At 52.0% G+C, this 142,793-nt stretch overlaps 1 protein-coding gene and 1 non-coding gene across 2 annotated transcripts; both read right to left on the bottom strand.

The window, feature by feature from the left end:
• Positions 1-64,625: 64,625 nt before the first annotated feature.
• On the bottom strand, positions 64,626-127,894 carry WNT7A (Wnt family member 7A). Its single transcript, XM_043588234.1, has 4 exons — positions 127,571-127,894; positions 122,276-122,502; positions 103,450-103,721; positions 64,626-67,066 (listed from the first exon to the last, which is right to left on the bottom strand). Exons 1-4 carry the CDS (start codon positions 127,639-127,641, stop codon positions 66,587-66,589), a joined length of 1,050 nt encoding a protein of 349 aa, XP_043444169.1. The 5' UTR covers positions 127,642-127,894; the 3' UTR covers positions 64,626-66,586.
• Positions 127,895-139,548: 11,654 nt separating this feature from the next.
• On the bottom strand, positions 139,549-139,652 carry LOC122488812. The gene has a single exon (XR_006298735.1). It is a non-coding gene; the product is annotated as a U6 spliceosomal RNA (small nuclear RNA).
• Between the last annotated feature and the right edge of the window lie 3,141 nt (positions 139,653-142,793).

The following is a 142,793-nucleotide window of genomic DNA, read 5'->3' as shown; positions in this document are numbered from 1 at the left end:
CTTTTATTAAGTCTCTAATCCCCACCTGCAATTATTTGAATTATTTAAGTATTCGTTTCTGGTTTGTTCCCCCCCCCCTTTATAAAAGGAAGGTCTCCAAGCTTATGGACTTTATGAGTCCCCAGTACTGAGTCTGGTGACCAGACAACAGACGCATCAGTGGTTGTGCAATGGAAGGCTAAAGAGAAGAAGGAGTGAGTGAATGCCTGTGATCCCTGAGGACCTTCACATGAAACTCCTCTGTTTGGGGTCAGGCCCCAGTGGCATGTGGACAAGGGTGCTGAGAACTAGGGAGCTATGAGTGTGTGTGTATAAACACAGGCTTTGTTTCATTATCCAGCGATGTTTCATTGGGGGCCGTCCATGTGCTGAGAGTGAACCTGCCATTCTGGATACATAGGATAATTAACACCATTCAATTATATCAGTTAATATCTGATATGCTAACAGATGTTAGCACTAGAACAGGGAGGGGGAGAAAGTGCTGGGGGGACCAGCTGCAATTTAAAGTAATGTACATACAACGGAATACCATTCAGCTGTGAAAGAAGGAAATCCTGCCATTTGCAACAACATGGATGGACCTCGAGGCTGTGATGCCAAGTGAGATAAATCAGCAGAAAAAGACAAAGACGTCTGATCTCACTTATATGTGGGATCTAAGAAAACCTAAACTTGTAAAAACAGAACAGAATGTTGGTTAGCGGGAGCTGGGAACTGAGGGAATTGGGGAGATGTAGTTCAAGGGTACAAACTTGCAACCAGTAGATAAATAAGTTCTGGAGATTTATGCACAGCACAGTAATTATAGTCAACAATACTGCTTTATAAACTTCAAAGCTGCTAAGAGACTAGATCCTAATTGTTCTCAACACACAAAAAAAACAAATTATAATTATGTGACTTGATGGAGGTGTTAGCTAATGCTACTATTTTAATCATATTGCAATGTGTAAATGTGTCAAATTATCAGATCCACATGCTTTACACCTTGAGCTTGCACACTGTTTATGTCAATTCTATCTCAATTAAAAAAACATAAAACACTGTACATATGTCCCTGAGATTATTACCTACAAATATAAATAATCTACAACACATTGTGCATCCTATTCAATCTAACCTTGTATAAAATATATTATACGTGTTAATGTGTAATATAATATATATTGTATATATAATATATATGATACCATGTACATGCATAATTATACAATAGGATAGGTTGTGATAATGGTGTATATATGGTGATTATATACAACAATATATGGTATTATGGGTTCTATTACATGTATTCACAGCATGTTCTGACCCGCAGGTAGCTTCAGGGCCAAGTTCCACGGGAACTTGGGAGGTGCCTTTGGGGGCTCCTCAAGACCGAGACACTGGCATAGCCCTGGCCCCAGTCCCACTGCTGTCACTTTCACGGTGACTGCATGTCTCTGAGACTCAGCTCCTTTCCTGCACAGAGGAGGTAAAGGTACCTCCCTTGGGGGATCTGGGGGTGATTGCATGAAATGCGATTGAGGGAGTAGGAAGGGCCTACTGTGTGCCATTTAGCTCGCCCAGCCAGCAGGCTGAGGCTCAGATCACAGCCGACACTGTAGGAGCCACCATTCCTTTTAACTTAAACAAATAAATAGTGGACATTAGAAATGTACCTGGAATTTGAGAGCATGGCATAGTCATTACACAGAAGTGCACCCCCTGTGCCTCCCACCCAGAGTCAGACTGTGTTGTTCATGTTTTATCAAAAAGTGTATGTGTGTGTGGAGGGGGAGGGGGAGAAGCTGAGGGGTTGCCTGGAACAATTTCAAGGAAATCCCAGACTTCACAGATACCGCAAAGCCTCCATTGCATCTAAAATAAAAGGACAGTAATTCCTTAATAATTTTCTAACTGGGAATATATTCAGTGGTTCCTGTTCAAGTGTGCTTCCCCCCCCCCCCCCCACAGTGGATTTAATCAAACCGGGATCCCAACAAGAACCACATGGTGCATTTTGTTTCTCAAGCGTCTTAAGTGTCTTTTAATCTATAAACTATCCTCCCTTTTAATTTTCATGCCTTGGATTTCTTGAACAGACCTGGTCATTTGTCCTGTAGACCAGTACATGCTTTGGAATGAATGAATGGATGAATGGATGAATGAACGAGTTGGTGAATGAATGACCGCTCGTGTCCCTCCTCTTGATACTTTTGGAGGAAAAGTGGAAGAGAGTACTGAATCCAACCCCAGGCCTTGTAGAGTGTGCGGTATTTGAATTTACTTATTGACGGTTTTGTTGGAAATCCTTGTTTCCCAAAACTCATCTAGACAACTGACCTCTGGAAGGAAACACGGGAGGGGCAGTGCCTCGTGGGAGCGTCTGCCACGCCCCATCCTGAGCGGGAATGCTCGGAGAGGCTGGGCATTATTTATGGAGATGTCCAGGTGACAGGGGGAACTTCTGGCCAGGAACTGCCTGTGGTGTCACATCCGTAACCTGGCTGACATTGGAACGCCCTGGAGGGAGCATTTCTCCAGGAAAGGATGGTGGGTCAGGAGCCCCCATGGCGTCGTTTCAAAGCAATAATAAAGATATCAGAAGGGCAATCTGTCAGGCACAGACGTTGGTGGTGAGCACTGAGGCCGGGCAGGTGGTGCAGAGGAGAAGGACGGGGCTGAGAACCAGATGTTGCATTTCCTGAAAATAGACATGTCAGGTCTCTGGGGCTGTCAGGTGCCCCCTTATTAGCCCATCAGGCTAAACAGAGCCACTGAGCAGTGACATCTCACTCAGCCATGGCACCTGGCAGAGGACCGCGGTCCAGGCTGGGACCCGGGCCTGGAGTGTGAAGAGGTTTGAAGAAGAATCCCCTTTGGGGAAAACTGAGGCACTGCAAAGGGGGGCAGTGGCTCAGGGGCAGGACTACCCGGGCCAGGTTTCGGCCCACGGGACCACAGAGTGATGGCTCTCTACGTGGGAGGGTTCCAGTGTCCAGCTGCCCAAGGCTCCCCGGAGTGGCTGTCGAGCCTCACGGCGCCTCCCCATTTCTACCATATCACGCAGCACTTGTCTTTGCAATGACCTTTATTTAAGTACGTTTGCCTTTTTTCACTTAAGCAAGCGGAAATTTGACAGACTGTCTTAAAAACTCAAACAAACAAGCCCGGCATCACAAACTCTCCATTAAAGAGATGGTAGAAATCAATTCTGTGACTCCTCCATGGGGGCAGTGAGTGTGAGCAATCAGGTCCATCTCAGGGTGCCCAGCCTGCGGTCTGTTTGCCCGGAACAAAGGTAATGACAGGCAGGCACCCGAGCTGTCCCATGATGCCACCGGGGGAAGAAAAGATCATGGAAACCGGCTCAGCATGCAACACCAACATTACCTAACACTTATGTCCCATCCAATGTCATCTTAGGGATGGGAAACTCTAAGATCAGCCAGGAGACCCAGGCCCACAGAGGAGGAGGGATCCACTCAAGGTCACACAGCAGGATGCTGCTTCTGAAAGCTTCATTTCTGCAAGGGTCACTCCGCGTCCCTGCGACCTGCTTGACTCTAGTGAGCACGTGTACCTGCCAGTGTGTGGCCATGACCCTGGGAGAACAGCTTGACCTCTCTGGGCCTTGGTTTTCTCTTCTTTGCAGTAGGAACAATGCTTCTCCCTTCCCCAGGTTGGTTGTGAGATGTCGGTAAGAGGAGACTATCCTTTCAGTGGATGCTTCCTGAGCATTGTATGTCTGGCACCTAGTAGGTGCTCAACACACAGAATCTCCTTCACTGCTAAAAAGCGATTCTGTGGCATAATAAGCACCAGGTATTAGCACCTACTCCACACCAGCATCTGCCTGGGGGAGTCTACCCACACTTCTCAAGATAGGTATTATATCACCATTTAATGGACGAGGAAACTGAAACTCTGAGACGTGAAGTAATTTCCTAAACGTCGAGAGGTGCTCTGGACAGTGCCTGAGCCGGAGGCTCTGGCCGACGCGAGGCAGTGCTGGGACTTGGACCCGGGAAACTGAGGCTCAGGGAGACAAGACTCGCCTAGGGCCTCGATTCCAACAGCCAAGCTGCCTGCTGGCAATTTCAGATTCAGGTTGTTGAATTTGCAGCCTGGGAGAGAGCAAAGCCTGTCTCCGAGCCTCTTGGGGGAGTAGATGTGTAATTATTTCGGGCAGATTGAATGCTTCTGACAAAAAGAAGGAGGGAGGAGGGAACAATTAGCCCTGCTTTGCAGGCTGCTGGTATTTCTCTTGCAAGGAGCATTGCAGCCCGAGACGCTGTAATTAGGCCTTGGTAATAACAGGCTCGGTATCTCCCGCACCCTGTCAGGGAGAAGAATCCATCTTATCGGTAATTGTAGGGTTGGCGGTTTCTGAATGTCTCTTTCCGCTAGCCCGGGCCCTTCCTGGGGGGGAGCTGGCAGGGCTTTCTGAGTGAACGCTGCCTGGGCTGGGGTGCAGGGCGGGTGGGGGACCAAGTCCGGAGGAGCCTCCCTCAGAGCTGGGGCGGGTGGCCTGAAGCCGCTGCCTGGATCTTGGTCCCGGCCTCCCCATCTGTCTTCCCTGCTCCCCATGCTCCTGCAATCCATTCTCCACAAGCAGTCGGAAGGCGTGCAGGTAAACTGGAAGTCGTACGACATCCCTCCTCTGCTTCACACCCTCCGTGGCTCCCATCTTCCTCAGAGGCAGAGACAAAGGTCTGCAGGCCTGTATCATCAGAGCTGTCCCTTTCTACCTCCTGCCTTCCCCTCACTCACTCTGCTCCAGGCCCACTGGCCTGCTGCCTGAGCACAGGCCTGCACATTCCTGCCTCTGGGCCTTTGCACTTGCTGTTTCCTCCTCCTGGACTGCTTTTCCTTCACACACTCACTCCCTGGCCTTCTTCAGGTCCTTTCTCAGGAACAGCCACTCCAAGGCCTTCAGCACTTCTGATTCTCCTGCTCTGCTTTATTTTTCTTCTTATCTTATTTTTAAAATTTTTAAAAATGTTTATTTATTTTTGAGAGAGAGAGAGAAAGAGACAGAGTGAGTGGGGGAGAGCACAGAGTGAGGGAGACACAGAATCCAAAGCAGGCTCCAGGCTCTGAGCTGTCAGCACAGAGCCCGGTGCAGGGCTCAAACTCATGAGCCGTGAGATCATGACCTGAGCCGAAGTCAGACACTCAACTCATGGAGCCATACAGGCGCCCCATATTTTTCTTCTTACCTTATTGCCTTCTAATTCACCATATATATTACACGTTACTCTCTGTGGTTCCCACAAGGCTGTCAGTTCCGTGAGGCCAGAGAGTTTTTTTTTTCTGGCTGGTTCACTGCTGTACCCTGAATGGCTAAAACAGGGCCTGTCACACAGTAGGTGCTCAATTAATAACACACAGCTGACCTGACTTTAAGCCTGAACATTCTCTGCTTTACATGAAGTTCTGGTCATTACTGAGGCTCTACCCAAAGTCCCTCTCCTCCAGGAAGACTTCCAGGAATCTCCTGGGCCACACCCTCCCATCAAGACCTGTTGAAGACACCTGACCTCCCTCCGCTCAGCCACCACCTGTTCTTCCATCGGTGGCTGTGAACTCCTTCAGGGCTGCGGCCCAAGTATGCTCTGGGTCCCTAGGGACTGGCCATCGCCCTGCATCCTAGCAGGTGCTGAACAGATGTTTCTGAGGAAATGCAGGCAGGAAGGGGGAAAATATCTGGGGAGGTGGGTGAGCAAGGAGAGCAAACAATGTAACAGCCACTATCATGAACAGAGAGCATCCTACTGCCAGGCATTGTGTTGTGCGCCCTGCCTGCACCCATACACCATCTCAAACAACCCTGTGCACAGCTCTTGCTATCACCACGCCCACTTTACCAAAAAGAGAAGTTAAAAAAGAATTGGTTAAAAAATTGAGTATTGGTTAAAAATACTCCTCATTGGAGTAAAAAATTGAGTATAGATCTCCATCTTTGCCATCTATTCATTTGTAAATTATGCACACAGACACACACACACACACACATTTATATACACACACATGCCCCAAAAGAGAAATATTAAACAGATAGATGAACATAGGGGCACCTGGGTGGCTCAGTCAGTTAAATGTCCGACTCTGATTTTGGCTCAGGTCATGGTCTCGAGGTCATGAGATCAAGCCCCGCATGGAGCTCTGTGCTGGGTGTGGAGCCGGCTTGGGATTCTCTCTCTCCCATTCTCTCTGCCCCTCCCCTGCTCGCTTGCTCTCTCAAAATAAACATTAAAGGAAGGCATGGATGAACATAAAGAGATATTTTTATGTATTCTGCCTCTCCACCATGGATCTTACACAATGTCTGGGACTGTACATCCTATTTTGGAACCCAATATACCTTGGGTAGGTGAATCAACGAATGAGAGAATGAGTGAATGCTTGTGAATCATGGCGTTCAAGAACAGAGGCCTCATTTTGGTGGGTTGTTGAGTTGCTTTCTTTGCTTCCTGGCTGTGTGTCCTTGGATGAGTTGCTTAACCTCTCTGAGCCGTCGTTATCTCATCTGTAAAGTGGAGATGGAAATAGTCTCACCTCCATGGGGTTGCGATAAGGAGTCAATGAGATCGTTTATATAAAGTGCTCAGAGCAGGGCTGGTACATTCTTAGCTGTTACTATTGGGAAAATTATTTCTTTTCCTAGAAATAAGGTTGAAAACCTGGCCGGAGTCAAAAAGTCGAAGACTAAGAAGGACTCAAGAAAGAATGCTTGTCACCAGCTCCCTTCTGCTTTGTGTCACCGCTAACTCGAGCTGGGGCTGAAACCCCTCTTTGTAGTCAGCATGGCACAAGAATGGGAGGTGCTTGGGGAGGACGGGGCACCGCCTGTAACTTGTGTGACCAGATGGGGTTCCCTGGCTTACAGTGGGGTAACAGTGTACAGCTGTTGGGATCAGAGACTTGGAGGGCTTAATGGGGGTGAATGTGCTTTGCCAGTCAGAGGAGGGGCTCCGGGCTCCGGGAAGCGGAGCTGTAAACCCCAGCAGCTTTTGGCTAAGGACTCACCTTGTCAGGGTCATAACTCATTCATCTTGTGCCCAGATGGGCAGCCCCAATTCCTGGCTTACAGGGATAATTCCCCCCAACTCATCTGCGGACAGATTGCATCAGAATTCCCGGTCCTCACCCAGCCTGGTCCCATCGGAATCACGGGGGAAGGGACTTAGGACTCTATAACAAATCCCCCCAGGGCTCTACAGCATGGCTGACCTGGAGATGGTTGTATTGCATAATCCACATTGCCCGCTTTATGATCTTTAGGGACTCAGAATCTGTCTCTGGGAGGGGGGTAGAGACCAGTGGGCAGGCGGGGGTTCAAATTTGCTAGCAGCGTGACTTTGGATGATTCACTTCATGGCTGAGCCTCAGTTGTTGCATCCGTAAACGGGGGTAGTAAGTAAGAGCACCTGTTTTCCTTAAAATTGAGGTCTAAAGCCTCTGGTGGAGACCTGGCTGCTAACTGCTCAATAAATAGGAAGCATCAATATTGTAGTAATAATAATAATAATAATGGCAGGTGTCCATTCCTTAACTATTTGGCTGCCTTGTCAGGTGTAGGTATGAAAATAATAATAATAATAATAATAATATCTGTTGTTAGTGGTGATTGTTGTTGTATTACATGCAAAATATTTCTTCCAGGAATTTAAGTTCATTAAAAAAGGAGGGGAGCTCGAATGTCACGGAAGAGAAAACCCTGGTCCACCAGATTAGAGCAAAACAGTGTGCAGGTTTTTGCTAATTATGTTCAAAGGGGCCTCAAAGCAAAATCAAAGCCCTCCTCTGTCTTTGCTGAGCTCTGAACGTGAAGTGTGCTGTGTGTAGGTGCCAAACCCCACTAATCATCCCATCTGTCTTTTCAATAAAAGGTTGACTGTAAAAATCAGAAGCTGAACAAAAGTGTGTTTTATTAAACACACATACATCTTCAATGCAAATACAATTAAAATTTTTCACTTTGGGACACCTGGGTGGCTCAATCTGTTGAGCATCTGACGTCAGCTCAGATCTCATGGTTCATGGGTTCGAGCCCGCGTGGGCTCTGTGCTGACAGCTCGGAGCCTGGAGCCTGCTTCCGATTCTGTGTCTCCCTCTCTCTGTCGGCCCCTTCCCCACTCTCTCTCTCTCTCTCTGTCTCTTTCTGTCTTTCAAAAAGAAATAAACTTAACAAAATTTTTTTTAAATTTTCACATTAAAATGTTTTTAATTACTTTCGTATAGAAGATAGCAATGCTCTATATTTCATGTGCTATTAAAACGAGTTTTAAACCCCTCTAATAAGTGTTGAATGAAACTAAATTTATTGAAGAGGAGCAATGAGTATAAAATCAATACTACCAAATCATTAGTGATGCCTTTTGCATTAACAGCATTTGGAGGGTAGGTGGGGAAAATATCAAACAAGGATGTCGACATTTTAAAATGATATTTTAGGGGCGCCTGGGTGGCGCAGTCGGTTAAGCGTCCGACTTCAGCCAGGTCACGATCTCGCGGTCCGTGAGTTCGAGCCCCGCGTCAGGCTCTGGGCTGATGGCTCGGAGCCTGGAGCCTGTTTCCGATTCTGTGTCTCCCTCTCTCTCTGCCCCTCCCCCGTTCATGCTCTGTCTCTCTCTGTCCCAAGGATAAATAAACGTTGAAAAAAAAAATAAAAATAAAATGATATTTTATCCAGCCTTTGTCTTTTTGCTAAATCTTGTACATATTAGAAGATGTATTTGAGATGGTTGTACAGATACTCAGCTCAAGTCACTGGGAAGCATTTGATATCAGCAAAGTCACTAATGGACACATATAGGAACTCTTAGGTTTTTAGGTTTGTAACTGCCTAGAGTCTCTGAGCTGAAGAGTCTCGCTTTGTAAACCTTTTCTTGGTGTTCATTAGTTATTTTAACTAATTTTTTATTAGGTGGGAGGGCTTTCTGTTATAGGTACCATGATGGGAATTGTCAATAACAAAATAAGAACACATTGAAGAAAAATTGGAACGTACAGCTTAGTATCATAAGAATGCTCGAAACCGACTCGAAGTTGGTTTGAAGTTTCTCCGTGTGACTTTTTAAAAAAATATTTTATGCAAAGCAGTCATTGTATTTGTAATGATCCCGACAGCTCTTTGGAAAATTTTCTTGTGCTTTCAAAGCTAATATGATTGGAGTAAAAATGCAAAAAACACTTAGCTCTTGAAATCTTGCTCTCATTTAGTGTATTTACAAAATCAAACACTCAGTGAAAAGGGCTTTGAAAAACCAGCCTAAGACCAGAGATTATGCTTCCTGTCTTTCCCTGGGGTTCATGGGCAGAATGCAATGATGCAAGAAATTTCTATGACATCATCAGAGCCCATCAAAATTTTGGTAAGGGAACTTGGGATGCGGGAAATACGAATTTAAAAAGTTATTTTTCATGTGTTTCTTAGAATGGCAATGATACTGTTCTCTAGGTATCAACTCATGATTTCACAAAGTCTTGTCTGTCCTTTTAGCCAAATGTCCTATCTTATGGCTGTCAATGTCTATGAATCAGTTTGTCTAAGTCCTTTAAGTCTTCAACATGCTAGAGAAATATACATCCCAACTCTTTGCATCTTAAAGAAATCCAAGTAAGCTACTCTCTTCTAGAATGATCTAGAATGGTCCAGAGGTATTCGAACTCTGGATTAAGTAGAGTGAACTTAACCAGTGCAGTGGTCCTTAAACCTCACCCAGCAAGAGAGTCACATAGTGAGCCCATGACACTTCCTATGCAGGAGGCATGGAGTGGGGCTCAGGAATCTGCCACTGCTCCCAACAATCTCCCCGCACCTCCAGTGCAGGAGGCCCATGGACCACACTTTGAGAAACAGTTAATTGCAGCCCCTGCCTGTTTTCCCTTTAATGCTAGGTGCACCAGTGACAGGATGATTTATTACTTTGTGGGTCACTGGAATGACATGTACATAGACATTTGTGGAATGTCATCAATGGTATGTTCATGGAGGCCCATCATGAAATGAAAATATGCATGCTAGTGTGGTAACACTAGCACCAGATTTTAATGAACCCCTAGGCAACCGTGTCTTTTTTTAAATGTTTTTATTTTGAGGGGCGCCTGGGTGGCTCAGTCGGTTGGGCGGCCGACTTCGGCTCAGGTCATGATCTCGCGGTCCGTGAGTTCGAGCCCCGCGTCGGGCTCTGTGCCGACAGCTCAGAGCCTGGAGCCTGTTTCAGATTCTGTGTCTCCCTCTCTCTCTGACCCTCCCCCGTTCATGCTCTGTCTCTCTCTGTCTCAAAAAGAAATAAAAAAACGTTAAAAAAAAATTTAAATGTTTTTATTTTGAGAGGTGGGGAGCAGAGAGAGAGGGAGACGCAGAATCCAAAGCAGGCTCCAGGCTCCAACCTGTCAGCACAGAGCCTGATGCAGGGCTTGAACCCATGGAGGGTGAGATCATGACCTGAGTTGAAGTCGAATGCTTAACCCACTGAGCCACCCAGGCACCCAAGGCAACCCTGTCTTGATTACTGGAGTTTTATAACACATCCTGGCATCTGATAAAGCAAGCCTTTGACCCTCTTCTTCAGGCATGTCCTGGCTCTTCCCTGAGTTCCATATAAGTCTTTGTGTGTTATTTATGCTGTAAAAAAATTGGTATGTAGTTCGCATTCAATACAATTCATTTTAAAGTATACAATGTAGGGTTTTTCAGTATATTCACAGGGTTCTGCAACTACCACTACTGTCTGCTTCCAGAATGTCATCATCCCCCAAATAAACCCTGTACCTTTTAGCGTCACTTCCCATCGTCCTTTCTGCCTGGCAGCCACTGATCCACTTTTAGTCTCTATGTACACCTATTCTGGAAATTTCATAGAAACGGAGTCATGTGGCCTTTGTGTGTCACTTCTGTGATTTAGCATAATTGTTTCAGGGTTCATCCGTGTTGTAGCGTGCATCAGACCTTCATTCCTTTTCATGGCTGAAGAATGTTCCATTGTATGGGTGGACCACACTTTGTTTATCCACTCATCATATGATGAAAAATTGGGTTGTTTCCACCTTTTGCCTGCTGCCAATAGTACCGTTATGAACACTTATGTACAGGCTTTTTGTGTGAACCTGTGTTTTCAGTTCTCTTGGGTCTATACCTGGGAGTGGAATTGCTGGGTTATGTAACGACTTAATGTTTACTTTTGGGAGGACCCTCTAAACAGTTTACCACAGCAGATGCACCATTTTACACCCCCAGTGGCAATGCTTGAGGTTTTCCACACCCTTGCCTATGCTTCTTGTTGTTTTTGTTATTAAAGCTGTCCCACTGAGTGTGAAGTGAAATCTTACTGTGGTTTTGATTTACTTTACTTTATGACAGGTGACACGGAGCATCTTTTAATGGGCTTATTGACCATGTTAACATCTTCTTTGGAGAAATGTCTATTCGAATCCTTTGCACATTTTTAATTGGGTTGCTTGTCTTTTTATCGTAAGACTTCTTCGTTCTGAACATTAGACCCTTATCAGATATATGATTTGCAAATACTTCATTCCATTCTGCGGGTTGTTTTCACTTTCTTGATGGTATCCTTTGAAGCACAAGCATGTTTATTTTGATGAAATCCAACTTATCTTTTTTTTTTTTCCTTTGGTTGTTTATGCTTTAGGTATCATTAAGAAACCATTGCCTGATACAAAGTCATGAAGATTTACGCCTGTGTTTTCTCTGAAGGGCCTTACTGTTTCAAGTCTCTCACTTAGGTCTTGGATACATTTGGAGTTCATTTTTTGTATGTGGTGTGAGATAGGGGTCTGACTTCATTTCGTTTGCTGTGGTTACCCAGTTGCCTAGTACTGTTTGTTGAAAAGACTATTATTTCTTCCCTGAATTGTCTTGGCACCCTTGTCAAATTCAACTGGTCATAGGTACCTGGGTTTATTTCTGGACTCTCAATTAATCTACATGTCTATCCTTATGTCCGTGTTACACTGTCTTGATTACTGTGGCTTTGTGGTAAGTCTTGAAATAGGGGAATGTGAATCCTCCGACTTTTTTTTTTTTAAAGATTGTTTTGGCTATCCTGGGTCCCTTGCATTTCCATATAGATTTTAGGATCAGCTTATCAATTTCTGTAAAAACAGCATGTGAGGGGCTCCTGGGCGGCTCAGTCAGTTAAGCGTCTGACTTCAGCTCAGATCATGACCTCATGGTTCATGAGCTCAAGCCCCGCATCAGGCTCTCTGCTGTCAGCACAGGCCCACTTTGGATCCTCTGTCCCCCCCTCTCTCCGGCCCTCCGCCACTCACGTGCTCATTCTCTCTCTCTCAAAAATAAATAAACATTTAAAAAAACAGCAGCTGAAGTTTTGATAGGGATTGTACTGAATCTGTAAATCATTTTGGGGAGTATCGTAATCGTACCATTATTAAGTCTTCCCATCTATGAACATTTATTTGGATCTTCTTTCTTTCAATGATATTTTCTAGTTTCCAGTAATAAGCTCGCACTTCTTTAGTTAAATTTATTCCTAAGTATTTTATTCTTTTGATGGATGGTACTATAAATGGAACTGTTTTCTTTATTTCCTCTTTGGATTGCTTATTGCTAGTGTATACAATCTCTTCTATATGTGACAGGAAGTGTCATGGCGCCCATGCAATAGGGGATTCATTTCAGTTAGCCCTCAAGCTAACTCCTCCTCAAAGCTGTTGAAGACACTTGTCTTCAGGTACAGAGATTTCAGGGGCTGTAGACCATAGCCATGGGTGATTCTGAATGAGGAGACATCCTTCTCTACTCCTCAAGCTAAGACCCAGAATGCCTGAAGCAGGAATCAGGGCCTGGACAGAGAAAGTGGGCGTGGCCACTGCCTTGCATAACTCCAGGACATTCTATCCACTTTGCATTCCTGAATTGCCATTTGTTGGACGCTTACTCCTGGCCCAACACTGTTCTTATTCAATCCTCCCCGCAACCCACCAGGTTCTTATTATCCCTGTTTGTATGGTGAAGAAACTGAAGCATGGAGAGATGGGAGAACAGGGTCAAAGTCAACCAGCTGGGAGGTGGCAGAGCAGAGGCAGATCCCAGGATCTCTGCTCTCAACTGCTATGCAGCCGGCAACAGAGAGCATGAAACAGTACGTGCTCCAGAGAAAAGAAAGAGAATCTGCTGATTCCCTCAGAATCTCCAGGTCTTGACCCTTTTTACTTATCAACCTTTCCAATAAATCGCTTTAAAGTATATTACTTATTTACGTATCTATTTATTTATTACGATTTTGCCTGGGCTCTCTCAAAGGGAATTTTATGACCTTGGTCAAGATATTACATATGTAGGGGTACCTGGGTGGCTCAGTCAGTTAAGCATCCAACTCTTGATCTCAGCTCAGGTCTTGAACTCAGGGTCATGTGTTCAAGTCCCATGATGGGTTCCGCATTGGGTTCCACGCTGAGCATGAAGCCTACTTAGAAAAAAAAAAAAGATACTACATATGAAAGCTTAAGGTCAGGGGTGGAAATATCCTTTGGATATTCCTTTGCATATGGTTGAAGCTGAGAGTATTTGTTAGAAAGATGAATAGCCAGTTCTCACAGGGAGTCTACTGAGATAAATCGGCCCACTTTTTTTTTTTTTTGAAAGTTTACTGTGTGTCAGGGATCTCTAGTATTTAAAATGCAATAAGCCATTTAATCCTCATAACAGCCCAGTGATACATGATAGGTACGTTATCATTTACACCATATAGATGAGGAGACTGAGATCCAGACAGGTTGTGTCTGTGCCTGGGGGATCAGCCATAGTAAATGGGGGCTGAGCCAGAATCAAACTTGGGCAGTCAAATCCCAAGCCTGGCCTCTTAACCTCTGCATGTGGGCACATACTATACGGCTCTATGTTGCCTGAACCTTCCTCTTCATCTTCAACAGGGTCAACCAGCCACTGCATGGTTGTGTCCAGTGATGGGGGGCTTATTCCAGTGCCAGCCCTGCCTCTCCCTTCCCACCCTGGTTGTGCCGCTAAACTGTGTGAAGTTCCTTGAGGTAGAACCACTCTGAGTCCTTTCTCTATCCATCCCCCTCCCTGGTGCTGCCTCCTCTGTCTGAAACGTCCGGCCACATTTGTCTGGCTTGAAAGTCCACTTCAAAATCTGGTGTATTCCACTGCATCTAAAACACCACTCTTGTAAAATGCATCTTTATTCTTCCAGCTAAACTTAGAATTCTTTCTTATCACTTGAAAGTTTTATTTTAGTGTCATTGAAAGAAGCTCTTTATTTTTTTTTTAACGTTTACTTACTTTTGAGAGAGAGAGAGAGAGAGACAGAGTGTGAGCAGAGGAGAGGGAGAGAGAGAGGGAGACACAGAATCCAAAGCACGCTCCAGGCTCTGAGCTGTCAGCACAGAGCCCGACACGGGGCTCGAACCCGTGAACCACGACATACTGACCTGAGCTGAAGTCAGACGCTTAACTGACTGAGCCACCCATGTGCCCCGAAAGAAGCTCTTTAGACATAGAATCTATCATTTATTACTCTTGTGCCTAAAAAAACGTCAGAGACTGGGTAAGTTAGTCCTCAAACGTGTTCACATTCAGAGTCGTGCTGTTTTGAGTGATTTCTGACTTGGTCATTGACGTCTATGGTTTTCCACGTAATATTGTCCTCTGTGCCATCAAGACGGTGCGACGTTGCCGCATTTCTGGGAAGGTCACTCCACTGTTATCCCTGAGGCTCTCTTCCAAACCTCTGACACCCATCCTGCAGACTTTGACTCTGGCCTTTTCTTGCCTGGCATGTGATGGTCAACCACCTTGCATGTATCGAGAACAGAAAGAGACAAGCTTCATCTATTTGTGTGGATCTTCTCTTTTTGAGACCCTAGAGCATTCGGCAGTTGCTTTGCAAGAGAAATTGGCTAGTTCTCCTCTGATAAACATTCGCTTTACCAATATCACCTCTATCCTCTGTTTCCTCGGTTCCCAAGTCTTTCTGCACACGCAATAACTTTTCGCTTCGACGGCATCACAGTGTAATTCTTGTTGAAGACATTTTAAGTGGCAATTAAGTGGAGCACATGTGATTCCAACAGCGCACAGACCTCAGCAGAGTGATGCCCGATGAACAGCCGTGGACCAAGCTCACACAGACACAGGCGGTGACAGCCGCACCCCACTGCCACCTGGCGACTAGGATGGTGAGCGGCTGTCCCTTCTCAGGGATGTTAAAATGAGAAAAACAAGTGTGTGAGCTCCCTGAGGGCAGGATGCCTCATTCCTGTGTGGAACCCCAGGGCCTGGCCCAAGGAGATGTTTTTTTGGGTTTTTGTGTGTGTGTGTGTCAACAGATGAATTGAGTAAGGCCCAAGGCAGCTGGGGACCATAACAGTGTAAAAGGATTCAGGAAAACATTAACACGCAGGGGTAAGGACTCACATCACAGAAGGCAGGGGCCAGGTAGTTTGGGGGTAAAGTGCCCACTCTGCCAGAATTAAACCCTGAAAGTATCCTGCCTTCCTGCAACAGGGAACGGTTGGTCGTGGGTGAGAGAACAGCAGAACTGACAGGGTCCTAAGAGATCTTGTTCAACTCCCGATGGCTAATTTATGCAGGAGCCAAGATTCAAACCTGAGGGGGTATAGCCTCAACCATGATGCCGCCCTGCCCACCCTCTCCTGCCAGGATGGATTGCCTTGGGCAGCATGGAGCACGGAACGTGGAAACTGACCCTGCTTCACTCTTGGCAGTGGCAAACATAGGCTATGAGATGACCGGCATTTGGAAGTTTTGTCAAATCCCCTTAGCCCAACCTGAGTGATGAACAGATGGGGAAACGCAGTCTCACGTGTCTCCTTCAGGACTCTCGTCCTTCCTCCTCTGAACACCCCCCCCTCTCTCTCTGCCCCAAGCCACCTGCCACTTTGTTAGTGGTTTGCCTATTCTGTTGCCTTCATGAATCAGTTATCTGTGTCTGGATTTATCTTCCTGACCGCAAAAGAAGCTTAGTAAAGATGCCATCTCCTCCGAGTGGCCACATGATCCAGTGGAGGGAGGGTTGACTTTAAATCGCTTCCATAACTGTGGGATGTTAGGAAAGTTGCCTAAAATATCTTTGCCTCAGTTTCCCCTGTCTGTAAAAGGGAGAAACGGTGCTAGTACCTACCCCCATCTGTGGTCGAAAGGATTAAAGGAGATATGGAATGTGCAACAGGACCCGACGCATGCTAAGTTCTTCTAAATGTCAGGTTCCGTTGTCATCAGCATTATTCGCCTCTAATTAAATGAATTTGGGTCTGTATAGTGGGCAGATGTCTCCATGGCCCCCTGTTGTCCCTCCTCTGGTAAATGCCCACGGTCTTGGTGGGCTGGACCATAGCTCCTGGTCCACTGTGGTCCCCAACCACAGTGATTGGCTCCAGGGCTATCACATGGCTGAGGCCCGGCCAATCCACAATAGGAAGACTCAATTCTAGATCTTTGTGCTCTTTGGCCACCAGGGACTTAAAGCTGGACAGGTGGAGTGCCGAGCCCCTCTGCACCCTTCCCTTTACCCCAACGGGGGAGCCTGCCTGAGAAAAGAGCCAGTGCAGAGGGGGGTAGGTGGACCCCTGGGGGAAGAGAGAAATCAGTGCTGGTGACATAACCTGACCCCTGCATTAAGCTATACCTGAGTAGAACCAAAGCAATTCTACTCTTTGCTTTTTTTGATCAGTGAGAAAAAAAAGAATTCCTTTTATTCCTTAAGCCAGCTTGGATTAGGCGTCTGAAAGGGTCCTAGACGATAGTTATTCCAAGACTGTGTGAGATGGAAGTTAACATATATATACAGTAAAACCTTGGTTTGTGAGCACAATTCTTTCTGGAAACGTGCTTATAATGCAAAGCACCTGTATATCAAGACGAATTTCAAGAACCATCGGCTCAGTTGTGACTGTGTGATGTTTGGCATCACGTACTTGGATCGCCAGACATCCCTCGTTTGTCAAGTTAATATTTATTAGAAGTGTTTGCCCGTCTTGCGGGACACTTGCAGAACAACCCAAGGTTTCTCACAACCCAAGGTTTCGCTGTATTTCTTTTTTTTACGTTTATTTATGTATTTAGCGGGGGAGGCAGAGAGAGAATCCCAAGCAGGCCCCTTGCCGTCAGCACAGAACCCCACATGGGGCTCGAACCCACAAACCGTGAGATTGTGACCTGAGCCGATCAAGAGTCCGCCGTTTAACTGACTGAGTCGCCAGGCGCCCCTACGTATATTTCTAATTGCATTTTTAAAAAGAACTTTGTTCCATGGGGCACCTTGGTGGCTCAGTCAGTTAAGCGTCTGACTTTGGCTCAGGTCATGATCTCATCGTTTGTGACTTCGAGCCCTGCGTCGGGCTCTGTGCTGACAGCTCAGAGCCTGGAGCCTGCTTTGGGTTCTGTGTCTCCCTCTCTCTCTTCCCCTCCCCTGCTTTCTCCCTCTCTCTCTCCCTCTCTCTCTCTCCCTCTCTCTCTCTCCCTCTCTCTCTCTCTCTCAAAAATAAATAAATGTAAAAACAATTTTTTTAATTAAAAAATAAAAAAAAGAACTGTTTTCCACAAATGTAGAAAGACCGTGTAGTCTGTGCTGAAATCATGATCCTTGGCCTTTGACTGGCTCATACGTATAGATGCCCTTCTCTTCACGAGCCTTTTGAAAACCTCTGGGTAACCTGCTTCCCTCCACACCTCCACACATTCTCAGCTGCAGCCAAGCTGCCCAGCATCAGCACTGCCACCCCATGGCTAAGTGTGTCTGAGTCCGTGTTTTCCCCCACCTTTCTACGATATTCCCAGGGGGTTCGTATCACCTCTCCCCTTTTATCTCTTTTTCTTTATAAGCACCTCAGCTCAGTTCAGGCAATTACCTTAGACCTACTCATGTTGTCCTCCATGTCCCATGCCTTCTGGAAATTGTGCCCTCCTAACTCTTGCCCTGTCCCTTCTGTTGCTGTACCTGTTTACTATCTCTCACCCCAAAGAAGCCCTGCTCTCAGCCCTGCAAAGGCTTAAAAATGCTAGTGATGTTGGCACATTTGTGATTTTGAGGGGAGAGCTCACTCTACGTCCTCCAAACCCTACCTCTGCCCCTACCTGTTCCATAGACATTGACGTTCTGAAGACTGGTTAACTGTCGCTGTCTCCCCCCACCTTGCTGACAGAAGGCCTGACCAGAAGGCCTAAAAGTGTTTGTTAAGGGAATATACCCTAAGGGCTTGGCTTGTGGGCGTCCCATCCACAGGCAACGAGACTTCTGGGCTAACACCCCATGGCTTGGAGCTCAGACCCACTGCTTCCTCTTTCAATAAGTGTATTGTGGTGGTTTCTTTCCTTTCCCAAAGTCAAATTCGTACATAATATGGCCTACTTGCAACCCGTGATTTCGATAAATCAGTACAATGTCCTAGTTATAATACTGAAGGGAAATAAAAGGAAATAATTTGTAACAAATAACACATATTTCATTTCATGAATGCTTGGGCTGAAACGATACCAGAAGAGAGGATAAAGTTGTCAGATGATTGCGCCTGTTGATAATGAATGTGTTTAGACCCAAGAGAAATAAGGCACTCTTTAACTGAATAACGTAGTACATCGAAATAGGGATAAAACATGTATTTACCCACGTGCATAGAATGCACCCTGTATACAGCAGCTACAGGTGCAGACTGACGCAGCTGGGGGCTGCAGGTGATGTTAGGAGAGGGTGGACAACTCTTTGCTCTTGGGAGAGTCCTGGGAAAAATAGGAAACACAGCCTTCCCTTGCTTCACACGGTGGTTCCATCCCTGGCAAGTTCACGAGTACGCAGACGCGAAACATAATCAAACCACTTTGTGTTTAAATGCAAAGTAGAGTGAGATTCTAGATTCTGTTAGGACACGGAGGGATGCCGACAGGACTTCCTGGGTGGGACAGTCCTGCACGTGGAGATGTCCAGCTTCCAGGAACCCTGTCTGCTGAATGGGAGCAGCTCCACCCCCAACGACTGGGATGAACATAAACACCCCGTAAAAAAGTCCACATGCCCCTGGGGTGATAAAAATCCCTTTGAGAAACCCTAGTTTAGAAAGGAGTCTGGCAGCTACAGGGACGAGGCTTGGCTCTATAGCCATGGGTAAACTGCTCCTGAGCCTCAGTTTTCTTCTCTATTAAATGGGGGCTTTTTGATGTTAGGCAAGATGGTGCATTGACACATGGCAGGTACTCAGTGGGCAGGAGCTCTCTCCTTCCATCCTCTGTAACCGTCGGTCAGGCCTCAAAGACCCCACCCTTTCTCTCACTCCAGGAGAGAGGCTTCAGATCAGCCTAGCCCTGTGTGCTTCCAGAAGCTTCTGTGGGTTGGCCTTGCATTGCATCTGTGCAACCTTGCCCTTCCAAAGCCTGTGCCATCCAGAAACCTGAAACTCTGTTGGTCTGTAATTCCTTCACTCAAACACTGCTTGAGCACCTGATGTGTGCCCCAAAAGCCCTGTGAGGATATAAAAGGGGTCACAGGCTGGGGCTCAGACCCAAGGCTCAGCACGAGCCTTGTGCTATCTGAAGGCAGCAGGGAGAGCTTCCTGGAGGAGGGGGTACCTGAGAATGGGGAAGGTTTGGACATGGAGCTGTGAGGAGAAGAGCATCCTGGGTAGAAGAAGTGTTGGGGTCAGTGTCTGAGAGGCTGGGATGTGAAAGGTAATCAGAAAACCATTCTGTTACTAGCCTAATACAGGCCCTACTAGCCTGCACCATGTACCAATGTCTCCCTGGCCTCTGGCCTCCAGCTATGCCCCTCTAATCCATCCCTGACCCCTTCTGCCAAGAAGAAATCTTCCCCAAATTTACTTTTAACCTTGTTCAGCTCTGCTTAAACCCTCCATGGCTCTATCTCATGCAAGGCTTTCGGTTCCTTGTGACTTGGACCACTGGTTGTTCTGGCCTCCACCCTAGGACTTCCGGCCCAAACTCTCCTGTCCATCCTTTGTTTTTTATCCAACACATATTTATTGAGCACCTACCATATGCCAGATCCTGCTCTAGAGGCCAGGCAAATTAATAAAACCCCAGCAGAGAAATTCTTGATCTCACAGAACTGACATTTTGGTGGGGAGCTAGACAAGAAAACAGAATACTGTGAGATGACAGTTGCAGTTAAGAACAGATAAGAAAAATGTAGCAGGATCAGGAGACAGTAAAGAAGGAGTTTTCTTAAGTATGTATTTTAAAATTTAAGCCTGGGGGCGCCTGGGTGGCTCAGTCGGTTGAGTGTCTCACTTTGGCTCAGGTCATGATCTCGCAGTTTGTGGATTTGAGCCCCACGTCGGGCTCTGTGCTGACAGCTCGTGGAGCCTGGAGCCTGCTTTGGATTCTGTGTCTCTGCCTCTCTCTGCCCCTCCCCCCCACCTCAAAAATAAACGTTAAAAAATGCTTTAAAAAAAGTTAATCATGGTCAGATACCATTTTGTCCTTCCTGGTGTAAAAACATCTAGCTTTTGATCCTATGACAGTTTTGCGGCTAATTCCAAGGATGAATTTTGATTGGACTTGGCTGATCTTGGCGGTCCCTTTTGGTCCAGGGATGGGCATGTGACTCCATTTTGGCCAATAGTGTTTAAGGGAAAGACTGCCAGGGGCTTCTGGGAATGATTTTCCTCGAAAGGGGCAGGCAGAGAGAAAGCCCTTTCTGCCATATCTCCCCTTAGGTTTTGCTTGAGCCGCCATCATGAGGGGAGGTGATGTTGGTTCCCGTGACATCAATCTTGTGACCACAAGGGGAGATTAGAGTGGCATGCACAGAGTGGCAGAGTGGGAAATTGTGTCCTCAGTGACATCACTGAACCCGTGAACAAGCACAGCATCCTTACCTTAGAACTTCTTGTTCAGGCAACACTAATATTTAAGGTAAAAGTTCCCGGGGTGCCTGGGTGGCTCAGTCGACGAAGCGTCCGACTTTGGCTCAGTTCATGATCTCGAGGTCGAGTTCGAGCCCCGCGTTGGGCTCTCTGCTGTCAATGCGGAGCCTGCTTCAGATCCTCTGTCTCCCTCTCCCTCTGCCCCTCCCCTTCTTGCTCTCTCTCTGTCTCAAAAAGTAAATAAACTTAAAACAAAACTTCCTATTGCTTCCTGTTGGTTGTGTTGCTCATTCTCGGTGTGCCAAGCTATGACGTCCCCCAGGCCTCAAGCAGCTAGAGCAAGCTGAGTGGCTGCAGCTCCCCGGCTTATCGCCTCTGACCTCCAGCAGTGCCTTCTGTTTCCCACAGTAGCTGGCCCATTGCCGTCCTCTCTCTCGATACCATGGAGAGATGGGGTGGAAGTTGACAAGCGCTGCCTGAGGCCCCGAGAGCTGCATGTCTCACTGCTGGCAACTGTACCCATCTTCTGTTCCAGTCATTTGGAACTCTTCACTGTTCCCCAGACTCCCCAGACCCTACCTAGCACCATGCTTTTGCATTTGCTGTTCTCTCTGCTCAAATGCTCATCTCTTTCTGGTAAACTCCTACTCACCCCTCAAAGCCCAGTTAGAGATCAAATGTTGCTTCCTTTATGAAAGTTCTCCAAGCCCCGGTGGCTCCACCACAGTATCTCTTGTGTGTTTCCTTGTGCTCTGCTGCTCGCCCCCAATGGCTGATGGTCTCTCCTGCTAGGGACTGGGCCTTCCACAAGTCCAGGAAATGGGTTTTAATTTAGATGTGTGGTCCCCATTTCTAAAGCAAGGATTTGGAGGGCTCAGACCAGGGGCTAATGATTTTCATTGGTTAGCTAAATGAGTAAGGTGAGTGAGTGAGTGAGTGAGTGAACGAATGAGTGAATTTTCTCGGCTGCCAGGCTGCGGGCAGAGGCCAGACTGGCCTCTCCTCTGGGCAGGACGCAGTGGTTGTTCGGTGTTCGAAGGTGACTCTCCTCGAAGGTAGACCAGGTGGCCCTGCTGCTCACAGGGCAGGTGGAGGCCTGCCTGCTCCTGGCCCTCCTGCTTCCCCTAATCTCTGCTTCTCTTCCTCCATCTTGGGCAGGCAGCCTCCCAGGGGCCAGTCCCGCCCTCTTTCTGCCCCAGGCCTCTGCCAGCTGAGTTATCCTCTCTGCCATCTCCAGGACTCCCGGATCAGCAGCAACCCCCCCCCTTCCTTCAGGTGTGCTTGGGGGCTGGGGTGGTACGCTGGAAAGTGAGACAGGTGACAGTCCTTGCTGCTCTGGGGAAAATTAATTAGCCTGGGTTTGCAAATCACTTTGAAGATTTAAAAAAAGAAAGAGAAAGAAAGACATGCACTAGTCCCTTATCGAGACGATTATTACCTTGAGGCTTACCTCTCCCCTTTGCTAGGGCAGGGTATGGCCCCATTCCACTCCATACCTGTTTTTCTAGAAAATCCAACTTCTGAAACCCAGGAGGTTTGGTGCACGGTGCAAGGAAAGAGCATTTGGGCCCTTTCTAGGCAGGGCCCCCACTGCTGAAAACCAGTTCCCACTTGCTGCTGGGATCTGGGGCCTCCGATGCGGGTTAGGATGCTGAGCCCGGTGACCCCGGGCTGGGACCTAACCTCTCAGAGCCTCCGTGCTTCAGCAAAATGAGGATAGCGATGTTCCCCTCAGGGACCAGCAGACAACAGCTACCCGATAAACAGAGTTCCTGACTGTCTTGGGACACAGCAGACAGAGTCCACACAGCCCCCAGGTAGAGCCTGGGCCTGTTGTCTGGGCTTGGTTTCCCAGGGACCACCCAGCCAGCCTGCCCGCTACGGGGCAGACTCCAGCTCAGAACCGCAGAAACAGCTGACAGCTGCCAGGATGCCGGCTTCCTCCCCACAGTCAGAAAGGCCTCGCGGGGCCATGCCGGGCCAGAGGCGGGCAACGTAGTGGACCCTTGGCGTCACACCCCCAGACCGGAGTCGTCTCCTTGAGATGCCCTAGGATGTCCCCCACCCCCCCGCCCTCTCCTGAAGTGGAAACTGAGGCTCAGAGAGGTCAGTCTCTGGTAAATGGACTCCACACTGGGCTTCCTGGCTCTGCACCCCAGCTGGGCTGGGGGAGGGGGTGGCCGACAGGCAGGCAGGTGAGGTTTGGCAGAGGGAAGGTCTGGGAGCTTTTACGGGGCTTCAAAAGTTTGGCATGGTTCAGCTTGAGGTGGGCGACGCTTCCTTCTTGGGGACCCCTCCCCCTCTCAGGTCCTGGCATACCTGCCAGGCAACAGGTGGGCCTCAGAACCGGCTCATTTATGGCTCCAGGTGAGTGATCGTAGGGCCCCCCACTGAGGAGTTGGGGGAGGGGTCGTCGGGCTCCAGATGAAAGGCCAGAGGTGCCCCCCTCGTCTCTATCCCTCTCCAGCTGGGTCCCCTGTGCCTTGGGAGACGGACTACAAGTGCCCGGGAGGTGCCAGGCCTGCCAAGAGCCCCATAGGGGCCCCTGGAGAGAATGGTGGTTATTGGTGGGCTTGGTCTAGAGCTGGTGCCTCACCTCTGAGCCTTTTTCCTCTTCTATAAAATGGGGATAAGAATGCCCCCCTCAGGGGCGCCTGGGTGGCTCAGTCGGTTGGGCGTCCGGCTTCGGCTCAGGTCGTGATCTCGTAGTTTGTGAGTTCGAGCCCCGCGTTGGGCTCCGTGCTGACAGCTCAGAGCCTGGAGCCTGCTTTGGATTTTGTGTCTCCCCGTCTCTCTGTCCCTCCCCTGCTCATGCTCTGTCTCTCTCTGTCTCTCAATAATAAATAAACGTTAAAATATTAAAAAAAAAAAAAAAAAGAATGCCCCCCCCAACAAGTATGCTGAGGGGAATAAATGAGATAGAGAAGTAGCTGAAGCAGGGGGCTCACAGGTGTTGGTTCACAGCAGCCACGGGGCCACCTCGTGCAAGGCACAGGGGGTCAAGGGAGGCAGCGAGCTCGGGGACGCCATCTCCTGAGGGCGACGGGAGGTGTCTACCTGCTGACAGACTCCTAGCCAGTCTTTGCCCTTGAGGAACTTTGAGAGCAAGCTGGGAGGTTGAAACAGCGATGATGATGATGGGGATGATGATGGGGATGGCAGCAATGACTAGCATCTATTGTGCACTTACTGTCTGCCAGCCCCGGTTCTAAATGCTCTACACATTTTATCTCATCGAATGCCCTCCACCACACCATTCCCGGAGGTTGGTATCTTGTGGCCATTCTCAATTTTGGGAAGAGGAGTGGAAGCACAGAGGGGTCGGGGCATGACTGAGGACACAACGCACAGCCAGGAAGTGGCGACCAATGACCTGAACCCAGGCTGTCGAGCTGTAAAGCCAACGCTTTTGACCATGGAATCGTGCTGACTTTGTGAGAATGCTGAGGATCTTTATACTGTGAAGAAGTCTAGAATCAATGTCAGAAAGGAGAAGGAGAGACGAATCTGGAAGATGCCCCGTTGGTCTTCTGAAGCTACAGCCGTCTTCTGCTCACATACCGTCTGTGGCTCCCCAGTGCCTGCAGGAGTAATGTAGGGCCCTGGGTCCCCTAACCCCTGTGTCCTCCTCACCCTCCACCACCCGCGTCACCTGCTGGCCACTCCTTGGCCAGCTTTATCTTCTTGAACACCTTTCTCCCCCCACCCCCCACCATCCCACTCTCTGCCCTGCCCTTTCTCCCTCTGCTCAAGTCCAGCTCCAGGCCTCCAGCTCCCATGCTGCCCTGGCCCTGGATTGGAGGGAACAATCATCCGTGTCCTGCCCCAGGCTGGAGAGTTCCTGGGCCTGCCAGCCAGACACAGTTGCTCCAGAAAGTTCTAAGAAGTGCTGGGCTATATATAATACCGTGATTGTTGCCACATTTTTGTTTTTTTCTTTTTAACCCCCTGAGTATGTGTTGTAGAAAGTCTGAAGACAGAAAAGCAGGAGGCAAAAATACTGTTAGAATCCTGCACCGTCCCCAAGAGCTGGCCGCTGTTAATGCCTATGGGTCCTGCCAGCAGACTTTTCTCTTCGTGCATTATTGCAAAGCATTTATTTAAACTTCTGCAGGCAAGGGGAAGCGCCCCCTTTTCCTTTCCTAGTTCAGGCTCTGTTCCCCGGGGGGTCAGTAAGTCCCCCTGCATGTAGCCTGGATCCCTCTCACGGGGTTCACCGTAGGTCAAGCCATCCAAAGCGGTGGACCCCTAAGAGGCTGCCATCTTGGGTTGCAGAGGTGGGTGAGAAAAAGGGTCTTCACTGGAATCTGGTCAGAGGGGTCAGAGGTTCTGGGCACCCCATTAAACAAGGACTGGGGGATCGCTAAGTAGCCCTGGCAACCCAGAAGTCCAGCTCCTTGGGGGGCAGGTGCCTCTGTCTGTCTTGTCCCCTCGTGTCTCTCCACGACCCACAGCAGTGCCTGGCCCAGAGCAGACGCTCAAGTTTGTGGAATGAATGTGGGAGAAAGTGCAGGTGGGGGAACTGAGTGAGAAGGCCTTGTGCAGCCTCCAAGGCTTGAACATCAGAGGCTGGGCTGTCCCCAAGGGGTCAGGGGGAGGGAAAAGCCCTGGGGCCAAGATAGGGTGGAAGGCTTCCTGGCAGGGTCAGGAGGCCCCGCCCAGCCACCCGCCCACCACTGGGGGCACAGGAAGTGGAGGCTGCCATGTCAGAACCCTGAGGGCAGCCTTGCTTTAGAGCCATTTATCACCTGTAGCAATTCTAGGAATGTGGAGATAGAGGGGGCCAAAGAGGGAGGTACCTTGGGGGTGGGGGGCCTTCTCCCTGCCTTTCTCCAGGAAGCAGAGAACCCAGACCCTTGGCATCTGGGAAGGCGTGAGTCTCTCCTGAAAACTCACCCTCACAGAGCATTGGATAACGTTGGCTTTTAGGGAGCGCCCAGTGCCTGCCGGGCAGTGTGGTGACCCTCACAGCAGTAGGTGCTGTCCCAAGGTCACCCCACTGGGGACAGACAGAGCCAGGATTCATACCCTTCAGTCTGGGGCTAGAGTTAGCACACTGATGTAGAGTGCTCCTGTCAGCACCCAAGCCAGCCGGGGCTCTGCTGTCTGCCCAGCACCCTGCGTGGCTCCTACCTACTTGGAGGAAAAGCCAAAGTCCTCATGGTGGCCGTAGTGTCAGCTGAGCCAGTGCCTCTCTTGCCTGTCTCCTTCCACCCCCACCTCTGGCTCACTCTGCTCCAGCTGCAGGCTCATGTTCGCCTCAGGGCCTTTGCACTTGCCGTCCCCACAGCCTGGGATACTCTCCCTCTATTTAGAGTCTTGGCTCACTCCCTGGCCTCCAGGTCCCTGCTCAGAAATCACCTCCTCCAAGAAGCCTTTCCTGACCACCCTTGTATGGCCCGTACCCTCTAGACCACTCTGGCTAGTACGGCAGCCACCAGCCACATGTGGCTCCTGGACACTCGACATGTCGCAAATCAAAATTGAGATGTGCTGTGAGTGTTGAATATGCACCAGATGTCCAATAGCTAGTATTTAAAAAAATATAAAATACCTCATTAATAATTTTTTGTATTGATTACATGTTTCCAAGATAAAATACTGGATAGATCGATTGGATCTATTGGATTAGATGAAATATGTTATTTATTGATTTTACCTGTTTCTTTTTACTTTTTTTCAAAGCGATGAGGAGAAAATATAGAATTACGTGGGTGGCCCCTTCACCCCAGTCTCTTTCTTCCCCCACTCACCCCATCTGCCCTGCTGCAGATTCGTTTGTCTCTGTGTGCATCACCTGGGTCTCCCCAGCAGGACAGGCACACCTGGGTCCCACCGGTGTTCCCAGCACACACAGCGGCAGCTGTTGAGTGAGCGAAGTGCCTGCCCTGTGTCCACCATTGCGCTAGGCTTTGTTCCTGAGCGTCTGAACTTGGACTAGGGGTGGGGAATTGGGGGAGGAGTGTTGGGGTCCCCGGTGGTGGGGGGCAGAGCATTACAGAATGAGTGAGGTTTGGATTCGGGTCGAAACACTGCCTCTGACTCACTTTGTCCCTCTATGTTTTACTGCCTGTCCTATAAGGATCTCACTCTCTGCCGAGAGGGTCTGACGGGTTCTTGGAGGTTGTCCTGTGAGCTCCAGCAGGTGGGAGAGGCTGGGGAAGCTGACCCACACCTGAGCTGGACAATGTCATTGAATGAACGCTGCTCTAGAGGGGGACCACCATGTTCACCATGGCCCTAAGGAGGCGGTGAAAACAGAGAAGCCGGGACTGGCTTGGGCAGGAGGTCCCAGTGCCTCCTGGGGAGGAGGCAGGGGCCAGAGGGCCCTGGGGATCACAGGCGGATGTGGCACGGTCTGTGTCCTTGATAGGGATCTCAGAGAATTCCAATGAAGTGAGGCAAAATGGCAGAGCTGGTCAGAGAGGGGCATGGGATTCCAGAGGCCAGGGTGGCCCCTGCCTGGGTTGATGGGGGAAGGATTCCCAGAGGAAGTGCCCTGTTCCCTGGGAGGGGAAGCCTGTGCAAGGGCGCAGAGGGGTGTGGGGCGGGCAGGGAGGTGGTGAAGCTGGGGTGATGAGCCCTTGCTGGTAGTGGGAGCTGGGCCAGGGGACTGGCAGAGCCCGCCGGCCCTGGGGGCTCTGTGGCCAGAGGACCTTGGGCATCCCTGCTGGAAGGATGCTGAGAAGTCTGTAAGCAGCCACCAGTCATGCCCAGTAACCCGGAGGCCGGTCCAGTTCACCTCCCTCACGAGGTCCCCACTCCTTCCAGGCAGCTTGTGGCTGATAAACCGTCTCCTCAGGCAGAGCTGACTTTGCCCCTCCTGTAACCATGCCTCCACCCCAGGTCTGGGCTCCATCCGCAAGGATAGAAATTCTCCTGCTCTGACTGTCCTAGAGTGCCCTGCAGGGTCTGGGGACGGTGACAGGGTCCCGGATGGAGGCGGCTCCTCTCCAGACAGTTCCACCCGAATCCTTTGTGTCTCCTCACAGCCCCATCTCCAGCCTGTCTCTATGCTGGGAGAGGCACGGGGAGGGTGAACCCCTGCCCTGCAGGGCCAGAGGGAGTGTGTATGCCCCTGATTCGTCTGCGACCTTGTGCATGTGACCCCTCTCTCAGCCTCAGTTTCCTCCTCCTCTGGAACCTGAGAATGGGTCACAGAGCTTGCCTCACAGGGTAATGGTGAGGCCTGGCCCCGGTGGTGACTCATGGGGTTCCCCTCTTTCCCGGGGAGCCAGGTTCTGAGGCTGAGCTGCCAGGTGGGTAGACAGGCAGGCAGGCCTGGCCTGTGGCCGGGGGGGTGGTGGTGGTGGGGCGTCAGGGGTGGCTGGCTCTGGAATTATCACACCCCCAACGGGGGTGCAGAGTTGGGGGGGGGGCAGGCAGGGAGGTAAAAGGGGGGCAGCTGAGGAGCTAGGAGTGATTTAACACCTGCACATAATTATCAAATGATCCGCCTTCTGGGAATTATTTTTATCTTAATCTTTTATTTGGTTCCAAATAAAATGAGAGAGGGACCTGCAAAGCCTAGGGAAAGGGCAACAGGGAGCTGCCGGGGTCCCCGGAGGTTACCGCCCCTCAGTGTTGTCCAGTCAGGGCATTTGGCACTGGGGCTTGCCTTGGCCATCGCGAGAGGATGTCCAGTGGCTCTGGGGCCTGCAGCTCACCTGGGGAAGGTGGGAGCCCTGTACTGCTGGGAGAATGTGTGTGTGTGTGTGTGTGTGTGTGTCTATATGTGTGTGTGTCTAAGTGTGTGTGAGAAGGAGAGACACACACAGTGGGGGTGACACAGTATGGGAAGGACTGGGTATGTGATGGAACCTAGGTTGGGGATATATCTGAGCAAGGTATGTGTCTGTGCGTATCTGAGCGTGTGTGCACAGGTGTGCACGTATCTGAGCGTGTGTGCGCAGGTGTGCACGTATCTGAGCGTGTCTCAGAGAAACATAGGGGTGCTGAGGGTCTCTTGGGGTGCTGACAGCAGGATCATGGATGGGACATTCACAATGCAGATTCCTGGGCCCCATCCCTGGCAGACCCCATCCAGAGCCCTGGGGGGACAAAGTTCACGAATCTTCATTTTTGGCAATCCTGATTTTTAACTTCCTAATAGAAGTGACCCAACAACTCATCTGCATCCTAAATTTTGAACCGCCTCATTTTAGCCCTGCAGAATCTTTGGTGGTTTGGGAACTTTACAGCAGTCAGATTCTTTGGGCTGTTTAATATCTTTAGAAGTCTGGAATATTCTGATCTTAGGGGGAAGGGAGAATGTTTAGAATTGTTACAACTTCTAGGTGTTTTCATTGTTAAGGAACCATTCAAAGCCTAGAATGTTCAGATGCCTTAGAGTAGGGCTTTGCACATGTCAAATACTCCTATACCTCTTGAAAACTTTTGCTCTCCCATCAAGCCTATTATATTTTTTTCTTTTGTATTCAGTCAGGTACCATTTCTCTTCTTTTTTTTTCCTTTTAAACTTATTTTGGAATAAGTTTAGACTTATAAAGAGAGTACAAAGATTTCCCGGGTAGCCTTCACCCAGCTTCCCCTGATACTGACCATTTTGAGCCATGAGTGCAATTGTTCAAACCAGGACATGAACACGGATAAAAATGCCACTAACCATTCTGAGGACCTTACGTGAATTTTGCTATTTTCACACCAGTGCCCCTTTTCTGATCCTGAATCCGATCGAGAGTCCCATATGGCCCGTAGGGGTGATGTCTCCTTCATCTCCACCAATCTGGGACAGCTCCAGTCGTCCTGTCTCATTTATGTTTTGTCTTAACGCTTGGACACGATGCTGACCGGTTATTTTGTCAAATGGCCTTCAGTTTGGGATCTGTCTGGTGTTTGCTTTCTCGTGATTAGATGGAGGTTGTGCATTTTGGGCCAGAGGGCCACAGAAGTGCTTCTCAGGGCATCATATCAGGGGATTCCACGGGGTGTCTTCCTACCATCTGCGTCCGCTGTCGTTTGTGTTTTTTTATTTTTTAATGTTTATTTATTCTTAAGAGAGGGAGACACACACAGAGTGTAAGTGGGGGAGGGGCAGAGAGCGAGAGGGAGACACAGAATCCGAAGCAGCTCCAGGCTCCCAGCTGTCAGCCCAGAGCCCGACACGGGGCTTAGAGTCACGAACCGTGAGATCATGACCTGAGCCGAAGTCAGGTGCTCAACCAACTGAGCCACCCAGGTGCCCCCATTTGTGTTTTTATCTAAACTGATCCCTCCCTTTTTAAAGTACTACCTGCTTTTATCCAACCACCAGAAACAATATCCCCCAGTTATGATGGGCTTGATGCTATACGTATTGAAATGGAAAATCACCTAAACTCATCTCAATGGCCTCCAGGGCTTTGTGTACCGCTTTAGATTGTGCAGGATCTTTGAAACTGTGCAACCGATCTTTGATTTGGTTTATTTTATTATTATCATCAAGGGAGTCATCAGAACCATCAGAACTCTTCGCCTGTCAAACCCCTGTCCCTTCGGTGTCCTGCAGAGGGATTTGCCACACTTCACGTGATATATAAACCTCCATATAGGAAAAGCAGAGAAGGGGCCCCTGGGTGGCTCAGTCAATTAAGCGTTTGACTCTTGATTTCGGCTTGGGTCATGATGTCACCATTTGTGAGTTCGAGCCCTTCATCAGGCTCTGCACAGACAGTGTGGCGCCTACTTGAGATTCTCTCTCTCTTTCTCTCTGTCTCTCTGCCCTCCTCTGCTCACACATGCATGCTTGCTCTTTCTCTGTCAAAAATAAATAAGCTAGGGGCGCCTGGGTGGCACAGTCGGTTAAGCGTCCGACTTCAGCCAGGTCACGATCTCGCGGTCCGTGAGTTCGAGCCCCACGTCAGGCTCTGGGCTGATGGCTCAGAGCCTGGAGCCTGTTTCCGATTCTTGTCTCCCTCTCTCTCTGCCCCTCCCCTGTTCATGCTCTGTCTCTCTCTGTCCCAAAAATAAATAAACGTTGAAAAAATAAAATAAAATAAATAAATAAGCTAAAAAAAAAAAAAAAAGGAAAGCAGAGAAGTCTGGGAAGTTATGGAGTCTGGCTCCCAAAAGTACAGCACAAAACGGGAGCCACCATGTCATCTCAGGCCACTGCACCTGCCCCTGCCATGTCCCAGCCACAGCCACTGCGGTCCCCATCCTGTAGGAATACCACTCCCTGGAGACTCTTCACCGCACCAGACGGGGAAGGGATCCCGGGAAACACCGTTCCCAGACTCTGTGGCCTGCCAAGCCCAGCAACGGGCAGCCCAACGCAGCCATGTTATGTCCAGTCGACATTCCACGGACGCAGCTTAACTGTATTAACTTTTGCATGAGATCATGACAACACTGTGTTTCTACCTAACCGGGTGCAACTGCCCTCCGACCCACTGAAGGCACGCTCTGCCTGTCCCCCAGGGAGGACGCAACATCTCTTATGTCGCCTGGTGTCTTCCAGCTGAGCCACATGCCTTTTCCATGTCTGTGACTCGCGTGTGATGTTTGTGATGTTACCACCATCGGTGCACCTTATGGCTTGATGGGGCAGAGGTGGGAGAGGAGGAAGAGAAAAATAATGGGTTAATATATATGAGTATATTCGTATGTAAGCAGAGGAAAATACGCATAAATTCTAGTCTTCATTTCTGCAGTTAGTCACGTGGCAGTAGGTACATTAACAATTCCTTCTTCCCCTCCTGGTCCCATTTCCCCTTGGCCCTCCCCTGAGCTGCCTGGCCTGGTGGCTGCCTTCCCGGGGGGGCTGTGCCATTGGTGGTCCCACCTATACGGGCTGCTGTAGTTTTCTGTTCACCACAGGACACGGTATACCCAGGGGGGTGGCCAGAGAACCCCTGATCTCTAGGGGCCTGCTGTCAACACCCCAGGAAGCCCTCCGAAACCTCTGCTTTAGGGATCCCAAGCTGCCGTCCCACCTGGCCCAAGGGCAGGGACCAGCCCGACCTGGAAGGGGTCGTGCGGGGGGCAGAAGATGGGGCGTTTTCTGGGGAGCGCTGACTGCAGCCCAGCAGACTCCGCCTGTACAAGGTTGGAACCCAGCTGCTCCAGGGGCTTGAGGAGGTGGGCTGGGCCTCATCCTCCCTCTGAACCCTGCCCGTGTGCCACCCAGGAAACTGGGCCGATTCCGGACCTGGAGTGTGTGGGGAGGGCTGCCTGGCGGGGCCCACAGGAGGTGCTGTGTCTTGGGGATGAAGAAGGCATGTGCCGTGGGGTCGGGAAGGAGCCAGGGCGCGAGCACAGGCTGCAGGCAGCACAGGGGCCCGGGCGTGCAGCAACAGGCCGTGGTGGAGACACAAAGCGCCCATTCACTGTCTCCCAGGGCAGTGGCGACTCTCAGGGGAATCCCTCAGCAGCCTGGGGGTTTGGGGAAGCCAGTTCCCGGGAGACAGCTTTGTGCCCATGCAGCATGACATCTCGGGTGGGGTGAGACTCCTCGAACCTCCCCTCCAAGGCTCTCACGCACAGAGCCTGCAGCCTAAGCCCCCTCCCCAAACTAGTGTCAGGCACTGCTCTCAACACTTTGCCTGTATTTAGTCACTGAATCTTCATAAGACCCTATGAGGTGGGAACTATTAGACACGGGGAAACTGAGGCCCAGAGAAGCCAGGATGCAAATCCGTGAAGTCAGGCTCTAAAATCCACAAGTCTGACCAACTTTCTGTGCTGCCTCTGTAAATGTGGATCTCATGGAGAAGTGAACGGTGGACCAATGGCCCAAACTCCAGTCCTGGGCTGGAATTCGCTCCCCCACAGCCCTCGTAGGCTTCCCTCTACTCCAGCTTACATTCCCCGCCACCACTGACACACACACCTTAGGCAGCCCATTCAGTCCCTACGTAGCTCTAACACTGAGGATGTGCTTTCTTGCAGGGAGCTAGAGTCTGACTCCCTGTGACTTCCTGTAAAATTCTGGCTCCTCCCCGGCTGGGGTCTCCAGCCCACATCCTCCTCTTTTCTGAACATACTCTGGATATTCCTGCTTCACCTTCAGGGTAGGACTCATTCCTTCCAGGGAGACTCTGAATAGTGCAGAACAGAATTGAATAATCACCTCCCTTGTGCTGGGTATAGACCTTAGTTGATATGACCTGAGGTAGGCACTTCCTTCTTTACAGGCACTGTCCCACTGATGATTTCAATTAGTTCTCAAGGAGGCCTTAAAATACTTTTCACTTGATATAGTTATGACTTCCAAGTTTGGAGAATTTTATTTTCGCCTCTTTTAAGCCCCATCATGCTCAAGGGCATTAGAAGGGCGTCTCTGGGGGGCCTGACTCTAAGGTCCTCACCATAGCAATAACCAACACCAACACCTGCTTTTCTGACTGGTATCTCATTAACACCCTGCAACCACTACATTGGGGGAAAAATAAGGCTCAGAGACATGGAGGGACTCCCCAAGGTCACATGGTCAGAGAGGGGCAGAGCTAATGGTAAATCTAACTCATGCTTTTTTAAAAAAAAGTTTTAAAATGTTTATCTATTTTTGAGAGAGAGAGAGAGAGAGAGAGAGAGAGAGAGAGAATATGAGCAGGGGAGGGGCAGAGAGAGAGGGAGACAGAGTCCAAAGCAGGCTCCAGGCTCTGAGCTGTCAGCACACAGCCCGATGCGGGGCTCAAACTCACGAACCATGAGATCATGATGTAAGCCTGAGTCAGGCGCTTAACAGACTGAGCCACTTGGGCACCCCTAACTCATGCTTTGTGACTATTTACTATGTGCCAGGCATTGGGCCAGTCTCTTTTAGAGCAGCCCTCTAAGGGAGACGCTGTTTTACCCCCTTTGCACAGGTGAGGAAACCCGGGCAAACAGTTTCTTAGTAAATCTGCATAAGCTGCACAGCCGGTGTGTGGCTAAGCTGGGGTTTAAACCCGAGCAGGCTGTTTGAGTTCATGCTCTTCACCCCAAAACTGCTGTGCCTCCTGAGGCCATAAGGCACAAGTTTTGGCTCCATTAATGGTGCTGGGCCAGGCTGGTCCCCTCTAAGACTTTCTTTTCTCGTTGTGATTTGGGGATAGCAGCATCTTCCCCATGGGGCATGGGACAGCATCCACACAGTGCCGGGGTGACCTCTCAGCACAGAGCTGAGCACTCAGGGAAGGAGAGTTTGCGATGAAAGAAAAGAAAAGAAATGTTTAAAAAGCCTTTCTCGAGTTAGACTGCCTCTCAGGGTCCTTCCGGTTTATCCATAAATTCCTTCGACCAATGCCTTTCCAAATGCCTGCCCAAGTCTCCCAGGGCCTACGAGTCCCTGTGATCTGGAAACTGTGACTTCTCCCACCTCATCCCCTGGACTCAGGCCACACAGTCTGCCTGGCCGCTTCCTGGCCTTACCTGGCACACTTGTGCCCCAGGGTATTTGCACCGGCTGTTCTCTGTCCTGGAAAGCACTTCCCCCGGATGTCCCTTTGGCTCACCGCCTCATTTCCGAAGACTTTCATTTCTCAGGGAGACCTTCTCTGCCTACCATCTCCAAGATTTCAACACCCTCTTCCGGGCAGCGTGTTGCACCTGCCATCCTTAGTTTCCTTATTTCTCTTTAACCTTTATTGTGCTCTGAGACATCACAGATATTACTCATTTTTGTGGTTATTGTTATGTGACTATCGGTTCCACCAGAATGGGGGTTTTTGTCTGATACATTCAGCACCTAGTGAGTGGCCTTGCATGTGGAAGTTTCTCAATAAACGTGCATGGGATGAGGCACGCTATGTGCTTAGACTGGATGTGTGAGAAGCCATCTCTGTCCTCAAAGACCTTGTGGGTGACAGCAGATGCCCACACTGGTGACCCCCGTGTGGGAGGTGGCAGAACCTCTGGTTGAAGCCAGCCCAGGGCCCTGGAAAAGCCAAAGCGGGTCGTGGGCCCTAGGCTGGCAGGAGAAGGGCAGAGGAATTGGGGGAGGGGCGGAACTTAGAAATTTGACATTAATACCTCAGGACCTAATTCGTAAAAACATCTAATTACAGGGTGCCAGTGTTTAATTGTCATTTAGGTAATGACTGCAACAAATTATAGGGTGATCAACTCAAACGTGCTTACAGCTGCTGTAAATGCCATTTAATCTAACATGGAGCTCCCCAGAGTCTCCGGGGCTCAGGCAAAGGCAGGGTGCTGGGGACCTCCTCCATTCGGCTTGACGTGCCACAATGAGGTGAATCGCGTGAAGCTGGGCTACGAACGCCAGCTGGCATGAATCTCTGCCCGCCCTCCTACCCCGCCCAAGAACGGCGGCTTCCTCGTAAGCCCCGGTTTAAACTGCAGCAAAAGGGGAATTTAGGTTATTGACTCGGGAAAGCTTTGGGGGGTGGAAGGGGTCGGTCGGCCTCCTGGTTGACTGGGGGCAGGTGGGGAGCCCAGAGACAGGGCCATGGCCGGTTTGGCTTTCCCTCTACCAGTAGGGTTGGACCGAACTAGAGGTTGGAAACTGGTGCCCCCTGCTATGTTTTGTCTGGGCTGCACAGTGCTCTGAAAGGACGCATCCGAGAGCCTCAGACGGGGCATATACTCTCACATAACCATACTCCCCACCGCTCCCTATCACCTCCCTTGAAGCCCACTTTCTTTCACCTTCCCTTGCACCCTTACCGCCTGGGTGCTGTTGGCACTGAGCTGCCTGCCCCTTCCCAGAAGGGGTGTCCACGGGTGAGAGCAACACAGGCTTTGGAGCCGGACACCCAATGGTTGAAATCTGCCCTCTGTCCCTTGCCAGCTGAGTGGCCTTGGGCAAAGAAAAGGGTCTGAGCCTCTCCGCGTGCCAGAGAGACTATGCACATGTGCAGTATGCCTGGCTTGCAGGGTTGGGTCGACAGATTCTCCAGCTGCAGGGGGCAGCGAAGTGTACCGGTTAAGAGGGTGGGCTTTGGTGCCTACCGCCCAGCTTCCCGGCTCAGGCCCGGTACCTGTGATCTTCCCGAACTTGCATACATTACTTGACCACTTAGAGTTCGTGTTTCTCCATCTGCGAAATGGGGATAATTGTCACGAGTGCCACCTACGTCAGAGAGTTTATGCCACGAGTTCACTGATGTGCTGAGAATAACGCCTGGCACACAGCAGTAGGCACTCACGAAATGTTAGCCACGCGTGCGTGCTGAGGATCTGCGGATAGGGTGGAGGACAATATAGCCCCAGTTCCTGCACACCCCCACACGCGGGGGTACATGCACACACACATGCGTATACATGCACGCACGTGTGTGTGCACGTGTGTGTGCGTGTGCAGGAACTGGGGCTATATTGTCCTCTACTCTGTGCACACACACATGCCCTCCTCTTTCTCCTCTCCGTCTCCCTTGGGAACTCTCCCCTGCTGATCCGTCTGGGGAACTCTTACTCATCCTTCAAAACCCAGCTGGCGATATCTGTTGGGCGCTAGCTGCCCTTGTGGCATCCAGCTTAGGAGGCCCCTGGCTCGTCTCTGTCTCTGAGCGGGGGTGTTTGGGGGTGTTTTGGTGGCTGGCGTCATAACCACACTGGGCACGGCACTCAGAACAGCTTGCCAAGTGTTGGTTGAACTGACCCTGTTGGATCGGCAGGCAAGGAGGACCCTCAGAGAACTTCTATGCCAGGGCGGGTGCCTTTTAAAGAACCTGTTGGAAAAGGAAATACGTGTCATAAGGAAAACTATATACAACAGTAAAAAAAAAAGTACACGGGGCGAAAGTAAACCTTTCCTTCTCAACGTCCTGAATTTTCTCGAGGTAGCCAATGTTAATAGTTTCTTGTGCTGCACTGCAGACTGTTTTCTGCCTCCACACACAGTATATATTTTCTCTCCAAATGGACCCCATGGTCTGCATCTCTTTCTTTCACTTGCCAGTACTTCTTGAACATCCTTCTCTTTCAAATTTCACGGACCTTCCCCATTCATGGTACTGGCACCTGGTGTTCCAAGGTGTGACTGCCTCATGATTTATTTAGCTGGTCCCCATTTAGAGGCACTGGGGCTGTTCCTTTTTGTTTTTGTTTTTAATTTTTTAATGTTTATTTATTATTGAGAGACAGAGAGAGAGAGCACGAGCAGGGGAGAGGCAGAGAGACGGGGCGACACAGAATCCGAAGCAGGCTCCAGGCTCTGAGCCGTCAGCACAGAGCCCGACGCGGGGCTCAAACTCACAAACCGCGAGATCATGACCTGAGCCGAAGTCGGACGCTCAACCGACAGAGCCACCCAGGCGCCCCATCACTGGGGCTGTTTCTAACTTTTCTCCAGCCCACACCAGCTGCACAAGCCTCTTTGTCATATACACCTTGGCATTTGCATTCTGCGAGTGGTGACGCATTCGGGGGTGACGAGTTCTCCGACTAGGCCAGACCCCCACCCCTGGACCTTTCGGTTGCTTTCGGTCCTTTGGCATTTCACTCACCCTTTGGGTGCTGAGTACCCATTCTAGACTGCTTTAGAGATGGCCTTATCCCAGTGACGTCCTGCCACGGTTCAGGAGCTGCAAGGTTTTGATGGGAACCAGCACTGCACATCCCTCTGGCCATTCCCCCACCCCTCATCACCACCAACCAACTGTGGCATTTCTGCTTTGCCCAGTTTTAGGTGGATTTTTTTTATCGTGGATGTGGAGTTTCTCAGCTACAAAACCATGTCCAAAGGCATTTATTTAGTCAGGGACCCCCGTCGCCCTCCATGTTTTAGATCCAAGGAAACTGAGGCCTGGGGAGAGGTGCTTGGTGGGTGTGAGGCCCTGCCTTGGCTGGAGCAGGGAGCAGCCGACACCCGCCTTCCCCAGGGGCCCCCGTCAGGGGCCTTCAGCCCTGTCCCTTGGCCTAATCCCGTTTTCTGCCCAGCTGAACAGTGGACAAGGCTTATTTTCATCCCATTTTAATGCAAAGGAGGCTGCCAGGCCTGGCTTGTTCTGAGTGTGGTGACAGTGGCCGTGAATGGGGACCCCAGTAACGGGGACAAAAATGTGACAGGGCCCTCCATCACGGCATTGTCCGACAATCGGGACATTATGGTTGCTCCTGGAACCCTCTCCGGGAAGGGGCAGGGGCCCCCGCCTAGTATGCTAAGCAGACAGAGGCCAGGCCCGCCTTGGGCCACCCGGCCTTGGCCTGGTCAGTAATTCCATTGTGTCAGGCGCTTGGACCTGAGCAATCGAGAGCATCCCCCAGCTGCCTTCCTCCCTCTACCTCCTGCCACCGAGGCCTGGACATCTGGGATGTGGGTGGAGGGGCTCCTAGACCCCGCCTTGGGGAGGCCGCTGGTCCCGCTGCCCTGCTGAGTGACCCCAGGACAGGCGCTTCCCTCTCTGGGCCTCAGCGGGTAACAATAGCAGCGACAATGACAATAGCCACACAACTGTGGACATTGCTGAGTGTTTTCTGGAAGCACCTGACACGCATTCTCTCCATGAATTCTCACAGTCACCTTGGGGTGGAGATTTTAGCACCCCCGGCGTGCAGTGGAGACACCCCCGGAGAAGGAACCTGGCCTGGAGGGCCGCGGCCTGCTTTGGCGGGTGGCCTTCAAGGCTGTGGAATGCCAGCGTGGCACGGCAGAAATACAGTGCAAGCCGCGTGTGTTACAATCTCAGACTTTCCGGTGGCCACGTTAAAAAATATAAAAAGAGGGGCGCCTGGGTGGCTCTGTCGGTTGGGTGTCCGACATTGGCTCAGGTCATGATCTCACGGTTTGTGAGTTCGAGCCCCGTGTCGGCCTCTGGGCTGACAGCTCTAAGCCTAGAGCCTGCTTCTCATTCTGTGTCTCCCTCTCTTTCTGTCCTTCCCCTGCTCATGCTCTCTCTCTCTCTCTCTGTCAAAAATAAATAAACATTAAACATTTTTTAATTAAAAAATATAAAAAGAAACAAGTGAAATGAATTTTAACAATATAATTTATGTAACTCTACCCAAAGTATTATCATTTCAGCATGTAATCTACATTTAAAATACTATTAAGAAGACATTTTACATTACTTTCCTTCTAAATAAGCCTTTGAAGTCGGGTGAATAGTGGACACTCACAGCACACCTCAGTCCAGACTTGGATTGAGCATTTCAAGTGCTTAGGAGCCACACGTGGCTGGTGGCCGTCGTGCTGGACAGCACAGCTCTAAAGGGGACCAGCCGATGCGCTCATACTCAGCCTGGGCTGCTCACCTGCTCTGAGACCTCAGGCAGAGGAATCTGTTTCCCCCACTGAAGCTCCCATGACAGCCCAGATGATGCAGAGAAACAAAGTGATCCTGGCTCCGGGGCCTTGGATCATTCGGCAACCCTCCCCGAGGGTCTTTCTCCCAGACCCTGGCTGGGGCTGCCCCTCCTCTCAGCCACAGCAGAGCCCACGCAGCTTCTGTACGTCACCTCTCTGGAGTGCTGGGGTGGAGGCTGCGGGGTATGGTAGGTGGGAGGTGAGCTGAGTCAGGGGGGAGTCCTAAGCCTGGTTTCCTTTGCCAAACCTCCACATGCTGAGCCCATTTTGCAGACATGGAGACAAAGGCCCACTTATGCAAAAACCTGGGGAAGCAGTAGCTGAGCTGCATGTTCACCTGCCTCTTGCAGGAGTTTAGCTAGGAGAGTCCTCCCCTCGCCAACTTCTTCAAAGATCTAGGAGACTCCTTCACTGACAGACGAAAATGCCGCTCCCCAGGGTGAAAGCCGTGGACAGGCAGCTGGGAAGAGCCTGTGGTCAGGAACTGGGGCTGCGTGAACTTAGCTCCCGCTGGCCCTGGGTGATGAGCAGCTCGAGGTCAAGTGCTTGTCCTCTCCACTCGGTTTGCACACGGCCAAGTCCAGGGTGTCTCTCTGCCTCAAGGACAAGGAAGGTGGCCATGTGCAAGCTGTTCCAGGTCCGAGGTGGAAGGGCACAGGGAGTGGGCATGGACGCAGCTTCTTTCTCTCTCCCTACACCACTCTACCCAGACCCCATTGATCAGAGGAGGCTCCTATCCTCAGAACCGCAGGCCCACCAGCTCTGCCAACCCCCGGCTCCTTTCCATTTATGACTGGACAACTTCCAGGGCCGGAGTTGGGACAGGCAGTAATGGACCACAGAGTGAGTGATGGAGCCCTGGGAGCAGACTGGGAGGAAATGGGGGCTGGGGTGGCAGAGGACAGGGCCGTCGGGCCTCTGTGCAGCTAAGGGATGGTGTGCTCCTGTCCCCCACTTCCCCCTGGCTCCTCCCCCACTTCCCATCCTCCTCTGAGCCTCCCTCCAGCCCTCCCTAGTTGGCGCGGCAGCTCCATTTTCCAGAATTGGAGACTGAGGCTGGGGGAGGAGAAGGGGTTTGTCCAAAGTGACACAATAAGCGAACTCCAGAGTCCCAGGACCTTCTTCTCCTGGTCCAGAGGTGTGTGGGGCCCCTCCCGGCATCCTGTGCTGTGAGTCCTCCCATCTTTAGGGTCCAGCCTTGAGGCCCCCAAGTCTGCTTTCTCCCTGGCCTTGGGTTGCATCTGCCTGATTTAGGATGCTGGTTATTTCCCACCTTACGTGATATGTGACTTTGGCCAAGTCACTTCTCACTGAATCTCAATTTCCTCATCCATAAAAACGGGGAGGGGGATTTTTGCACCTGCTCACAGAGCAGTTGGAAATAATGTGAGAATAATTGTTAGGGCCTTGGCCCTTCAAGACATGCTTGTCCGAGCCTTGACATTGGGGCCTCCTATATCCTGGAGCCCAGATTCAGACTAGGGGTCCTGATGAGCCCTGGGCTAGCCCAGAGAAGGATGAACCTGTGTCCTCCCCCAACCTCCAGAGCCTCTGGGGCCCAGACCACAGAGTTGCCTCTGACTACAGAATTTTTCTGGGCTCTACTGTGCCTGAAGGGAGGAAAGGCCACTCCAGCCACAGTATGGGGGAGAGGCTCTTGGTGGGGGTACACAATGCTCCAGTGGTCCCAAGAGAGGCCCTGACAGAGAGCGCCAAGTCGGGTCTCCAGGAATTATTTTGTTCCTCTTCATCACCAGGCTGTGAAGGGAGCCTCAGAGGGGAGGGGGGAAACTGATCCCAGGAGGGGCAGAGTGGCCTGCCCGGGGTCACAGGGCGGGTGAGCAGCTCAGGCAGAGTGTGGGCGCATCCCCCCGTCCTGATGCTTCTGGCCTCGCACCTGCCCGCAGCACACAGTGAGGGTGTGGGAACCACACACGCATTCTCAGAGCATTTACTGAGCATTTGCTGTGTACTGAGCACCAGGTTTTGGGGTAGACCCAGCGAAACAGTCTCAGTCCAGAGACACCCAGCCCAGTGGGGACCTCATCGACCAGGTGGAAAAGGCCAGAGGAAAGCTGCATCAGTGATAGAGGAATTGAAAACCATGCAGGGGTAGAAAATCACTGAGCTTGGCAGGGGGCGGGGGGCGGGGGAGGGGCACCCGGAGGGGCTTAAGGAGACCCCTCTGAAGGGAGCCTAGAGCTGACTCAGGACAGCATAGTTGGGAGAAGGGCGTCCCGGGCAGGGAAAGCAGCAAGTGCCACGATCCCAAAGTGGTAAGAAGCTTTTGGGAACCTGTGTGGCTACGGTGCAGGGGTGAGGGGAAGGGCAGGAGCGGCTCTGGAGACTCAGTTGAGGCCAAGGTAAGGAGCCGGACTTCCTTCCCGCTGGGGCGGGGAGCCCTGGGCTGTTCTAGACAAGGTAGCCACATCTCTGATTGGTTGCTGGAAAGAGAAGCCAGGAGACTCTCTAGGAGGCTCTTGCAGCCACCTGGATGAGAGCTGATGGTGACAGGTCCGGGGGGACATTGGATGAGCAGGAGAGCAGTAGATGGACACCATGGCTGTTAAGGAGTGGGAGACGGTAGGCTCAAGGATCAGACATGGGAGGTGGTGAAGATGGAAGACAAGTGAGGAATGATGCTGAAGTTTGTGGTCTGAGCAGGAAGATCCAGGGGGAGAATCAGGAGTTCCACGTTGGGCTCATGGAGTTGACCGTGAGACCTTCAGATGGACAGGACACAGGCAGTGGGATGCCTGATCTCACTAAGGTTGATATTTCATACCAGTGGATGAGGTCACCTGGAGACAGACACAGAGAAGGTAAGGAGGATGGGCCTACGGCCAACTTGAGCTTAGGTCCCATTAAGGAAGGTCTATACCTAGAAAGAAGGAGGTGACATTTGTGCTTTATGCTGTTCAGACTCTTCCTGGATCCTGTGCCTGGGACTGGTTGGGAGGAACCAACCAGGATCAGGAGGAGTCTGTAGACACCATTTGATAAGTGGGGCTGAGGACATTCTGCTCTCCATCTTGAGCCACTGCAGGCTGCCCCAGGCAGGGGGAGGAGGTGGGGCTATGGCTCCAGGGGCCAGAGCCCAGAGAGGCAGGCTCCAGTGTGGCGTGAGGGAGAGTTTCCTCCCAGATGGCCTCCACAGGCATGGGGCAGGCTGGCCAACAAGGAGGGGGTTCTGTGTTCGGGAAGCTATGTGAGTTAGGAATGGACAGCCTCTCATGGAGGGCGATGCAGATGGTCTCTGGTACCGGGTGGGGGCTGGACTCCAGGATCGGCAGGGCCCCTCCTGCTCAGAGACGCGGCTTCCGACGGGGAACAATGTTCCCAGGGAGCAGCAGGAACCGCTGCTGATTACAAATTGCTCTGTGATTTTTCTCCCGTTACCAGGGCGACAGCAGGCTGAGCATCTTAAGCAGCGGCAGGATGCAGCCGGCTCTTTTAAAGCCGTACGTGGGTTCCCTTCAGGGTTCACTTTCTTTCTTCGCTGCCTCATCCTCTGCTTTCCCTTGCCCTCCTGTCTTCTTCACACTGTTCTCTCCCTCCCTCCCTGCCACCCACCCCGTACTTGGCATTAGGGAGCATACCTGTTCCTTATTCACCTTCTCAGTACTGGGCCTCCTCCTTCTAACTCATGGCAAAAGCTTCTTGCCCACAGCGTCTCCGCGCCCTGGTTTCGCCATGTGCAGAACAGGAAGGACACGAGCCTGGATGACCCTACCCATCCCCACATATGCACATATGCACGTATCCAGCTCACCCTTGGATAGACAGTGCTGGTACTGCCTCCGGCAGGAAGTCTCTCGATTTCCCCAGCCTGAAGCGCATTTGCACGCATTCGGCAGCCTGCGCCTTCCAGGGCGGCAGCGGCCGTCAGTGACTACTGAGCCCTTGAAATGTGGCCGGCGCCGTGCAATGAAATATTTGAGATATATTGGCTTAAATAACATTAAAATTAATCACGCCAGCTTATTTTCACTTTTGAGAAAGATTTAAATGACCTCCGTGCCTCGCAGTATATTTCTGTTGGGGACAACGACGTGTAGCAAACATGTGTGAATGCAGAGCAGCACTGACGATCGCAGCCGCTGTGGACGGAGCTCGGTGACTCATTTCATCCCGACAAAACCCCCGTGCTGTTCTGTTAGTATTCCTGTTTGGTGGGGAGAAACAAGAGGCTTGGGGAAGGGAGCCCCTTGTGTGAGGGCACACTGCTGGAGCGGTTGTGGAGACCCCAGGCTCCATCAGAGGCTCTAGAAAATCGAGCCGACGGTCGTGGTGTTTAAGGCAGAGACCAGGAGATGTCACGGCCGGGTGGGGCGGGTGGTTCCGCTTCTCATGGCTGGCATTCAGGTCGATAGCAATGGCCAGGTGCCGTCCAATAGGGTGTCAGGTCGTGGTAAGCCCTGACGGGCTCATCACCAAGCCTTTACCCCCTTCTCGGTGCATCGTCCTGAAACTCCGGCGTCACCGCTTCATCCAGGTGGATCCGACACTCAGGTGCCACGGGCTGCACAGAGGTCACCTGGCCCCACACATGCACAGCCCCGGGGCAGCTTGTACAACTCACTTGGTGAGTGTGTTTGGTCCAAAGTTTCTGCAGCCATAGGACTGTAGAGGAGGGAGGGAGCAGAAGAGACACAGCCCACCCCAGGGTGAGGCTGCCGCCCAGACTCAGTCTAAACGGCTCCCAAGATCTTGTTCTGAAGCACCCTGACTTCCCCAGTAGGCCGGCTCTTCTTCTTACCCTACCCCATACACCCCTTGCCCTTCTCTACTGTGATCGGCACCCGGAGGCTGACCTCTGAGGACCCCCTCATCCAGGCTCTGTTGCCCTTCTGCTTCTCCATCTTTCTCTGTCCAGGGTCACCGTGGCTGCCTTCCTCTGCTGTAGTTGTAGCTCCCGCACAAGGCCCCCTCCCGTGGCTCCAGCCCTTTTCTGGGGACCGCCCCCTGCCCTGGTCCTAAGCCCAGGGTGGTGATGGCACTCCACTGTGCCCAGCCCTGGCTGCTGCTCTGGCCTCCAGGGCCCCCTGAGTTCTGCTCACATCCCTGTAAGTAATGCCTCCATCCGGCGCTCTTCAGGCACCTGCTGAGGGGACATCTGTGTCCTGCCTGCACCTGCACGAATCTACCTGTGGCTCACTCATGGCCGGAGCTCGGCCAGACGCTAACTCTGGCTCCCAGTGATATGTAGCTATGGCAGTCCCTGCTCAGTGTCCCTGGCCCTGCAGCCACCCCCTTATACCCAGTTTGCTCCACTCTCTGCTTCCTCTCATGGTTGGCAGCTCCTGTGGGTCTCGGCCTCCTCGCTGGGTCCTGGCCTTACTCAAGGCCTACAGCTCATTATCGCTCAGTGACAGGGTCCCTGACCCAGCTCAGGGGCTTCTGGAGATAGGGCTCTGTGTCCAGTTCTTTCCCCATCTCCTTTATCCCAGGGCCTGGCACTCAGGAGACCCCAGTGCGTGTTGTTCAATGACTGAGTGAATGAAGTCATACAGAATATCCACAGTCTGGAAACAAAGATGGACACATGTATGTGTTATGTGTGTGTGTGAGACACATATATGTATAGGCACACACACACACACGCATGTATCTAGTGCACATATACATTTTTGCAAGTGCATGCATATGCATGCATATGTGTACATATACACACAAACACACACGTGTGATACATATATGTACAGGCACACATAACCTCACATACATGTACCTAGTGCATGTACACATATATGCATGAGTATATACATGCACAAAACATACACACATATGCACATTCACATGCATACACACACATATACATATGTATGTGTGTGTGTGTGTATATATATATATACACATATATATATAAAATGTTGTCAAGGACATCTTCAATTTGTAAAACGATTTAAAAATGCCATGTAAGTGTCAGACTCCCTGGCAACTCCATGCCCTCCAGATGCCAGCTGGACACCTGGAGGATAGGACACTCACAACAGCCTCCACAGCTTATCTGGTTCACTCTGTCCAGCAGAGCATCTAGCATATGAGGAAACGTTCAGTAAATCGATGGACAAGCGCTTGCTTGGCAGAGGCACGATATCCTTGGGACTCGGTGTCATTTCTGGGGCCGGTGCCAGGCCTGAGTGCTGGGCCTGGTCCCCAGGCAGCGTGGCGAGCTAGTGGACCGTGGGAAGTGTGTGCGTGGGCAGGTGTGTGCACTGTATGGGAGCCCAGGCTCTGGCATTCACCAGCTTTGTGGAGACGCAGGCTGGCTCTTCTGCATAAGCCCCTCCAGACCCATGCTCGGCCCTGCTCTGTGCCCCGTGGGCTGCCTCTGGGGCCGCGTCCGTGGCCTCCCAGCCCGTTGGCTTCACCTGGCCTGATAGGGGGTCAGAGGCTAAGTGGGGTTCCCTGGACTCTCCTTCAGGGTGGCAGGTGGCTGTGGCTGCATCCCCCAATGACTGTGGCTCCTGTGGGTGGCCACTCCTCCAGCCGCAGCTGCCCGCAGCAGGTCCCAGGAGGGGCTGTTCTGTGCCCCAGGCCTCAGGAAGGAGCAGCTCCCCATCCGGCAGCCCCTGTGTGCCTCACTGTCCCTTGCTGGTTTCTGTCACACTGCCCATGCCTCTGTAACCAGCCCCTTCGTTAATTATTTGACTGTGCTCCCTGTTCCCTGCTAGGACCCTGCGTCGTCGTTTTCCAGGCAGGTCACTTCTTAGAGTTGAGTCTTGGCTTCTGTAAAACGGGAGTAGCCAGCATGCAGGGTGGTCGAACAGGTTACGTGAGAGAATCCCTCCAGGCAGCATGGCCAGCTCATTGCTATTGCACAGGAAATGGCTGTTACTTGAGCATGCTATAAGGGCAGGGGAGGGGAGCAAGGTAGAGTAGCACGGATTCTGCAGTCGGGTAGACGGTCTGGGTTCAAATCCCAGCTCTACCACATCACAGCTGTGTGACCTTGTGCAAATTCCTCAGCCTCTCTGTGCCTCCCCTGTAAAACGGGGCAGTAGTTAACCGTAACGTCGATCACATATTAACTCTGAATGCCCCAAACAGCAAGCGCTGTGACTGCCACTACCTAGCAGCCACAGAATCCCCACGTGTGCTGGCTAGAAGTTAAATGTTAGTGGTGGGAGCCCAGCGGGCACCTCTAGCGTTTACACCGGGGTAACTGGCAAACGCTACAGATGGGAGTCTCCTCCGATCCTGGCACGCAGTTCAATTTTGCCACATTCTCCTGGACTTCTTCCATGTTGACAGTTGGACCGATGTGGTCCAGCAGCCCTGGACAGCGTGTTCGCGTCCTCTCCTTACTGAGTGAGCAGTCTCGTATAACGGGGGCTCTGTGGCCCCTTCTTCACACCTGGCGCCCACCCCTGTGGCCTCACGGTCCCCACCCTTTCACTCTGGGTGGATCACTCCATCCTGCCTGCCGTAGGCATGCCGGGGCAGGGGTGTGGGGCGGGGGGAGCCTCCAGCCAGGCCGGCAGCTCCACGGGCCCCTCCCAGGGCCGGCGCGCCCCCCTCACCTGTCCTGGCTGTGTAACTGGAGCCCCAACCAGTGGAGCTGGTCCCGGCGGCCAGATCGCACAGGTATCGGCTGACCGCCTGTGTCCCGTTTTCCTTCACTCGGGGCGCAGGTAACAATGGCCGACAGTCCTCACAGGGGGCCCGGGCCCCCCCAGGGAGAGGCCCCGCTGTGCTATCGGGCCACACGATCTCCCCCCTTAAAAGGCCTGCCCTCCCTGCTGACATATCGCACAAACGGGGCCTTCACTCCCTGCCAGCGACCGTCTGCTGCCCTGGGAGTGTGGGCCGGAACCCGGGCCCCCGTGCCAGCCAGGCCCGCGCGGCTCACCCTCTCCCTCCATGTGAACCTGCCTCTCGATACACCTGACCATTCTTCTCCCCTCAGCCTGAATTACACCCCGTGAAAGCCCTTTGTTCCTCCGCCCTGGTCGAAACTGGGTCTGGCACGGTGAGGGGCTGTCCCGTTTCTGCCAGTGTAGCCATCTGCCCGTGGGCAGCCCCGCAGGCCCCCGACCGGCTCTCGGTGGGACCTCCAGGCTCGGGGAGCAGACTGGGGACGGTGGCCAGGGTGAGGGGGTCCCGCTTTTGCCTTGGGTAGCCCCGATATTGCCTCTTTCCTGCCTCAGAATGCTGGCCTCCTTTGCTCTCGAGGGTTCTCCGCGGGAGCACGCGGAGGCCTGGGCCAGTGGTCTCGTTCGGCCCTGCCTTCCTGGGTGAATCAGGGAAGCCCCGGGCCCTCGCTAAGCCCTCTCTTCCTTACCTGCAGGGTAAGGTCTCATGATGAGACCCACCTCCCTGTGCTGTTGCAAGGACTGTGTGTTCACAGCACGTAGTGGGTCTTTGGAACTGCTGGTGCTGGTGGCAGCTGACCTGTGAGAGCTCAGCAGGGTGGGGGGACGGGGAGAAGGGCCGTGCTCAGCTGCAGCCATCGGGGTGGGACCTTCACGATGGACCCCATGGAGAGGGGTGGGCAGGGTAGGCCGCAGAAGCCCAGTTTCAGGCCAGGCCTTGGGGTTCGTGAGAGAGAATTCAGCCTAAGTGAAGTCGCACTGGCCCGTCTTTGAAGGACTCAGTAGCCACGAGTGGCCACTGCATGCTGGGCCCAACACTCTCTGGGATGGTGCTACTGTAAAGCCTGGTGGGTGACTTCATTCCACGCACGCCTGCTGGGCACCTGCTGGGCACCAGGACCGGCCTGGGCCAGCCATAAACCTGCCGGTCTTGGGAGGCCTCTGGGCTTCCTCGGCTTGCCCTTCCCACACGTGCTCATTGGGTGCGTGCTGCCTGCTGGCGGGAGGGGCACCCAAGCTCTGCCCTGGGCCAGCTCGCAGCAGGCAGCGTGGGGCGAAGGCTTGGGTGCATATCACACCCAAACCCGGGTGTGAAAGGTCCCCTGACAGCTGTGCCAAAGGCCCTGGTGGTGGAGAAGTCCCCCCTGCTAGCGTGAGGGATGCTTCTGTTTCTCCACCTGGCAACGTGCCAGATGGTCTGAGCATGAACTGCCAGGTCTTTAAGTTCTGAGTTAAGCATCCATGACTTCCACTGCTAAGGTTTTGATAAGATGTGCTTTCATACGTCCAGGAATGGGGAGCTCATTACCTCAACTTTAGCAAGACTCAGCCTAACCTCGTTGTGACAGGTGGGATAATGGGCCCCCAGATATGTTCACATCCTAATCCCTGGAACCTGTCAGTATGTTACCTATATGGCAAAAAGGACTTTGAACTTGTGAGTGAATGAGGGATCTGGAGATGGGGAGATTATTCTGGATTATCCAGAAGAACCTAATGTAATCGTAATGGTCTTTCTTATATGAGTGAGGAGGCAGTGGTGGGTGGGTGGGGGGGGGAGGTGTGATAACAGAAGCAGAGATTGGGGTGATGTGGAATGAGGTGCTCCGAAGGCAGAGGGAGGGTCCGTGACCCAAGAAACACAGGTGGCCGTAGACACTGAAAAGTCAAGGAAAGGAATTGACCTCTCAGAGTTTCCAGAAAGAACGAGCCCTTGCCCACACCTCGACGTTAGCCCAGTGAAGCTCCTTTCAGATTTCTGACCTCCAGAACTGTTAGGAGAACGAATCTGTGTTGTGTTAAGCCACCAAGTTTGTGGTGATTTGTTACAGCAGCCACAGGAAACGAATAGACTGGCAGAGTGGTTAACAGCACGAGGTTTGGCGTTGGACTGAAATTGGTTTGAATCCCAGCTACTACCTTTTCTAAATGGTGGTGCCTCAGTTTACCTTAGCTGAAACGTGGGGCTCATAACCACACCCACCCAATAGTGTCACGAAGGGTCATCGTTCAGAAAAGTGCTGTGTGTTGGCATCACGATCATTACCTCGTGAAAGGCAGTATGTGGTTTGCTGAGAGTGTAGTGACCGGGCCCAGACCATCTGGACTGTAGAATGACTCCGTCCTGCCTCAGTTTGTTTATCTGTAAAATTGCAGTAGTAAGGGGGCTGTTCTGAAGATTGGTGCCTGCCTCCTGGGAAGCATGTAATCAACACTAATTATTATTCTTGATTTTATGGTATCCCCAGCCCCACTGCCCCATCCTGGGGACCGCCCTCCAGTCACGGGCCCCCAACAGCCAGGCCCCGGGGGCCAGAGCCGAGGATGTGGTCAGGTAGGCTGCATGGCAGTGCCGTGCCAACGGGACAGGCAGCCTGGGCCTGCGACTGGCCTGGCCAGGCCTGGCTGTCTGTTGGTCCACGTTCTCTGTCCCCCGCGCCCCTCAAGCTGTCCAAACACGGGCCGGGCGCCCGAGGAGGACTCCCAAGGAACAGCCCTGGGAAAGGTTGGCCGTCCGCAGCATGCGGCTGGAGGAAGCGGCCCTTGTTTGCTTTCCTGCAGCTCCAGGAGCTTCCTTCCCTCTGCGTGTTTGCTTTGCTTTCCAGCAGCTGCCTGCTGTGGAGGGCTGGCCGCCCAGTGGACCCAGGTCCTAGAGCCCCGGACACTTCCAGACCCAGAGAAGCAGCTCGGAACAATAGCTCAGTCCCTGGCCTCAGCTCCCAGAATCCTCTCTCGGACTCCCTGCCCTAGAAACTAATTCAAGAGCAACCAAAGCCAGCACATGCTGAGCGCCCAGTGTGTGCCAGGCCCACATGTACCCATGTGTATCAGGTGCTCCTTGAACCCTCCCTGAGGCACCAGGGGCCTGTGCCTTGCTGTCCCCATCTACCGGCTGGGAAACCCAGGCATGGAGCCGGTGGGCAGTGTGCCCAAGTCCTCCACACTCATGAGTTGGATTGGGTCTCCAGGAGCCCCGCTCCAAAGCCACACACCCCGTGCACTCCTGGGAGCTTTATCAAAGAATCAGAAGCTCAGAATCACAAGATGGGAGCATTTTAAAACAGAGTCATAGCATCCAGGAACCGGATGATGGAAATTCTCAACAGTAGTACAGGATCTTTTAAGAAAATCAGAGATCCTTATTCTCAGGCTCATTACATCTCATTGTCAGGAGACCCTAAACGTCTTACGCCCCTCCTCCTGCTCAGTCCCTCCTAGGATGCATTTTCTTGCACCGCCCCCCCCCCCCAGTGTGGGGTTCTCTTGCCCCCCCAGCCCACCCATCCTCCCACCGGCTTCCATCCCCTCCTCTCCCTCCTACTTGCCTGCATCAATTAGCACCCCTGCCTCTGAACATCTGGTGACAAACAGTGGCACTGATTACAAGGGCCTTGCGTTTCTTGTGTGGATTTCACAGGGGCGTCCCCGGGGAGGATGGGGGAGTTGCATCCTCAAGCTGGGTGTCGGTGGGAGGCTGCTCTGGCGACCCCAGCAGGCCCCTAGGAGAGGGAGATTGTGGTCATGAAGGAACCTCATACAATTCTCGGCCAGGAGCAGCCCCAGGACCTTTGTTTGGAAATCACATCTGCTAGTGGGAACGAATCGGGGTTGTCCAGGGCAACCCAGAACTTGATGGAGAAGCCTCCTCTGCAGCACCCCGGTGGGTGGTTGTTTCAAGTCCCTTGAATTCCTCCAGCAAAGGAAAGCTCATTAGCTCACGGGTTTTCCAGGGTTTCTGCAAGGTCATCCTGTGGGATGATCAGCCCTCGTTTTGGGGGAATCCCTTAAAATGTAAAAGCTGCCACTGTTTGACCCAGAATCCCACCTTCTAGGAGACAAGGAGACTTTGAGGCAAGACTCACACCGGTGCCGAAAGATACAAGTTCAAGAATCTTTGTTACCATGTTGTTGATGATGTGGAAAAACCAATGGAATCCATGTCAATGTCCTTCAACAGGGAGTTGAGGAAATAAATTTGGGTGCTTTCATGCCGTTAAAAAAAAGAATAAGGCGGATCTACTCCTGTGGAATGTGAAGGTGGAGAAAATACCTTGAGGAACAGGCATGTTCCACAAGGGGACATATAAGTCCACATTTGTATTCACACAAAGTGTGGCCTGGCTCCCTCTGGGTAGCAGGATTTTGGAACACATTTTCACCTTTTACTATAGACACCTCTATATGTATATATTTAAAAAAAATTTTTTAACGTGTATTCATTTTTGAGAGAGACAGAGCGTGAACAGGGAGGGGCAGAGAGAGAGGGAGACACAGAATCCAAAGCAGGCTCCAGGCTCCGAGCTGTCAGCACAGAGCCTGACGTGGGGCTTGAACTTACAGACCGCGAGATCATGACCTGAGCCGAAGTCGGACGCTTAACGGACTGAGCCACCCAGGCGCCCCTGACACTTCTGTATATTTTTAAACCAGGGAGCGTGCATTACTTTCTGTTATTAAAAGATATAAAGGAAGATGTTCCTTAGCCTGAGGCAGTCTGCCTGGCGAGAGCACCAAGGGGAAGGGCTGGCTCACTGACTCCCATCTATCCGGTCGTTTGCTGCGACTGTGGGCCAGGCACTTGCCTCTAACTACCGACGTGGACACGGCTCCAGTCCTGCTGTCCTACTTGGTAATTACAGCTGGTCTGCTAGTGAAACCTGGGTATCTCGGTGGCTTAATGCCATCAAGGTGACTCCTTTGGTGTCAGCAGTCTGGAGTAGGCCTGTGGCGGGAGGCCGCACAGCAGGAGGCAGTCCCAGGCTCCTGCCACCTTATGGCTCCTTTGTCAAGGAGGCTGTGAGGGGAGAGAGGGTGGCAAAGCCCACCTGCTTCTTTCCCATCAGGGTCTGGGTATGATGCATATCCACTGCTGCTCCCGGATCACTGCGGGAGAAGCGGTCCTACCGAGCCATCTCCTAGAGGGCTGGGCCCCCTGGAAGTGGCTCTGCTCCTGCACAAATGCTCTGGGCCTCCCTGCCTTCACTACCAGCCTCCTTTCTTGTGCAGATGAAGCGCCTTGATGTAGAAGCAGGCAGTGGGGCTCAGAAGAGAAATTAAGTGGGCTCACCTGAATTAGAGCTGAGCTAATGCTTAATCTGCCCCAGGTGGATCTGGGGTTAAAGCTGCCCCAGGGACCGTGTCTGAGTGGTGCTGGGGAAGGCACATGGGGTCCGTTTGGGGGCTCCTGCCAGGGGCTGCTCTGTGCATTCATCAGCTTCCTTGCCTCTCAACACCGCCAAACAAAAACCTTCTGGGCAACTGCCGAGAAGGAACACAAAGCTGGGCTGGGGGTTACGGGGAAACAGGTAACAGGCGCTGGTGTTTTAGGCAGGGCCGTCAGGGGTGGCCTCCGTGAGGAGGTGACTTCTGAACAAGGACCTGACTGTGGGGAAGGAGCCGTGTGGTGTCCCTGAGGTTGGGGATGAACGTGGCTGTCCAGACCCGGCCAGGAAGTCCTGGCCTAAGCTAGTGAGCAAGCAAGGACATCAGGAGACGTAGGTGCAGGCGGGGGCCAGACCGTGTGGACCCTTGGGTTGGCCATGGTGTTTGAATCTTACTCCAGCTGTGCTGGGAAACTAATGGATGAATGCATGGCGTGGGTGAGTAACAGAGGTAAGAATGTGGCACAGAGAGGCCCTGTGCGGGGAGCTGAAGGAGTCCTGGGAGCCCATGGACGTGTGGCCAGTGCAGCCTTCCTAAGGACAAGATGCCTGGGGAGCAGGAGAGGTTGACCGGGTAGCAAGCTTACCAAAGCTTTCCCAGGTACTGGGCCAAAGGTGTAAGCAAGCCATTTACAGAAGAGAAGACAGAAAAGGCCAAGTAGCCCATGAGGAGATGAGCAAACTCATGAGGAGTAAGCAGAGAGGCACAAGGTACCACTTTGCATCCATTAGACTGGCAAGAATTGGAAAGCTGGGGACTGCCAAGTGCTGGAGTGGGTGGGGCACAGAGGACACCCGATGCCCTTCGTGGGAATGGCAAGGGTGGAGCCAGTCAAGGGAGCCACCTCCCAGGGCTCATGCAAAGGAAGTCACATCTATCCTAGCTGGGGCACAGCAATTCTGCTCCTGGATACTTACCCTCGACCTTCTCACACAAGTCCCTTAGGTGACGTTCGTGTGTAAGGATGTGCCCTACAGTGCTGTTCAAGGCAGTGGGCATTGTAGGCACCGGATGCCCACCACTAGAGAGTTGATGGCCATGTCCTGAGCACGATACTATTTTCTGGGCACTATGGGGTGCACTTGACCTCATTATTTGACTGCAGAAAGAGTCCTTATATCCCTGTGTTCTGCTGTGGAGGCTGAGGCTCAGAGTTAGGAGCTGAGGTCTGTGTGACTTTGTGTCCCCCAGAGTCAGCTGTCCTGGGTGGTTTCGCTCAGCTTCCTATTGAAGGGGCAGCTCCTGCACGGAGGGTGGCCACAGGGCTGGGCAGTACCGGGTCTCGTGGGACACAACCTGGCTACTGCAGGAGCCCGGGTAGGAGCCCGGAGCCTTGGCTCTGCTGCTTAGCAGCCCTGTGACTTCAGACAAGTCATCCTCAGGCTTTGCACCTGTGAAATGGACACATTTCATACACTGAGGCATCGGAGGCCTTCGTGAGGTTGCTCCAGTCCAGCTCCGGGCACAATGTTTGCTTCTGTTCTCCCCATTCCCCGGGTGCATAAGGGAAATCTCTCATCACCACGCCCAATGTAAATAAGGAAGGCTTCTCGGAGGGGGTGTATCTGATCATGGAAACTGGCTTTGTGACAGATCCAGGCAAACTGAGCTCTTCTTCCAGCTGTGTGGCCATCGCTTCATGCCTGTCCCTCTTGGGGCCTCCGTCTCCCCCATTGTGAAACTCGCTGGTCCCGGTGAGCAGGCACTCTGACCCAAGCACTGCTACTTGGTCAGGGCCCAGGAGCTCTGGGGGCTCTTTATGAAAGAGCCCAGTGTGGGGAAGAGGGCGGGCCCCCAAGGAGTGTAGATGAATCTACACACCGATATGGGGTCATGGTGAGGGGTTCACAGCAGCCAGAGGCTGTGTGCAGGTGCCTGCTAGCCCCCCAGCCCTTCTCTGACCAGCAGACCCTCTTCCAAGAAACCATCTTAGCAAAGATCCTTGGAGTCCGGCCTCCCCTACCATCAGCCTGGACCCAAACATACCAGAGAGGCCAGGCATGGAGGTACAAACCCTCCTCATGAAGCAAGCTGGCATCGGGATGACAGTGGCTGGTACCTGAAGACTGACAGAGGCAGGAACAAGAACTACCTGAGGCTTCATGTTTTGGCCCCGCCCCCTCTCAGCAACCTGGGCTCACATCTCACCTCTCTGTAACTCCATGAGGACCACAGCAGTGCCTACTCATGGGGTTGTTGTGACCATACAATGGGGCAATCAAGGGGCATTAAGCACGCAACCCTGATAAAGCCACGGTCATTGTTACTCTTCTAAGTCCCACCCCTCCCGGTGCAAAGGGGACTGAGCCCCCAGGGTAGCCCTCGGGCTACAGAATCCCATTTGTCAGGACCCTCAGTCAGGAGAGGCTAAGTTATGCTGCTATAACAAAAGTCCCAAATCCCACTGGCTTAATACAACAAAAGCTTATTTCTCACTCCTGCAAAATGTCCCAAATGGGTCAGCTGTGGCTTTGTTCTGTGGCATAACAGAGTAGCAGCCACCGTGGGGAACACAGCCCATCGCTCTGGCACAGGGGAGAAGGGAGATGAGATGGGAGGCTACTGGCTCTTAAAGCGTCCGCCTGGAAGTGAAACTCATCACTGCCCTTCCATTCGGGCTGGCCGATGCAGGTCACAGGCGGACCCTAAGAGGGCAATGAGCACGACCCTACTATGTGCCCGGAGGATGGAGGGACAGAATCTTTGCAAGCAGTGCCAATGAATAGCATGCCATCCGACCTTTTTTTTTATTATTATTATTACTACGATTTTGGCCGTTATTATTTTAAGTATGGGGCTCAGAGGGAGCAAGGAGTCAGCCCCAGACCACAGAGAGCTGTCATTGGCAGAACAAAAGCCATTCCCTTATTCGACAAGGGTTTACTGAACAGCTACTATGTGCCAGACACTGTCTTCAGCAGTGGGGAAATTATACAAAAAGAGAGTCAAAAAGCTCTGTGTTCGATCTTTTGTTTTATTTTATTTTGCAGGTGGTAGTGGGAACACAGACAAAGAAACAGTCAACATAATAAATAAGTGAATGATAGTGTAAGCAAGAAGGCAGAAAGAAGAGCAAGGGCAGAAAGGTTGGGATCGTGGAAGGAAGAAGGCCCTTTCAGTCTTAAATAGGGTGGTCAGGCCTCGTTGAGAAGGTGTCACATGAACGACTGGAGGGAGATGAAGGGGTGAGCCATGGGGATGTCTGGGAAAGAGCATTCCAGACAGAAGCAGCAGCATGCACAAAGGCCCATTTTGTTACTCAGTCAACAAGCACTTATTTATTAGGGCCTACTCAGGTTAGGCAGGTGCTGAAAACCTTGGCACACGGAGAAGAATGAAATAATCCCTAACTGTGAACTTCAGAATGCGATAGGGAAGAAAGGAAAAGCCTTGTCATTAATGAATTTACCGTTCATCCATCCACCCGTCTACCCACTAAGCATTTATGTAGTGCCCGCGGAGTGCCCTGCCCTCCTGGGGCCTCAGTGCAGGACCAGACGCTGTCTCTGTCTTGAGTTGCGCCCTGTCTGGCGGGGGGAGGCAGGCACAGACAGCTACTCTCCAGTGTGAGAGAGAAAAGCACAGTGGTCACAGGAGCCCAGGGAGGCCCAGAGAGCCGGGAGGCGAGGGCCACAGTCCTGAGGCCTGAGCAGGCAGCAACAGTGGGGGTGATCTTTGGGTAGGGGCCAGACATTGTGAATTTGAGCTTGTCGGGTGCAGATTTTTTTGCATGTTCCTGTGAATCTTCTCAAGGTTTATTCAGAGATGCCCTCACATCCCTTGGAAACGGTGTGCTTCTCATGGGTCTTGCTTTTGTGATCCAGTGGGTGGGTCTGGAGCAGTGCTCAGTCTGGAGCTAACCGTTCTCCAGTACCGAGGCAAGCAAGGCCTTCCAGAATGCTCCACCTGCTGTCCTGAGAATTGTGAGTAGGGGTCTGGTACTATTCCCAGGTACTTTCAGTCTGGTCACCAGGTGACCCTGTCTCTGTCCCTTTCAGGTGGCTCCTCCCCTGGCCTCAAGTACTGGCCTCATGTGCATGCACTGATCGTGTAGTTGGGTCCTGGGGATCCGGGCAACTCTGTCCTCTTGGTCTGGCCTGTGAAGTATGGCTGCCTCAGTCTCCATGGACCCCAGCAGACTCTAGGTGCTGTGGCTCCCTGTCCCCACCCCCCAGCCTGGAAACCCTCAAGGCAGCAAGCTGAGCAACCATAGGGCTTACTTCATTTGTGCCCTGCAATACAGGGACAGTACATTGTCCTCTGTGGCCTGAAACCCAGTGTTTCGAGAACTTTTGTCTGTTTTTGTCGGTTTTAGGCAGGAAGGTAAATTGGTCCCTGTGACTCCATTTTGGCCAGAAGTGGACAACCCCAGTAATTCTATGCCCCCCTTGCCTGAATTAAACCAGGTTCTTCTCTCCTCTCTCTCCTTCCCTTCTTACAGCTCAGGCTGATGTGTGCTCTGGGTCAGACCCTTCACTGTGCCCTGAGGGACGCCACATGGCGGTCAGAGAGGGCCCAGAGCCTGGGGAGGAGAAGGAGGGGTTCGCATTGTAGCTCTGGCCAGCGTGTACTCAGAGGAAACCTGGGAGCCCAGAGGAAGCTCGCTGTGACCTCTTGGGAAGGACTGCCATCCTCCCTGCCTTTCGCAGATGACAAAACTGAGGTCCAGAGAGGTGAAGCCTCTCCTAAGGTCACACAGCACAAGACGTCAGCGCAGGATTTGAACCCAGGCCTGGCAGACCATGATATTCATAGCTAACGTTTGTTCAGTACCTTTTCCACGCTGGGCACCATTCTAAACACTTCCGTGGCTAGGCTGTACAATCCCTGGCACGGCCCCATCAAGCAGGAATGCCTACTTCAGTTTCCAGCAGGGTTTCAGGGTAGTGGGGCTCTGGAATGGGGATTGAATCCCACTTCTAGCTTGTTTTCTTTTTCTTTTTTCTTTTTAAGAGAGAGAGAAAGCACAAGCAGGGGAGGAGCAGAGAGAGAGGGAGAGAGAGAGAGAGAGAGAGAGAGAGAGAGAGAGAGAATCCCAAGCAGGCTCCACGCTGTCAGCGTGGGGTTCCAACTCACAAACCATGAGATCGTGGCCTGAGCTGAAGTTGGACGCTCAACCGACCGGGCCACCTAGGCATCCCCCAGGTCTAGCTTTTAAAGCATGTGTGGGGGCACCTGCATGGTTCAGTCAGTTCAGCATCCAACTTGTGCTCAGGTCATGATCTCACAGTTTGTGAGTTCGAGCCCCGTGTCGGGCTCTGTGCTGACAGCTCAGAGCCTGGAGCCTGCTTCGGATTCTGTGTCTCCCTCCCTCTCTCTCTCTGCCCCTCCCCTGCTCATGCTCTGACTCTCTCAATCTCTCTCTCAAAAATAAATGAACATTAAAAAAAAAACTTTTTTTAATGTTCATTTATTTTTGAGACAGAGAGAGACAGAGCATGAACGGGGGAGGGTCAGAGAGAGGGAGACACAGAATCCGAAACAGGCTCCAGGCTCCGAGCTGTCAGCACAGAGCCCGACACGGGGCTCGAACTCACGGACCGCAAGATCATGACCTGAGCCAACGTCGGACACCCAGCCCACTGAGCCACCCAGGCGCCCCCAAAAAATTTTTTTAAAAAGTGTGTGCGATCTTGGATCCATTGCTTAAACTCTTTGCCTAAGTGTCCTTACCTAAACCAGATGTTATAAGTCAAATTGTGTCCCTCCCCCAAATTCATATGTTGGGGTCCTAATATCCAGTCCCTCAGAACATGACCTTATTTGAACATAGGGTCTTTAAAGAGGTGATCAAGTGGAAATGAGACCATTCAGATGGCCTTAATCCAGTATGACAAGTGTCCTTATAAAAAGAGGACATTTAGACCCAGAGAACATCGAGGCAAGACAATGTGGAGAGGCTCAGGGAGAAGGAGGCCATCTATGAGCCAAGGAGAGAGGCTGGGAACAGACTCTCCCTTATGGCCCTGAGTAGGAACCGACCCAGCACATGCCTTGATTGTGCACTTGAGCCTCCAGGAAGGACTGTCAGGGGACCAGCTTCTGTTGTTTAAGCCCGCCCAGTCTATGGGCCCATGTTCCAGCAGGCCCCGCAAACTCCTGTACGAAAGCTGATAAGAACACCCATCTCCTCCTGTGAGGATTACACGACAGAGTGTGTGCAACATGCTTGGAAAAGGGCCTGGCACACAAATGCTCAGTGATTGATGAGGAAGCTGAGGCCCAGAGAGGTGAAGCGACTTTCCTAGGGTCACACAGCTCACACCTACGCTCCTGATGATTCTGCTGTCCTGCCTGAACTCCAATCTGAGTTCTCTCCTGAGTGCGCTTTGCCGGAGCTCCCGGCACCCTGTGCCTTCTTTGCCCGTAGCTGGTGCTTCACCGCATGAATCGATGATCCTTTCGGAGGTCAAAGGGGGGAAGACATGAAACAACAGAGAAGAGGGCCAGGCTGGCAGAGAAAGCATTTACTCAAGGAAGTAATTACATATTAAGTGAAAAAGTCCTATGGGCGTGCTCACTGATCAGCACCGCCGAGTCCCTGATGGATGTGCAGCACTGGACGCCTTCCAGTGGCAGGAGCCGTGTCAGAGTGTCTGCTGTAAGTCACGTCTCCACCGCCGTCCAGATGTGCTGGCTAGCAGGTGGGGGCTGGCAGGTGGGCGGGAGGGTGTGCAGGGCAGAAGTAGACGTTCCTATGGAGAGGAGGGCCTGGTGTTTCAGGATGGAGCAGCTCGATGCCTAATTAAGCGCTAAATGACGGGCCCTGGGAGCCGAGCCTCAGTTTCCTAGTCTGTAGAATGGGTGCCACTGTGATCAGGGAGACCCAGGACCTGGGGGTTTTTAAGAACCTGTTGCTGAACCTGCTGGAGGCCAGAGAGGGTCGGGGTGAGGCTGCAGAGAATAGTCCTCTCTGGTCACCCGATGGGGGAGGGGTGCAGTTGGGTGTGGTGGGGAGGCAGAAGGAAGACAGGTGGCCTTTGGGGGATAGCAGAGGGGTGGGGTGAGCAGATTGTACAGCTCGGGGACAACCTCTCAAAGTCGTCCTGATGGGCTGTGGGGTGCGGGGCTGTGGTGTGGGGGTGTGTGAAGGGGGCAGTTAGCTGGGTATTGAGAAAACTCCCCCAGGGTGTGAATTTGAGGGGAAATGTTAGCAGATGAAAAGTGCCTACAATCATCGCAGCTCAGCACCCCCCCATCTCTGCCCTGGGGAGAGGAACCATAATGCAGACCAGAGAGGGAAAGCATTGTCTCAGGATGTACAGCCACAAAGTGGCTGCGCCATGCTGCCTGGGGACAGCATCCCAGGACGTCCAGGAGGCAGGGGCCCTCAGCACCCAGGGGCCTGGGCACAGTTTGGGTCACCAGATATTTTATGTATTTATATTTATTTTAGCAAATAAAAATATAGGATGCTAGTTAACTTGAATTTCAAATAAACAATGAATTCTTAGTATACATATGCCCCATGTAATATTTGGTACATACTTGTACTAAAGTTTCTGTCGTTGCTTATCTGAAGTTCAGAGTTAACGGGGCATCTTGTATTTCATCTGACAACCCCGGACACAGAGAGAGGCAGGATATGGCTGGGTTTGGGGAGGGAGCTTTCAAGTCGGACTCACTGGAAATTCAGCCTGGGTTTTCTCCTCCATCTTCAGGGTACCTGCCTCATGAGACTGACGTGAGGACTCCATGAGATCCTTCCAAAGCCCTTAGCGCGCAGCCTGGCATGCAGTCTAGACTCAATGTGTACTCCCTATCCTTATTATTTACTGAATTTGGCTGATCAATTGCCAGCCATGCATGTAAGGCAGCAGGTTTCAAACCTTGGGGTCTCAGGGCCCCTTAACATTTAAAGAAATGACTGCAGACACAGAGCTGTTGTGTGTGGTGTGTGTGTGCTTGATCTATCAATAGTTATGATAATAGAAATTAAAGCTTTGAAAAAAATGTAAATATTTATGTATTCCTCTTAAATGATAATTAGCCCACTACGTTTACATAAATAACAGATTGAAACATTTAAAAAATTTTAATGCTATTTATTTGAGAGAGAGAGGGAGAGAGAGAGAGAGAGAGACAGTGAGAGTGAGTGGGGGAGGGTCAGAGAGAGAGGGAGACACAGAATCCAAAGCAGGCTCCAGGTTCTGAGCTGTCAGCACAGAGCCTGATGCAAGGCTCGAACCCACAAACCGTGAGATCATGACCTGAGCTGAAGTCGGACACTTAACCGACTGAGCCACCTGGGCACCCCCATAAATGACATATTTTAAATGGAAATGGCTCTGCGTTTTAAAGCCCGTGGAAAAAGTGGCATCGCTTTACATTTTTGCCCATCTTTCCAATGTGTGGCTTCATCGAAGTCAGCCGGCCTCTCGCGTCTGTGGCTGCATCCGGTGCCCTATGCTGTCCCTTGTCATCTGGCCTCTGGGAAATTCCCCTGCACACCTAGGAGCCTGTGAGTGTGAAAAAGGCGAGTATCTTAGTATTACCATAAAAATAGTTGTGACCTTTTGATCTGCTAATCCCGACAGAGGTTCCCAGATCACGTGGATCACGTGTTGAGAAGCCCTGAAGCCCCTCGCAGCCCTGGCACACCCACTGGTGTGCTGGCAGTGGGGACAGGATCCAGGCTGGCTGTGCGGCCGCGCTGGCCTGGGCTCCTCCGTGGTGGGTGTTCACAGCTGTGGCCTGCGCCGAGAGCCACAGGGAGCCCGCCTGGGATCTGCATGCACTTTAGGCGACGTTGCTGAGGTTCCGCCAGGGGAAGAACCTTCCTTGCCCTGTCCGTCCAGAGCGAGAGGGGGCAGAGCTGTGATCAGAGCCCAGCATCTTTTTTTTTTTTTTTAATTTTTTTTTTCAACGTTTATTTATTTTTGGGACAGAGACAGAGCATGAACAGGGGAGGGGCAGAGAGAGAGGGAGACACAGAATCGGAAACAGGCTCCAGGCTCTGAGCCATCAGCCCAGAGCCCGACGCGGGGCTCGAACTCACGGACCGCGAGATCATGACCTGGCTGAAGTCGGACGCTTAACCGACTGTGCCACCCAGGCGCCCCCAGAGCCCAGCATCCTGAGCTTGGTTAGAGCAGGGCTTTGCCGTGGGGCGCGCTGCTTATGTGAGGCCGGAGCAGAGCCTCAGAGAGTGCTGTCCTGGGCCTCAGGAGTCGTCTTTCTTCATACTGTGATCTCCTGCCTGGGTGTGCTCTCCTGAGGGAGACGGCCCTAGATGTCCTCCAGCCTGCATACCCTGATTCCCACCTGCACCTGCACGCAGCACTCACACACACACGCACACACTTGGCCAGGGACTATAGGCAAGAGGTGAGGGTCAAGCCAGGGCCTTCCAGGTAATAAAGGTTGCTCAGTCTGTGGGTGGCCTCTGGGTGTATATCTTATGAGTGTGACCCTATACCCCTTGGGGTGGCCTGTATGTGTCTCAGGTCCTGTCAACGGGGTCTGTCTGGGGCTCTGGTCACGGAGGATGTGTGTCTGTACTTCCCCTTTGTTTTGTTTTTTTAATTTTGTATGAGTTTATTTTTGAGAGAAAGAGAGAGTGTGCACGAGGGGCAGGGAGAGAGGGGGAGAGAGAGACTCCCAAGCAGGCTCCATAGTGGCTGCGCAGAACCCGATACAGGGCTCGGACGCACATGCTATGAGATCATGACCCGAGCTGAAATTAAGAGCCGGACGCTCGACCATTTGAGCCACCCAGACGCCCCAGTGTCTCCCCTTGGTGAGTGTCTGGTCCCTCCCTTGGCCGTGTGCTGGTCCCTCTGGGTCTCTCGCTCAGTGTCTGTGTGCGACCGTGGGTCCGTGTGGACGCCACACAAGCGTGTGGCATGATCTCTGGGTCAGAGCAGCTCGCCATCGTGGGGGCTAAGCTGGAGGATGGCTGCAGAGTTTTCCTGTTGTCTCCAGCACATTCTTCTGGGGCTAGGAGTGTTGTTGTGGCAACCGGTGGCCACCTTGTCAATGGAGCAGATGTGTCTGTGACCACGTTAAGAGAGCTTGATCTGTCTTTGCGCTCCCATCTGGCCCCCGAGCAGGCAGGCAGCACTCAGGACAGGCCAACTCTTGTCCCCTATCTCCTTAGTTCTAGCAGCCCGCCTGAGCCCACTGCCCACCCCCCACCCACCCTCTGCCTGGGCCCCAGCAGGGGCCTGGTGAATCTGGGAACAGGCTTCAGGTCTTCAGTCATTCCGATTCAGCAAATATTTATTAATCCCAACCGTGTGCTGGGCACTGGAAACCCAGTGGCACCAAAGACAGACGAAGTCCTACACTTGGCAAACTTAATAAACATATTAATACCCAAACCTCACACTTCCTTGGCCCTTACAGTGTGCCAGGCACTGTTTTGCAATTTATATGTGTCAATTCATGTAAGGACTGCAATAATTCTGTTTTACAAAGGGGGAAATGCAGGCACAGAGAGGTTAAATTGCTTGCTCTAAACCACACGGCAAGAGAGGCAGGTTTGAATACAGGGCATCTGGCTCCATGCTCTTAACCACTATACTGCATAGCCTCTAATAAATAATTAGAGCCTCTAATAAATAAGTAATAATAAATTACCACTATCTGAAATATCATTTCAGATAGTGGTAAATACCACAAAGAAACAAAAATAGTGGATGAAGGGTGCTGGACCCCAGGGTCGTTGAGGTTATACCATTGACAAATTGGCATCTGAGTTGAGTCTTATTAGCCAAAGAGAGCCAGCCATGCAGAGGTCAGGGGAAACAGCATGTGTCAAGGCCCAGAGGCAGGACTGGAACACGGCATGTTGGAAGAACATTAAGCTGGAGCCTAATGAGGGAGGGGCTCTGTGCTATAACAGATGAACTTCCAAATCGAAGTGGCTTCCACAAAAAGACCTCTATTTCTTGCCTGTGGGTGCTCCTGACCAGCAGGGGGCTGTCCTCTGAGTGGCCATTCAGGGACCATCCAGGGCCCTACTTTCTGTGGTTCCACTGTCCATACCCTATGGCCCCTGGGTGGCTGTGTCAAGCTAGTGGAAGGAAAGGAGCATGGAAGGGAAGGAAGTGTTGATGGGCTGGGAATGGAGTACTTTGTCATCCAGAACCTAGCCCCCTCGGCCACTCCCAACTTCAGGGGAGACTGCAATTGCTCCAGCAATGTGACCCGGAAGAAGAAGACCCGGGCATGGCAGGAACGCAGCCGGACTCCTCCAGCGAATGGCCGCTGAGTGTGCCGACAGAGTGATCAGATTTGGGTATATTTTGACTTAGACACATGGGATTTGTTGACGGATGGGAGGTGGAGGAAGACAAGACCCAAGACTGCCTCTAAGACCAGGCAGCTGACAGAGGTGAAGAAACAGAAGTTCTGAGGTGGGGGAGAATGGGAAGATTTGGCGTTCCCTTGGACAGCTGCCAGGGTACTCCCTCCAGGCCTATCCCTTTAGGGCCCTTGGGAAGGCCCAGATCCTGCCCTGTGGAGCCTTGCGCTAGGTTTAAACAGAAGTCCAGAAGGCATGTGGGTGTGTGTGCACCTGCATGCGTGCATATGTATGTCTGAACAACAAATAGGAACTTTATCCCTCCCAACACCCCCTCCGAACTACTTTGCTGCTGCTGAGATGCACTGTGTTGGTGAAAGGCCTTCCCCAGGAGACACAAGTGCTGGCCTCAGTCTTCTTTCCGCTAGACTTGCTGCGTGCTCTTGTGTAAAGCCCTGCCCCTCTCTGGGCCTCAGTTTCTCCATCTCTGAAACCAGAGGTTTGGAGCAAATCGGAGGCTGCATGCTGGTGGCAGAAAGGCCAAGTTCAGCTTGATGCCTGCACCACCCTCATGGTGTTTGTCAAAATACCCAAAAAGTGGGAGATTTTACTTAACATTTTGCTTCAGTCTCTTAAGATTTTGGCCTTGTTAATGTCCGTTTTGTTGAAAAGCCACTTCAGGAATAAGCCAAAGAGGGGGAAAATACCTTTGCCCAGCAGAGTCAAATATTTATTGCCATAAGCTGTGTTTGAAGAACCTTATCATTATGGAAAGAAGAGTAATAATACTAATAACTAATAATATGTATCATTCATCTACTGCTCTGAAACTCCAATCATCAGCAGGAGGACCCTCACAGCAGCCCCGTGACGTAGGTATTATTTTCCTACTTTTACAGATGGAGAAACTGAGGCTCAGAGCTCACCTGAGCTGGAGGCCTCGGAGAGGGAGCAGGCCCCAGGGTCGGGGACCAACAGTGTGCCAAGGGGCCAGGTGACAGATTGGCAGCCAACCCGGCCACTCTTCTCGGCCTGGCTTCCCTCATGCCACGCGTACTCTTCATCTGGATAGTGAGGGACTTCTGGTATCTGGGGAGGCTGGTCAGAACCTTCCCCCTTCTCAGGCACCATGAGGCCAGGAACAGAGGGATGCAGGCTTGGAAACTCTCCTTGCTCATGGCAGACTCTGGTTTTCTAAGGCAGAAACTGTGACGTGGGATCTGCAAGAAACTGTTGTACATCTTCTCCTCCCTTACCTAGCCCCCCAGCCCCCCAGCCACGCACCCAGCCAGCCAGCCACCCGTCCGTCCACTCATTCCTTCACATCCCTTCCCACCCTGACCCCCAAGTAAAGAAGAAATAAATGGTCCAAGGGAAGAAATCAACCAACCATCCAGCCATTTTATTTGTCCATGCTGCGATCCGGGCCCAGTGCTGACATTGGGGAGTCCAACAGAGCCCAGACACCGAGGGGCTCCCAGCACATGGGGCCATCAGGCTGTGGTCTCAGAGGTATCTGAGTTTCACCAGTGTCTGTGGGCACAGAGCCCAGAGGAGCCATCTCGATGGCTCAACACAATTGCCAAAGGTCCCTGCACACCACACCTCACCCACAAGCGGAGACACCAGGGGACCAGCAGCTGCCCAGGCGCACGCCCGCATGCACACTTCACCCTGAATCTCTCAGGCACATGGAGAGAGAGACACACACAGCCGGGCATATGCAGGGGCACACAAGATGTACGCACATCGGGAACCCAGAGGGGCGTGAAGGTGCAAAGTCACACGACGACCCCAAGTCTCTCGAAGGTCTCACACACACACACACACACACACGCGTGCACACGGAAATGCAAACGGACACATGTTAGGACACCCACAGCCTCTTGGAGGAGAGCTTTCCAGGTCGAGAGGCACTGGATGTAGGTGGAGCCGGAGCACAGAGGCCTCGTCTACACCTCTCTGCCAGTCTGCCCCAGGACCGTGACATCCATAGGAAGCCCTGCCGTCCTTGGGACCCCTCACCCAGCTTTTCTGCCCCGTAACTGAGGACATGGCCTCACCTCTCGGGACACACGGCAATGGCAGGGACATCCTGGCGAGGAACAGCCTCCCTGAGCTGGTTTCTGCTGAGTGGCGATCAAGCCCTGTGATGGTCACCCAATGCCAAGGGCACGGGCCTGCCTGCCACATGGCTCATTACGAGGTCACTGCTCAGTGACCCTGCTCAAAAGGCCTGAGCTTCACAGGTGAGGCTGGGGATCTGATTCCTTTCCCAGGTAATACCGATGACACTTCAGTCCAGTCATCCAGGGGCCACTTTTGCCCACTTGGCCAACAGAACTCGAGAACCAGCTATGTGAGGGTCCCTGTGGGGACCAGGCCTCGCTCCTCCTTACCCCAAAGTGAGTACCGGAATTAAGAAGAAGCACAGGCCATGGAATGATACAGGCAGACTCGATATAAATAAAATATTCATATAAAAATAGTCTCTTAACAAAATATTCTCTCTTATCCAGTGGCTCACTTTCCAAAAGGTGGAAACTGCTGGGAGTTTTATTATCTTTCCTCTCTCTCTGTATTCCAAACTGGATTTTTCTACTGGTGTCAGTTTGAGCTGGGAAGGACTCGAGGGTGGGAAACGTCTCCAAATCTGGACCAGCTTAAATTTCTGGATAAGTAGCAGCAAACAGCAAAAAAATATAAATGTGTGTGTATATATATCTATATATGTATAAAGGACATCTGCTCTTAAACATCTAGTGCTGCAAGGGGTTACCTGCAAAGTCAACTAGTAGAAATATCTGCATAAAGAATAATTATGTACAGTTCTACTCGGCTCCTTGCCCTAGTGACAAAATTATCCCGCAAGGAAAGCAAGCGGTCCACTTTGATTGCAGAAAACGGATCCCGACGAGGTGGAAGGATTCTTTTTAATTAAATAAATTAATATTATTTTTTTTATCAGAATAAATTGTTAAATATTGCTATGTTGAGGCCCAAGGGTCCAGAGCTCCTGGTGCAAAGAGGCTCTGCTCCTGCCAAGGAGGGCCCCCCCCCCCCCCCGGCGGTGTCTGGGGTCGTGTGCAGCAGCAGTGGGTGAGGAAGAGAACAGGCAAGGGCTCTGGAGAGATCTTTCCGACCGGCGCCCGCTGGAAACCCCGCGAGAGGTGTCCCTACAGCAGAAAAGACAAGCTCAGCATTCCTGCGGTTCCCCGTGCAGATCTGGGAGGAGATCCGCCAGGGTGACTGCAGCTTGGAAGCCGTCCGGTCCTCCCCGCAGTCTGACGTGCGGCTGGAGGCGCCCACCCGGCCGGAGGGCGGCGCGGCGGCGTGCGGGGCTCACTTGCACGTGTACACCTCGGTGCGCTCGCTGCAGGTGTTGCACTTGACGTAACAGCACCAGTGGAACTTGCAGTTGCACTGCCACACGCGGGCGTACTGGTGGGTGTTGTAGCCGCGGCCGCAGCACATGAGGTCGCAGCCGCTGGCCTGCGGGGCCGTCTTGTTGCAGGCGCGGCCCTGCGTGCCCACGCTTCCTGTCACCGGGTCCTCCTCGCAGTAGTTGGGCGACTTCTCGATGTACACCAGGTCGGTGTCCATGGGCTTGCGGTACGACAGCGGCTTCTTGATCTTCAGGAAGGTGGGCCGCTTGTTGCGGCTGGCGCGCACGGGCTCCACGTGAACGGCCTCGTTGTACTTGTCCTTGAGCACGTAGCCCAGCTCCCGGAACTGCGGCAGCGTGGTCCAGCACGTCTTGGTGGTACAGGAGCCCGACACGCCGTGGCACTTACACTCCAGCTTCATGTTCTCCTCCAGGATCTGCAGGGGCGGGCGGGGAAGAGCACAGCGCACACGTCACTGCACGCCGGCAACGGGTGGCCCCCAGCCCTGCCCACCCCCCCGCCCTTCCGGCCCGGCCTGGGCTTCCTTCCTTGTAGGTGGGGGAAACTCACACCTGGTGTCAAGTCCCTCTCACCTCCGGGCTGTGGGCTGTGCTTCTACCTGGAACTCACCTCTTCTCCTGGCCTCCCAACTCCTATCTGGTCCTTAGGCTGGTGCTCAGATCAGGCCAGTCCAGAGCACACGGAGGTTCTCTTTGGCCGGCACAGGCTTAAAATCATTTTGAACCAACACTTGAAAACCGGGAGCTAGACTTCCAGGTGTTTTTTTTTGTTTTTTGTTTTTATTTTTGTTTTTGTTTTTGTTTTTTTGACAAATAGAAAGGGTATCTGGCGATTCTAGAGTGAGACTCAAATTATGTAATAACTGGTACAGCTGAGTGCTGACGTTTGCGCATGGAAGCTGGCCGAAAACGCCAGCATGGCAGTCCTGCTCTCCACGATCTCTGCCACACTGCCACATGGCAACAGCGCCTGGAGCTGTACCTCCAGCTTCCTCCTTCACGGGCTGGCAACCCCCAATTTGCCACAGTCCCCACCACTCCCTACTGCCTCCCTAACCTCAAGTATGTATTTTCAGAGGTCATCTGCTTTGACCACTTATGACATCTGCCAGGCACAGTGATTGGGAACCCTGGCTCTGATCTAACCTTCCCTGACCTCCAGGCTAAGATGATGTGCCTCTTCTTCTGAGTTGCCAATACCTTTGGGCTCCCATCGCCATGGCACTGAGAAGCAGCACTGTATAGGGAACAAAAAGCACAGATTCTGGAGCCTGGGTTTAAATCCCAGTTCTAACATGAACCTGCTGTGTGCCCTCGGGCAACTTACTTGAGTCCTCTGTGCTGCAGTTTCCCCATATGCAAAACAGGGATGATAACTGTAATTAATTATAATCACGCAACAAATTACCTGACAGCAACAAAAAGGAATGAACTTATACACACAAGAAAAACAGATCTCTAAGATGTGATGCTGAGCGAAAGAAATTGGATGCAAAAAAGAAACATACTGTATGATTCCACTGATACGAAGTTCAAGATCAGGCAAAACTAAAGGCTGGGTTTCACTTGGTCTTTATTTGCATACACGGGCAGTGGGCCACAGATGGCTTGTGAGCTGCATTTTCCTGACACCTGCTTTGGAATATCCCAGCAGGAAAAGAAGGCAACATTTACCCAACTCCCCATGGTACTAGATATTTAGGTTGTTTTCAGGCTGTGGATTTTTTTTAAAAATCTTTTCTTTCCCTCCCTTCTTTCTTCTTCTTCTTCTTCCTTTTTTTTTTTTTTCTAAATTTAAATTCAAGTTAGTTTATATACAGTGTGGTCTTGGTTTCAGGAGTAGAACCCAGTGATTCATCACTTACATATAACACCCAGTGCTCTTCCCAACAAGTGCCTTCCTTAATGCCCATCACCCATTTAGTCCATCCCCCCAGTCTCCCCCCACCCACCAACCCTCAGTTTGTTCTCTGTATTTAAGAGTCTCTTATGGTTTGCCTCCCTCTGTTTTTATTTTATTTTTTTCTTCCCTTCCCCTTTGTTCTTTCTTTTTTTTTTAAAACTGTATTATAGAAGGGAGTATCTTTGGAACTAAAGCTTCTCTTCCCTCCTTATCATCTTTTGCCTGATTTTATCCCAATACACATTTATGAAGCTCCTACTGTGTACCAGGCCCTGGGAGGGGCATGTGCTAGTGAGCACAGTTTCTGGGTCATAGTGTATATGAGCATTTTCATGGTCTTCATCTGGACTGCCAAATTAATTTTGCCTGTTGTATAGTGGGAAAAAAGTGCATTAGTGAGTAAATGACTGAATATTAATCACCTGTATACACACTGGGCCCATGCTTTTATACATGGCATTAGTTAACTCCATGAGGTTAGTATGATTCCATTTTACAGGGGTCAAAACTGAGGCTCACTATGTCCTAGAGCTGGTCTATGAGGCACTCAGAGGAAAGGGTCTTATTGCTGAGGGTTGTGCATCAGCTGCTTGGTGGCTGCTTACTTGCTTTGTGACCTTGGAATTGTCACACCCCCTCTCTGGGCCTCAGTTGCCTTTGCTGAAACATGAAATGAAAGCAATTCTATCTTTTCTGACAAAAGTCAGGGTGCTGGAACAGAATCAGACATTCAAAAAAAAATAGTCATTAGTTCTGCCTCTGTGCCTGGGCCTGTGTGGGTACTGGGGACACAGAGGTGACAAGATAAGGTCCCTGTCTCCAAGGAAGGGCTCCTGTTCAGGGTCCTCCCATTTCTAAGAGCTCTGCATCCAGGAGGAGGTGACCAGTGCTCGAGTCAATGGACTCAACAGGAAGGGAGGGCCACCCTGTTTCAACCACAGTATCGGCAATCGAATGAGCCAGCAACGCCACAAGCATCCAGAATGTTCAGGGACAGAGAATCCAGTTGGCCGAATGCTCTGATTCCAGGACACCTAGTGTGATAGAGCACCTACTGCATGCAGGCAGCCTCGTATGACCTGCACACACATACAGCTGGTACTGATGAGCAGCCCCCAAATAACACAAATAATATCCCTTTTGGTTGTCAGTGAGGAGATAGTTCCCAAGCGTCTGGCCCTCCTTCTGGCCTTGGCCTAAGAAGCGCGGGGAAAGAGCAAAGCTCAGGGGTGTGGCAATGTGCTTTGGGGGCCGGGTTAGGCAGCAGCTTCTGACCCACTGAGATTTCAGTGCAGTCAGACCAGACATGCTGGGGACACTCAGAGCGGATTCTGACAACACTGAGGCTGTAGGGCACCTGGAGCCCTCTTCATGGCTCGTGGGTGTGCACACACAGCATGCGTCTCATAAAGCTGAAGACACTCAGAAATTTCACTTCCAATGTATATACCTGAGAGAATCAAATGTTTGTGTGCACAGGAAACAGGTTCAAGGACGTTCATCGGCACAGCATTCATGGACACACGGAGAGTGCCCAGTGTGGATTCATGATCTCTCTCCACGCTGGGCACTCTCCATACGTCCATCCATGACGGAATGGGTAAGCTGAGGGGTGCAGTCAATGGGACATTACAGGATAGTGACAATGAACAGCCACAGCAAACCACACCAACAGAGGTCAAGGTCAGAAACACAGGGGAGAGGGAAAACAGCAATCATAAAAGACTTCCACAGAACGATTTCATCTATACCAAGTTCAAAAGTAGGCAAAACTGGATTGTATTGTTCAAGGGCACGTGTAGAGGGGAAAATTATAATAAAAGGCAAAGAAGTGAGGATCACAAATATCAAGACAGTGGCTGTACCTGGAGTTGGGCACGAGGGTTTATGGTTGACAAGGGTCACCTGGGGCACTTCTGGGGTGCTGGCAATGTCTGTTCCTTGATATGGATGCTTTATAATTATTCTTTTAAACCAATGTAGATGTTTTCTGTGCTTTTTTGCACAAATGCTTTATCTCACAATTTATAAAAATGCAACGCGGGGCACCTGGGTGGCTCAGTCGGTTAAGCATCCGACTTGGGCTCAGGTCACGATCTCACGGTTCGTGGGTTCGAGCCCCGCGTCAGGCTCTGTGCTGACAGGTTGGACCCCGGAGCCTGCTTGGGATTCTGTGTCTCCCTCTCTCTCTGCCCCTCCTCACTTGCACTCTGTCTCTCTCTCTCAAAAATAAATAAACATAAAAAAAATGCAATGGGTACAATAGCTACTAAGCACAGGAAAGGATGCTCAACAGCATTAGGCATCAGGCAAATGCAAATCAAAATCACAGTGAGATACCCCTTCCCACCATCTAGGATGGCTGACAGAAGAAATACCGACATAGCAAGTGTTGGCAAGGGGGTGGAGAAATGGAAACCTTCACGTGACTCTGGTGGGAATGAGAAATGGAGCAGCCCTGTGGAAAACTCTCCAGTAGTTCCTCAAAATGTTAAACAGGGTTGTCACACGGCCCGGTGCTATGACCTCCCTTGAGTCTTACAGCCCCCCTACGGCCATATTCATGTGTTGAACTCCTAACCCCCAAGGAGTAAGTGGGGACTTTGGAGGTTCTTAAGTCATGAAGACTTCATGCCTTGTTAAAGGAGGCTCCAGAGAGACCCCTGGCCCCTTCTACCGTGTGAGGACACAGCGAGAAGGCACTGGCTTTGAGCCAGAAGGAGGGCCCTCACCAGAAGGCAACCGTGCTGGAGCCTTGAGCTTGGACTTGCAGCCTCCAGAACTGTGAGAAATAAGTGTCTGTTTATCAGGTCTGTGGTATTTTGTGACAGCAGCCTTCACAGACCGAGTCCGCCCAGCAATTCCGCTCCTACGGATACACTCAGGAGAAATGAAAACATTTGCGACAATTTGTAAACCAAAGTGAACAGCAGCATTCTTCATAATTGCCAAAGTGTGGAAACGACCCGACTGTCCATCACCTGATGAATGGATAAACAAAATGTGGCGGATCCACACAATGGAACGTTATTCCGCCACGAAAAGGAATGAAGTGCTGACGCGTGCTACAACATGGATGGACCTTGAAAGCATTGTGCTCAGGGACAGAAGCCAGACACAAAAGACATAAATGTCATGACTGCGTTTATATGCATTGTCCAGAATAGGCAAGTCCGAGAGACAGAAGCTAGATTAGCGTGGTTTGGGAAGAGACTGGGGGAAAGGAGGCACAGGCTTCTTTCTGAGGTAACGAAAATATTCTAAAATTGTGATCATGGTTGAACATATCTGAGAATGTGTTAAAAACTGTTGGACCGTTTACTTTAAATGAGTGCGCTATATGGTATGTGAATTATACCTCAATAGAGCTGTGGTTTTTTTTAATAGAAATTTCTTTCTTTCTTTTTTTTTAGTTCATTTATTTATTTTGAGAGAGAGAGAGAGAGAAAGAGAGAGAGAGAGAGAGCACACATGCTGGGGAGGGGCAGAGAGAGAGAGAGAGAGAGAGAATCTGGGGCAGGCTTCCCGCCGTCGGTGTGGAGCCCGACGCGGGGCTCGAACTCACTAACTGTGGGATCACAACCTGAGCTGAGATCAAGAGTCAGACATTTAACAACTAAGCCACTGAGGCGCCCCAAGCTGTTTTTTTTTTAAAGTCCCTGGAAGGTTTTAGTGAAAAAGCAATAGGTTGTATTTGTGAGGTTGTGACACCCAATGTTTTCACTGTGGCGGATGCTGGGTCCTGAACGCCAGTGGCAAGGGTCAGGCTCCCGGGTCAGGTTGGGTGCAGCTGCCACTCCCGCACATCGCCTCCCTCTTCCTGTGAGGCCACAGCTGGCCTGGGGCCATGGCAGTATTTGTGTGGGCCCCTAATCAGATGATGTCCAGCCCGTTAACCCTGCAAACTCTGCATTTTGAGAGCCTTAGTGATTGCATTATATCCGCGCTAAGCCGGGCATAATCGCAGCCGCCCTTGCCAGAACTGGCCACCCAGACGGGCATCCGGATGGGCACCCAGCCCTCTGCCCGAGGCAGGGGACAACAGCAGAGGAAACAAGTGTGGGACAAAGCCACATTCTTTGCGGCCCCTGCCCCCACCCCTCGAGGCCAGGCTGGCTACGGGCTTCTCGGCTGTCCAGGGAGACTTCCAGGACTCCCTTTACACTTGAAGAGTCTGGACTGTGATGCAGTGACACGGAGTCAGAAGGTTTGCAGGCTCTAAGATGACACAACCCGGTGTACCCTCCCAGTGCCTGGCACGCAGCAGGTGCTCAGGAAATACCCAAAGGTAAACTCACCATCAGGGTGCGCTCAGACTGTTCCACGACCAGCAAGGGGCACCCTGAACGTTCAGGGTCCGGGAGGCCTTGCCTGGCCAGGCATCAACCCTGCGTCGCTGGGCCAAGGGGAAGTGGGGAGGACCCCGGGGGCAATCGTGATTCGGGGAGGGGCAATCACAGGGCTTGGAGCACCCGGTATGGACACGTGTCAACATTTTATGTCCCTGGTGGCACTGCTGGGTCCCAGCTTACAGAGCAGCCACATAAGACTGGTTGGGGCCTGCCATTTCACCAGCCTGTGATGCTGACATGCCTCAGTGCAAAAGGAAAGTGAAGGAGAAAATAAAGCTGCGAGGCCTGGAGTCTGGTGCCTCACAGTGTCTCGGGAGAACGTGGACTTCTCCCGCCTCCCGCCAGTGCCCTGGGGTCTGAACACCGCAAGGGGCCTCAGGTTAGTGGGGTGGGAGGACTTTGGGGGCAACAAGAAGTTCCTGCTACAGGGTTCAAGTTTTACCTGACGAAGGGGCGGAGTTCCCTTCTCTTCCCCACCTGTCGCTGCTGCTCGGCTAGGAGATGGGACTTTATCGTGAGTGGACAGGGAAGCCAGTGGAGGCCAGGACCACGAGTCAGGATTTATAAAGCTCACGTAGTCGTTGTAACAAATGTACCACACTCGCGCAGAGAGACTGTGCGTGCTGGGGCCGGGCGTGTGTGGGAGATGCCTGTACCTGCTGTTCAGTTTTGCTGTGAACCTAAAACTGGTCTGAGAAACAAAGTCTATTTTTAAGAAGAAGATCTCAGGGGCGCCTGGGTGGCTCAGTCGGCTGAGCGTCTGACTTCAGCTCAGGTCATGATCTCGAGGTCTGTGGGTTCGAGCCCCTCGTCGGGCTCTGCGCTGACAGCTCGGAGCCTGGAGCCTGCTTTGGATTCTGTGTCTCCCTCCCTCTCTGCCCCTCCCCTGCTTGCACTCTGTCTCTCTCTCCCCCAAAAATAAATAAAAATAAAAAAAAAATTAAAAAGAAGAAGATCTCAGAAGAGAAGCTGTATGCGGGGATGGTCTCTGGCGTGGAGATTGGGCCGTCTCTGATGCTAACTGGCTGGGTACCCTCGCTGGCCCTCAGTTTCCCCATTTTGAACTCAAGGGTCTGAACTAGATGATCTCCAAGGCCGCTTCTGCCACAGTCTCTCTGTCTTCTGACTCTGTCTGTCTTGGCTCTGTATCCATACTGCTTTTAACCTATACAGAGTGTTTTCAGACCCTGATGACATCTGATTTTCCTGACACTCCCTGACAGATGGACATTAAACTCCCATTTCACAGGTAAAGAAAGGGAGGCTCAGAGAAGGGGAGGGACTTCAGCAGGTTCACAGAGTGTGTGTCCATATGTGTCTCCAGACCGCTCCCCACACTTCCATCTCTTGACCTTGCCCCAGGGGACGAAATGGCCCCTGACCGTTGCTATTGGTGATTGGTTGGTTGGGCCGGCTGCATATCGGTCATAGGACAGTTTGAATGCAGCTGTGACTTCTACCTGGGCCTGACCAGTGGAAGGCACTAGAGGGAGACTGGAGGGAAGGAGGAAAGTCCTGACAGGTCCCGCTCCTACTTGCTCCCTACAGGGCCTCACATTTTCCATCTCCCTAGAAAGAAACACCATACCCATTAGAAGTCATTCCCTATGTCTCCTTTCCCCTCAGTCCTAGGCAACTACGAAACAGCATCCTGTCTTTATGATTGGCCCCTTCTAGACATTTCATAGAAATGTCATTATACAACAGGTGGCCTTTTGTGTGTCTAGTTTCCTTCATTCAGCATGTTTTCAAGGTCCTTTTCATGGCTGAATAGTACTCCATTGTCCGGATATGCCACACTCTGTCCCATTCATCAGTGGTTGTGTCCCCTTTATGATATATTTTAAGGTTTATTTATTTATTTTGCGAGAGAGAGAGAGAGAGCGTGCATGCACAAGTAGGGGAGGGGTAGAGAAAGAGGGAGAGAGAGAATCCCAAGCAGGCTCCGTGCTGTCAGCACAGAGCCCAATGCAAGGCTCGAACTCATAAACCATGATATCGTGACCTGAGCCAAACCCAGGAGTTGGACACTTAACCAACTGAGCCACCCAGGTGCCCCAGCCCCCTTTTAAAACTGCCCTCAATGTCCTAGTCTGAGTGCACCCAGTATACTGGCCATGACCCAGAGGCCACACAGGCTGCACGTTGTTCCTCTGCGGTGAGCTCACAATGGGCCCCTACCTCTTGACTCCAGGTCCGTCCTTGCTCTCCCTCCTCGTCCACCCCTTGGCTCTGACCCCTGTTCCTTGTCTGGCTAATCTTTACTGCCACCCCAGAGGCTCAACCCAACATTTCCACCGCTGGATGTGTACCCTCTGGGGAGGCTCACGCATGTGCCAAATGACCGGGTGCATTATCTGAAATATCAAGAGGCCGAGAGAATCTAGAGATCCACCAAGGGGGACTGGTTGTAGAAATGATAACACTTCTAATAACTGGAATGTCCTGTAGCGGTTAAAGAGAATGAGGCAGGTCTGTACTTCCTAATGAAGGCTGATCCGTAAGATACATGGTTAAGAGAACACAGCGAGGCGTGGAAAAGTATGCAGAGCATGAGCTCACTTGTGGGAGAAAGAAAAGATCTGTGCATGTGTGTTAGTAAGAGCACAGAATATCTCTGGAAGGATACATGGGAAATTAGTAAGAGTGGCTACTTCCGGGGAGATCACCCAGTGCCGGGGGACTGGAGGGACACGAGCTTTACCTCTCATGGTATTGTAGCTTTCGAATATTCTATTACGTCAGAAAAAAAGTCACCTCATCCACAAAGCCCTCCTTGATTGCCAAGGCAGTCAGTGACTCCCTCATGGTTTCCATGGCTCTCCTGGGCTGTGGAGTATCTGTCACCTTGGCCCTGTGACGACTGTCTCCCTGTCAGCATCTCCCATCAAGCCAGCAGATCTTTTTGGTGGATGTGGGGATATACTATTCAGATGCCCCTTCAAGGGAAGTCTTGCTTCAAAGCTACAGCTAGTGATGTGCTAGTAGACTGGCCCTCAAAAAAAAACCAAAAACCAAAAACCCCAAACAAACAAACAAACAAAAAACAAACAAAAAAACCCCCGTACAGCCTGTTTTGTAGTGTTTGCTAATTTCTTTGCGATAAATGTTCCTACCGCAGCTGATTTTAGGCTGCAAACGATTTGACAATTGGCTCACAAATCCCCGAATCTTTAACACTGGGTCTTGTGAGCCCACGGGAGCCGGCTCCGCGTCACGGGACGGGGGGTGGGATCCACGTACGGCCACCAGCTGTCAGATCCTTCAGGGCCTGTCCCAGCCGCAGAACCACAGTTTTCCCCGGGTAGGCTGCAGCCAGGGGCTGAGAGAGGCCAGAGTAAGAGGTCTGGCCACTTCGATGGGCGATACCTCCTCTGGAGTTCCCGCCACAGCTTTGTCCAGCCAGCGACGCAGCTCCACTCCAGCCCAGTCCTGCTCCTCCCCTTTCCCTTTGCTGATCCCTAATGAACAGCTTGGACCCAGAACTCCAGCTCAGCCTCTGCTTGTGGAGAACCCCACCTGTGCCATTCCTTGGAGGCTGGGGCCAGGACATTCACCTTCACCACCCCAGCCTCTGGCAGAGAAAGCCTGGTGTGGAGAAGGTACTGGCCAGCAGGAAGCAGAAAGAAGGACCTAGCGTGTGTCTATTCGTATTCACTCACTCCATCATTGCGCATGTGTGCTACGGGGCCTCACCCCTGCGGCACAGGCCCTGGGAGGACCGTGATACAAGGTGATGCTCTTCCTGCCTTCTTCAGGTCTGCAGATCCGAGCCTGGAGCAGTTATAATAATCCACCTGCATCTGATTATAAATGTGTGAGTTCCACGAAGGAGTGGAACAGAACGCAAAGAAAACTTCTGACCCGAGAAGCTGCTCTTATGTGCACGTCCAGGAAGCTTCCCTCAAGAAGGCAAAGGCAGAGCTGGCAGCCAGATAACAGGAAGGATAAAATAGGATCAGCCAAACTTGCAGGATGGGGAAAGGGTATTTCAGACCTGGAAACAGTACATGCCAAGACCCGGGGGTGGGAGGGATGTGGCCTGCCCAGGAGGTGAATGGGAAGGGGCAGCAGCGCTGGCCACTCGGGGCAGGGAGGAACCCGGTTAGCTGCACGCCAAGGGGTGCCACCGAGGGCCTTTCACACAGGGGAGTGGTGAGGTCCGAATGACACCTTTAAAGATCATTCCGGATGGGGCAGAAATGAGGTTAGGGAAGGCCAGAGTGGCAGGATGGAAGGAAACTGTCCCCATCCAGAGATGCCAGTGGCTCTGACAAAACGGTGGTGGCGGAGGGGAGAGGGGGTGACACATCGGTAACACTTGGTGCTGGGTGATCCGTGGGGAGTTTGTGGGGGGCCCGGGGCAACTCACAGTCCTCTAATGGGGATGGAGACCATGCACTAAAACAAGGAACCCGAAGGAGGACCCAGCTAGAGAAAGAACATGCACTGAGTGCATAATGAGGAAATCCCAGGCCCAGGGAGTAGCCCAGAAGAGGGGCATCTGGGGAGCCTTCAGTGCCACTGAAATCTGGCCCCCGTCAGCATGGGTGCCCACAGGACATCATGAGACTGGAGTCCCAGTCAGGGTTCAGTCACTTCCACAAACTAGAACATGTGGTTGACACCAGCCAGAAGTGGGGTAAGCGCCTACAATTTGGGGTATTAAAAAAAAGATTACAAGAGTACAAGACATGAAACTCTGAGAAAGACTGAAAGCTTTAGACGACCACAAGTTCAACATGAGCTAATAAGCTACTAAAAAGCCAATGGCCTGAGGTCACATTAATGGAGGTCGGGTGCCCACAGTAAGGGAGGAGATTGCTATGTGATTTTCAGAACTGAACTATGCCCTGGCAGATGGACAGAGACAGACAGAGATAGAGCATGTGTAGGGGAAGGGGCTGGAGACCCCAAACCGAAGGAGCTAGAGCTGCTTAGCCTAGAGAAGGCAGTTTATGATGTCCCTGGTCACTGTCTCACCGGCTGTGCAGGCCTGTCCTGGGGCAGGGTGAGTGGGAGGGACTGTGTGTCCATCCAGAGGGTAGAACTGCAAAGCCAGGTGGAGGGGAGCCACAGGACAGCAGATGCCTGCTCCCCCCACCAAGCTGACCAGAACTGGATGGGGGCTCCAGCCCTCCCCACCAAGCTGACCAGAACTGGATGGGGGCTGCTGGGGAGGTAATGAGCTCCCTGTCCTGGAGAAAGTGGCAGCAGCAGCTGGGGTCTGCAGTGGGGATTCCTGCACAGGGTAGGGTGGGGCTGCTCTCAAACTGCTTCTCTGGCCCCAAACCTGTCTGGAGAGGAGGAAGGATTTTCTGCACCGCTGGAGGGAGAAAAATCAATCTCTTTCCGACAGGTCCCCCAGGAAGTGCCAACAATGTACCAGGTGCTGCCCGGAGCCCAGAATTACCCAGGGCAGGATTCTTAGGCCTGGGAGGGGCCTTGGGAGAAACTTGGCTCCAGAAAATTCCTTGATTCATAGCACCGAATAGATACTATCAAAGTTGGCCTCCTGTTGCAGACTCTTAGGGCTGCCCAGAGGATCTGGGGGTGAACTTCCTGGAGGAGGAAGGGGTTCTGAGGGGAGGGAGGTCAGACAGTGACCTCTGGTTCCCACACGGTCCATGCCACATGGCGCTCCTGCGACTGGAAGCTTCTGAGCGTCCTGACTCTCCAAAGCGTCCTGAGGGGCATCTAATTTTTAAAACCCAAAAGCCATTTCCCAGCACTGAATTCCACCACTCCCTTTCACAAACCCTCCAACACTGAGGCCACCGGGAGGAATGGGAAGCCCTACACAGTCCGGGAGGAAATCCTACCTCGTGGAGCTCCGTCGCTCCTGCCATGCCCTCCCCCAAGTGTGCAGCTCCCTCATCCCCCCATGGCCTGACCCAACCAACCCTTCAAGGGCCTCCAAAAATGGCCCTCTTTCTCAGAGTCCTGCCCTGCCCACTGTATGCTGGCAGGACTCCGCCAGCATGGCCTTCTCCCCGTCCCAATGCCCTTCTCCTTGTGCCGTGTTTCACAGCAAGCCTGGCATGGCCTTCAGAGCTCTGCAAATCCTGGCTCCTCAGTGAGGCTTGCCCAGACTAGAGTAATCCTGTCAGTGATGGCTCCCAGCTCCCACCAGTCATGGCTCCCAGCTCCCACCGCTCATCCCTCCCAGTTCCCACCAATCATGGCTCCCAGATCCTACTGCTCATCACTCCCAGATTCCACTAGTCATTACTCCTTGTTCCCATATCCCACTGATCATTGCTCATGGTTCCCACCGCTCATCACTCCCCGTTCCCACTAGTCATTCCTAAGGACAGGCTCATAACCCAGGCCATCAGAACAAGTCCTGGGGATTCCGTGTGAGGAAAAGACAAGAACTGTTAGTTATTTCCCACCATATGTGAAGAAGAAATTCAGGGGCAGGGCTATGGATAGGTATCTTGCAGTCAGTCATGTGAGTCTGAGAATGGAGTTAACTAAGAAAGCAGAACTGAGAAAAAAGAGAGGGTGATGGGTGTGTGCAACTGATTCCTAGAATATCTCTGCATCCGCATCCTGGATCAAGCTGGACCTGAATTCATTCCCCCAGGACCATTTGGTTCCATGAACTGATGAATTTCCTTTGTTTCAAAGCTGACTTGAGTTGGGTTTCTGTCCCTCACATCCTAAAATATCCTAAGTGATACACAGCTCCCTTTATCTGTAGGAGAGGTGCCCTTCGTAAAGCTAATAGCCAGTCCATGAGTTTTAAGTCACAGCATGGAGCAGATCTGGGAGGGGGTGGGGGAAGGACTGTGGGGTTTTTTTAAGGGCCTTGAAGAGGCCAGGGCCTCGAGGGCTGGAGACTGAGGTCTGCTGCTTCCACCCCTTTAATCCCCTCCACTGTTGGCCAGCCTGGTTCCTCTGCAGGAGGGGTCAGTTCTGGGCCATTTGCACCCCAGGTAAGGAGTAGTGACTCAAGCAATCAGAATTGGTTCTTACATGACAGCATGTTGTGATGAAAGGCAGCCTAAAGCTACCTAGGTAGCCCAAGAACCCTGGTTCAAATGCAACCTCTAGTTGCCACATGCCAGCGATGACAGAAATGACCAAAGGGAGCAGGGCACACTCCCTGTCTCGCTCTCCATTTCCTCATCACAACCAGCCTGCCTCTGACCACAGAGGTGGAAAACCCGAGACACCACTTGATAAAAAGAGAGACCTGAGAGAGTAACTTTTCGTTTCCTATCTTCGGATGCTGTGGTGTGACAGTGAGATTCCTGGAGCTTAGGCAGTCATCTTGTGACCAAAAGTCAAGAGAACCAGAGGCTGACAAGATGACAATGGCAGACCAGAAGGATGGAAATAACCTGGGCCCTGGAAGAGAGCCTCTGAAAAAACAAACAAACAAACAACAAAAACAAACAATAACAAAAGACCACCTATATCCAGACTTCATTTCGTAAGAAACAGCCACCTCCTATCACTGAAACCACTTCTAGTAGGATGTTTTGTTACTTGTAACCAAATGCATCCTCAGTGATTCACTTCTTGTAAAGTAGGAGCAAGCTGTTCCTCAGAAGGAACAGTGCGGATTGAATGGGAGAAGGGCGATGGGGACTTGGTGCAGAGCACCTCACCTAGCAGCCCTGGCCTGTACGAGTTTCCAGTTTCCTTTACGAATGCTGAGATGCATGGGCACAGCCCTCCAAGGGCAGGGGCAGAGGAGCAGCATTGTGGGCTGTAGGAGCAATCGGCTGGAGGTCCTCTACACTGCTGTGTGGCTGCAGGCCAGTCCTTCTCCTTCTCTGGGCCTCAGTTTCCCCCACCTGTAATGAAGGAGCTAGAGAGGGATCTCCAAGAGAGAAGACAGGGACGCAGAGGGGCAAGGAGGGCAGGGACGTGAGAAGAGCAGCTGGCCGCATCCTCCCAGGCGTTCCCGGCGTGTGTGTTAATTTCAGCGTGGTACAGCAGCCACGCGGACACGGAGGTCATTGCGCGTGTCGAGCGAACCCTGCTGAGGAGGTTCTGGGTCTTCATCCTCCCTCCCGCCTCCTCCCACAGCCAGGCCAACTCACCCCAAAACCCATCCTGTTGTGAACACCCCGACCACAGCTCCCGAGGCTTGTCGGTGCAGCTGCCACATGGCACAGGAGCCCAGGGCATCTTCATGAAGCCCCCGAGAAGGCCATGTCTTCTCCCCGCATGGTGCCCGTTCCCGGTGCCTGCGGTGTCCCCTCCCACCAGTGTCATCGCCGGTGCTTGCTCCCACCCTGAGATCCTGACCACCCTCTCCCTAGTAGGACACCTGGTCCCAGAACCTTCTCTGGACAAATGCCAAGTGAGCTGGGCCACCAGGAAAAGCTGGCCACTGGTCAAGGAGAGGCCCAGAAAGCAGGTGGTGGGTCTGCTGGGCATGGAGGCCTCGTCTCCCTAGGGCTGGCGTGTGGTTTCCACCGAAGGGAGGTGACCTGGGCTAGGACATGGTCACCGAGTCCTGCTGGCTTCTCCCAGGCCTCCATGCCCTCGCTGCCCGCAGCCGCATGTGACCCAAACCACCTGCACCAACCGAGCTGAACCCTTGTCCCTCATCCTCTGTGTGTGATCATTGTGTCCCTGACTGTGCATGTGCCACTTTCTGTGCTCAGTGCCTCACAGACACATCCCAAGGAGCCTGACAAGATCGGGGCCCTGCTGGAGTCAGGCCTGTTCCCTTGCTCACCTCCCACGAGAGCCTGGTTGTGCCGGGCAGTCTGTTTGCCCCCTTCTCCAGCCCAGAGGCTCACCTGTGTACCCCACACCCACAGACCCCCTGTCCCCCAGCCTCATGACAGATCTGGCCAGTGGGAGACCCCACAGAGGATGGAAGCGCAGGAAGAAAGAGAGGCTGGGACACTTCTTCCCCCGATTCCCTCTCTGTGGGGCCATTTGGTGGCTGTCACCGCATTCCCCTACAACCGTGGCTCCTGCCAGCTGGTCCCTCTCCTCCAGCTATACTTTCTCCAGTGACACGGTTCTCTTCACTGCCCCTTCAGGCCTCCGGGCAGTAAGAGCTCCTGGGGTTACCAACACCGGGTCGGCAACAGGCCTCACGGGATTCACCCGATGCTGCCCACACCCCTGTAAGTAATCCCTTCGGCAGACTCTCTTCCGGGACCCCAACTGTGCCATCTACAAGACCCTGGCTGGGCCACCTGGTGAGTCCCACCACCTCTGTGTGCCTTGGTTTTCCCCCTCAGTCAAGGGAACACACTGGCCGGCGGGAGGGCCAACACCGAATGACCAAAGGCACGGTGCTGGGCCCGGAGGAGGCTGTCAGGAAACAGAGCTGCTGCTCCTAGGACTTATTTATTTCCGGTGCTGTGTGAAATCTTTATGTTGGGCTCGGATAAGAGCGGGGACACTTTCTCAGGAAAGGGCTCCGTGCTGGCCTCGCACCTAAGCTTCACCTGCTCCTCCCACCAGAGCGGGAGCAACTCTTTGAATCTGCACAGCAACCATCTCAGGCAGGATTATCCTCATCCCCGTTCTGCGGCTGAGGAAGGAGAGTACGGCTGAACAGAAGGAAGGCCGAGGGCCAGGCAGGCCTTGTTCCCTCAGGCTGTGGTCCCCAGGGCTAGTCTGTGTGGCGGACCCTGTGGTGCCCACCCAGGTCCCCCTCCAGGACTCACGCTCACCGCCTGGCTACCCGGGCCATGGCCGCTGATGCTCGAAGGCCAGTTAGTCCTGGGAGCCGCTCTCCCATCATGGGAGCCACCTCACACAAGGTCATGACCCTCCTCGGGGCAACCCCAGCCAGTGATCGGTTGGTACTGGCTGCAAAGGCCCGGTCTCCCTGCCTCTGCTGGGGACAACTCTAAAGGGCCATTCCAGCCCAGAGCGTCTCACGGGACCAGCCGAAGGCTCCGCTGTGGCCGCATCGCGCCTCCTTCCGGGCGTATCTCCCCGGAGCCCTTCCTGGAAATGCCCTGCATGTGAATTTCCATGTCGGAGGCCCTTTCCAGGGGCCCCGACCGAAGACTGTGTGGAACTCAGTGGGCCGCTGGCTGTGGACCATGCCCCCAGGAGACCACAGGCGGGAGCACCACCCTGGGAGGAGGGGCTGCAGGCTGACAGCCCAGAGTCCACACCACTTGCCCCTGCTTCTGCTGCTCCTCCTTATCTTTCCCTGCTCCTCCTCCTCCTCCTGCTCCTCCTCTTCTGGTTCTTCCTCCTCCTCCTGCTCCTCCTCCTGTTCTTCCTCCTCCTCTTGCTCCTCCTCCTCCTGCTCCTCCTCCTTGTCTTCCTGCTCCTCCTCCTCCTGTTCTTCCTCCTCCTCTTGTTCCTCCTCATCCTGCTCCTCCTCCTCCTGTTCTTCCTCCTCCTCTTGTTCCTCCTCCTCCTGCTCATCTTCCTCCTGTTCTTCCTCCTCCTCTTGCTCCTCCTCTCCCTGTTCTTCCTCCTCCTCCTCTTGCTCCTCGTCCTCCTGTTCTTCCTCCTCCTCCTGTTCTTCCTCCTTCTGTTCCTCCTCCTTCTCCTGCTCCTCCTCCTCCTGCTCCTCCTCCTCCTCCTCCTCTTGCTCCTCCTCCTCCTGTTCTTCCTCCTCCTGCTCCTCCTCCTCCTCCTGCTCCTCCTCCTCCTGTTCTTCCTCCTCCTGCTCCTACTTCTCCTCCTGCTCCTCCTCCTGTCTTCCTCCTCCTGTTCCTCCTCCTGCTCCTCCTCCTGCTCCTCCTCCTCCTGTTCTTCCTCCTCCTCTTGCTCCTCCTCTCCCTGTTCTTCCTCCTCCTCCTCTTGCTCCTCCTCATCCTGATCCTCCTCCTCCTGCTCCTCCTCCTCCTCCTCTTGCTCCTCCTCCTCCTGTTCTTCCTCCTCCTACAGCTCCTCCTCCTCTCCCTGCTACTCCTCTGTTCTTCCTCCTCCTGCTCCTCCCCTTCTAGCTGGTCCTCCCCCTCCAGCTGCTCCTCTCCCTCCTGCTGCCCCTCCTCCTCTGCTCCTCATCCTCCTTCCCTTCCCCCACCCCCCGCCCGCCCCGCGTGTCAATCCATCATGAGCAGAAAGCTGCATATCACCCAGCTGCAGCTGTATTCCTCTGGGCAACTCAGATGAAAGAGAGGAAAAGGCAGCTTTTTTTCAGTAAACATTTGGAGTATTTTCTTCTCAGCCACATTCTTTAAGTCATATTGGATGCACTGACCTCAAGCAAATATCCCCGTCTGCCTCAGGTGGGAATGGCAGGGGGAAAGTCACACCCCACAGGACAGAGGTAGTGGAGAGAAGCCGGGTTAGCCCTGACGGCGAGGCAGGCCCGGCGTCCAGCCCGGGCCTCAGGAAAAGGAGTGTCAACCCAAAGCGGAGAGAGAAGTTTCCTGGTCTAGACTGGGACCTTCTGAAACTCAGCGCTGGCCAGGTTACAACTGCTCAGAGGCCACCCTGGCTCCCTGTCGTTGGGGTTCGAGCCCAGTCTGCCCGGCTCTCGAGGCCTCCACGGACTGGCCCCTGCCCAACCCTGGGGACTCATAGGGAACCATGTCTCAGGGACAGACCCCCCCCCCCACCCCTAGACCTGTCTCCTTCTAGGTTCCCGCTCCCCCCAGTACACCTGTACACCCCTGCACACAGGCACACACACCCAGACACACCCCTTGTGCCACCTACACACGCACCCTCCATGTATGCATGGCCCCAGCGGCCCCCACCCCGTTCACACCCTCATGGTCCTCACCACACAGTCGCACAGGTGCTCGGGCTCGCCTGCTGCCCCACTCCCAGTCACACACACGTGTGCACACTCTTACACACCACCACACGCCAGTCAGCCCTGCATGGCACATACTCAGATAGTCCCTCACCCACCCCGACACACTGCATAACCTCCTGTGCTCGAACACATACATACACACATAGAGTCCCCCCATGCTCACACATCATACACACATACACTCCTCACAGGCTTGCACATATCTCACACACACACACACACACACACACACACACACGCTTGGAGGTGAGCGAGCCCAGCTGGGAGCAGCAGACGGGCTTCACTGTGCTTCCTGCCAGGGACCCTAGGCCAGGCCTCAGCTTTGCTCACCTATCAGCTGATTCTAGCACAACCCTTTCAAAGGGTTGTTGAGGGCATGGAAGGTAGAAACCCCGTTTTCGAGGTAGAATGGACAGGCCCAAGGGGGCCAGTGGTGGCTCCAGGAGCCGCCTCCTAGCCCCATCCCATCTCTCCCAGACACACTCTGTCTGCTTCTTTCTCATGAGCGGACTCACTGGGGGGAGCTGGGATGACTAAGGGGCAGGGGCTGCCTCCGACAGGGTCAGCCCTAGAGACAGGGTCTGGGTGGGGAATGTGGACCATGGCCTGGATGGTAGTCAGGTGACCCCACTATAGCATGAGGGGCAGGGAGGCCGGCAGGAGCGAGGTGGAGCCACTGAACCCACACGTTCCCCCCGACTTCTGGAGCATTCATTCATTCATTCATTCATTCTTTTACTATTCATCTTTCCACCACATGTTCATTTAACCCCTGCCCTAGGCTGGGCCCTGAGGTTGATGGCCAGGTGGGCAGGAAGAGGCAAGCCCCCTGCTCTCTGGAAGCTTATGCTCTGCGGGGAAGGTGACCATGCACCCAAGTGTCACGCAGGCTGAGGCCAGCCTCTCCCAGCGGTGGCTCTGAAGGGAAGCACACACCTACCCCTCCTGCGGTCATACCCCCAGCAGTTTGCCTCCTGCAACCCAACTGGAAGACGTTTTGAGCCAATGGAGGAATCTGAATCAGATGGGGTATCATAGAGCATTGACGAATTCTTCGTGTTGTTCCAGGTAATAACAGTACCATTATTATGTTTTTAAAAAATCCTTATTGATTAGTGGAGTAACATGATGTCTGCCCTAACCGGTTCTGGTTTAGAGGAACTGGGGTGGAGACTAAAACAATGTTGATGGCTCTTGAACAAATGTTGGGGTTGTTGTAGTTCGGCGTTGGGTACATGGGGCTCACCATACAGTTCTGTCTCCATCTACCACTATCATCCCCTGCTACCTCTGACCTCACCTCGGATGTCTTGTCCACTGCGCTCAAGTTACAATAGGTTCCTTTCTGTTTTTCCCACACACCAGGCGTGCTCCTGCCTCAGGGCCTTTACACTTGCTATCCCTCTGCCTGGAACACTCTTCCCCACCCTCCGTAGGGCTCCGTCCCTCACTTGACCCTTGCTCAAATCTCTCCTTTCCAAGAACACTTTTCCTGACCCCTGCCCTGATTCATTTTGCTCCCTTGTGTCAGTAACTGACATAGCACGCATTTTCTTTGTTCGGTTGCTCTTGTCTCCCACTAGAATGTACATCGCTCAAGGATAGGGACTTGTCTGTCTGCTCCCTGCTGGGTCCCCAGCACCTAGACTGGTGCCAGGACCATAGTTGGTGCCGGAAAATACTCACTAAATGAACGACTGAGAGCAGTAACAGAGGAAACTGACTGGAGTGAGGTGAGGAAATGTCCTCCTGAGTCAAGACCAGGATGTCAAGAAGGACGTGGCCGGAGAAAAAGGAGGCAAGGACAGACCAGGCAGAGAAAAGAGCATGGGCAAAGGCCCCGGAGCACAGGGGAGCAGGAAGCAGTCAAGATATGAGGAGAGGGCCAGCCTGGCCTTCGCATGGGACACAGAGGGACTTGGCATTTGGGAAGCCCCCTCGGGTAGTCGCATGAATGACAGACCGGGGGGCTGAGCAGGTGCAGGAAGCAATAAGACGGGGGCTCAGCCAGGCAGAACTGCAGATGAACAGTAAGGAAGCTCACAGAAGCTGGAAGAGAGCTTGGCCATTTTCCAGAGGAAGGCCCCTATGAACCTACTTTGGTGGTGAATCAGCCACACCCTGCCAGCCCTATGGGGATCAGAGCCCCAGCGCCCAGGGCATGGCCGGCCCGTGCTGCCCAGCAGGCCGGTGCCTGTGTCCAGACCCTCCTCTCTTGACCCAGAGACCTGTGCGCCTTCAAGGACAATGCTGAAGATGAAATTTCAAAGGCCTGTGGTATTTGACCACAAGGACAGTGCAACAGTCAGACCAGAAACACACATCCACACAAGACTCGGAGGAGAATGTTCACGGCAGCACTATTCGCGGGAGCCCAAACATGAAACGACCCACGCGCCCACCTGCTGAAGAGCAGAAAAACAGAATGTGGCATATTCGTATGATAGAGTATTACGCAGCCATAAAAAGGGATGAAATACTGACACAGGCTCAACACGGACGGACCTTGAAACCATTAAGCTGAGTGAAATAAGCCAGACGTGAATGGTCACGTATTGTACAATTCCGTTTATATGGATGTCTAGAACTGGCAAATCCAGAGAGAGAAAGCAGATTAATGATTGCCCGGGGCTGGGGGAATTAGGAGTGGGGAGCAACTGCTAATAGGCACGTGCTTTCTTTCGGCGGGGATGAAAACATTCTAAAATTTTTACGGGGCTGGTTGCGCGGCCCTGAAAATCCCTTCTGTAAACACTTAATGTCAGGTCTTTCTGAACCACACGAAGCCCATGCTGCCTCAGGGCCTTTGCAGCTACTATTCCCTCTGCCTGTGACACCCTTCCTCTGGTCCCTCAGCTACAGTTCTGCTCCTCAAAGCAACTCTCCATGGTGACCCATGCATTCTCCCCCGGCTGTCATATCTCCACTTACATCTTCTAAGACTCAGGGCCCCTGGAGATAGCTCATTTTCCTCCCCCCTCCCTGCCTAAATGTCAGCTCCAAAAAAATCACTGCCCTTATCTCTTGTTCAGGAGGCATCTAGAAGAGGCTTGCCTCATGGGAGGTGCTCAGCTAGCATTTGGATGCAATCAAGGAGTGAGTTAGTGAACAAATGAATGAATTCATCGCGGCTCAGGAGCCTAGTTGGCCATTTCCTTCCCGGTGGGATCTTGTAAAGAGGCCCTGACTTAGTCCACAGAGGAAGGCTGACACCCCACGGAGGGGCCTAATGACAGGGGACATAAGGGATGGACACTCCAGTGCATGGAGGGAAGACTCAAGAATGAGGTCATCCTCTGTGCCCCTGGCCACCCCCAGATGAACTTCCCTGATCCCAACAAGGCCCCGCCTGGGCGACCAGGTACTAATGAAGCCCTTTGAACCCCCATCCCAGGACAAAAGTTCTCTTTGTGTCGGTGTCTGGGCACAGGAGCTGGTATCCAGGAGGGTGGGCCGGTCTGGCCTCAGGTTCCTTGTTGCCCCACATGTCCCAGAGGACATGGGCTCAGGCACACGTCCCCTGAGATATGCCTTTTCCTGCCCCCGATGGAGTCAGGTTTTTTCCAGCCAGGCAACTGGGAAAAACACCCTGGGTTATCTCTATGCCAGGCCAGTTTCCAGAGAGGTGGGGTGGGGCCTCGCCCCGCAGCGGAGGGGGGCCATGATGGAGGAATAACTGATTTCTTACTGCTCTGAAGCTACAGGGAACTGCTTCAGGAGCTGAGACCCAAGGGCTCGGAGGCACCTGGGCTTTTGTCCCAGCCCAGCCACCAAGAGCTGTGTCGCTTCTGTGCCCCACTCCCCCGGCCATCTCTGAGGCTCTGTCAGTGCCACGTGGGCTGGCCCTGCGAATTTGGTGGAGTGCGAGTGGGCCTGGAAGGTCCTCAGAAGCCAGATCACACCAAGGGAACTGGAGCATCTTAGAGCAGAGAGAGGAGTTTTCAGTGTCCCCGCTGGGAGTCCTAGCTCTGGCACCTCCTGGCTGGGTGATCACAGGAATATCACTTCACCTCTCTGAGCCTGATTCTTCAGCTAGAAAACTGGGGGTTGAGAACAACAGAAACCGGCTCAGGGTTGCTAACCGAGGAAGAGTATGTGACGTGCCTGCCTCACAGGAGGGAGCTAGAGGACAGGGCTTCAAGGGGGCCTGGTCGGTGCTTCCAGATTTTTGCAGGACTCTTTTCTGCAGAGGATGCCAATGAGCTGGAGGACCTGGGGAGCAAAGGTGGCTCTTCCTAGTTGTTTTAGGGCGCAACTCCCAACTGAGCCTGCAGGATGGGAGTGGACTTTGCAGAGGGAGTGGGCTCTCCGGCACCAGAGGTGTGCAAGCCAGATTTAGATCTGCACCGTCCAAAATGGGAGCCGCCGGCCACACGAGCACTCAGACTGTGGCCAGTCTGCATGGAGATGAGCTTTAAGTGTAAAGCAAATACCAGATCTCAAAGACTTGTTACGGAAAAAAAAAAATAACATAAAACATCTCAGTATTTTCATGTTGATTACATATTGAAATGATAACATTTTGGGTGTTTTAGATTAAATAAAATATATTATTAAGTTTAGTATCCCCTTTTTAACTTTTTTGATGTGGCTACTAGGAAATTTAAATTACCTACACAGCTTGTGTTAATTTCTATCGGACAGCTGGTCAATTCCTTGTTGCCCAAAGCATGGCCCCAGGACCAACAGCATGGCCTCGTGGGGGCTCGTTGGAAGTACGGATTCCGGAATCTGCTTTTCCACACACTCGCTAGGTGATCTGTGTGCACGTGTAAATTTGAGATGCCTTGTGGACGCCTCGACTGGAGGTCTGGGGGATCCCCGTTTCCGGCATGGAGTGGGAGCCAATGGCCCGAAGTCCAGCCTGCATTACACGAAATCCTAACGGATGCCATTGTCCCAGAGTCATACACTTGGTCCGTGCCGTCCTTCAAACCCTGCTCTCTCGCACCAGGAAGCAAACATACTTTCAAGAAAAAAGGGCAGCTTCGCGAGGGACCAGTCTCTCTTAGAAATGCACACAGAATACACCATTGGTTGGCACCTTGTAACTTTTTAAAGGCTGGGAAATAATCTCAGAAAATAACTGGAAAACAGAGCTGTGTGTTAAAACAACAACAAAAAAAACAAAAACAAAAAAAAACAAAAACCAATGTGACCAACTCCCCCTAAATTCCTCCTTCTTTTTCTCTCTGAAAACTTGGCCCACAGGCATTAAATGGCACTAAATATAGAAATGGTAAGCAAGTAAATCACTCAGAGGTGCCACGGGTTGCCCAGGGCCTGTTTTACGGTTGAGTTGTAAACCATTGAGAGCTGGGAGCTGTAATTAAAATGCTGACAGCCTCCCAACTGTGAGCAGGCCGGGAGGGAGCAGGGCTGGGAACCCACAAGAGGGGAACAGGGAGGGTGGTGCATTTCCAAAGGCACATCGGCCCAGGTTCAAAATCCACCATTGGCTTTCCAGGACACAACCAAACCCACAGGGGTCGGGAGGTGATGTGCCCTCCCCGCTCCCAGCCCCACTCCCAAACACACCCATGTGACTTCACCTCCTACCTTCCCCTCTCTCCCTCAGTGAGAAACACACTGGCCTCTGGGCCTCAGGCTCTTGTGCCTGTGGTTCCCTCTGTCTCTAATGCTATTCCCCACAGGGCCCCCTTCCTCACTTCCTGCTCAGAACTCACCTTCTCAGAGAGACTCCTCCTGACTACCCAATATAAAACGCCCCCCACCCCTGCCCCTGTCATCCCCTCTTCTCACTGTGCTTTCCTTTTTTAATCATGGCTTTATTGCTCTCTCACAGTAGATTCTCTCTGTGTTTGATTATTTGTTTGTCCTCTGTTTTCCCTCTGGAATGTGAGCTCCATAAAGGCAAGCACCCTCTAATCCCAGAACCTAAAACAGTACCAGACACATAAATAGGTGCTTAATAAACATTTGCTGAATTAATGAATGCATGGATTTCCATCCCTTTCTTTCAGCTGGTCTGCTGATCTCACTGGGAAAATGTCCAGCTTGCCAGCAATGAGCTCAGCTTTTCACCCATCCATTCAAGCAGCCATCCTTCCAAATAACTATCCATTCATCCATCCATCCATTCATCCACCTGTCCACCCATATAACCATTCATCCAACGATCCTTCCAAACACTATCCATCCATCCATCCATCCTTCCAAATACCTGTCCATCCATCCATCCATCCATCCATCCATCCATCTTCTAACATCTATCCATTCAAGTATCCATCTATCCATCCACATAACCATCCAACCATCTGTCCAACCATTCAGCCATCCACCACCCACCCATCCAAACCAACCCCCAGATGGTTAGACCTCATATCCTGGGGTCCCACAGTCCCCTACACTGTCTTTTACCAAATCCAGCTTATGCCATCATGAATATATGCAGTCATTCACCATTTCCTTCTGTTATTACAATGTAAGGATCTCAAAAGCAGAAATATTATCTCTGATTTCCAGTGCCTAACACTTAGTAGGTGTTAGTGGATGTTTACTGGATGAATATTTTTTTTCCTTTCCCCTTATTTACTTGCTCTTCACTCCCTATAAGACTGTGAGCTCTCTGATGGAAAGGACCATGTTTTCTGTCATCTGTGGGTCTCTAAAATCTTGTGTTTGACACAAAGAAGACAGTCTATAAATACATAACGACTGAGTGAGTGCAGAAAAAAGGAATATAGCAAAAGTATAGACTCTGGAGCCAGACTGCCTGGATTCAGATCCTGGATCTCCCTTCATTAGCCGTGTGACCTTGGGTGAGTCAATGAACTTCTATGTGCTTCAGGGTTCTCATTCATAAAAGGCAGCTGACAACAGTACTTATCTCACCAGGTTGAGATTTTTATGAGTTAATAGATAGGAAGTACTTAGAATAGTGCCCAGAGTAAGACAAAGGCTACATAGGAGTTAGAATGAAATCCCAATGTAAAGCTGGTCCATAGGAACCAATATTGAAGGCACAGACTTGAGTTTAAAAGGCGGGAAGGAAGCGTCTGTCTGAGCCTGCACTGTTCCCATAGGAGGGCTCCTACAGCAAACACTTTTAACTTTTCCCAGCCACACTGGGATCATTTGGCAAACTACCAATATTATGTCAGGTGGTCATAAGTACTATGTAGAAAAAGAAAACATGGAAGGGGACAGGAAGTGGTGAGGCAGACGGGGCAGCAGTTGCAAATAGAGTGGTCAGGAAAGGCCTCCTTAGGAAGGTAGTACATGAGCCAAGACTTGAGGAGGTGAAGGGGTGAATGTCTGGAGGGTGAGCATTCCAGGCAGAGGAAACAGCAAGTACAAAGGTCCTGAGGTAGGGATAGACCCAGTGTGTTTAAGGAACAGGTGGAACAGAGAGAGCGAAGAGGAAGTAGAAGGAGATGAGGTCAAAGGGTCATGGGGGCCCAGGTCATGAAGAGCCATGTCGGGCATGGTGAAAACTTGATGTTTACTCTGAGTGAGTTGGGAGCCACTACAAAGTCATGAGCAGAGGAGACATGGTTTCACTTATGCTGGATAAGACCACAGGGGCCAAGGTGGGAGAAGCGAAACAAGTTAGGAGGCTGTTGTACTATTTCAGGGAAGAGATGACGGCAGCGTGGACCAGAGGATTAGGGGTATGGGCTGTTAGAAGGGGGAAGATTCCGGAAAGATGTCACAGGTAGAATCAACAAATTGGATGTGGGGTGTGAAGGAAAGTGTCAAGGACCAAGTCAAGCTTTTTGGCCTGGACAACTGGAAGGATGGAGCTGGGGGTTGGGAGGAATAAAGCAGGAGCCCGTTGGCAGGAGCGAGATGAGCAGGGAGGTTTGGGGCAGGTGGAGTTTTCCAGCAGATATCCTGGAGCGGAGAGTGGCAGGCAGCTGGATGTGTGAGGCTTGCCTTTGGGTGGGAAATCTGGGCAGGAGACGGGACTGGACAACCTGCAGGTCCCGGAATGTGGCATGTACTTGGGTACCTGTGGCGTGGGGCCAGAAAGGGCAAGGGCAGGGCCCTCTTTGGAGGTGGCTGCTCAGACATGACTGACAGACCCAGACAGACCTCCTCTGTCTCAGAGCCGGGAGGACCAGTGTGGCATTGCAAGGGCTTGGTCTCCTGTCCAGTAAAGTGACAATCCCAATGACCTCTCACACATCTGCTCCCCAGTCCTTCCAGCATGCTACCTGTCTGCTATGTGGGGAAAAAGGGAGCTTTAAATGGAGCTAGAAAGACCCTTAGGAATAGAATATAGGGATTAAAACCTAATCGTAGCTTTAAAATGACTAGCATTGCTACTAATAATAACAATATTCACAATAGTAGCTACTGTTTTCTGAGCACTCATCAAGCAAGAGAGCACAGAACCCAGCACTCTTGAGCATTGTCCCGTTCAGTCTACACAGCGGCTCTGGGGAGTACAAATCATCACTTTTCCCCCAGTGAGGAAACTGAGGCTCAGAGGGGGAAAACTGCCCAAGGTCACGCCATATACAAGTTGCAAAGTTGGGGTTTTTATTGTAGCTCTTTCCCCGGCTGTGTCATTCACAGTTCCCAGAGTGGAACAAAAGTCCAACATCCCTTCATGAGTCAAGAGCACAGTGTGGCCAGGGGCCCTCTGACCTGCCTCCCCGCACCCTGCCAGGAGCCTCAAAGCCCAGGGGAGAATAGCTCCCACAGAGCAACCCTCCCAGCAAACTGCGTGGCACCCAGCCAGAGCCTCAATCGCCTCGCCTGCAAAATGGGCACATTTTCACCACTCCCTTGGAAGAGCGTTTCAAGCCTTGGCCATCAAAGTGTCAAAGAAAGGTTTTGCAAATTATAAAGTGTTTTACCAATGTTCTTGTTAGAATTATTACTTTGTAATACAACCAATCCTCTAGGCTCCCCCTCCCTCAAATACATACATGTACACACACATATTATGTATATATAAACACATATGTGTGTATATATACATATACAGTACACACACACAACTATATATATACATTACTGTAGGATGAGAAGAGGCTGCATAGAGCACAGGCTACAAAGGCAGATGGCCGGGAGGGAATCCTGACTCGGATGCTTTCTACCTCAGCAACCTCAGTGTACCACTTAACTGATCTGTGCCTCAGTTTTCCACATCTGTGAAATGGGAGTGACAACACAGGCCCTTCCCTGTGAGATAATTTACGGAGAGCACCTGGAATGGGCGGGCACGTGTTACGTCAGGCCTTGAGAGGGGTGCACAGAGCAGCTGAATGCTGGGCTCATACTGCCTGCACCCTCCCGGCCCAGAGCGTGGTCCCACCCCCAACATCCAGGGAGACCCTGAGATGAGGTAACTCATTCTGCTACCTCTGGGACTTCCCAGGAGCCTGAGATGCTGCTCAAGTCATTGCCTGGACCTCAGCTGCCCTACTGTGGAATGGAGTTAACAAGGATCCCCCCACCCCGCCCATCTCCCAAGGTTGTTAGGCCAGTGAAACAGATTAACTCCCTTAGACAGAGTGCTGGGACACAGCAAGCACTGGCCGCTGTGAGCAATGTTGGTTATTTGCAACTCTACGGCACGCTGCAAGGTCATGATTTAAAGAAGCCCATCTCTCAGGCAAGGAGCCCTTTTTCAGGACACACAGGCACCTGGGTTTCTCCTCAAAGGACATGCAAGCTTTCAGAATTAGGGAAAGTGACCCGCCTGCTCCCCCATCTTGCTGGGCCCCACCCCACTCCTCCCTCCTCCCCTCTAAGACCACTCCTGCCCCTCCCCTCCCTGTCTCCCCCACCAGCACTTGGCTCCCCCTCCCTTCATCCCAGCAGATTTGATAACACCCAGGAACCCCAGTCCCCCTCCTGAGGACAAAGGCAGCGATTGTCCCTGGTGGGCGCCTTCTGACTAGGTCTCACCACGGTGAAATCGAGCCCCCTCGGCTTCACCCCACTTGGGAGGCCCCTCAGGGCCCCCTCCCCACCTCACTTCGGTTTCAAATGAGCCCCCTGGCTGAAGGGCCAGCAGCCACACTGAGAATTCCTTCCAAGAGAAATCAGATGGCCACTATTTGAGAACCCCTTGGGCTGGCTAGGGGCCAGGAGGTGAACGGATTCGCTCCCACTGCTGCCAAGACCTTCCCGAGTCCCCTTAATAACAACACCAATGTCTGCGCCCACTGCTCCCCCAAGCTGATGGGTGCTGTCCAACAGACCTCCCTGAAAAGATGAAACCGTCTGAGACGGCAGCCATGAGACACATGTGGCCCCCCAGCACTTGAAATGTGGACTGAGGAACTGAACGTTTACTTTTATTTGTTTGTAATTAATTGAAAGTTAAATAGCCACAGAGAGGGGCCCCTGGGTGGCTCTGTTCCTTAAGCGGCTGACTCTTGATTTCCGTTCAGGTCATGATCTCACGTGGTTCACGAGTTCGAGCCCTGTGTCGGGCTCCGTGCTGTTGGACTTACACCGCCAAATTGTACATTTCAAAATGATTAGGATGGTAAGTGTGATGTTATGTATATTTTACTACAATTATAAATAAATACATTTTTTTAAAATAACAAAGAAGCCTTTGTTGATTTCAAAACAACTAGCTCATTTAAAAAACAAATCACAGACTTTGGGACTGGGGGTCAGTAAGTTCTTAGCCCATTACCAAAAGCACTATCCACAAAAGGAAAAACTGATAAATTGGACCTGATCAAAGTTAAAAGCTTACTGCTCTGAAAAGACCCTGTGACAAGGACAGACAGACAAGCCAGACACTGAGAAAAAAAACGATTTGCAAAACATGTGTCTAACAAAAGACTAACATCTAGGATGTATAAAGAAACCTCAAAACTCAACAGTACAAACATAAACAGCCTAATTAGAAAATGGGCACAAGAGGGGCGCCTGGGTGGCTCAGTCGGTTGAGCATCCGACTTCAACTCAGGTCGTGATCTCACGGTTCGTGGGTTCGAGCCCCGAACAGGGCTCTGTGCTGACAACTCGGAGCCTGGAGCCTGCTTTGGATTCTGTGTCTCCCTCTCTCTCTGCCCCTCCCCTGCTCCCCCCTCAAAAATAAGCAAATATTAAAAAAAATTTTTTTGACTCAAAAATAAAAATAAACGGGCACAAGACATGAAAACATTCCACTGAAGAAGATATATGGATGGCAAACAAACACACGGAAAGATGTGCAGCATCATTAGCTATTAGGGAAACGCTCATTAAGGCCACAGTGTGTCGGTGGCCTTACCACTATCACGCCTACCAAAATGGCAGCAGTAAACACCAGCGGCAATGCCAAATGCTGGTGAGGACGCGGGGTAACTGGATCCCTGTACATCGCCGGTGGGGATGCACTTTCTTACAAAGCTAACCAGACAACTACCATCCACCCCAGTGTTCGCACTCTGGGGCATTTATCTCAGAGAAATGTTCCATGCCATGACCGTATCGATGCCAGCATCCTGCTTGTGATATCGTACCATAGTTTTGCAAGCTGCTAGGGAAAACCGGGGAAAGGTACGCGGTATCTTTCTGTGTTGGGGCAACTGCACGTGTATCTATAATATGTCGGCATTGGGGCGCCTGGGTGGCGCAGTCGGTTAAGCGTCCGACTTCAGCCAGGTCACGATCTCGCGGTCCGGGAGTTCGAGCCCCGCGTCAGGCTCTGGGCTGATGGCTCAGAGCCTGGAGCCTGTTTCTGATTCTGTGTCTCCCTCTCTCTCTGCCCCTCCCCCGTTCATGCTCTGTCTCTCTCTGTCCCCAAAAAAATAAATAACGTTGAAAAAAAAAATTTATAATATGTCGGCATAAAAAACTTGTACTTAAAAGTACAAGAAACATGGTAAAAGTTGAATTTGAGTTAAACAGCAATAGTTTCTTGGTATAAGTATGTCCCACATAATATTTGGGACATACTCATACCAAGAAACTATTTGTTATCTCAAATTCAAATTTAACTGGGAGTCTTGTATTTTATCTGGCACTCTTACTCCTGGGAAATTCCCCAAGGTAAGAGCAGATACTTGTCATTTCATTCATTCACTCAGCAAAGATCTCTTGAGGACTTAATATGTGCCAGGCACTGTCCTAGGCACAGAGAACCCACCTGTGCACTTACCTCATCCCTACCCTGCGGTGCTGGCATTGAAGTGGAAGAAGACAGGCAATAAAGACATAATGAGCTATGTAAATAAGATAATTTCATATGGGGGTAAGTGTTCCATAGAAAATAAAGCAGAGTAGTATCCAGAGAGAGCTGAAGTAGATGTAGGGGAGGAAAGTCAGGGAGGGACTCCCTGAGAAGGGGACATCTAAGCAGAGGCCTGAAGGAATAGAAGGAGCTAGTTATGCAAAGATTGAGGGAAGAGCATTCTAGACAGAGGAAAGAGCATGTACAAAGGCCCTGAGGCAAGAACAAGGCTGGCAAATTCCAGGAATGCATGGCCTCAGACAAAATTGGTATCCACTGGTCCTAAGAACCCTGTGTCCTCCCCTTCCCCACACGTCAGATCTGGAAGACCTTTCTGAGACCATGGAAGAGACCGAAGCTCTGGAGGCCAAGATTGGCCCAAAGCTGCCACTGGCCCATGTGCCTCAATTCTGAATAGAAGCCTTTCCATTTGGGAAGGTGAGAACCCATAGCTGCTCCTGAATCTGGGGCAGAAATGGAGGGCATGGTGGCCCCAGGAGGACTCAGCCTTGCCTGGGCAGCCGGCTTCAGACCAGGTAGGGCTTGGCTCCTCCTCTGGCCCTCAACGTGCCACCGCTGAGCACTCTATCTGCTCAAATATGCAAGTGGCCCTCTGCAGGGTGGAGAGGAGCATAGCTGAGTAAGCCTTATCTGGGCCCCGCCCAGCTGCCAGGGGCCAGGTCTCTGGTGTCCCTTGACTCACAGGCCTGCCTGCAGCCAGGGCAGGGTGGAAATCCAGCTCCCAGGAGCACCCAGACCAGACGGGGCAGGGCAGGAAGGGACAAGACCGACCCCCCCCCCCCACACACACACACACACCACCACTCCCGTGAGCGAGAGGCTGGGCAGGGACTGGAAGGTGACTTCTCACTCCAGTGGCATTCCATCCCCCTGAGCTCACCTCCCTCGGAGCAAGCAGCACATTCCAGCAGGGCCAGCCCCATCCCAGCTGGGCCCCCATCCCTGGGGGCTGCCTCTCTGGGGCTCAGTTACCACACTCCCAGGAAGGGATCTCTGAGGGCCCCTCCCTCCCTCCAGGCCCCAGAGCTGCAGCACACTTCCCTCTCTGTGCACAGCAAGACCTCACCAGCCTGCCCCGCCAGGTGCAATGTGTTTGTGGAGGCTCCAAGAGGCCGGTCTCCTATCCCCCTGGCTGGGGTTCCAGAGCTGGCACCTGGCAGAGGCTGGGCTTTTCTGAACCCCACAGGGGCATTCTACACGTGCAGCGGAATGTCTCTGGAAGGGCCCCCGCACCTGGCTCTCCTTCCACCTCCAGGACTGCTCTTTGGCTCCCCATAGTCCTCCTGCCCCACGCCCACTTCCCAAAGGCAAATGCCCAGCTCGCCTGCTTTCCCACTCGAATCCTCCCTCTGGGCAGTCCTACCAAAGGCCAGGGCTTCTGTTACTGCCTCCTGCTGGTGGCTGCCAGGAAGTGGCTCCAGACAAGATCTCTCTCCAGAATTAAGATCTAGGCATCCAGGATACCCCTGGGCACCCCCACTTGCAGGCCACAGGGTCTCCCAGTCCCAAAAGCACCCAAAGGTACCCTGATCATTTCCCCTGACACTGGTCTCCCCCTGCCCCAGGTCCTGATCCCAGTGAGAAGAGGCATCCACCCATCCATCCCAAACACAACCCAAGGTGGGTCTTGTCTATTCTGCTTCCTGAACAGCTGTCCCTCCCCACTCTCCCGAGGCCCCTGCTGAGTTTGGGCACATGCTGCTGCCGTGCCCCCTTTACTCTGTTGTACACTATGTCCCAGAGAGGACCAGAAACCTGCCTACACACTTCTCCACCAAAGCCTCTTCAGGAACTTCCTGCAGAAGGGGAAAGTCTCACTCCTTGAACTGGCATTCAAGGCCCTGCATTTGGTCCTCACCCCTGTGCAGCCTCATCGCCTATTACCCCTCTCTCCCTGGACACACAGAACACCTCACCGGCCACCTGCACTGCCTGAACTATCCTCCTTCTTCCCACCTGCCTTGTCCACCTGGAGGACTCCTACTTAACCTTCAAAGCCCTGCTAAGGAGTCCCTTCTTCCTCCCAGAGGTCTCCAGACTTCTCCAAGAAGAAGCCACTCCCTCTTCTTTCTGCATTGCATTTCTCCTGTGGAGGGTAGCCCGGAATCCTATTTTTTGTTCCTCTTATCTGACACTCTCACAAGACTGAGCATCTTGAGGGCGAGAATTGTGGTTAGTTCATCTCCCCAAAAGGCTGGGAAGAAATCATGCAAAACCACAAAAATCCCGCCATCCAAAGATGTCAGCCCAGCGCTTCTGACGCCTCTCTCCCTCCCAACCAAAGATCCTATGATTCCAAACTCCACACGTGAGCATGTGAACCTCACGTTCTACAATCCCAACCTGAGCGGTCTGTGATTTCATTCTAAAAATATCATGCCCCTGATTTTCCAATAGGGAGAGACTATAATTCTAAAATCACCTTCCCAAAAGAGCTGTTGGCACCCCCATTTCTATCTTCTCCCCTGACCATTCTGATTTGAGGACCGCACAACTTCATGAGACAGTGCGGGGGGAGCCCTGCCGGCCTGCAGCGGTGCCCCTGCCTCCCCAGGCCCAAGGCCCACATCTGCAGGTGAGCGACTGGCTTTGCCCGGGCTCAGACCCGAACTGGAGACCCGTAAGGGCAGGACGCCCCATGGCGTTTATTCTCCCTCATCTGCCAGGTGAGGCGGTGGGCTGCCCTGGGTCCCCCATCACGGGGCCTGCCACCCCACCTCTGCCCCTTAGGACACATAACCCTTCCCTGACTTCCTCCTCCTTTTGCTTCTCACCAGCTGCCAACAAGCCCAGAGCCTGTGGTCGGGTTGAGTCTTGTCTTCTCACAGCAGGGGCAAGGGAGCCAGCGATAAACACATCTGTGATCCTTTCCAAGATGCTCCGTCAGGAGCGGCTGCGGGCTGGCCCCTTTTCTGCTGTCAGCTCCCTACCTCTGCTGTGTGTGGGGCCCACGGAAGCCTACTGTGGGGGAGGTCCTGCGGTGGGACCCCATGTCTTTGAATAACAAATAGCACCCTGCAGGATCCCGCGGGCATCTCCCCACTGGGGCCCTCACCAGGCCCTGACCAGCACCTGAGGGTCCAGAACAAATTGAGGATCAGGGCCCCATTTAACAGATGGGGAAACGGAGGCTTCAAACAGAGATGGGACCCTGAGCTGATATACACTGAGCCTTACTAACCCCAGCTAAGTGGCTGTCCTTGCTCCTGACCACTTAGATATGTGCCTGGACCCTTGGCGGGCCCTGTAGCGGGGAGTGACAGTCTGGCCACCGCAGGGCTAGGCTGGAAAGCTGCCTTCCCTCTGTGCTCTGCCTGAATAGTATGGCCACTGCCCTGGGTGGCCTCCCTTTGCACCCTACAAAGGGGTGCTCAGGTCTATTCCCGTGTACAACGGGAAGTCCTGAATTCTACTTCCGGGCTCTGGAAAATACATGGCGTCAGGGTCAATGGCTGTTCCAGGAAGGGTATCCTCAAGGATCTTCCCAAACTAGAGTGGAGTTGGTAGGTATGGGGAGTATCCCCTCAGCTGGGTTTCCCTGAGCCGTGAGAGTTGTTCCTGCTCAGAAACATCAAGTTGGACCCAGCCTGCACTCTTCCCAGACCCTGTTCCTGACGCTGCCCACAGCTGTACTCTGCATCCCTGGTCAGTTTCTATGATTTTCGTACCTCCTCCGCTCCAGAACCATCAGTGACCATGAGGTGCTCAACCATTCACTCTGTACGTATGCAGGTCTCTGTATGCCAGGCTCTGGTGTGTGGCTGTGAATGAGACACACAGGGTCTCTGTCCTCATCAAGCTTATGGTCTAGGGAGGGGAGCAAGCTCCAGAACAAGGCAGCATCTGAGAAAAGGCTAAGAAGGAATTGAAAGGGAAGCTTCTCTGAGGAGGGGACATCTGAGCTGAAAGGTGACCAGTAAGAAGAAGGCAGCCCCAGGAAGATCTGAGGGGAGAATGCAAGGCCCTTCTCACTCCTTAACGTGGCAGGTGACCTTGCAGGTAACAGCGGCTGTTACCCCTTCAGGGACCCATGACCCCCGAACTGACCCCAAGTCCCCACCTCTGGCCTTTGGCCACCCCCTCCATACAGCAGACCTGGGTTACCTTCATCTCTCTTCTTTGCTTAGTCAAACCTCACTCATTTGGGGGGCCCATCTCCTCCAGGAAGCCCACCAAGGTTGGTTTTCTGATCTCTGACAGTTCCCAGCATCTGCTTCCCCCAAGAGCTGCCTGGAACGGCAACCATGGCCCTCACACCTGCTGCAGTGACATGACTTCTAAAACCCTCTCCCATGTGATATACACAGGTCCTTTCTTACCCCAGGCTAGGACTTCTCTCCTTCAGTTCTCACAGGGGCCCAACCTGGTAGGCACAGGTGAAGAAACTGAGGCCGGGAGAGGGAAGCCACTTGCCATCCTTCTGTCCACCCCCAGGGAGTGACAGCTTCCAGGGCGGGAGGGAGCCTGTGATCTGTGACCCCAGCCATAAGGAGTGATCTGAGACCACAGGAATACAGAGGAATGGGCAGCTGGGAACCCTGGAGGGGTGTGCTGGCTATAGGTAGGCACTCCCAGCCACAGGACTGGATAGGCAGGGCCTTACACTTTACCCCAGGACATCATCCTGGGGCAGGCCAGGTGAGCAGCTCGGCCTGTGTGACTCACCCTGGCAGCCTGGGAGGCTCTGACACACAGGATGTGGCAAGAGGCTGGAGAGGAGAAGGAAGAGAGTGGGAGGCCTGCTTTCAGGCCCGGCTGGCCTGTGTCACTCCTCTGCACACCAGAGGGGCTCGCTCCCCTCTAAGGTGTGCATGCGTGACCCCCGCCACTTGCCAGACAGACTCCCTCTCCCACGACACATGCTCACACGACTTGTAATTATGCCCAGCCTGTTCTGAGGACCACCTAGGTGCCAGGCCCTGGGGTGAGTGCTCCCCTGCCCTGTCTCTTTCCCTCTCCACCTCAGCCCCGAGGACACTCCTGCCAGCTCTGCTTCCTTCTCGTGAAGGAAGGAGCGACAGAGCCAGAACGCGAACCCAGGCAGCCTGCTGCCAGCCCGTGCTGCGACCACCACACCGTGGCAGCGCGTGGCCAGCTCGAGAGCTAGGAGCACTGGGTTCGAATTCTGACCTTGCTCATTAGCTGTGGGAACCTCGGCTTGTTACCTAACCTGGGAAATGGGGATCATGATAAGACCATTCATAGGAATGCCTTGAGGATGAAGTGAGCGGATGCCTCCAGAGCTAGAAGACCACCTGACCGACAAACAGGCTCTGGCAGAACAAGATTGGTGCCCCTTAACCATCTGTCGCCTGAATGGGCAGCTTGCGGCCCACACTTTGCCAGGAGATGTACGTGTTGGAGCCTCTGGTCATCTTCCTTTTCACCTTTTTCTGTATTTTTTAAGAGCTACCGGTGACTACCAGTTCTAAACACCCAGACTTAAAACGAAGGGACTGCACAGAAAAATCTGAGTGTAAAATCGGAAGGTCCGGCCACAGTGGGCCGCATTCCCACAGAGCCACACCAGGCAGGAACCACGCTGGGCTCCTTGGTTCGCCATAGCCCTGTGCACGGTTTCCCTTGTTGTTGTCACTCCTGTTCCTGCCCGGCTCCTGTGGCCTCCTGTAGTGCCCGCACAGGTCCTGTCACTGCGGTGGTCTATCCCCCACCCAGGTGGCACGGAGCCCTCACTCCCAATCTGCCCTGGCTCACAGAGGCTTCTCTATCGAGCTCCAAGCGGCCCCCAGAGACTTTCCTCTCCCAGCACCTCCTGGGCCTGGGGGCTCCAGCGTGGGCTCCCAGCACCGTGGCCTTCACAGGCACTTACAGAGACCACTCCCAACCTCAGGCTTCTGTCTGGGACAGCACCCAAGCCAGGCAGCACTGACTTGGGAGCCCCGAGACGCCTGGTCAAGCTGCTTGTGCTTGAATACTTCTTGGGACGGGGGGCTCACTTTCTTGGTAACTCAATCTGTTTCTCAACGGCCGTGGCTTGTCCTCACACCGGTAGAACCTGCCTCTCTGTGACACCCCCCACCCATGGGCCCTCACTCTGTACTCTGGGCCTGAAGACCCATGTGCCCCCTTGCCTTGGGACAGCCAGCTCTTCATGGGAAGAGATGTCCAGCCCCCTTTCGATCCCAGCACCTCCACTAGAAACATTCCGAAACATCCCTGACTCTCTTCTAAGCTGAGCCCAGAATCCAGGAGGATCTCAGGAGGCAAGAAAGACAGAACAGTCACCCATATCTTGACTAAGGTAAGCAAGGACATTTCAGCGGCCCCGGCAGCTGCTCCACAGGGATGATTCTTACTGAACTCACCTCACCTCCTCCCCACAATCAGAGATCTGTATAGCTGATTTTGTGGGCCCAAGGATAAGACATCACATCCGTCCCTCGTTCCATCTTGCCGAGTTCCATCCAGTTTGTTTTACCAGAGACTCGGTTATTCAATCTCTCCAGTAACTGACACGCTTCACGCCATACCCAGATCCTGACCAGCAGCAAATCGACGACAGAGTCCAGCCGAATGAGGCTGAGGGCAGAGCCCTGGGGCTCACCACCAGACACCCAACACCAGCCGTTAGGAATAAGCTGTTTCACAGCACATCTGCCAGAGCCGCCCGGCTCCCCTCCCTGGCTGCCTACCTTTCGGCCCGCCTCGTTATTGTGTAAGTTCATGAGAGTCCGGGCATTCTGCTTGATCTCCCGGGCATCCACAAAGACCTTGGCGAAGCCGATGCCGTAGCGGATGTCGGCAGAGCAGCCACCCCACTTCCAGCCCTCGTCCCGGTGGTACTGGCCTTGCTTCTCCTTGTCGCAGCCACAGTCACTCAGGTTGCCTTGGGTACAGGCAGCTGTGATGGCGTGGGCCACACCGGCGGCAATGATGGCGTACGTGAAGGCAGCCTCCCGGCTCCCTGCAGGGAGAAGAGTGGAGAGACTGGGGTCAAGTCTGGGGCACCCTGGGAGAAGGCCAGCCTGGATAAGAAGGGGAGCCGAGCTCACTGTAATGCTCTGCAAAGACGGACTAAGTGCCTACCGTTCCTCACTGCCCGAGAAAGCTCCGTCTGGGGCCGATGACAATGCCCGACACCCGCCAGCATGCACACACCCATTCAATCCTGTCACTGAATGCCCTTGGGGTGTCAGCTGGGCGGCGCAGGGGTTGTCCGGCTTCCGGAGGGTTGGATGAGGGGACCTCTCTGTCGATTCCCACCCACTCCCCGCCACACTTGATGTGGCCGTGTAAACTGTGTGCACACTAATGGCAACACACTACAAAGCGGCATTTCTTAAAACACCTCCAGTGTGCACAGGCCCTGGAGCCAGAGGCCTGGGCTCAGATCCCAGGACCGTCAATCCCTGGCTCTGGGACTTTCAGCCAATGACGACTCCTCCCCGTGTCTCAGTCTCCTCAGCTGTAAAATGGGGACATGGCCATCGTGCCTTTCTCAGAGCAATGACAGAGAACGTTAAGAGTTTGTCCGTGTCAAGCTCTCGACTCCGTGCCCGGCTCATGGCACCTGCCTGACACAGCAGGTCTTGCGTTTGTGGTCCCTATTATCATGGCTGTGTGTCGCCTATAAGGCCCATCCCCTCCTCTTCTCCATGGTCCTCTCACTAGACTGTGAGCCTCTCCAGAGCCTCTCCAGAGAAGGCTGGGACCTGGCCCCTTCGTGTCTGTGTCCTCAGGCATCATCAGTCTGATAGACACGGCAAGGTGTAGGGAAGGGATGGGGACTGCGCACAGTCAGGGTGGAAAGGGGCAGGAAGGAGCCTGGACAGGAAGGTTCAGGGGAGGGAGGGCGTTTGGGGGGCACCTTTCCCACAGGCCTTCCCAGCTGCATGGAGATGGCGTAAATCCTGTAAGGATTTACAAAGGCTCTGCAGGATGGTGCTAGGGCTTTAAGTGGGAGTAAAAGGGTCCTGAGTAGCTGGGGCACAGCAGCGCTGCCACCCTGCCCCTTAACCTCTCTGAGCCTCAGTGTTTCCATCTGTAAAATGGGTCCGAGAGCAGCATCTGCTGTATGGAATGAAGATGAACCCAGGCACTCTCTGGGAAGCCCCAGTGAGCCCTCAGCAAGTCCACTCTCACAGTGGGGTGGCGTGGTTCAGGGAGGGCTCCCTGGAGGAAGAGGCCCCACACCCAGAGCAGGCAGATGAGGCAGGGCTGACCAGTCATGAAGGGGCAGGGAGAGGGTTCCAGGGTGCTGTGATGCACGTGACCTCAGCAGTGGGTGAGGCAACCTCCAAGCTGCTTTGGGCCTCAGGTCACACTGATGCACACTCAGGTAGATGCCTCCCCCATCCACCCCTCATCCACCTCCTGGCCTCGCCCACCCGGGCTGCTGAGACACAAAGAGCCTGCCTCCCACCCCATCCCCAGCCACTGCTCTCCCACTGTCTGACTGACATCAGCCTGCCCACCCGTCAGATGGCTTCGCTCTACCAGGGCGCTTTGCTCCGCCATGCCGTGCCAGCCTTCGCTCTACCAGGGCGCTTTGCTCCGCCATGCCGTGCCAGCCCGTCCGTGGCACCCCTGTTCACACAGCGTCTCCAATCCCAGCCCCACCACTTCCGGTCTGTGACTCAGGCAAGCTCCTTGTCCTCTCTGAGCCTCAGTCTCCCTGCTTGTGAAATGCAGATGATGCCAGTGCCTACCTGACAGGAGCTGCTCGGAAGGAAAAGGAGTGGGGGTGACCTGCTTAGCCCAGTGCCTGGCTCACCAAACACCCCTAAACTGGGCACTCTCTCCTTTTCACTGTACCTCAAGCTCGAACCTGGAAAAAGGCATTATTTCAGCACCTACCAGGTTCCTGACCCTGCACACCTTATCGATCACATTAGTATTAGAAACCGTGTGTGTATAACACGTGCCCTGCAGAGCGCTGAGCACAAGGGAGCATCGACAGGGGACAGCCCCAGCGTGGACAGGGGACAGCCACAGTGTGGGCACATGCACAGGCTGGACCTCGGGCAGGCTGGATTCCTGACAATGCTTTCGTTCTGTGAAATTAAGAAATGCTGCGTAAGATCGTCCGCTGCGCGGCCGGGCTCACAGGAAGGCAAGGGAACCCGTAGGGGCCGTGTGTTGAGGACAGAACTGATCACCAGCAGGGCGAGTAGGCATGGGATGTGGCCATCTTGTGTTGCTGGGCTCTGCAGAAAAGGGAGCTCATGAATTAAGGCCTCAAGGCCTGGTGATCAGGCCCTGGGTCCCAGAGGGGCAGGACATTGGAAAGGAGCTACTACTTGATGGACAGAATTGCAGAGAGGGCACGCTGGGAAAGTCGCTGCTCACGCACACACACCCAGCAAAGCAGGACAATAAACAAGCTACCTTAGGCAGCACAGGAGGTGGGAAGGTAAGGGGTGAGGACATCAGAATCCTGGAAACTGGGAGCCTTGTCCCTGCCTTCGAGATATGGCTCAGACTTGTCCTTCTGCATGCTCAGGGGTTCCCAAGTCAAGGGGGAAGACTGGCCCCAGGCCGGTCATTCCCTAAGACCCCTCGAGAAGCAAAGATAAAGCTGCCAGGCACCAGCTCACAGCAGAGTACGAAACACACGAGGAAATAATATACTAGATTCAGCCAACAGTGAGATTAGACCCTCAGTGACACCAAAGGAAAGAGTAATGAGATGGAGAGCATAAAGAGAACAGGATGGGGGTCATTCCCATTCCACCACTTCCCAGCTGTGTGACCTCAGGTGAGTCACCTAACCTCTCTGTGCTCCAGTTCCTCCACTATAAAATAGGGACGGCAACCACGCACTTTCTTAGGGTAGCTGAGAGGATTAGAAACACTAACAAAGATAAAACATTTAGCACAGAGCCTGGTATGAGAAAGGGGCCCCAGATACTAGATTTATTACAATTTCTATTCATACGGTAGTAACAGTTATTTTTTAATTTATTTTTTTTTAAATTTACATCCAAGTTAGTTAGCATATAGTGCAACAATGATTTCAGATTCCTTAATGCCCCTTACCCAAGTAACAGTTCTTTATGAGAGGTTGAGGAGGTAAAGAGTAGGAGGCAACGTTGATCTTCATTTATGGTTGAAGAAAACGAGGCCAAGAGAAAGGTCTGGCTTGCCCTGGGGCCACCCAACGGGTGGGCAACAGAGCTGAGCTGCTGACTTGGCCTCCAGACACCCCATATAGATCAAGTCTGTCCCCAGGGATTAAATGGCTGGAGGTGCAGCAGCAGCTGAAAGGAGACTGTGTCCCCTTTATCAGACCAAGAATGGAGTATGCAAATTGAGGAGGGGGCGGGGAGCCAGGCCGGTCATCTGAGACTTGCCCTTCTCCCAGACTCCTCCCTGGAGGCGGGGCCAGGGGCAGGGTGGGGAGGGGTGGGACCAGCGTCCTTTGTGGTAATTTTGTGTGCAGTGCAGGTGACCTGCCCCTGGTCCCTCTGAGCCCCCTGAGCAGCGCACACCAATGCAGGTGGTGAGGGGCAGACAACGAACTAAACACGGCTTCTGTTCCCAGGTACACTTAGGTTGGGGAAGCATAGTTGAACCCCCACACAGTTAACTCTCCTAAGTTCAAGGTGGACCCCACCCCCCCTCCCCACTCCACAGTGAAGTCCCATCATGGGCCACGGCCTGCCCCTCCCCGCCAAGCTGGCTCTTACCTCAGCACCCACTGCCCCTGAAAAGTGAAAATTGTGGCTTAAGAGTTCCCAGGGACCCAAGTACTGGCTGTTCAAGCCCAATGCCTCGGGGTGCTAAAGGGTCACTGTGAGCCCTGCCACTGACCTTGATGTGGGCCTTGCCCACCTACATTAGACTGGCACTGCCTGATCCCCCCTCCCTTTCTCCCCCACCCCCCACCTGACCACTGAGGAAACTGGCCTGTGCATCAGGCTACCTGCGTATCTAACGTCAGGCCTGTTAACCGCTTTAAGCCTCTGTTGTTTCTTCTGTGAAATGGGCATAATGACAGCATCTAGGCATCATGGGCTACTGAGCAGACTGAACCACAGAACGAGGGGAAGGGGCTGAGTACAGAGCCAGGCATGTAGTAAGTGTTCAGTAAATGCCAAGCATCGTTGTTGTTTTTGTTATTATTACCCCCAGGTCCCATTTTGCCTCACTGTGCTCCATAATGCCCTGAAGGATAAGACAGCCTCACACAGAGGCAAGTGGGTGGGGTTGAGCCAGCCATGTCTGCCTGCCCAGCCAAACTGCAGGTTCACAAGGCGACAGTGACCACATCTGTCTTGCTTCCATTGTTTACAACCCCCCCCCCCATAATGCGTGAGGGATGAATGAAGGAGCAGGTCTGTTTCCAATTTCAACCCCGCCAGGAGCTGGATGACCTTGCACGAGTCACTTAACCTCTCTTCGTCTCCATTTCCATACCTGTTCGTGTCACCTACTCTGTAGGAAGAAATAGGTCTCACCTGGCACAAAGCTGGTGCTTAAACTGCAGTGAGTATTGCAGAGATTATAATTGATAAAATTACAGGCACACTGTTGGGAGATACAGAAAGAAAACTCCCCTCCCCCCCCCCATTTAGTTTTTTTACATAGCCCTCCTGCCATTTTAGATTGATTTGCTTATTGTCTGTTCCTCACACACCTACCACTCCCATCCCCCCCCCCCCCCGCCACTGGAATATAATTTCCTTGAAGGTAAGCACTCTGTCATGTTCCCCATTGGGTCCCCAGGGCCTGACACATAGTAGGTACTCGGTAAATTTCATTGCATGAATGAATGAATGAATGAATGAATGAAAGCTTCAAACGGTGGCCAACAACTTTTATTTAGGGCTTATTTGCCAGGCTCCCGGCTAGGCAATTTGGGAAAGTCTGCTCACCTATTCCTTAGGAAAACAACCCCGACTGAAAAGTTCAGAGAAGGTCTGACAGGAGGGTGGGGAGCAGTGGTGAACTCAGCCCATTCAGCCTACTTCCTCCAAGATACCAGCACAGAGTTAGCCAGAAGCTGGGGTTTTTGAGGGGGGTTTTGGGTTCAGGGAGAAGGCCTGAAAGTAACATTTGTTGAGCACCTACTATGTGCTAGGCCCATACTTGGCTCTCTGTGTCGTGTTTCCCAACTGCCCTATCGGTAGACGTCACTGTCCGCAATTTTACAGATGAGGAAACCGACGCTCTGAGAGGTAAAAGTGATTCACTGAGGCCACCCACCTACAAACTGGCCACAACTGGGATTCTAGACCCAAGTGTCCTTTCTCAGCCCCACCCACCTCTCTTCCTGGTTCCTCGTTGCATCTGGAAGCCCACGGTTAAGAGAGATTCTTTTGGCTTAAGGCATGGATGCTTATCAAAATGCCTTTATTTCTGTCAAGAGATGCCATTAGGTTATCAGTTAAAACCTATCAACAAATAATTTATAAGACCCATTCAAGTGAGATGGCTTGCTAAGCTAAGAGCCGGTTTTGATGGCAGGGAGAAGGTAGAAAAGGATTCCAGAATCTTAAAATCTCAGACTCTCAAGGTGAGAGGCCATGTTACACTGCATCCATCCGTGGGCTCTTCCTGCACCCATCCCACATGAGTAACACCTTGATTTATCAGTGAGGAAACTGAGGCTCAGAAGAATGACTTGCCCAGACAGAGCCAGGATGCAAACTTCGAGGTCACATGCTATCTCCAACCACTCCGGGGCAATGCCCTACACCCTGGCCATTCTCAGGGCTCCCAGGACAGCCCGTGTCTCAGCTGCTTGGGTGATTTCCTGAAGGTCACCTTGTTTGTCTCTTATGAGGCATCTGCAAGAGTGCATTTAGGGTGTCTGTTTATGACATCCTATGCCCAATGGCATAGTTCATCATAAGCATGGGAAAGTCATAAAATGCTTATTATTTGAGAGGCTCTTTCCTAAGCACTCAATATAGATCAACTCAATCCTGGCAACTGCCCTATGAGATATGGACCATTACTATCTCCATTTTACATATGGGGAAACTGAGGCCTGGAGAGGTGACGCAACCTGCCAGGACTTAAACTTGGCTCAGCTCCAGAGTCGGACCCACTCTCCTGCCTCCAGGTCATGACACCCACTCAGTCCTCCTGACCCCGACCCAGGCACTTTTCCAGATCTTCCACATGGAGTCACTGAGCAGCACATGCTGGGCTTGGCCACTGCTGACCACGCACCCTCCAAGAACAGACCCACCCCCCTCTGCCTGGAGAGTCTACCTGTCTCTCCTACCCCTGAGCTGAGGAAGAACCTCCATCAAATCTCCTGGACCAAGCCATGTGCCCTGTGCCATCACTCCACAGATATTTCTTAAGCACCTGTCATGTGCTGGGGCCTGGGGATACCGACAGGAGAGACTCAGACATGGCCTTGCCTTCATAGGGGAACAGACAGCACGATCACATCATTCAGTGGCAGCTGAGGACTCTGAAGAACATAAAACAGGGCAGTGTTGCTAGCCGGGTGCACCGGGGGTCGTGCCTTTAGAGCTCAGAGGAGCCAGCTATGCAGCTCTCTCTGTGAGGAGCCCGCGTGATGACCCTGACACAGAAGAGCCGTTGGCAGAAGCAGGAGAGCCAGGGGCACAGGGGAGCCGAAGCTCTCAAGGGCGGTGGCAGGTTCTGCTGGCTCCACCATCCTGCCCTGCACAGAGGCATCCTCAGAATCAGAGAACAGACTCCCAGAGCCGCAGACGTAAATTCCTCCTGGAATGATAGGTTCATGGAGTCCAGGAGACTTGCCCAAGGTCACCAGTGACTCAGCGAGACTAGGGGGACTAGGACGAGGCTCTTCTCCTGGCTCCCAGCATGGGGTCCCCACTCTCACCTCCACCACATCCTCCTTAACTCTCAGGGCACCCACATCTCCCGGTAAACTTTCCATCCAGAAGCCCAGGTAACTGGCTTTAGCTCAGAACTTGGATACGATGGAGCTTATCCGTCCTTCCTCCTCTCTACTCCTTATTCGGCTGGGGGGACCCTGAGCAAGGGCTCTGCCTCCCCGAATCTCAACTTTCCCATCTGTGAAATGAGAACCACCAGGAGGACACTGCCAAGTTGCCATGAAGAGTAGTGCACCCTCTGTGTAAAGAGCCCAGGCCCTAGGAGGTGCTCAGGAAAGTGTTATCACTGAGGTGAACATGGGGAGCCTGAATGGTGCCCTCCACACAGCCCAGCTCCATAACGATCCCGGTGGGTACAGAGGAAATAAACTGATGACCAAGCCTGCCCGAAAGATTCCATTCCACCGCCCTGTGCAGCCACCGTAAATGGTTTGCACCGGAATATTATCTGGGTGTATTTACGGTATCTTACTGGAAACCACAAAGTGCATTGTATTTTTTTTCTTTTGCTATTTAAAGCCAATGGGTCAGAGAGTGAGCAATCTGCAGTGACACGGGCTGAAATATATGATGATTTGGAAAATATACAGATGGAAAAAGGTTGCTTTTGCCAGTCCCGTGGCATGGCAACTCACAGCCCTTCTGGGCTCAGAATGCCACACCTGGCTGTCTCCATCCAGAGGAACTAGAGAGCTTCTCAGTGAACAACTGGAAGAACTGGGGGTGCTGGGAGTACATGTCTGGGCTGAGCCTGGCTAAGATAATAGGCCCTTAGAGCTGGAAACTGGGGGAGGGGCATGTGCAGGCCCCCAGTCTCCACCCTTCTCTCCTGCCTCAGTTTCACCTCAGGGTCTCTCTTCTCACTGGGCAAAGCCAGCGCATCCTGCTGACCGTCCACGAAGGGTCAACATCTGCCCCTTCCTGCCTCCATGCCTTTGAGCGTGCTGTTCCATCAGCCTGGAAATGGTCTTCTTCCCATCTGCCTGGTGAGAGGCAGGTGTTTTCAAAGCAGGGCCCTGGAGGCGATAAATCTGGTTTCACATTCTGGTTCCACTTCCCAGTGGCAGGACCTTAGATGAGTTCATTGACCTCTCAAGGCCTCAGTGTCCTCCTTTGTAAACTGGGAATATAGTCATCTTCTTAAGGTCGCTTGGATGGTTAAAAAACCAAAGCACATGACAGAATCTATCCACACCTAGTAAGGGATCAATAACCAGTAGCTCTTACAAGATGCACTGTTGGTTCACCAGCTCCAGTGCCCCCTCTCCGAGGGACCTTCCTGATATGCCCCTCCTTCTGCTTGTGGCTCAGCACCTTAGCTCTCCTTACTTGGTGTTGAATTGAATTCTGTCTCTTCCCACTAGATTGTGGGGAGCTGGATTATTTATCTGCGTAGCCTCCATAGTTGAATGAGTGAATGACAGTGTGTGTAAAAGCGTGTAAGCATGTGAGTGTGTGTGTGTGTGTCTGTCCACCATATGAAAGCTGGAAAGAGAACATTATAACAAAAGACTCATCTCAAAGAATAGTGTCAGGAGAGCTAAAACCCAGGATGAACTGAGGCTTGCAAAAAAAAAAAATGCAAAGGAGACAAAAAGTCCTTTGTTAGCTGCATTCTAAGCAAGAATAGGGAAAGAATAGGTCTTTCGCTCAGGCAAGATGGCGCATTGTTAAGAAATGGCAGAGAGAAAGTGGAGCTGGCCCGCCCCTTGCTTCTGTCTCTCTCACTCACTGGAAAGGCCTTCGAATCCATCCTTCCAAGCAGTCATTAGCTCACCAGACGTGTGCTTTGGCTGTTTTCACAGCCTGAAATGGGTAAAAAGACGGAGCCATTTGTGTGAGGCACGGATTCCCAGACGAGGGAACCTAGGCCCAGCGGGTCACCCTGCTCTAAAGAGTGCCACAGGAGCAAAAGCCTAGAAATGCATTAAAGTCATCCGGTGTGCAGACACAGGAGGGTGGTACTCCCCTCCCAGGGCTTGGATCCTAGGTCATCTGTGCCCATCCCTGGAAAAATTCCGGCGGGGGAGTACCAAACAGGAGGTCGTGAGTATCTGGAAAAGAATGCAGCCGTCCCGCATGTCGGGAAATCACCATTTCTTTGTTGACAATAATGCTGGGGACAGAGCAAATTTCTATATGTGCTAAGAATGTGATTATCTTCCCACATCCTGTCTCTCCCCTGACACAAGGGAAAGAAATTCTTCTGACAGCTCCCCTCCCAGGCAAAGCACTGGCGGACTGATTCATGCCCACCTCTCTCTCCAGCCTCTTTCTGCCCTCCCTCCCCCACACCCTAGAGTCCAGGGTGTCCGGATCACACTCCGGACCCCCTGGCTCTGGGCTGGGTCACACCTGCAAGCCTCTCCTGACGGCTTCTCCCCTGCTACAGCCTTCCCCCCTCTAGTGTGGACCAGCCCATCACAGATGACCCCTGCAGGCAGCCTTCTGTGCTACAGTCTACCTGCCTGGTGCCCTCTCCTCGCCTATGAGATCCCAGAGCACATTTTCTGCTCTGATGTTGCTGTCTGTCCCCACCAAACTGTGAGCACACTGAAGGCAGAGCCATTTCATCAGTCTACCACACAGAAGATTCTAGTAAATATCTGTGGGACCGATAAATGAATGAATGGCGGACACACGGTGGGGCAAGGGAAGCTTGTGGTGTGGGATCCCATGAGCATTTAAATTCTACAAATTCAACCAAAAGCACCTAGGGGAAAAATAAATAAAAACACTGTATGCGTGGGAACGTAAATTGGTGTAGCCACTATGGAAAAGAGTATGGAGGTTCCTCAAAAAATTAAAAATAGAATGATCATATGATCCAGCAATCCCACTTCTGGATACATATCCAAAGGAAACAAAATCACTCTCTTGGAAAGATACCTGCACCCTGTGTTCACTGCAGCATTCCTTACAATAGCCAAGATGTGGAAACAACTTCAGGGTCCATCAATGGATGAATGGACAAAGAAAACGTCATATGTGTGTGTGTGTGTGTGTGTGTGTGTGTGTGTGTGTGTGTATTTTATGATATATACATAAAATGTGATATATAAATGGGATATACATATATATGCATATACGTGCACGCACACACACACACACATATATATATGTATATATATATATATATATATATGAGTGGTGTTTCTTGTGGGGTGGGGGGCAGGGGCTGCCTCTGCAGAGCATTCTACCAGATGGTCAGTGAGTCCAAGGTCAGAGATGAGTGGGTCCTTCAGGAAAAGCCTGCTCAAGCTGCTCTCTTGTCTGTAAGACTTTTCAGGGCCTTTAATACGCTGGTGGGCATTCTGGCTCCCCCAAGTAGGGAGTTCCCCAGTTTGTCATCCAGGGAGCCCTCCTATGTTTCTCCAGAGACACTGGTGGAGGAAGGGAGCGGGTGGACAGTATCATTCTGCTGAACAAATCCTGGGAACGCGTCTTTTTGAATGATGCCATGGGGAAGGGGTCTTCCCTAGGCCTTGACCTAATTAGCATGTTTACCCCATTTGAAGCCAATGCAAAGGTGGAAGGGAGAGCCAACAGAATGCCAGGCTAAAACGGATTAAAATGAAATGTGCGGGAATGAATGTTCAGCCTCGTATTGAGGTCAGAATGAAAAGCATCCACTCACACAACAGAGGGAACAGAGTGCTTCCTGTGTGCAAGGTACCACCGATCTGGGAGTCAGAAGGTAAATAAGACCTGGGCCTTGTCCTCAAGGGCTCAGAGCAGCTGCTGGCACATAGGATAGAGAGGAGCTCCGGGGTCATGTGTTTCTTCATGTGTGCTCTGAGCACCTACTGTGTGCCAGGCCCTGGGTGGGGCATCCCAGGAGAAGATGCTTGACAGGCCTGGGTTCCATGGACACCCCCACAGTCAGGGAGAAGATTGATATTGGACACATCTTTGCAAAAGTAAGCAATGTCCCTTCTGAAGGTGGTAAGTGCTGTAAAGACATCAGAACAGATTGACCAATCTCAGGCTGGACAGTCCAGGAAGGCCTCCTGGAAGAGGTGGCATTTGGGTTGAGACCTGCATGATGCTGGAGCAAGCAGGTTACCTGCCATCTCTTGGCAGCTGCTCCCTTTCACCCTTCTCCTCTGCCTCCTGCTCCAGAGGGAGCTGAGGGCAGGTGTCTGCACCAGTACCCAGGGAGGTCCCCACATCCTCTGGTGCCCGTCTGTGGTCACCATGCCCTCCATCTACCAGGCGCCATGTCAGAGGCCTCCATCTGCTTCCTCACAGAGCTGCCTTCTGGCCCAAGAGAGAGATGATAGCAACATCACAACTATGATTTCCGGAGCACATCCTATGTGCCAGGCGCAGTTCTGAATGCTTCATGGAGACTAAATGATCTCAGCCCATGGGACACAACCTATGGAGCAGACACTATTATCACTGCCGTGTGGTCAAGGTCCACAGCTAGTAAATGGGGAAGCCAGGAAAAGAACCAAGCGGGCAGTCTAGGGGCTGAACTGTTATACAGTGCTGCACAAATGAGCAAATAGGGAATATGCCCTGGAGTAGTGAAGTGATACGAAAAATCTGGCAAGGTAAGGGGCAGATAGGGACAGGTGGTCGACGCTACCCATGGGTGTCCTCAATGGAAGGACAAAAGAGCATCCCAGCAGAGGGGACAAGGCAGGGCAAAGGCGTTGAGGTGAGAAGGGCTTTGGTATGCTTGAGGGTGGAAAGAAAGGCAGAGGGGCTGGAGATGGAGGGGAGAGGGGGTCTGGGTGCAGGTCACAGGGGTCTGTAAAGAACCAGGGGGCCTGTTGGTATTTTATTCCTGGAGGAACAGTAAACCACTACAGGGTTTTGCACATTGGGGGGGGGGGTGGCTGCCATGATCAGAGCAATGCTGGGAAGATGCTATGCCGGATGGCTGTGCAGCTGGGGAGGCGGGGGTACGTGAGGAGGCTGATGTAGCTGTCTGGGCAACAAGTCTCTAAAGATGGAGGTTGTGAACCAGGAGGTGGTGGTGGAGCTGGTGAGAGGTGGACAGACTGGCAGACACAATTCACAGGTAGAGTCAAAATGGCGAGCTTAGATTAGCAATTGCACCGGTAGCCTCTCCCTATTCTTCTCTGCATCTCCTCACTCTGTTGCACCAAGAAAAAAACCCAGTGCATGCATCCCCAATTCATTGAGCTCATCTTTGTCTGAGATGGGCATGTGAGCCTCCTGGGAGGGACAAAGGGATACCTTCTGATGGCCCTAATTTACAGGTGCCAGGATTTTAAATCCTGCACAACGTTGCCACGCGACTCCCTCATTCTGCAGATGGGAAGACTGAGATAGGAGAGGTGAGGTACTCTCTCAGAGTCCTCAGCAAGGTAGTGGTGGGGCTGGAATGGAAACCTGGCCATGTGACTTTGATCCCAGTGCTCACTTGGTTGCCACATGGCCCAGCAAGACAAGGTTCTCAAATACGTGGCATCTTCAAGAATCTCAAATCTGGCAGACTCACACAAGGAGAAGAATATCCCAGCATCAGAGAACTCACTACCCATCTCAGCTCTGCCACAAAACAGCCATGTGACTTTGGTCAGCCTCCGCCTCACTCAGAGCCTGAGATGAAGGTAGACAGACCTCCTGTCGGGGGGCAGATGAGGCCATACATGAGGAAGGGCTATCGCGGTGCCTGGCCCTCACGGATCCTCAATGAAAAGACAAAAGAGTGAACCCCACATGAGCCACCATAGCCTGGGGTGCTATCTGATCCAGCCTCACTCCCCTGCACCATGACTCAGTACTACTACCACGACAGTCAAACCTGAGGCAAGAACACACAACTGGATGGAAAAATGGGTAAAAAGCATGAACAGGCAACTCACAGAAGAGTAAACATGTAGAGCCAGTAAATATAGGAAGAGGGTTCACCCGAATTACTTCTCAGGAGAATGCAAATCAAGACGACAGTGAGAAAGCATTTTATACCCAATCCCTAGGCAAAAATGAAGTCTGGATAATTCCAAGTGTTGCAGAGGCTGTGGATCAACACTGCTGGCTGGCAGGAGTGGCACCTGGCACAATCACTGTGGAAATCAGGTTGACATTCATACCTGTGACTAGCAATTCATTCCTCTGTATACACCCAAGAGAAACACATGCACATGGGCCCCGGGAGATGTGAACAGGGAGGCGTGTGGTGGCAATGTGACAATAAATGCTTAGAGGCAACCCAGATGTCCCACAACCAAAAGCACGGGAGCATAGATTAGAGTCTATTACCCCAGCTAAAACGAATCAGCAACAGCTAAAAGAACAACGTGGATGGGTTTTATTACTAGTGAGTGAAAAAAATAAATTCCAAAAGATTGCGCATAGGATGATGTCTTTTCTTTACAAAATTAAATAGAACTAAAACCAAATAATTTACTTCTGGGGACTATATCAATATGATAAAACAGACACAAACAAGCAAGGAATGGGAAACCCACGGTTCAGGATAGAGAACGTATGGCTTGGTGAGGAGAGCAGGGGGTGGGGAGAGCAGGGGGCGCACAGGGATGCTCACAGGGGTGGATGTAAATTACCCATTCTTGTTCTAGATGTTGTGTTGGGTGCTGGATTCAAGGGGGGTTCACTGTATTATTTCAGAAAAGGAAAAGGCTGAAGGGGGAGAGGTGAATGCCTTCTTAAGCCCCCAAGGGCCACACTGGGTAGCAATTGATAAAACCAATGTGGAACCACTATTGTGGCTTCCAATATTGTAGATTCCAATAATCCCTGGCATTCAAGACCCCTGAATAGCTGGCCTGCAATCTCATCCGAGACTTCTGACCCCCTGCATCTTGAGGCTGCAGGGCCTTGTCCAAGATCCTCTTAGCAATCCAATGTCCACATCTTTGCCCCACGGTTCTCTCCGCCAGGGATCGCATTCACTGGTGAAATTCTTCCTACCCTTGAAGACCCAGAGCAAGGGCCATCTTCACTGTCCAGTCCACTTGTCTCACCTTCACTGTCCAGTCTCACCTCTGAGCACCCACCACACCATCTGTGCCTTTCCCTAAAGCACGAACCACTCCACAATCTGCTTGCTCGTTGTTATGGGCTGATTTATGTCCTCCCCAAAAGTAATATGTTGCAGCTCTAACCGCCAGTATTTCAGAATATGGCAAGGGGCAAGATGTATTTGGAGGTATGACCGTTAAATAAGTGATTAAGTTAAAATGAGACCATCATGGTGGGTCTTAATCCAATCTGACAGGTGTCCTTGTAGGCAGAGAAGATTAGGACATAGAGACATCAAGGGCCCGCGCACGGGGGAAAGATCATGTGAGGACACAGTAAGACGACAGCCATCTGCAAGCCAAGGAGAGAGGCCTCGGAAGAAATCAAACCTGCTGACACCTTGATCTTAGACTTCCAGGCTGCAGAACTGTGAGAAAGGAGCATCTGTGTCTAAGCTGCCCAGCCTGTGGTTCTTTGTTACAGCAGCCCCAGCTGGCTGATGGACCCGTGAGCGGTGCCTCTCCCCCAAGAGACGGTCTAGGTGGGGCTCCCACGTCTGGCCAACAAAATCACTGCCATCCTCGGCCACTATGATTGGTTTGGGATGGACACATGACCAAAAGTCAAGCCCTGTTAGCTGATCCAGTCAGGGTGAACCCTAGGACTTTTGTAGGTGCAGCCAGAGAAAGGCTAAGGCTCTTCCTTGCAGTTCTAGAACCTGGAAGCTACGGTGCTGGCACTTGAACAGCTATCTTGCCTCCCCAAGAAGCAGCTGTGGGGTTGGTAGAGGCCAACACCATCTCTGGTTCAAGCCTTTCAAAAATTAGCACCATCCCTGACTTTCCAGTGACTTAGGCAGACATAAATTCCCCTTTTCACCTTGAGGTGGCTTGAACTGGGGTTCAGTTTCTAGCATCCCAGTGGCCTTTGTCTGGTTCACATCCCTGGCCCTCTCCTGAGATCTATACAGTAAAATCTGGAACATTCAGAAGGGGAGACAGAGCCATGAAACGCAGAGCTGGGGACCAGAGTGGAGGCTGAGGAGGCAGTGGAAGGCGAGCCTTTTGGTCCCGGTCTCAGCATGGGATGGATAACTATGCCAGGGGGTGGCTGCCCACCCCAACATCAACGTTCCTCTTCCTCCTCAGTCACAGATCCTTAGCTGGTCTCATAGCTACTCTGAATAAAAGACTACAGTTCCCAGCTTCCCATGCAGCTAGGTGTGGTTATGTGACTGAGTTCTGGCCAATGAGATGTAAGCAGAAGAAGTATGAAGGGGGTAGGCCAGGAGGCTTCTGGAAAGTCTCTTCAAAGACAACGTTTCCTGCCATCCTGAGTGCGGTCTTGATGGCCAGAGCTCCCAAAATCAAAGACTACACTCTTGATGCCTCACCTACAAGCAACCTGTTGGCTGGCCATTGCCAGGAAGAGGCAACCCCATGAGGGTAAGAGCACTGATGAAGAGCCCAGCAAGATGAAATCTGAGGCTTGCTGCTTGGTGTCTTTAAGCAGGATATGTTTATACGTGAGGAAACCAAGGCTCAGAGGGGACGTGACTTCTCAGACCCAAGGGAGGGTCTCATCTTGGCCTCCTTTTCCTCTCCTCCACTGCCACCACCTTACAACTTCCCGGCCAGGGTAATGCCTTTCTAAGTGGCCCTTGAGTCGTTGGCCTCCCTCCATCCTCTGCAACTCACTTCCAAAGCAGATCCCCACAGCTATCACTCAGGCCAGAGCCACTGTCACCTCTTGTCTGGAAGACTAGACCAGACTCCTAACTCCCAGTGGCACCTCCACGGTTCATTCTGTTCCCAGCAGCTACAGCAATGCTGCTTAATTCAAAGTAGGATCCTGTCATTCTCTTGACCTCCATTCACTGGAGGAAGTCCCAAACCCCTGATGTGGCCTGAGAGATGTCACACTGTCCAGGTTCTGGCTCCTTCTCTGACCTCTGAGACTTCCTCTTCCCCCTTGTTGCTGTACTCCAGCTATACCAGGCCCCTCACTGTTCCTCGAACTGCCAAACACATTCCTGCCTCAGGGCCTTTGCACATGCCATTCATGTTGCCTAGCATGCCATTACCCAGAACTGCCATAGCTCAACTCCCTCATGAATCTAGAGGCCTTCTTTGACCAAACAGGCTGGAACAGCAGCCTCCAGCCATAGTGGGCACTCAATAAATAATTTGGTCAGTGTATGAGCTAATGAATGACATAATAAATGAATGAATTTTATAGCCACCCGTTAATGAATCTTCCAGGATTGCTATTAGGCTGGATCATATGATGTTGCCATTTTTGCAAGCCAAAAATCATTGAATAGTGGCTATTTCATACAGTATGACCTTACTTTGGCAGCGATGCCATTGTTCAAAATTCTCCAATTGCTCCCACCGCCTAGAAATCCAAACTTCTGAGATGGATGCCACACACCTCCTGGCCCTGGCTCCCACTCCCCTTCCAAGCCTGTGAACCTGTTGCCCTAGCATTGCTATACTATCATGGGGTTTTCTTGGGCTCCTCTTATTGTTTGAATTCCTTGAGACCACCCAATGTGCAATGAATTCCCTCAATTGTACAATTCTAGCCAGCGGGGGGCTGCTGGACAGTAGGGGCTCCGTGTACCACAGCCCTCCAATGCACCCCAGCAGGCACTACTATAATGGCAGGCTAAGGGCTGGCTATTCCAAGGCTACAGGCTGTGCTGGCATAAACCCAGTCCCAGGAGACCGTGTCCTTCACTTTTGTTGGCCTTGGACAAGTCCCTTCTGAGCCTGTTTCCTCATCTGTAGCATCTCATATGTCAGCGAAACGCGAGTTTAAAATAATGCCGGAGCCCAGGCTTGGTTCCCAGGAACAGGGGGCTGGAGATGTGAGCAGGAGACGGCAGAAACCCACAGATGCCAACAAGACGGGGATTTCAGCGACCTGAATTGGAGTCCCAATTTCGTGTGAGCAGGGGGCAGCCCACACTCTCTCTGGGCCTTAGTTCTCCACCTGAAAAGTCAGCCCTGAGGTAGGGAAGAGGGAGAAGGAAGGGCAAGTGTTGCAAGGCAAAAGTCTAACCATGAAGATGTCAGAAGGGCACACAGGTGGAGAGAGGCTCTGCAAGAGGGGGCGGACATGCCCCCCTGCCAACCTCACCATGATGCTGAGCTCTTTCCCTCTCAGGTGTGAGTAAGCAAGGGCCTACAGAAGATTGTGACACAAGACCTGCTTAGGACCAAGATGATACTGTTCTTCCTTCCAAGAAGGAGGAAGGAAACATCCAGTGGTGGATGTGACAGGGGAGCCCCAACCCTCATGGAGCCGGCGATCTCAGTGGGTGAGGAATGATTCAGACGGTGCCGAGTGCTTGGCCGATGGGCTGCAGCTTCGTAGTGAGAGGGAACTTTAGACACCGGTGATCAAGGGAGGCCCCGGGTGGCCTAGATGCGGGAGGGAGAGATGCACAGAGAAAAGGGGCCCCGCTGCTGCCTGTGAGAAAGCATCTGAGGCAGAAGGAATGCGTGGTGCTGGGGCTCCAGCACAGGACCCAGCGTGGTATGTTTGGGAAACAGAACAAGGCTGGGTGGGCAAGGGGGGAGAGGGCAGATGGGGGCAGATGGGGGCGTTTTGAAACGAGAGGAAGCCTCCATGGAGTGTTGAGCAGAGAAATGATGTGATCTGATTTTCATTTACAGAGGAGGACCCTGCCTGCAGGAAGGTCTGCAGGATAGTCAGGGGCAACAGGATGATGTGGGTGCCCGGGAGCCCAGCTTCGTGACCTGAGAGGGAGGATGTCAGGACACAGAAAAATGGCTGGATTTGGGATGGATCTCATCAGTGTCCACTGAATTTGCTGGTGTTGGGGCTGAGGGAGAGAGAGAAAATTCAGGGGTGCCTTTAGAGCAGCCCGGCAGGCCGGCTGAACCACTCCAGCCCAAAGACACTTGAGGCTGACTTATTTTCAGGGAAGTTCACAGCTTAGCAGCGAGCCTGCAGAATTCCTGGCCCCCAAGCAAGACACACACCATGACATTTTCCACAAGTGCTATGACCAAACCCCTTTCCACCAGGGTTTTGTCACAGTTGCTTTGAAAACCAAATGTGTGGCCTGATGCTTTGTGCGTGTCTGTGTGTATATGTGTGCAGGTGCACATGCATGCCCATGTGTGCATGTCCAAGCAACCCACAATCCCCACAAATCGCAGGTTACCAATGCAAATGCCCACAGTGGTCTGGTGGGTCACATAAGGGGACTGGGTGGTAATAGGGAGTGGTAGGGACCGTGGCAGTGACTGGCCTGCCCCGGCTCCACTTGAAGAAGCTGCATTCTCAGTCTGACCCCATTATAACTATGTACACACATGTATAAGTCATCAGATCTGCTGATTTTTTAAAAGAAGACAGAAATTCATATTTCTAGGCGAAACAGTTTTTTTTTTTTTTAATTGGTCTTCAATTTAACGAAACAGCAGAGTGCTATATCAGTCAGTTAGCATTCAGGCCACTGGTTGGTGTTTTTCAACTTTGCCATAAATGATTGGGGGGATCTGGATTCAAATTAGGAAGCCAACCCTCACGAGGAGATCTGAATTCAAGTCTTGATCCCATATTAGGGAGCATTCCCACACGGGGCAGGTGAGAGGGTCCTAGAGGGCTCCCGGGGGGTATTGTGGTCTCCCACAGCCTGTGAGACCTTGCCTGAGGTGTCTGGGTGAGCACATACCCACTTTGAGCTCCTTCCCGAAGACGGTGCGCTCTCCCAGTGCAGAGCAGTTCCAGCGGCCATTGCGGAACTGAAACTGACACTCGTCCAGGCCCATTTGTGAGCCTTCTCCTATGACGATGATGGCGTCGGGACGGCTCTGGCAGATCGCCCGCTGTCTGGGAGCCAGGCCTGGGATCTTGTTACAGATGATGCTCGCGCCCAGAGCTACCACCGAGGAGAAGCCACTGGAACAGGGGACATAGAGAGAAGGAGTGTTAGGCCAGCAAGGTGGAGGGCAAGGCTTGCAAGCCCTCCCAGCGTGTCTGGCCCTGGCCACCGCCTCCCACTGCTCCCAGCAAGGGTCCCAACTTTTTGACACTGCACCCCCAACCCACATTTATTCATTTTTTTATTCCCTATCGGCACTTTTGTAATATATATATATATACAATATCAGTGAGGCTTGATTTCCTTTTAAGATATACACACACAAAGACGATGTATGTCACAAACATAATGTGCACAAAAGAAGTTGCCCTTGTATTTATGGTTGGGTTCAATTGAGATGAAATTTAAAATCATGCAAAATACAACCTAATATTGTCTAGGAATCATCTCTATGTGGTAAAACTGCAAAGTCAAGCCAGGGAATGGTAACTGTAAAGTTTCAGGCAGCAGTTGGCACTGAAAGGTTGTCCATACACAGACATTCATTTAAAAAACGGGGCGCCTGGGTGGCTCCGTCAATTAAGCATCCAACTTCAGCTCAGGTCATGATTTCATGGTCCATGGGTTCAAGCCCCGTGTCAGGCTCTGTGCTGACAGCTCGGAGCCTGGAGCCTGCTTTGGATTCTGTCTCTCCCTCTCTCTCTGCCCCTTCCCTTCCTTCTCTCTCTCTCAAAAATAAATAAACATTAAAAAAATTTTTTTTAATTAAAAAAACCCCACCCAACTGCTTGTACATGTTATATATACTCTCTGGTATGTATGTATGTGTTCTATTACAAACAAAATCTTTAAAAAGTAATTGTAAATAAAAGTCTTATTTACATAGAACTTCATGCCAACAGAGCATGTGTATCCCATTCTAGGCATGACCCACCTAGAGGATGCCTATGACGGAACCGTCTACAGTTCCTATGTTCCTCACTCATTCTCTACACAGATACGTCTTGGACCCCTATCAAGTGCCAGGCACCATGCTGGGACAGAGGCAACAGCCTGCCCTCCAGGAGCTATGGAAGGGGACTACACCCATTTCACAAATGAATAAAACAGACCATTGCAGACAGTGGTGGGCACTATGAGGAAAGTAAATGAGGACACTGTGATGGCATTTGGGGGGTGGCTAGGAGAGAAGAGAGAGGGCCCACTTTAGCTGGGGTGGTCAAGGGGAGCCTCCCTGGAGAGGTGCAGAGCAGCAGGGCCTGAATGGCCAGGAGCCAGCCATGGAAGAGTAATCCCTGGGCAGAGGGAATGGCAAACACAAAGTTCTGGGAGGGGAGCAAGCTTGTTGGGATGGCTAATGAACAGAAAGAACCCACAGAGGCTGTTGCCTCAGGCTCAGGGAAGGGGAGGGTCTGGGGAGAGGATCTGGTAGAGAGTAGAATTTTCTCAGGTGCATCAGGATGCACTGAAAGGCTGAAAGCGGGGAAACCCACAGGATCCCCTCCCTCCAGCCCCACGGGGGCGGGGGTGGGGAGGAATGCGGGATGCCAGGGCAGGAGAAGGGAGAACAGACGGACAGACGGGTAAGAGGGGTGGTGGCTTAGCCTTGGCAGCAGTAGGGGAGGCTGCAGATGGGGCTGACCAAACTTGCTGATGGACTGATTGAAGGCAGAGCTGAGGGGAGGGATGGGGTAGGGTCTGAGGGAAAGACAGGCGTCAGTGTGACTCTTGGGTGTCTGGCCTGAGAGTGGGGCCATTTCCTAATATCAAGATAACCCCAGACAGGCTCCAGTGGTAACCCTGCGATGGTGCAGGTAGCCCTCCCTTTACACAAAGATGGTCCGCACCCTGGAGCTTTTAAAGAGAAGACCTCACCCCTGATGCCTCACTCTGGTTATAATAATAAGAGCTTCCATTTATTGAAGGTCACTGCCAGCCCTGGGCGAAGTGCCTCACACTTTCCATCCTGGGGCTCAGCTACAGGAAGTTGTTCTGGAATTGGAATTTCTTAAAGCGAGGCTCTGTGTACCAGTGGCCCAGGAGATGAGGTGATCCCAGTCCTTTCCGAGCACATAACAGACCACTCCTGCCCTCTTTCCCTTCATTCCTTCCTCACACCAGCCCTCTTCCTGCCTCAGGCTCTTCCTCCCTCAGGTCCTTACCCGTCCCCTTCCCTGGAATCTCTCTGGTCCCCTGAGATGTCCATCATTCTTGCCATCATTCATGTGACTTCAAGGGACACCTTCCTTGACCACCACAGCTAAGGGAACCTGCCTCCACATCCCACCCCTTATAACTTTCTATCACAGTCTCTGTTTTGTTTACTTAATTCTCTTTATGACTTACGGTCTTCTGAAATGTTTTAATATGTGTTTGGTTTTGCGTGCCCACTTTGTTCCCACTTGTCTTATTAGACTATGAGCTCTTTGGAGGGGCATGGAGGCCGTCTGCTGGTTCACTAAATGGCTACTGAATGAATGAATTATGGAGCTTCAAAAATATCACTCAGAATAAGTACCTGTGTTCAACACAGCAGGTGCCCCCCAAATACGTGCTGAATGAAGGAGTGAACTTTGGCAACATCCCTACCATATGCCAAGGCAGTGTGGCCGGTGCTGCTACAAACATTAGATACCTGGGACCTTCCTAAACAGCCCTGGCCGCCAGGAATCACCATATCCATTTCGCGTATCTGAAAACTGAGGCTCACAGAGATTGAGATCTGGGGGCCAGTGGCTCACAGATCTGAAATAGGAGACTCAGTAGAGCTCTCATTCATTCACCCGAGGCACTAAGAGAGAGTCTAAGACACCTAGAGCCAGACTATTTGAGATGTTTGAGGAAGAGGTGGCAAGTGGAGACGTTTTGGCCCCAAGTCGGGAGGAACCTGTGAACACCTGTGACCCCCAGAGAATTCCTACACCAGCAGAGTGTAATGATATATTAGGGTCAAAAATTCATAGGAACAATAATCTAGCAGCTAAGAGGTCAGGCCTAGGGTGCCATCCAAGCTTCCTTCACCTACTAGCTCTGTGGCCTTGGGCAAGTTACACCCCCTCTCTGTACTTCCGCTTCTCCATCACTAAAATGAGGATATTGATAATTAGTCCTCATCTGTCAGAGTGGCTGTGAAAATTAAAACATAGAAAGTGCCAGGCACATAGTATGTACTCAGTAAGTATGCTGCTCTCGTGGTTTTGATTATTATTGGATTTGCTGTCACAAGGGGATAGTGCTTGAGACACTTGCCCTAGCATCAGTCCTGAGCAGGGAGGAACCAGTCACATCCTGGGAGCTGGAAGGCTTCTGAAGGACCTTGGGACTTTACTCCTCATATCCATTTTACAGATGGATAACCCGAGGCTCAGGGAGCAGTGGGGCCGGGCCAAATCCACCCTGCTACTTCTTCTCCTGACCTGGACCTCTCCCTGCCCCAAAGGGCGACGTCGGTGCTGAAGGCCAGCGCCCTCCTCGCTCCCTCCCTCCCTCCAGGGCAGCTGGGCCCCCTCGGGGCCAGTGAGGTCTCCAGGCAGGCGGGAGGTCCGGCGGGCGGGGCAGCTAGGGGAGGTTATTTTCTGTTGTTTTCCCTTTCTCTCTCCCTTCCCTGGTCCCTCCGCCCCGTTTCTAATTAAAAAGAAGATAAAGCCTCACGCGGCCAGCGCCAATCAGCCCGACCGGCTTCCTGGATGCTGGATGCGCGCGGGGCGGCGGGGCGCGGGCCAAGATGAAGATTAAAGCAGGGAGAAAAAGAAAAGCCACCCAGACGCGGATGAATCAATAACACTTAAAACACACCCGCAGGCAGACAGAGCGCGAGCCCCGCAGCCGCCTCTCCGCCTGCGGTCGCCTCTCGGTCCGCGGTAGCGGCTGGCGGCCGCCTCGTCCGCTCTGTGCGCACCTGCTCGCACCGGCGGCTGTTCAACTTGCGAAATGCCCGCTCGCTCCGGAGACGCGGGGTGGGGAGAGGGGAGGAGTGGTTGTGGCAAAACACAAAGGCTCTGCCACACACACCCCCTCGCCGCAACCCCCGCAGTCTGCCCCCTCCCCAAGCCGAGCGGTCGGGGTCGGGGGGTGGGGGGGGGGGGCGGTGGTCACCACTGGAGGTGGGAAAGCAGGTTGTGTGAAACCTGCCAAGGTGGCCCTTCCTTTAGCGTCAGAACCTCTACCAATCCCTGCTTTAAAGCCCCCCACTCCCGCCCCTCCGTGCTTCACACGCATTATCTCCGAAGTACAAAGGGTGACTGGCCCTGCTATTGCAGCTCCGAGACGCGTCCCGAGCCACCCCCTCCCACTTTCCAGCCAGAGCGCCGCCCCAGGCCCCACCTCCACAGAAATGCTGGAGTGAGAGGGCTGCTCCGCAGGCGCGCCAGCGGACTCGGGTGCCCAGTTTTAGGGGGCGGGGTGGCCCGCGTCTCTCTGGCCCTGGCTCTGCGAGCTTGTCTCTCTGGGTGTCTAGGGCCATCTCTCGTCCTACCTTTGTGTGTGTTCGTGGGGATGGGAGGAGCTGTCCCCTTGGCCTAGGAAAGGGCTCCGGTAGTACGAGGGTCCTCGGAAATCGGGTGGTGTCAGGACTCTGAGCAGCGGCTTGTGCTTTTGCCATCGAAGGTCCCTCCCTTTAGGTACCTGTTCCCTGTTGCACGGACTAGCCCCACCTGCCACCCCGGGACTGCCCTGACTCCAGGAGTGGCTGTGCCCGCGCCTCTGTGTACAGAGTTCTTCTCGGGCTCCCGGTGCTGAGTTCCTTGGGAGCGGCTGTCGTTCCGGCTCCCGGCACCGGAGCTCCTGAAGGACCTGCTGTTCCTATGCCTGGGTCAGAAGTGTACCTAGGAGGGGCTGACCCTTTGCAGCAGCTATAGCTCTCTTCAGAGTCCCCCAGGCCGGACCGTCCCTGCTGGTTGTCTCTGGTTCTTGGGGCTTCCAGACTCAGACATCCTCAGGATGGCCGAACCTCTGCCCGAGTCTCTAGAGCTGTGCGCGCCCCTGGGGCGCCCGCCTGCGGGGGGCCTTTGTGCGCCCACGGCTCCCACACCGCGCCCACCCAGCCTCCCCGAGGGGTCGAAGAAGTTGGTGGCCGGCGGCCGACCCCCTCCCCAGGCCACACCAACTTTGCCGGGACAGCGTGCAGGAGATGCGAGCGGCCCTTACCCGATCCGGAGGTAGACCATGCCCAGGCTGAGAAAGAGGTGGCCCAGGCAGCGCCGCGCTTTCCGGTTCATAGTCCCCGCTGGCCGCCGGGGCCGCGGGCCGGGCAGTGCTGATCCCGCGGGCCGGCCCCGGCGGGGCTATCAACATAGCCCGCCCGGGAGGCGCGGGCCGAGGCGTCCCCGGGGCCGTCTGTCCGTGCGCCCGTCCGCGCGCTCGGCGCCTGATCCTCGCCGGGAGCGCGGGAGCCACGGAGCGGGAGGAGGGAGGGAGGAGCGAGCGCAGCGCGGGGCGACGCCGGGCTGCGCGCGAGCGGCCGGTGCAAGTGTGTGAGGCGCGGGGAGTGCGGGGGCGCTGCTGCCGCCCGCCCCCGCCCCTCCCTCCCTCCCTCCTTTCTCCTGTCCCTCCCCCACCCCCTCCCCCGCCCGCCTCCCCGGAGCGCCCGCCCCGCACCCCAGAGCCCGCGGGACAGGGCCGCCAGCTCCAAGCGCGCGCTCACGCCTTGCCCCACGCGCTCCCGCGGCGCCCCCTCCCGGCTCCGGGGCGCCGAGCCGGGCAGGGGGCGGTGGAAGTCAGTTCGACTCCCACGCGTCGCTACTTCGCAAGTTGCAGGTCGAGCTGGCGCCCTGGGACTGCCCCTCGGGTTGAGAGGATCGAGGCGCGACCGAAAACCCCCGCACCCTGGCTCGCCTCCTCGTCCTCCCCGCCCGGTGGAACGCTCAGAGGGGGCGGGGTGTTAGGTGGCACCCCGGTTCCCCCTTTCCCCAGGCTTCCGAGCCCAGCTTCAGGGGAGGGCGCCCCCTTCCGCGTAGCGGGCATAACTGATTCAGCATATTCCTCCCCGACCCCTGTCTATTAGAGAGGGTGCGGCAGGTGGGTGCCCAGGTAGGGCAGCTTCTTCTGGAATGCCGCTCCTAGCGGACTGTAGAGTCGGGCGGAGGCCAGGATGCCCGGCACGAGACCCGGGCCTGGGCCTCCGGAGCCGCCCGAGGGCGCCAGGCTCCGCTGGCCGCTCAGCACGCGCTCGCGGCGACACCTGGCGGGCGCGGTGGGCGCTGTTAGCTCCTTCTAGTTCCCTGAAACGGGGTGCTCGGAGCCTTCCAGCTGAACAGAAATGCTGATCCCTTCCTATGATGTACACCCCAGAGTCCAGTTGAGCTAGGGGCTGGTGGACTCACGTTTCAGCTGAAGAAATTGAAACTTGGAGACGCGAAGGTATTTTCCCAAAGTCAGTAGCTAGTGAGTGGGAGAGGCAGATTGGAAACACCGCCCTCCACCCCCCAGTCTAACCACCACCACGCCAGACCTGCCTACCGTTCAGAATTGCTTTTCTAAATCTTCCCTGAAAACCGCTGTTCATGCATTCATTCACATTCCGCAAATGTCTATGCCAGGCATCATGGCAGGCCCGTGGATACGAGGAACACGAAGGACAAGGGACCTTCTTTCTTGGAGCTAGTGAGGGAGACAGACCAGAGAGAGGTAAACACATAATTTCAGACATCACAGCTTCCTGTGATGTGAAGATAATATAAAACAGAATGATGAGGGAGACAACACTGGGTGCCTAGGGATTATTTGAGATCTGAGCAGGTGGTGTTTGAGTTGAGAGCTGAAGGAGGCAGGATCTAGGGTCCCAGCACTTCAAGAAGGAGGACAGCAGCACAGAAGGTTGGAGGTGGGCATGAGCACCAGGAGGGGAAGTGGGGCTCTGTTCAAGAAAGAGAAAGGCGGCCAGTGGGATGGAAGGGAGGAGATGGGGGTACACAGATCCCACAGAGCTGTGTAGGCATGTCAAGGAGCTTAGATTTTAAGGGGAAGTTCAGTGGGAAGACATTGGAGGGATATGAAGAAGGATGACTCATCTGATTTGTGTGTTCAAAAGCTCCCTTTGGCTGCCCCGTGGAAAATCCACTAGTGGGGGAAGGGTAGGGCTGGGCAAAGTGAAGCCAGGCAGACCGGAGAGAAGACTACCCCATGGTCCAGGTATGAGACACTGGTGGTTTTAAAACACGACCACACAATTATTCCATGTGCCTCCCATTGAGAGGTGGGCTGTCTGTGCTCTCCCTGCTTAAATCTGGGTGGCTGTATGTGTGGCAGAAGTGATGCCACAAGACTTGCCACAGGCTAGGTCATAAGAGGCAGTGTAGCTTCTGCTTGTTGGCTGGAACACTCCTGCCAGAGCCCTGAGCCACCATGGAAGGGGTCTGGAGGCTGCTGTGATGTGAGGAAGCTCAGGCATCAATAGAGGCCACATGTGGGTGTTCTAGTCCACAGTCCCAGCTGTGTTCAGTGTCGGAGTCCTCCCAGCCCAGGTGCCAGACATGTGGATGATTCCAACCTGCAGCCACCAAGTCATCCCTGCCTTTGAGTCTTTCCGGCTGAGGCACCGTGGACAGGGGCTTCTGTGGCCATCCCTGATGTGCCCTGTCTAAATCCCCAAGCCCCATAATTTGGGAGTAGAATAAAATGATTGTTTTATGCCATTCTTTGGGGTAGGGTGCAGTTACAGCAATTGTAACTGAAACAACTAAGGTGGAAGGGGGGTGTGCAGGGAGAATGGAGGATGCTGGGCCTGGGCCACAAGAAGGTCTGACAGGACTTGGAAGGGCCTGGCCGAGAGAGGGGCAGGGAAGGGACAAAGTGAAGAGAGGGATGAACAGTGAGCCCCTAGGATGGCTGGAGTCCTGGATGGATGAAGGCAGTCATGAGTGATAGTGGGGGAGGGGGATTGGAGTAGCTAAGGGCTCGGGAGGAAAGTCACACAGTCTGTCCTGGCCATGTTTTTCCTCCTGTACTCCTCCTCCTCCTCTCCTACCCTCAGATGCAGTCAGTGATGAGCTCTGAGCAGTCTTCCTCCAAAGCATCACCTAAATGTGTCCTTTCTTTTCTATATGCATTGTCATTCTCTTAGACAAAAGATTCACTCGTGTCACAAGTGTTGGGGGACACTCATGATCAGGATGTTGGGGTAAGTGCTGCGGACATAGCAGTGGATCAAATGAATCCAGTGTCTGCCCTCCTGGAGCAACTCTTCTGAGGGCTGATTTGATTATCAGTCACACTGGTGGCACTTACTATGTACCAAGCACTGTCACCAAGAAATGTAGCACATTGACTCATTTAATCCTCTTATAATACTATGAGGTAGGTACTATTCTTATTTGTTAATATTTTTGTTATAATCATAATTATAATCATTTTATAGTATGGGTAAAATGAGTCATGGAGGGATGAAATAAAATCCCAAACTCCACAGCTACCACGTGGCAGAATTGGGACTTGAATTTACGGAGTTTTGACTTCAGCATCTGCTCTTAATCCTTCAATTATGCCTCCCATCTAATGGAAAAGAGAGACATGGGCCACTGCAATAGGAAAAAAAAAGGTATTAGGCATCAAGATGGGGAATGCAAGGACTGTGGGAACACAGAGAAGAGGGCTCCAAATGGGTGGGTCAGGGAAGGCTTCCTGGAGGAAGTGTTCCTAAACTGGGATCCAGAAAGAATGAGTTGGGGTTCACCGGGCAGAGTTTTTGAAGCCAGAGGAAGCAGGGCTCACTAAGGTCTGGTGAATGAATGGAGCATCAGAGGGAATGGGGGTAGAGAGGGAGTCTGGGGACACAGGGTATATTAATAAGTTTGGGCTTTATCATAAAGGGAAGCAGGGGTGTCATACGGTCAGATTTATGCTTCAGAAGGTTCATGGCAGCTGTTATGCGGTATTGAGAGAAGGGGGCAGGGCATGGGGACAGGAGGTGTCACAGACATGCAGGGCAGAAGAGGTCCAGCCCACACAAGGGTGGTGGCAGATGGTAAGGAGACAAGCGGATGGATTTGAGAGCTGGTCTGAAGGCAGAATAGACAGAATGATGCATCTCCAAGGACAAGATTCTGCCCTGGAGGCACTGTGGCTGGTGAGGACAACACAGAGATGGGACAGGGAGGAACAGGTGATGACCTTGGTTTTGGAGGTGCTGAGTTTGATGTGCCTGTAGGTCACTGAAGGGGCAGTTGAGTGAGTGTTCTGGGCACTCAGGAGGGAGCGTGTGGACTTTTGAGGGTGATGGTCTCCAGAGTTGGAAGTGGGCAGTCCTTCAAACCAAGGCATGGGTGAGACGTCAGAGCGGCCAAGAAGGCTGAGTGAGGACAGCCCAGCACAGAGCCCCAGTTCAGCAGGATTTAAAGAACCAACTGGGCGGGGGCGTAGGGAGAAAAGCAGCCAGAAGCAAGTGAAGAAGACTGCCGGAGTGGGCAGGAAATTACTCAAAGAGCTAGAGAAGGAGCAAGTAGTTTTCAGGATCAGAGCTTGCAGGAGAAGGACTGAAAGGGGTCCAAACTCAACTCGAACATCCAAAGATCTTTACAGTCTGGCTGAAAATCACCTTTCCAGCCCCTACTTTTCCCAAATCCCGTGACCGTATCACAAAAAATTAGCAGGTTGCCACTAATGTTTACAAAATGGAAACAGACCAGAAAATAATAGGGCACTGTACATAATAAGGCTCCGATTGTGTGTGTGTGTGTGTGTGTGTGTGTGTGTGTGTGTGTATCGTAGGTTGTAATAAAAAAAAAGTTGAGATTGTTACTCCATTCTGTTATCCCCTTTCATATGTCTGGAATGCCTTTCCCCCCTCCTTTTCCAACCTGGCTGATTCCTCTCATCCTTCAAGGCCCTCCCAAAGTGAACTCATCTGAAGAGCCTTCCCTGGTTAACTTTGCCTCTGTCCTAGGCACTTACTCTCTTTCTCATTCATTCATCCATCCATCCACCAAACATTCACTGAAGATTAAAGTGTGCCAGGCCCCATGCTGGGTATGGGATACAGCAGTAAACACATTTTTTCTCTTTGTGCTCCATGGCCCCTAAGCTGATCCTGGCAGAGTCCTTCCTCCCAGAAGGATGGCTGGGCTCACGTGCCTCCCTTTTCCATTAGAACCTGAGATCTTAGCAGACAGGACCCTCTCTCCTGCATCTCTGTATCCCCAGCATTGATTGAGGACCATGGCTTGATAAAAAAGACCACAGACTTTGGGATCGAGAAGGCCTGGGTCTGAATACCAGCTCTGCCACTTAATACCTGCAAAATCCAGGGCAGTTTCTTAAAAAATGTATTCTAAGAGTTGTTGGGCTTTCACTGAGGCTAAAAATCTTTCATTTGACTGACAGCTTCCCCAGAGGGAACTGTATCTGACTCATTGCAAGACCCCAGACCAGCTGTGACTAACTGCTTCATGACTCAGTGAGACCTACTGCAGAAAGTTCTTCTTTGACAGAGCTTTGCTAACCAAGAGGTTTTCTCCCCATTTGGCGCTTTCTGCTTGGATCAAGGGAAAAGGGTGTCTCTACAGCACATGCTGCACCTTTTTTAGCCTGCCAAGCATGCCTGGGGCAGGGGCACAGAGGGCCTTGACCTTTGGCTCCCCCTGCTGGATGCAGAAGGAGAGGCTGCTTGGGTCCCCAGGACCGCATTATTAGGAACATGCATGGAGCACTGCTAGTTCTGGACTGGTTCAAATCTGGCTCCACTCTGTTATCTCCATGACCTTAGGCAAGTTACTTAAATTCTCCTTGCTTCAGTTCCCTCATCTGTAAACTGGGGATTATAACAGTTTCTGCCTTGTAGGGTTGTTGTGAGGTTTGAGACGCTACACGTCAAGTGCTTATGATGCTGCCTGGAACACAGCGAGTACCACGTGTGCAACTGTAACATTAAACTAATGGAAAGGCCACAACCACTGCTTGGTGCCACCACCGATCCAGATAGGATGTCCACGTTTAAAACAGTCTCCATCATCGGATTCCCAGGGTTGGGATAGTAGAGTCTTCCCATTCATATTTGTTTCTTTCGTTTCTTTGTTTGTGCTTCTAAGAAAACCTCAGCAACAGAAACCAGAGAAAAAGCCTGGAGCTGTTGGGAGCAACTGGGAGCAGCAGCGATTCCCGTGAAGCAGGCCCCCAGTGATCGGCATCTGGGAAAGGCTGTTGGAAAAGTGTGTGGGTTTTTTAGCATGAGGGAATACTGGGACCATGGGGCATGAGGCAGCTCTTCTATGGAAGCCAAGAGAATGAGGTTCTCCCCTCGGTTTTGTCACTACCCTGTGTGGCTTTGAGAAAGTCCCTGAAATGTCACTCCTCACCTTCCCAGACCCAATCTAAAGTAGCCTCACCTTCAGCCGCCTGCCCTCCCTTCACCTCTCTCCTCCCTTCACAGCACTGGCCACTTCATGGACCCTGCTTTTATTCTCACTGTTTCTTTCTTGTCTGTCTCCTCATGCTGGGGAGGGAGGGGTTTCCACGAGGTTAGGGGCCAGTGTAGGGTCCTGTTCACCATCATAGTGCAGTCTTTTTTTTTTTTAATGTTTATTTACATTTGAGAGAGAGACAGAGAGTGCGCGAGCAGGGGAGGAGCAGAGAGAGAGACAGAGACAGAATCTGAAGCAGGCTCCAGGCTCCGAGCTGTCAGCACAGAGCCCAATGCGGGGCTCGAATTCACGAACCATGAGAACATGACCTGAGCCAAGTCAGATGCTCAACCGACTGAGCCACGCAGGTGCCCCCACAGTGCACTCCTAATAAGGAGTGTGAGAGAAAGTGGCTTGGTGGGGCCTCTCAGCTAGTGCGGCCAGAGCAGACCTCTCCGCTGAGAACCAAATGACATGCTTTGAGATGCAGTCCCCTCCTCCAGAAGCCATCCCTGGCACATTCCTCCACCAGGACCATTATTCTTCATGGGCCCCACGCTGGCCCTCATCACAGCAGCCAGCTTGCTGTATCACCTTCGCCTGTGTGCTGGTGTGCCCCCCTCACCTGGAGCGAGCACTTCCAGAAGAGGGTGCACAGAGGCCGCGCTCCAGCGAAGCTCCCGGGACCCAGGGCCGACCAGCCCCTGTGGAGCCCCGGGTCGGGGAGAGAGGTGGAGGAGCCAGCAAGAAGGTTGCAGAAGCCTGCAGACTTCATTCTGTAGATGTGGGAAACCGCCCACGTCCCCTGTGTCTGAGCAGGGCGGTGACCCAGTGTGGGTGTTCGAGAGCGAGGCGGGCCTCTGTTGGCTTGTAGCTGCCCGGTGTCCAGCCCCCTCGTGACTGTCACCCCGGCTCCACTTGGGGGGGCTCCCGCTGTGCGTCAGGCTGGTGAGTGTGCTGCAGCCTTTCCCACGGAAGCTCCGCCTCCTCCACCTGCTTGGGGCTGCCCACCTCCAGGCCCGCTCTCCCGGGATGGGGGCAAGTGGGATGAGAAGGGGGGCGCTCACAGGCCACATTCCCATGGCCAGGAAGCAGCCCCAACACAGAGACCGCCCACCTGGTACAGTAAGGACAGGGTCCCTCCCTCTGAGCTATGACGGCATTCACCATTTACTGAGCACCCGCCATGTGCCAGGCTCCATTTCTTTGCCCCCTGGAAACACTCTTCTCCCAGGTAGTTTTATCAGTGGTCCCTTACTTCATGCGAGCAGCCCCTGCCCATTCATCCTGTCCCTTCTCAGCACTCCACACACATCCTACCCTGGCTTTATTTAGCTTCCTAGCATTTCTTGCCACTCTCCAATTTTACAGGATGTATTTCTTTGCTGACTCATTTCTACCTGTTTTCCTGGCTGCCCTGTTAGCCCTACAAGGGAGGTATTTGTCACTTCGCTGCTGCATTTCCGAGAAAGATGGCTGGCAAATAATCGGCCCTCGATGGATGATTGTTGGGTAAGTGAATAATCGAATGGGTGTCATTTACCCCTCGTAACCACCTCATTCTCCAGAAGAGAAAACTGAGATGTTGAGAGGTTCAGTCGGTTGTCCAGCAACTCGCTGAGTGTCTGGCACCCAGTGAGTGCTTAATAAAAGTTAACCATCAATTTCCTTTCTGTCTCCACGTCTCCCCACCCTGCTAACAACGGGGGCCTCTACTCTGGTTTCATCTCCATCCCAGCCCTCCCACTGCTACGCACTAAGTCCATTCACCCCAGGTCAGTGATTCAGTGCTTAACACAGGGGGGCCAGGATGAATAGGGCTGAAGCACCCCGACTGGGAGGAGCTGGAACATGGGCATGCAGGCTGGAAAAGCAGCACCTCACTCCTCCTGCTGCCAGAGTCCCGTTAGCTGCTCGGCTGGGCGCCAAACCCAAAGGCCAGTTTGCAAATTTGAGGCAGAAACCGAAGAGTGCAAAGAGACTGTCCGTCCCATAGATGGCGAGACTGAATCCAAAAGAAGGTACTAGAGGCTCCCAAGACATGGCCGGTTAGGGGAAGAGTCAGATGTGAAAGGCCGCTGAGGCTGCTGGGGCAGACCCAGCCTTGAGCCTCGGCTCAGCCACTTGCTTTGTGATCTTAGGAAAATAATTAGCCTCTCTCAGCCTCAGTTACCTCCTCTGTAAAACGGGGAGGATAATGGTGCTACCTCTGAGTCACATGAGATCATGTACGTAAAGCATTTATCAGAGTATCTGGCATATATCATGCACTCAACATATGACAGGTATTTGATGATGACGATGATGACGATGACAATGGTCATGACATATATTGGAACCCGGCCTTTAGGACCAGAAGGAATCTTAAAGGTCATCTGTGCCAGTGTTTCTCAAACTTCTTCATCCATCAGAATGACTTGGTTACAAATACAGATGCCCAGGTCCCCTCCAGATCAAGCAGGGCCTCCTAGCAGAGGTAGGAGTCGTTCTTCTGCTTCTAAGGAGCTCCCCAGCTACCGACCATGTCTGGCTTCATCGGAGCAGAGTCTGTTGAGGATCCAAATATTAGTGCAGTGCACAGACCCATGGGCTGGGAGGCAGAAGTCAGATTGAGTCGGCCTCTGATGGACTTACTCCGGAACCCTGGGCAAGCCCTCTGCCCTCTCTGAGATCCATCCTTCCCGTCTGTACCTTCAGCAGTTTGGGCAAGTCAAGCGCCTCATCTAGAAGCAAGCATAAGACCCGAGGCCTGGCTTGCCATTATACGTCTAGAGCCTGGTGGTTTTGCTGGTGAGACTCCGGGTCCACACAGGGAGCATGTAGAGAGGGAAGACGGTCGCCATCTGAGCTCCCTGCTTTGGAGAGGCCAGTTGGCAGGTTCCCATTTCAAATCCCATCTCAGTGTGTGACCTTGAGTGAGCAGCTTAGCTCTGAGGCTCTGTTTTCTCATCCTGAAGGTAGAGATGTTCCTCCTCACGGTCTAAGGTCTCTGAGAGGTCACTTTGGCAATGCATCTGGAGCTAGTGGGCCTTCTTAGATACACAAGTGCTCCAGCCACACGGGGCCTGGCTGATCACTGGCCAGCTGACCACAGGCTCCTGGTCACCTTGGGAGGACGGTGCTTATCACAATTCCACCCCCAAGGTCTTCCTCAGGATAATTTGTCCCGGGTGATTCATCTCGTGGGCTGGGCCCTTCCTCTCAGGCCTGAAATATCTCCCTCCCTTCACCATTCCTGGGTCAGGCCTGTGACCCCTGCCATGTGACTTCCTCTGGGGACTGGCCCTGGGCTCCTGCCTGCCTGCCAGCCCTCCAGTCCCCGGCTAGTGACCCGTTCTGGGCCTGACATATCAGGCAGGGCTCAGCTAGGGCAGAGGAAGCCCATAGCTTGTTGTGCTGGGGAAAAAGTGCATTCCCCACGTCCGGCCCTCACCCTGGCCCAGCCACACCTCTGCCTTCAGCAGGCTGGGCTTCCGCCGCACATCCTGGCCTAACCTGACCTGTTTATCACCCAGCTCCCACGTGGTGCCCTGCCCCTCAGGCACACACATTCCCAGTGAGGATTCTGGGCTGGCTGGAGCAGAGGGGTTGGCCGGTGTGCCTCACAACTTTATGGAAGTCACCCTTTTCTGGAGCCAAAGACAGCTCTTTGGAGAAGGTGAGGAGATGTGGACCCACATCCCAGCTCCACTGTGAACTTGCTGTATAACTTTGGGCAAGTAAATCTACCTCTCCGGATCTTAGTTTACCTAATTTTAAGTAGAGAGAAAAATACCTCCATCTCCAGTTGTTGTGCACTTTAAATAAGATAATACAGTCTTACTGATGTCTGTGCTTCACCTCCAACCAATTAAATCGGAATCTGAGGGATAGGTCCCAGGCATTGGATGCAGCCAGTGATGGAAACCGCTAGTGTGGAATAATTGTTAAGAGCCAAAGCTTTGGAGGAGACCAACATGAGTTTGGATTCTGGCCATGTTATATAAGTATGGACCCTTGAATAGATTATTAGCCTCTCAGAACCTCTGTTTACCTGCCCATAAGATCGGGATGACAGTACTTACTTCCCAGTGCTGTTATGAGAACTAAAAGGAGTAACACATATTATGCGCTTTGCACATGTGAGCACCCCAAGCGACCCATGTGAGGACAAGCACCTTGTCACTTCACCACTGTACCCACTACAGCTGGCTCTGTGCCAGAGTCACATCTGGCATTTCAAACAAATATATGAACGTGAGTGTTATCACCATAGGTTAAAAAGCGATGAAGAAATATCACTTATCATGACCTGCCAGAATGAATAAAATTAAAAACAAGGAAACAACACATGTTGGCGAGGATGTGGAGAAAGGGGAACCGTCTTGCACTGTTGGTGGGCATGCAAACTGGTGCAGCCGCTCTGAAGTACGTGTGGAGATTCCTTAAAAAGTTAAAAATAGAACTACCCTATGATCCAGCAATTGCACTACTGGCTATTTACCCAAAGGCTACAAAAAGACAGATTTGAAGGGTCACATGCACCCCAGTGTTTATAGTAGCATCATCAACAATAGCCAAACTAGGGAGGGAACCCAAAAGTCCATTGGCTGATGAACGGATAAAGATGTGGTATATATATGTATATGTATTTATTAATTTTAAATAGAGAGAAATATATACATATAATGGAATAGATAGATATATATATGTCTGTCTATCTATCTATCTAGATACATAATGGAATATTACTCAGCCATCAAAAGGAATGACATCTTGCCATTGGCAACCACATGGATGGACCTAGAATGTATGATGCTAAGTGAAATAAGTCAGTCAGGGAAAGACAAATACCATATGATTTCACTCATATGTGGAATTTAAGAAAGAAAACAAATGAACCTGGGGGGAAGAGAAGAGAGGCAACCATAAAACACTCTTCAGGACAGAGAACAAACTGAGGGCTGATGGAGGGGAGGTGGGTGGGGCATGGGCTAGATGGGTGATGAGTGTTAAGAAGGGCACTTATTGGGGCGTCTGGGTGGTGCAGTCGGTTAAGCGTCCGACTTCAGCCAGGTCACGATCTCGCGGTTGGCGAGTTCAAGCCCCGCGTCAGGCTCTGGGCTGATGGCTCAGAGCCTGGAGCCTGTTTCCGATTCTGTGTCTCCCTCTCTCTCTGCCCCTCCCCCGTTCATGCTCTGTCTCTCTCTGTCCCAAAAAAATAAATAAACGTTGAAAAAAAAATTTAAAAAAAAAAAAAAAGAAGGGCACTTATTGTGATGAGCACTGGGTGTTCTATGGAAGTGATGGATCACTGAATTCTCCTGAAACTGATATAATACCTTATGTTACCTGGAATTTCGATAAAAACTGGAACAAAAAATAAATAAAAATAAAACAAAATAAGAAACATCAGTTATCAGGAGACAAAGCTTCTGTCTTTTGACAGACTTAAAAACGTACAGATCCCAGCATCTGTTGCTGCTAGGAGTGGCCATGGCTCTGTGGCGGCCACTGAGATGTAGATGGAAGTCACAGGTTCTTTGTCCCTTGCGTTTTCCCCTCTTTGTGGTCCTCGGGCTGCCATCTCGAGAACGGCAGAATGAAAAACTAGAAGGATCCTGGGACTCACCGGCCTGGGTGAGCTGCCCTTGCAGCCCAGAAGGCAACTCTGGGCTTTCATTTTTTCCCCAAGTGAAAAGAAGATAGACTTCTTGTTGTTTAGGCTTCTGGCTGGGGAATTTTTGTTTCTGATAGAAGGAAAACAGATGCTTTGGACCGCCTCATTGTTCTACTGTTTTTCTTTTCTTTTCTTTTAATGTGGAACACTTCGCAAATTTGTGTGTCACCCTTGCACAAGGGCCATGCTAATTTCTATGCTGTTCCAACCTTAGTATATGTGCCCCCAAAGCGAGCACACTCATTTTTCTACTTTCTGTCCATAGTCATCAGACTCCAGATAAAGCTATGCTAAGAGGACCCACTAAGAGGGCTGAGGACTTCCTGGCACCACAGAAATCCCAGTACTGAATGTGATCCCTTGGAGTAGAGCTAGCCATGGGTTCCTCTCCACGCTCCTCTGGCCTCCCCAGAAGGTTCAGAAAGAGGGCGTGCTTCCCCCATGCCCCCTAAAACTAAAACTCATGGCTCCCATTGCTCTCCTGAGCACTGTCTCTGAAGTCAGGCGAATATAGATGAGAATCTTGACTGTTGCACTGTTTTGCCACGGGCAAAGTGTCTTCGAACAAGCCTGAGGTCACATTTGTCAGTGGGACTATGTCAACCAAGAGATACAGTTAGACAGGGAACTTGGAGGGAAAAGACAAAGTAACAGGACCAGAGGTAAGCAGTGCTTCCAAATAAACTCAGAACTAGGTCTAAACATCCAAGGGAAGGGAGGTGGCAGAGTAAATGTGATTATCACAGACCTTGGCATTATAAAAAGAATAGCCCAGCAGCAGAATGTTGGGCGTGGGCAGGGAAGAGTGTGAGGGCCTTACTTTTCTCATCCTTCACGGCAGGGAAAAATAGAGCGGAGTGAAATGTGTAATTTAAAAAAAAAATACATGACCCCCAACTTCTTAATATTCTTCATAATCTTGGGGGGTCTTGTAGGAAATAATATCTGATACGGTAACAAACCAACGAGTAAAGTTAGAACTGCTTTTATTTCCATTAAATGCTTTTTCTTTCGTTAAATTAAAAATCAGTAAGCTCCATATGTTATTTTAAAATTTAGCATACAGAATAAGAAATAGGTGTACTGTGAAGAAGCATCATGAGCAAATGGAAAAGAGATGGATGATTGACTCAAAAAGATTTTTGGAAAACTACTTAGTGAAGAATAACTAAGCATTTAACTTACACCATAGTAAGGGGCTTATTAAAGATTTTAGTGTAAACAATAAAACTCTAAAACACTAGGTGAAAACAGATGTGTCTTTTAACTGGCATGAAGGTAAAAAGATATCTTTTCTAAGATAAGATAAAGGCAATGAAAGAGATCACAAAGGAAAAAAATGATGTAATGAAGTTAAAATTTCTGTACATTATAAAAAGCAAACACAAAACTATACACAAAATATTCAAGTACATATTCACTTAGGTAAAAATAATTTTGACTAGAGGTAGCTACCCTTGATACATAATAAAAGGCTCTAAAAATCACGATTCCTCTAATAAAGAAGAACATGGACAGCCAATTCTTGATTGAAAAAACATTAATTAGAACAAATATATAAAAAATCACCAAACTCAATCCTAGAGAAATAGGCAATAGAGCCACAATAAAATACTATTTATAATCTGTACACTTGACCAAATATACTTTAAATGTGAATTTTCAATACTCACTGAAACAAGTATTCATGAGGGGCAGCTGGGTGGCTCAGTCCATTAAGCATCTGACTCTTGAATTTGGCTCAGGTCATGATTCCAGGGTCATTGGATCAAGCCCTGCATCGGGCTCCCTGCTGAGCATGGAGCCTGATTAAGATATTCTCTCTCTCTCTCTCTCTCTCTCTCTCTCTCTCTCTCTGCCCCTCTCCCCCACCCCACGTGCTCCCACCCTCACTCTCTCTCTCTAAAATAAAAACAAAACAAAACAAAAAAACAGGCACTCATGCATTATTTGTGAGGTTATAAATTAATACTAATTTTAGGAAAGCAAACTGAAAATCATCTCAAAAATATTCACAGTCCTTAAATGAGTAATCCTACTTCTAAAGATATAATCAGAGATAGGTTCACAGATATATGCATATGCAAAGATGTTTACTGCAATGTTATTTATAACAGTGAGAATTAGCAATAATCAAAATGTCCAACTTTAGGTAAATAAGAGAATAAGTTATGATTTATAATTCATGAACTTGGTAGAATATTATGCAGCCATTATAATGTTGCTTCCAAAGCATATTTAAAGACTTGGAGGGGCACCTGGGTGGCCTAGTCATTTAAGCGTCTGACTTCAGCTCAGGTCAAGATCTATCAGTTCATGAGTTTGAGCCACGCGTGGGCTCTGTGCTGACAGCTCGGAGCCTGAAGTCTACTTTGGATTCTGTGCGTTCCTCTCTCTCTGCCCCTCTCCCACGCATGCTCTGTCTGTCTGTCTCTCAAAAATAAGTAAACATTAAAAAAAAAAAAGATTTGGAAATTTTTCATTATTTAACATTATCTCGTTATTCATGATAACATTATTTCATTATTTCATAATTAGTTAAATAAAAACTCAGGACTCAAGTTTATATTTGTAGTTGTTAAAATAAACATTACAAATGGAAATCAACAAAAAAATTAGCATACAGAGTGTGATCCCACTTTATAAAATTCTTTCGTTTCCCTCTTTCCTTTCTTCTACCCTCCCTACCTTCCTTCCACCCAAACTTTCTCCTTCCTTCTCTCCTTCTTCCCTCCTGCAATATATATGCCTAGAAGGATATCTGGAATGATGTTGCCTAATATTATTCCTGCATATCTGGGGTACTTGAATATATGTGAGCCCCCCTCCCATTTTGGCAGTATTTTGCTGTATAGTGTGGATTCTTTACAAAGCATTTCCTATTTTTATAAGACAATAAAATTAATAAGACAAAAAATAATTTATTTAAAAAATAATTATTTAAAAAATAATTTATAAGACAAAAATAATTATTTAAAAAATAATTTACAAGACAAAAAAATTAATCATACCTACTTCTGTAGGGTTCTCATGAGCATTGACTAAGATAACCAGGCAAGCACGCGGCACAGTGTGGGAAGCAGCTTTCTGAGACCGCCCCAAGATTCCTGCCTTGTGCTGGACATGCCCTGTACACGCAGCTCCTACCTAGAAGGTCCCCTTCCCTTCAGTAACTTTCTACTCATCCTTCAAAACCTACTCCAATGTGAAACAGGTCCTGACACCTATGCCCCATTAATCAGACTCCTTCTCCAGACACACAGACTCTGAGCAGGGACAGCTCAGACAGCAGAAAAGGTTAGAGACAGCCTTCAAAAAGCAGCAGTGTCCAGGAGTGACTGCTCAGAAGTTTGGGGCACCTAAACCACCTGGGACAGCC

The sequence above is a fragment of the Prionailurus bengalensis genome, chromosome A2, assembly GCF_016509475.1.
Source record: "Prionailurus bengalensis isolate Pbe53 chromosome A2, Fcat_Pben_1.1_paternal_pri, whole genome shotgun sequence".
Lineage (NCBI taxonomy): Eukaryota > Metazoa > Chordata > Mammalia > Carnivora > Felidae > Prionailurus > Prionailurus bengalensis.
The sequence above is the reverse complement of the archived record's forward strand: the minus strand, read 5'-3'. Positions and strand labels throughout refer to the sequence as shown.

What these genes read in the sequence shown, in the direction of transcription:
- WNT7A (XM_043588234.1), bottom strand. Translation starts at nt 127,641, where the DNA reads ATGAACCGGAAAGCGCGGCGCTGCCTGGGCCACCTCTTTCTCAGCCTG. An exon ending in ATGGTCTACCTCCGGATCGG is followed by an intron (nt 122,503 to 127,570) that starts GTAAGGGCCGCT and finishes CCCCTGTTCCAG; the next exon opens with TGGCTTCTCCTCGGTGGTAG. An exon ending in ATAACGAGGCGGGCCGAAAG is followed by an intron (nt 67,067 to 103,449) that starts GTAGGCAGCCAG and finishes CCGCCCCTGCAG; the next exon opens with ATCCTGGAGGAGAACATGAA.